General features: G+C 49.2%; 16 protein-coding genes and 2 long non-coding RNA genes across 23 annotated transcripts; 8 read left to right on the top strand and 10 right to left on the bottom strand.

Annotated features, from left to right (window-relative positions):
• Positions 1-17,873: 17,873 nt before the first annotated feature.
• On the top strand, positions 17,874-19,208 carry LOC120951558 (uncharacterized). Its single transcript, XM_040370338.2, has 2 exons — positions 17,874-18,407; positions 18,502-19,208. The coding sequence occupies exons 1-2, from the start codon at positions 18,401-18,403 to the stop codon at positions 19,206-19,208; spliced, it is 714 nt and encodes a 237-aa protein (XP_040226272.2). The 5' UTR covers positions 17,874-18,400.
• Positions 19,209-19,265: 57 nt separating this feature from the next.
• Positions 19,266-20,612, bottom strand: LOC120951559 (probable H/ACA ribonucleoprotein complex subunit 1). Of its 2 annotated transcripts, XM_049605996.1 has the most exons (3): positions 20,439-20,611; positions 19,589-20,121; positions 19,266-19,504 (listed from the first exon to the last, which is right to left on the bottom strand). In XM_049605996.1, exons 2-3 carry the CDS (start codon positions 20,109-20,111, stop codon positions 19,449-19,451), a joined length of 579 nt encoding a protein of 192 aa, XP_049461953.1. In that variant the 5' UTR covers positions 20,112-20,121; positions 20,439-20,611; the 3' UTR covers positions 19,266-19,448. The 2 variants fall into 2 exon arrangements, with proteins under 2 accessions (XP_049461953.1, XP_040226273.2); XM_040370339.2 differs by having other exon boundaries at positions 19,266-20,121; positions 20,439-20,612.
• Positions 20,613-21,448: 836 nt separating this feature from the next.
• Positions 21,449-22,108, top strand: LOC120953631 (U6 snRNA-associated Sm-like protein LSm3). Its single transcript, XM_040373756.2, has 3 exons — positions 21,449-21,609; positions 21,690-21,797; positions 21,866-22,108. The coding sequence occupies exons 1-3, from the start codon at positions 21,592-21,594 to the stop codon at positions 22,043-22,045; spliced, it is 306 nt and encodes a 101-aa protein (XP_040229690.1). The 5' UTR covers positions 21,449-21,591; the 3' UTR covers positions 22,046-22,108.
• Positions 22,109-22,110: 2 nt separating this feature from the next.
• LOC120953628 (glyoxylate reductase/hydroxypyruvate reductase) lies at positions 22,111-24,151 on the bottom strand. 2 transcript variants are annotated; one of them, XM_040373754.2, is made up of 4 exons: positions 24,057-24,151; positions 23,211-23,410; positions 22,974-23,141; positions 22,111-22,886 (listed from the first exon to the last, which is right to left on the bottom strand). In XM_040373754.2, exons 2-4 carry the CDS (start codon positions 23,276-23,278, stop codon positions 22,157-22,159), a joined length of 966 nt encoding a protein of 321 aa, XP_040229688.1. In that variant the 5' UTR covers positions 23,279-23,410; positions 24,057-24,151; the 3' UTR covers positions 22,111-22,156. The 2 variants fall into 2 exon arrangements, with proteins under 2 accessions (XP_040229688.1, XP_040229687.2); XM_040373753.2 differs by lacking the exon at positions 24,057-24,151 and having other exon boundaries at positions 23,211-23,999.
• A 52-nt stretch (positions 24,152-24,203) lies between these two features.
• Positions 24,204-24,909, top strand: LOC120953629 (UPF0235 protein C15orf40 homolog). The gene is made up of 2 exons (XM_040373755.2): positions 24,204-24,583; positions 24,648-24,909. Exons 1-2 carry the CDS (start codon positions 24,292-24,294, stop codon positions 24,848-24,850), a joined length of 495 nt encoding a protein of 164 aa, XP_040229689.2. The 5' UTR covers positions 24,204-24,291; the 3' UTR covers positions 24,851-24,909.
• A 142-nt stretch (positions 24,910-25,051) lies between these two features.
• On the bottom strand, positions 25,052-32,834 carry LOC120953626 (Golgi-specific brefeldin A-resistance guanine nucleotide exchange factor 1). Its single transcript, XM_040373751.2, has 7 exons — positions 32,543-32,834; positions 30,017-32,383; positions 29,730-29,938; positions 27,511-29,662; positions 27,179-27,448; positions 26,992-27,106; positions 25,052-26,917 (listed from the first exon to the last, which is right to left on the bottom strand). Exons 1-7 carry the CDS (start codon positions 32,642-32,644, stop codon positions 25,728-25,730), a joined length of 6,405 nt encoding a protein of 2,134 aa, XP_040229685.2. The 5' UTR covers positions 32,645-32,834; the 3' UTR covers positions 25,052-25,727.
• Positions 32,835-33,116: 282 nt separating this feature from the next.
• On the top strand, positions 33,117-35,103 carry LOC120953627 (uncharacterized). The gene is made up of 3 exons (XM_040373752.2): positions 33,117-33,280; positions 33,360-33,501; positions 33,579-35,103. The coding sequence occupies exons 1-3, from the start codon at positions 33,215-33,217 to the stop codon at positions 35,027-35,029; spliced, it is 1,659 nt and encodes a 552-aa protein (XP_040229686.1). The 5' UTR covers positions 33,117-33,214; the 3' UTR covers positions 35,030-35,103.
• A 332-nt stretch (positions 35,104-35,435) lies between these two features.
• On the top strand, positions 35,436-37,366 carry LOC120951567 (zinc finger protein 184-like). Its single transcript, XM_040370348.2, has 3 exons — positions 35,436-35,669; positions 35,738-35,856; positions 35,915-37,366. Exons 1-3 carry the CDS (start codon positions 35,544-35,546, stop codon positions 37,266-37,268), a joined length of 1,599 nt encoding a protein of 532 aa, XP_040226282.2. The 5' UTR covers positions 35,436-35,543; the 3' UTR covers positions 37,269-37,366.
• Positions 37,367-38,510: 1,144 nt separating this feature from the next.
• On the top strand, positions 38,511-47,802 carry LOC120961040 (phospholipid-transporting ATPase ABCA3). 2 transcript variants are annotated; one of them, XM_040384612.2, is made up of 7 exons: positions 38,511-38,855; positions 42,038-42,158; positions 42,258-44,385; positions 44,465-45,210; positions 45,316-45,648; positions 45,729-47,062; positions 47,131-47,802. In XM_040384612.2, the coding sequence occupies exons 1-7, from the start codon at positions 38,676-38,678 to the stop codon at positions 47,296-47,298; spliced, it is 5,010 nt and encodes a 1,669-aa protein (XP_040240546.2). In that variant the 5' UTR covers positions 38,511-38,675; the 3' UTR covers positions 47,299-47,802. The 2 variants fall into 2 exon arrangements, with proteins under 2 accessions (XP_040240546.2, XP_040240548.2); XM_040384614.2 differs by lacking the exon at positions 38,511-38,855 and having other exon boundaries at positions 42,076-42,191.
• Positions 39,686-42,029, bottom strand: LOC120961043 (uncharacterized). The gene has a single exon (XM_040384617.2). The coding sequence runs from the start codon at positions 40,842-40,844 to the stop codon at positions 40,014-40,016; it is 831 nt and encodes a 276-aa protein (XP_040240551.2). The 5' UTR covers positions 40,845-42,029; the 3' UTR covers positions 39,686-40,013.
• Positions 47,803-48,535: 733 nt separating the features above from the next.
• On the top strand, positions 48,536-50,589 carry LOC120961041 (pachytene checkpoint protein 2 homolog). The gene is made up of 3 exons (XM_040384615.2): positions 48,536-49,047; positions 49,116-49,792; positions 49,881-50,589. The coding sequence occupies exons 1-3, from the start codon at positions 48,995-48,997 to the stop codon at positions 50,486-50,488; spliced, it is 1,338 nt and encodes a 445-aa protein (XP_040240549.2). The 5' UTR covers positions 48,536-48,994; the 3' UTR covers positions 50,489-50,589.
• LOC120961044 (uncharacterized) lies at positions 50,563-51,335 on the bottom strand. Its single transcript, XM_040384618.2, has 3 exons — positions 51,063-51,335; positions 50,860-50,997; positions 50,563-50,787 (listed from the first exon to the last, which is right to left on the bottom strand). Exons 1-3 carry the CDS (start codon positions 51,237-51,239, stop codon positions 50,563-50,565), a joined length of 540 nt encoding a protein of 179 aa, XP_040240552.2. The 5' UTR covers positions 51,240-51,335.
• A 19-nt stretch (positions 51,336-51,354) lies between these two features.
• On the bottom strand, positions 51,355-54,051 carry LOC120961042 (probable nuclear hormone receptor HR38). Its single transcript, XM_040384616.2, has 4 exons — positions 53,651-54,051; positions 53,484-53,570; positions 52,576-53,400; positions 51,355-52,480 (listed from the first exon to the last, which is right to left on the bottom strand). Exons 1-4 carry the CDS (start codon positions 53,679-53,681, stop codon positions 52,170-52,172), a joined length of 1,254 nt encoding a protein of 417 aa, XP_040240550.2. The 5' UTR covers positions 53,682-54,051; the 3' UTR covers positions 51,355-52,169.
• A 3,807-nt stretch (positions 54,052-57,858) lies between these two features.
• LOC125906419 (uncharacterized) lies at positions 57,859-63,029 on the bottom strand. Its single transcript, XR_007451807.1, has 2 exons — positions 62,785-63,029; positions 57,859-60,542 (listed from the first exon to the last, which is right to left on the bottom strand). It is a non-coding gene; the product is annotated as an uncharacterized LOC125906419 (long non-coding RNA).
• LOC125906418 (uncharacterized) lies at positions 60,536-65,379 on the top strand. Its single transcript, XR_007451806.1, has 2 exons — positions 60,536-60,784; positions 63,027-65,379. It is a non-coding gene; the product is annotated as an uncharacterized LOC125906418 (long non-coding RNA).
• A 1,139-nt stretch (positions 65,380-66,518) lies between these two features.
• LOC120947588 (uncharacterized) lies at positions 66,519-87,713 on the bottom strand. Its single transcript, XM_040363043.2, has 5 exons — positions 86,228-87,713; positions 72,561-73,398; positions 72,343-72,480; positions 72,022-72,248; positions 66,519-69,178 (listed from the first exon to the last, which is right to left on the bottom strand). The coding sequence occupies exons 2-5, from the start codon at positions 73,335-73,337 to the stop codon at positions 68,764-68,766; spliced, it is 1,557 nt and encodes a 518-aa protein (XP_040218977.2). The 5' UTR covers positions 73,338-73,398; positions 86,228-87,713; the 3' UTR covers positions 66,519-68,763.
• A 5,190-nt stretch (positions 87,714-92,903) lies between these two features.
• Positions 92,904-100,999, bottom strand: LOC120951485 (putative U5 small nuclear ribonucleoprotein 200 kDa helicase). Its single transcript, XM_040370245.2, has 3 exons — positions 100,749-100,999; positions 94,432-100,668; positions 92,904-93,339 (listed from the first exon to the last, which is right to left on the bottom strand). The coding sequence occupies exons 1-3, from the start codon at positions 100,791-100,793 to the stop codon at positions 93,097-93,099; spliced, it is 6,525 nt and encodes a 2,174-aa protein (XP_040226179.2). The 5' UTR covers positions 100,794-100,999; the 3' UTR covers positions 92,904-93,096.
• Positions 101,000-101,163: 164 nt separating this feature from the next.
• Positions 101,164-108,484, bottom strand: LOC120951486 (zinc finger matrin-type protein CG9776-like). 3 transcript variants are annotated; one of them, XM_049610919.1, is made up of 7 exons: positions 108,087-108,484; positions 107,404-107,973; positions 107,119-107,309; positions 105,410-105,738; positions 104,937-105,333; positions 104,110-104,794; positions 101,164-104,040 (listed from the first exon to the last, which is right to left on the bottom strand). In XM_049610919.1, the coding sequence occupies exons 1-7, from the start codon at positions 108,133-108,135 to the stop codon at positions 101,348-101,350; spliced, it is 4,914 nt and encodes a 1,637-aa protein (XP_049466876.1). In that variant the 5' UTR covers positions 108,136-108,484; the 3' UTR covers positions 101,164-101,347. The 3 variants fall into 3 exon arrangements, with proteins under 3 accessions (XP_049466876.1, XP_040226180.2, XP_040226183.2); XM_040370246.2 differs by having other exon boundaries at positions 104,125-104,794; XM_040370249.2 differs by lacking the exons at positions 107,119-107,309; positions 107,404-107,973; positions 108,087-108,484 and adding an exon at positions 105,854-107,108.
• Between the last annotated feature and the right edge of the window lie 10,853 nt (positions 108,485-119,337).

The following is a 119,337-nucleotide window of genomic DNA, read 5'->3' as shown; positions in this document are numbered from 1 at the left end:
GTTTTATGTAGCGCGCCTCGCACGTACCTACTAACGAGGCGAAAAGTGGCAGACACAATAACCGGTACTTGAAATCACTCAATCGTAGGAATAGCGTCCACCATCCCAACATTTGCCTAATCGATCGGTTCAATAAACAACTCGTAGTTTTTTTCATCCCGCACGGCTACAGCCATATACAGCCATCACGCTGTAGCAAATCCGCCACGCAATCAATAATAGATTTCAATTCCAATCTTCCCTCTCAGTCCGCATTTAAAATTCCGCTGCACTAATTGATGAGACTTGCACAGAAGTGGGAACATTATCGACGAGTGCGAACGTGTGCTAGAATTTGTTATGTTATTGCTATTGCAAAGCTATTCCCGTGGCTGTCGTTAAGCAGCACTGCGCTGGGAACATTCTACGAACGATCACTCACTACAAACTGGCACGATGGACGAGCTTGGAGCCTGAGAAAAGCTATCGAAAAGGACACCAGCAAAGCAAAGAGTTTAAATTAGATTCTACGAGCCCGAAGGCCGACCGTGCTTGCGAATGGAAAATGCAGCGAAACGATTAAAATGGAAAAAACGGACGAAGAACAAACAGTGCAAAGTGAAACAATTCTATCGATAATTAATTTGCTCCGCATAAAGCAATTAAAAGTTTCATTAAAACTTTGATTCGATTACTGCTTATTAACTGTTTGCTAGCGAAGCATATTTCGCCACATTTCTTACTAATTCGTGGTTATAAAATCAGAACCTTGGTGGTAATATTGATACTTATTTCTTGTGAAAAACGCTTCAAACTCAACTACGGAATAGCTTATCTCGTGTTTTGCATTATTGCCGCAGTGCACATTTTCAATTCAAATTTCATGCCGACGGTGATGGGACAAAAACATCACAAAAACACCGCCCATAATTGGTTTCACACAATGCTGAGGGTTTAAAAACAGCACAACTCGTTTCCACCATCACAATGCTTGTACTGATAACACACACACACCAACCAAAACCAACTGTTTTTGCTCCGTGGCAAGCTTTAGCCTCCCACAACCCACAAAACAGAAGGTTGCAGCATCTTGCGAACGAGAAAGTTCATAAATACAGATTCCAGCGCAATTACAGTCATTATGCGGCTAAAAAGTGCTACCATTACAAGCATTTCAACTATCCCCACTCACGCAGCCCAGACGGCAAAGGTGTACACCTTCTGAAAGTGATGCCCGAACGCTCGTACCATTCCCGCTCCCATCGCCTGACGCAAAGCCGTCCCATGACTTGGGTCCAGTGTAAAAACGCTCATCGAACGGTATTGTACCTACCCGGCAATGGACAGATATTATCCTTCCAGCAACTCAGCAACCCAAGCACAAGCGTGCTGTCGTGTGCACCCGAACGCTTGGCGAAAGAAAGGCACAAAGTTCGAAAGATTGAACATACCAACGGGGACTCCGGCTCGCACCGTGTAGTTGAGTAAAGACCCTTGTCATTTGAGAGCAACTTTTTGGTAACGTCATCTGCCCCCCCCCCCCTCCATCTTGCTGCTCAAGGATACCGGCACCTACACGGACATATCTACATTTTCATTAGCAAAAGCGCTCTAAACCCTCGCAGCTACCGGTTACCGTGCGGCTCTAATGGATAATGGGAAATTATGTTCTTCTTTCGATGTTGCTAGCATCAACGCATTGGAACGGTTTCAGGAAGGACTTTCAAACATAGCCATGAAATGGCTTAAAAGTTGGACGCGTCCCGAGCAAGAAGGAACCAAAAAAGTGTCCTGCACTCGAGAGGCAAAGATTCGTACCGACATGTCAAGTACTGCCACCATCACCACCGTATCACCGGACGCCGACTGACTGACTGCCTTATCCCACTAATTAATCTCGTTTTTCGGCTGCCTGCATCTGTAATCTCCCTCCTCGTAGCTGGTGGAGTGGTAAGGGAAAGGCAAGTGAAAAAGCTACGTCCCGCTGTCGTCCTGCAGAAGAGAGGCTTTTTTCCTACAAACTCCACCACGAACGTGTCGAGTACTAGGCGAACAGCCCGCACCGCTGTGCTGTGACCTTCAATCGTAGCACTCCATGACTTCCCGACTACGCTTTGGAAGGCCAAACATTCAAGCTTGTTTTACGCTTGTGATGCCAAGCTGCCAAGGACTTCGCCAAGATGCGCGTGCTCAAGCGTTGAGAGCAAGCACGCAGCAAGATATCATATTTCCGTGGGGCTGGATGAGGCTAGCTTATTTAATTTGTAAAATCAGCCCCATTTGGCACCCCACCGGGCTGCTGAGATTATTGGAGCTCTCGTTTTCTGTTTGCCTGTCTTGCTGTCTTGTTGCTCTTGTACAGGAGGATGGTATAATATGCAAAAGTGCACTTCTCGTTTCAAGCCTGAAGCAAACAAATCCATCTCATTTCCTTGACGATATGGAGGTACGATTTCAAGAATTTCACCCCTGCAGGTATGCAATGTGTATAACATCTTGGTTTATTTATTTAACGCCTACAAGTATGCAATATGTTGACTTTTCTGGTTATGTTTCTGCACAGCACAATCAACAGGAAAGTAATTAAATCAAACATCTGCATCAATACAAACATGCCAGCTAATTATATCAAAATAAAAACATTTTGCATACTTTCAGGCGCTCCAGCGCTTCCTGAACTCGTTTAAACCTTAACGAAGTGTACAAAAACGCCTTTCAACCTCACGAGATCCTTTTGCATTAATCAGCATGTCTGTGTGCGTGCGCTAAACAAGGCAAGCTTTAATTATGTACACCTCTACTTACTGTGGATGCTAACAACACTAATTATTGAGATCCTTTCCCTTTTGCTACTGAACAACAAAATACAGGACAGATTTAATTACGATCTGTCCGTTCTACATGACACTTGCAGCTGCTTACCAGTGCGACGGACAGTAAATTCGGACCCGACCTGTGCCAGCGTTCGCAAGCGGGATTTGGTAATTTACATAGATTGAAACCCAAGGGCTTTTTTACCAACATACCTATGTGACAGTGACTAAAAAAAAAACAAAACAAAATCCCCGTCCACTTTACGGGAAATTAATTTCCCAATCCCAAGGGCTCTGTTTCGGATTCGCTACACAGCCGCCATACTGTCAATTTTTGTATCAGATTTCAAAGTCGAGGGTGTGGAAAATGAGAACTTTGCTCGCTGCAAATCTCTCGATCCTTTCCATTACATTCTGCTTGCGTCCGGTCCCGCTGGTAGTAAAATACACAGCATACCAACAACAAACAAAAAAGCAATCCCAACTGCTAAGTGCTAAAAACTTTCCTTTCTACCGTGTACTTACGGAGACCGGTTTAGTTATTATTCATAAAAGGGGGGGGGGGAGAAGCGATTGATTGCTTAATGCTGTGAAGCGAAGCGTTTGTAGCACGAAGGAAAAGTAACAAAACGGTGTGTCGGCCAGAGCACGTCCCTGGTCGAAAGGATATTGAATTTCTCCGTTCCGACCGTCAACAGTTCCGCGGAATATGGAGCAGCATTTAGTCTTCAAAACATGTTTCGCTAGAAAAACCGGAAACTATATCCCTTTCTCCTCCCGGGCCCACTTTTCGATAGCTCTGACGCATCGTTTAGTTCGTTTCGCTTCTACGAAAAACGAGGCAGTTAATCAACTTTCACGCTAAACATCCGTTGTAACGCGGGCTTAACTCCTTGGCTGGTGCGGCTGGCTGCCCGGGAAGCGTCTCCGAATCCGGGCCGGATGCGTCACGGACGGGTTGAGAGCAGTCATCTCATCTGCTCTATTCCTACTATTGGGAGCATTTCTGTCGAAGTGTGCCAGGCCACTGGCACAAAGTGTTCCGGGAGCTGCCAAACGAACGGGGGCTCATGAATAACCCATCCGGAAGAAAAACCCTAACCATTGGGTTGGGTTTTTCGGTGAAACCTAACCATAATTACGCTGTAATGCTCAAACGTGACAGACCATTGGTATAAATTAATTAGTCTTGGAAGCGTCATCGCCCAGGGTCAGCAGTCTGTATGTCCTTACAGCTTCTTAGCTACGGAAAAATGACTGACAAGCTCGTTGCATCTTTATCTGTGGGGGCAACTGCGTGGGTAGTAGGAACGGCGCAACGCATCTTAAGATTTTGTGTTTAACACGATAAGGGCTATAAAGGGAAGATGCGTATTTGCAGCTGCTGCTTGTTCGACGTTACAGCTAGTTTACATATCCCGCAGGCGGGAGCGAGTTCCCTAGGGAGAAGAAGAATGTTTTGGGTGGAATTTTAAGCTTACCATCTGGAACATCAGCTCGCATCAGCCGGTTCCTAGCACGGGTCGCATCCTTGGAGCATCATTAGAATATGAATCGGTAATTAGTGCAACACAATGAAGGCGAAGGCAGCGAGAAGTTGTTTAAGAAAAGGGGTGGATGCAGTTGAGTTACACTCAAGTTTTTGAGATCAAATTTGCACAACATAACATATCGCTTGACTTGTTTCGCTTTTTCCCCCCAAGAGATTCGATCCTATCTCGCTCCAGTAGCTAAAAGATGCAACTACCAGAACACAGCTATAAAAGCACAAGAAATGCTTAAATGCCCCAAAAGCAAGCTTGTTCTTGCTTCAATTTCTTCATCTCGAAACAACACATTGCACGTGCCAACTAGCGGCACGTGTTTTGCCTGCAACATGGCCTCCCTACGCATTGTGACCTACGCAATGATTCATGATCAAGCGTAATAAGTACATTCCCCCAATACGATTGAAAGTGGACGATGGACGAAAGAGAGATAGAGACACACACACACACGGACATGATAAGATAACACAGAACCGGTATGCCATAAAGCACCACTGCCAGAGCACGTTGCCCGGAAGTTGACCCGTTGTCAAAAATTGAAAATGAAATCGAATCCCACCAACACCACCCATCCACCCATGTACTGACCATTCCATGGGCCGTTTGGGAAAGTGGTGCCAAATAGTGCTTTGTCGTTCGAAGAAACAACACGTAGCGCACAACTCTCAAATACACGATTCGATTGTCATTCCTGCTGGTTGGTGTTGGATTGCAATTTATTTCTTTCATTCGGAAACACGGCTCCCATCGGTCCACCACTTGATTCCCTCGATTCTAGCACTCTACTTGCGCGCGTTTGGCTGAACCACACCACCTTCTCGATCCGGTCAATCGTAGCCCAGCACTGTGTAAAGTATCGTGTTTGCGATCGTTGGAACGTGTGGCCATAAAATGGGACAGACCACCAAGCAGGAACAACCATCTTCTGTCTGTCGGCCTGCTTTAAACGGCAATCATGTACCAAGCACCAGCAAGGACAAGCGATCGGAATGTGGATATCAGTTTTTATTGCGAACCGGTCGAATGTAAGCGAAATAGACGACGATTTTCGGGTGCTAGAAAAGGAACAGGAATTGTTTTGTCTCACTCTGGCGCACCGCACACCGCATGATGATCATTCCCGTAGAGGGTAGAGGAGTGCCGTAAAGTAAATCTCTTGTATTTTATTAAATATTTAGCCCTTGCAGCAGCAGCAGCAGCAGCAGCAGGAGCAGTATCACCACATCGAACGGAGGGCACGTTTGTTTTCACAGTGGCTTGGGGGGCTTGCTTTCTTTTATTTGCTGTGTGTGTGTGCCCTCCCGTCGTTTTGTGTGGCCCGAAACCGAATCGAAAATGTGACCAGAGCCTTCCATCGAGCTGCCTTGGAGTGTTTGTGTTGCATCGTTTATTCGTTGTTTTCGTTCTATCACAATATAACACGACGCGGCGTCGAGTGTTTAGCACGCGATTTTCCCCAAGCTGTTTTCGTTGTTGGTCTATCAAAACCCAGATCCAACCTCATTGTGATGAAAGGAAAACGCGTACTCGCGTTGCTGCCCTGAAATGAAGCGAAAACCCACACGCTCTGTATGCTTTTGCACACGCTCAACGTAATTTCAATTTAAAGTGTGTCCAGGATTTCTTTTTTTTTTTGGAAAGCTTTTCAGTATTCCTATGTTTAAAAATCCAATGAAAGACTCAAACAGCTGTGCCGGCATTCAACAACTTCGAACAACGCTACGCCCCTTGCCTCCCCTCCGTACCTGTAATGTAAATTTCTATTGTACTTCCAATGTACTGCCAATGTATAATTTTCATTCTTTTCCTTCCCCGGTGAATACGGCGCCACGGCACTGATCGGCGTTGTAGCATAAATTTGAATATTTCACCATGCACGCATTTGGGAAATCGCACTCGACTCGACTCGTATTTTCGGCCGGCATAATAACGAGCGAAGTACGTACATCGTGCAGCACTGGAAAGGCAAATAAAAACAGAACAGAAACGGCGAATGAAAGCGGAAAACACGCCGTCAATACAACGTAAACACCGGTGTACTGTACAACGCTCTTTTTCCCCCCGCCTGACAAGCACAATCGACCGAAATTCATACATGTTGCATTATAGGTGGCAAGGGATCTGGGTTTAGAGCGTAAGGATAACGCAGACGAAAGCTCGTTAAGTACGCTTCAGTGTCTAGCGCAGGCAAAGGCCAAAGTACAGTTTGTACCGTTTAGCTGCTTAACATTTTGATCGTTTTTTTAAAGGAATAACTTTTTCATTGGCTGACACAAACATTTTAGAAGGTTTTTTTTACTTATTTATGGATTCTCATCTCCACCAGTAGACCATGGTGGACCATACATTTAATACGTCGCTTCTACCAACACAGCCAGACACTGATAGCTCTCAGGGATCAATGAAACGATCGGGGGAAGATACAAATTCAGTACAAACACGTCCTTCATCCTTCTGCACACATTTACATACAGACTTCTGATCAAAACGGGGACAAAAATGCGATAAAACCCAATCAACAAGTTGAACTTCTACCCATTTTGACAGTTAGCAGCTTGTATCAATCGTATCAGATGGAACGCCGTTATTGAAACAAATCGTCCTTTTGCAAAAAGAGTCTTTTTTCCTCACAGAAACCGTTGAAACCGTTCACCTATCATGAGTTTTTGCTGATTATACAAAAACACACGGGAGACAAATGTGTGTGCGTTTTATTTCCTAGAATATTGCTCCCACGATGAACATCACGCAGTCGGTGTGTGTGCCATACGGTACGGTACGATCCGCTTTGATGCTGCCTGCCGCTACCGATTGAGCATGAATTGTGTGTCTTGCGCTTTTTTTCGAACACCGCAACATTTTAGCCTATGTTGGTGCAACAATAAAAACAAAAAAGCGAAGTCAAAACCTCATCTGGCTCATCTGTTTTTATGACATTCCCCAGAAAACCGCAAACACCACCGCCAATAGTGACATAAATCTTATGCGCCACACGCACTGCAGACTCGGCACACCATCATTCTATGACCATTTCGGTTCGATTCTCTCTTTTTCAATTCCATAAACCACAATTCATGCATGCGCATAAAACCACAAAAAAAAAGCTCCTACTGCTCTATCTGCTTTCGGTTTTTTTGTTCTTTCTTCTTTAAACCGGGCCACTTCCTGTGCCCGCCTTGTGGCACCTAACACGAACGCAAATCGAATCAAACGGCACAAAGCCTGATTGTACGCGGTCTGATGAAGCCGTCGAAATCGTATCGAGCTGTCGCCGACGCCATACGAATGGTTTCCGAGAAAGAACTCCCTGCACGCTTCAAGATATTCAATTTTCACTCTCGTTGTGTGGGTCAAAATTTGAAACATGCGTTGGAAAGGTAAAAGAAATGTGCTAAAAGCTTAGCTAGGGAATGTTCACTCGAGATAAGTTTGGCACTGCATTGCATAACTTTCGGGCGCGCGCGTACATGATGTTTTTGTTAACAAATATTGCATAACTTTAGGCGCTTGCTTCGATTGCAGAACGCAGCACGATCGAAGCAAGTTGAATTTCCAGCACAAAATTAATCTGCCATAGAGTGCGGAGCAATTGCCGTACCTTAAAAAGAACATTATCACAACAGCGCCTCCCATCACGGGTGACATTTGCATACAGATTAACATCCAAGATTCAAAAGCAACGTTATAGCGACAAAAGCACTCCAAATGAGTACCAATGCACAATGGGGATTTATTATTCGGTGCTTCGGCGCTGCCACACATATGAACTTAAATTGCGTCTGTCGGTCGTAGTGTCTCTGGTAGATTCGTCTGTTTGTTGCTATGAAATTGTATCTAGGAAACGCTTGGCCAAATACCTTGTCGATTGTTTTGTCGAACATGATACCGAAAGCCGAACATGAAAAATACGATTCGAAAGCTGCTTTAATCGTCTCCTTGTCGCATTGTGCTGGATTCAACTGCAAGAGCCTCCTCTTTGGCAAACTAAGAGGAGTGGTGAAAACTTTTAATCCGTTCACGTGTACATTTAACGAAGCAGACAAAAGGCAGGAAGAGATCTTGTTTCACGCATTGCAGGAGACGTCGCTCAACATTCGCTTCCTTCCAAACAATTGAATGTGTATGCATTCAGCTGGAATGAAAAGTGGCAAAGCATCTCTCCACCATTGCGTAATTAAATATCATTCGTTCGTGATGAAACTTCACAACCATTTCTATGCTCATACAGTACGGCCACAGTCTGGCGTTGTCTCCGAGTGTACAGCCAGTACCGGTCTGTGTCTGATGAGGTACAACGGTCCTTCCACCTTGCCTTCATGTATTCTCTAAGCGTCTCATAATCGTACCAAACATCAACAAAATAGTGAAACATTCAACATTCCCAAACCGATGGTGGAAGCGTTTTTCCGCCGAGCAACCGAACCTTTTTAACACTCCCCGTTCATTTTCCCCCCAGCGAACCACATTTCGGGTGGCAAAAGGCAAAAGGTAAACAAAACAAACCATTACCCTACCCTATTGAACCCATTGGAAGCATTGGATGTTTCCCATTCTACACCCTTTTCGATCAATCAGTGTCCTTTGATAAAAGTTCGCTCTCGTTCGTCTACGCACTAAACTCCTGCGTAAACACACGCATCAACACTCTGTCCACCGTCGCCCCCAGTCCACTGGAAAGGACGTCGGTGTGTTGTGATTGTCTGTTTCTTTTCCGTCTACTTTCCCACCGTTACCGCTACCTTTTCCCTGTCTGACCTTGGCGGTTAGCTATTATCCTTCCCATTTTGCTCCCATCACCATCACCCACACACACACGCGCATGATCGTCGGCAGATGATCTTTTCCACTTTCCACACTGTCAACCTTAATTATGGTACCTTTAGGGCTCTGCCTCCAGACAGTTGCCTGCGTGCGTGCGTGCGGGCGTGTGTGCTTGTCTATGTCGATAATTAAAGAGCACTCATCCCCCAACCTCACCACCCCCCCCGGCCCTCCCACACGTGATTTTCAATCATTTCTTTTTCTATCTAGCTCGGTCTTTAGCAAACTCAGCCAACCGTGCGCAGAGGGTGTGTCACTCGTCGGCCCCGTTCGACGGGATGAAAATGGCTCTCAACAGATCGTACATAAATTAGTACTTCATCGTCGTCCAATCTTGTTCCAACCTTTTGCTGCAGTGGACTACTGCCCGAGGATGAGGGAGTGTTTCCCGGGAGCATATTGTTATTGTGATGCGTCCTCCCGAAAGCATAAATAGAATGTAAATGAGCTTTCGATGAGTCGCTGGAGCGAATGGAGCGGAAGGAAAAGCTTTCGGATTGCGCTGGTGGTTTTTCATTTTGGTGGGATTTTCCCTGCACGCAACCCATTGCGAAACCATGCAAAGCGTAATCTGATTTACCATTGGCACGAGCACAATCCAAGGGTCAATCGATCGGTGCACTGGCGAAGGTGTTTTGCGGTCGGGCGGGATACATCGAGCGGAATGGATTTAATTTTCCACTTTGTTCGATTTAATGAAAGGAAGTTAAATTTACCTCCAACCTTGACACGACACAAGCGTCCACGGTTTTGGGCTGTTCGACATCCGGTGGTTTTTAAATCCAATTATAACCCTCTATCGACCGGCAACACATTCGACCGGCAGCCGTTCGGGGTAGACCGTGACCCTTTGTGCAGTGTGACCCTTTACTGGAAAGGAATGTCTTGGGAACGATCCTGCTCCATGACATTCAATACAAGAAAGTCTCAATTTATGTCGAGAGCAAACAAGGGAACTAAAATAGACGTTTTAATCGTACTTGTTTTGGCACATTCTACTCAGCAAAAGAAAGCAAAACGTCCTGCCTTCGCAGAGCTATTACCCATTCCATCACCTGTAAGCGGCACACAACAAATTACCATTTTGGCGAATTTGTTCGTTTCTTGTTTAGAACATCAAAACAGACTCGATCCTGTTTTCTATTTCTGAACGTGGGAATAAAGTTTCTAGCTTTGATGGTGATGGTTTTATGCCTTCCACCTTGAGTCGGTCGAGCGAATGGCCGCGGTACGCTCGGAGACTAACAACCGCGTAAGGCTTTTATTGGATTTTCACCGTTCTGTAAATTTCCTCTGCTCTGCTGTGCATCGTTCCCGGAAGAAAATACTTAAAATACCACCAATTCCTTGTTTTCCGCCCGAAAGGATTGCCGACCCAAACCGGGGGGATGTAAAAACGAAACCCACGAAAGTGAGGTTGGCTGGCCCCCGTTCAGAAAAGGTAAAGCGAGCCGGCAAAACAAGCCGGTTAGAGGACTAAGAGGAACCAAAAGTGGAAGAAAGAAACGAGAAAGTTAAAAGTAAAGCAACAATAAGCAAAGGAAAATTCTTATTTCACTCTATATAGGTCGGGGCCCGGCAACCAGAAAAGCGTTTCTAATACAAATTGAGCCACGCGCCGTTATGCATTTCAGGTTCCTGTTTCTGCAACCGAAGGGAAAAACGTTGTACCGTGCCGGTTTCTCGAGTCGGCATTCAAACAATGTGCTGAGAAGGTGAAAGAGTTGCTCGTTGCGCTTCCGGAAAAAAATAGAAAAACTGCTGATTGAGGGCCATGGCATTCAAAAATGATCTAAACAGTGTTTTGCAACAACAAATCCAAGTGAGCTGATGCTTTTAAATGGAATTGAAGCAAAACCATTAGCTTAAGAGCTACAAAAATCCATCCACAAATGCGCATTCAACTTCATCAATGGCGTCGAATGATTTCCTCTAAAAAAAAGGGGCCCCCAAATTAAGCACAGCCCACCGAAATGGCATTTTAACGTTAAAATGCCCCCCCTTCCCAAAGTAAAACTTCGAAGCAGCACCACCGGTAAAGCATCAATCCATTCTTATCGCCTTTCACCGTCCCCTGCCAGCGACAACAGAACGGAAAAGGTCACTTCAGATTTTAGCTACATTTACGACGATTATTAATTTTTATACGCCTTCGCCTTCTTTTATGGTGATCCGGGGAGAATGAAAATGAACGGCAAAAACTGGACTCACCGTGCAGCAAATGACCCATGAAGATGAACCTTCCGGCACATTTCCTTCCGAAAAAGCTGCAAAGACGAAGACGAGATGCCGCGAAGAGAGAGAGAAAGCCAACACCAGCACACACACCTGACGAATGTGAATTAGCATAAAGCTCATTAAATGTAGAATGCACTCGCAAGCAAACATTTCTCACCGGTTTTTGTGTTGGTGAAAAATGTGTTCACGTGCTTAAATGTTCCACCGGTCATGTGTTCGGCCGGTATAGTTAATTGTGTGTGTTTTTTGCTTGTTTTTTTGTGTCCCTCCCCCCGTCTGCTTACTGACACGCGGAATGGTTTCCGGTGGGCAAGGCGTCAGGGAAGGGAAGGAACGTGAGTTATGCTCACATAAAGCATCACACGCGCCAGACGCGGGAAGCATAAAACAAATGAGCAGCCACAGGATGGAGGATGAGTGTTGTGGGTCGCGCAACCTCTAACCAAGACCAACGTTCGCGCAAATGGTAATAGACGTCACCATTTATCACGTGAATGTGGCGGCAGACCAGAATTGAAATGTCATCATAATTCATGCCTATCGGTCAACGTTATGCTGTGTATTAGTGTGTGCGTGTGTGTAACAGTTTCCACCTAAATTACCGATTTTCCAACGGATGAATGCAGGAGAATTAATAAAAAAAAACAATTGATTTTTTCCCGCATTGCTAACTTACCCCAGCGTATTGGGTGAAATCTCTACTAGAAGCCTTTTCTTAAATAAACCAAGTACCTAGAGAGGCCTGACAGGTCTTTCGCGACAAAAAAGACACTCAACCATGAGTGTAATGATGCTTTCATACAATTTCAAATCATTCAAGAAATAACGAGACCGGTGAAACATAAACACACGACGTTCAGTCTAACGAGACCTGTCACCATTAAAATCGCCACGTTGTCCAAAAAACGAAAAACATGAGCAAATTCTCTCTCCTCTCTCTCTCTCTTCCTCTTCTCTCTCTCCCTCTCTTTCTTTCTCTCATCGATATAAAAGTCCAAAGTACAAGCAATGAAAGCCCCATTCAGCCTCCAAATGCCTAACGAGAACAATTTCTTTGCCATTGTCACGCCGGTACACTAATTAATGTACGGCTCGTATTCGCGCAACAAACGTGATAAATTATTCTTTGCAGACACAACGACAACACGTAACGGTAAAGAGCGAACCGGAGGTGGCGGGAGTGTGAGCTGGTTGACACATTCCAAACCCCAAACACACAGACGTAGAGGGAGCGTTCCCTAGATTACGTTGAGGCGCTTGACGTATGCACATACTTTCTAGGAGGGGGGGGGGGGGGAAGGGGTAGGTTGCAATTTTTCATTAGATCCCCGAAAGAAGATCATACGCTTTATTTTGGGATGGATGAACGAACGGGCGGCCGTCACGGCCGGGATGAAGAGAATTTGATGCTCTCGTTGAGGGAAAGCAGTACGCTATCGCCAGACAAACGACGTGAGCTTTGCGTCAAAACAGGTGATCCCACAGTCAGATGGAGGGGGGACAATTTTTCATGGTTTTTCCATCACATGCTACGGTGGCATGGTTGTTTGAACAGTTTCCCCCCTGCTTTTGGCGTACGCAGTACGGCAGCAACAAGCTATGCGTGAAAAGGCAAAAACTAATTTGTTACGCATATTGCATAACTTTTGGCGCTATTCTTCAGCACGCGCGTACGGGTTCGTTTGAACGAATGCGCCCCTACATTATGCAATCCGCGCATCATCTCCGTTCCCGCAGCCAAAGGGAGAAAGGGAAAACTGATTATACTCGCACTCGTTACGGCCCAAATGTATTTGATTACACGCCTAAATCAATTGACATTGTGCTGTGATAAACAAATAAAATTAATCTTATCCGTTGAGGGTGTGTCTGCTGCGCGAGGGCGCACCGCATTGCACTTGGCATTGGGTATGATAAATATTTACACCTTCTTGAGAAAACAATAAACCCTACTTTTGGCTAGATACCTTTTCGGAGCAGCAAAGGATTGAGGTGAAATTCGAACCGTGCGCTGCCTTATTTACCGATCTCCTGCACACCTGTCTGTACTATTGAGACGATGTTTCGGCAATGTTTCGATTCCGAGAAGGCAACTTGTGACCTTCCTTTCGGGCAAGTTCAACGGAAAAAGTTGTGCTGCCTTATCTGCCGCACAGTAACCGGATGCTGCCCAGGTGCGGAGCGATTCACATTCCCTACCCAGCACGCGTGTGTCGGAAGGGGTTCGCAAGCACCATCATCGTTATCATTCGTCTTCTGGCCGAGTTTCGTACAACATTTCCATCGCAGATTGCGATGTCCATTCTGTTGCCAGGACTTTGCTGGTGTTGGGCATCGGTTCGTTCCGTTTTGTACGTTCGCCGAAGCCCTGTCTGGATTTTCCATTATACAGAGCCGTTCATTCGAGAGCCTTTCAATGGCTGCGCGAGTGTATTGAATCGTCAACTTCACGTCACATCGGGCCTGTATGATGGACGGGATCTGATATCCGCCCATCCCTTTTACAGTGGAAGTGCATTGCTCCTGACTTGCTATCTCTTTTACTGCGAAAAATAACACCCAAACCATTATGCCATAAATCGTAGCGATACGTGCCTCGAGCGAGTTCTTCGTCGCTCGCATTTTCAGCAGGTTCAAGGTAACGGACACCCTAACGTACCTAGTGCTGCGATGCTGTATCAATCAATCACAAGCTGACGGGGTACGTGGGCTTTCGCGTGAAACCATATTTACACAATTGCGTGAACCTGACTATTGGCTACAGTTGCCACCGGCAATAGCTTCCCATTTTTGGGCGCTCGAAACAAGAGCCACCGAACCCAACAATCAAGGCCACCGACTAGACGTGTGGGGAGAAGCCTACACTCTCTTTTTCTCTCGCGTCTCTCGCCAGCACGTGACCGTAACTCGTTCCAACAATCCAGCCAAATTCTGCACACTCACTGTGATTACAAATCTCGAATTTCATGGACACGCTGACACCGAACGAGCGAAAACACTTCCCCTGTCCCCTAGGGAGGACACAAATTCGGAAACGATCGACAGCAAATCGGAAGTGAAAAGGCGTTAGCGTAAATAATGCACCGCTTTCGGTTTAAGTTTGCGAGATCTAAACATTTCTATGCCATTTTCACGGCCTCTCTGTGTAGTGGGACTGGAGGAACGTTGCTGGCTACCTGCCAGCAACAATCCGACTCCAAGGACATCTTCCCCCCCGGTGGGGTAGAATCCCAGCCGAGCAACGCAATTCCCGAAAGGAATTCTCAAAGCAAATAGCTCAAAAGAATAGCCAAATAAATAACCAACCAGCTACCAGCCAACGCCGCTTCGCTTGATTGTACGTTATCTTACTCGGCCATCCGAACCTGGGTGGCTGGGTTTTGTTCGCCGTTCGAGCTACCTTTCGACCCGAGCCTACCTCCAAGCGCGCGGCTTACACCCTAAATGGATACATAAAGAATGGCCCCAAGAATGTCCAAAAAGGATCCGGGCACACCATCGCATCATCTCCATTTTCTCCTTCCCGGACGGTCAATGTTTACCGACGACATTTATTCTTTTTTTTGTGTTGGCTTTTCCGCTTTTCCTTGGGCTGTTTGTTGCGTAGTTTGACTTTAACACAAATCATACACGGGATAGATGAGCGAGAAGATGAACGGGGGACGGTTGGCGCCGTGGGGAACGCCTTATTTGTGCCTCCATCATAAGGGACAGGATATGCTCGGCCTGCCAGCCCTGTCGTTGTTCGACGTTTTGACCCTCTTCGGCAACGTTGATAGCCACCATAGCCAACCAGTCTAAACGCAGGCGATCGCCTTTAAGCGTTAGCTCAACACGTACGCATTGATCCGGAAAGTGCGTCCGCCCGGCTTGCCGGTATGCCCCGGAGCGCAAGCGGAAGCTCGTTTAAATATCTCACAGCTGAGTGGATTTGAAGCAAGGGTTGATGTGTCGGAATTGTTTCAACTATTTATTTATCACACTACTGACAGACAGGAAGCGTGACGGGGCGGCTTCAAGGCACTCAATCGTCTGTAGTAGGTTTGGAGATAGCTATGGTCGTCATATAGTCATATGTTCGGTTTTTGATACGGTCGCCATGTAATCTGATGAGCGTACAACGGTACAACTGATCAACGCGTACCATAGCGGTAGGTCAGTGTTTCACTGACAAGTATCGAGGTTGAATAACACTTTGTCCGAAGCGGACTTTTCGACACTTGATCGTCCAGGCGATCATAGAAACCTTTAGGAGGTTTCCCTTACTGGAAACGTTGGAGTTTAGAGGCCTTACCTTGGGTAGGGGGACATAACTAAACTCTTTAAATGAGAAGTCGATAGATGCTGGATGGGCATAGTCCTATCCTGACAGTCCGAACGAATCTGACTTGCCATGGTCGGAATTGGTTTATTTATACTCAATGGGCTTCGTACATTTGGTTTTGGAATGTGTTTTTACAAAGGTTCTGGAAAGTTTCAACTGTTCTAGCCAAGGAACAGGTGCGTTGGTCGATCTTTGCCTACACTGCGCTTTTTAGCAATAAGTTGCTATGCGTTCTCTGTTTGTCCACTTTGCCGCAGTAACGCTTGAATTGCTTATGTTGCGCGTTTCGGTTGTTTTCGATAAATGTGTCTCAATTGTTTTTTCTATGAACGGTATGGTCTGGATGTGTTGCTATGGTGTGGATTGATTTGCTGATGTGTTATAATGAATGTGTTGCAATGGTGTGATTTGGCTTTCCGAAGTGTGTTACAATGTGTCTATAGCTGATAGTGTGTATTATAATAAGTTCTGTATAGCAGATATGCTACACGTCTACTTGTAAGCTCCAAAAAAACATACACAAATCGTAACATGGTCATATTATCTACTCGTAGCAGTGTGCACCATCATGCTTGGGATGTTCTACCCAAACTCGTCTTCCCCACCCAAGCCGTAACAGTTCAATTTTGAACGATTTTTTCCCCCATTTGAACGTCAAAACTTTCATAAGTGGCTCATACAACGGTGGAAGGAAAACGGAAAATCATGCAATGTGAGGCTTCTTTTTGCATTCCGATAGTCACCAGATGCCAGATGCAAAAAGGGGAAAACTATCCTGAAAACCGTTGCCATCTGGAACGGGTTTTGGATGCTTTCCATGCAAGCATTTGGGCTCATCCGTTGCCAAACAACGTTCTCGGATGGCACTGTGGCATTTGACGACAGGAAATGGATTTTATGGTCCTGAGCTAGCGCACCCTTGCCCACGTGCAACCCATCCAAACAACACTAGAGCTACTTTTTTTTATGGACGATAGTGAACGACGATTTAACGTGATGATGGTGAAGATTTTTCTATTTAATTTACTCTCATGCTTTTGTCAAGCAGAACGCAACGTGATAGTAAGGAAGAGATGGAGTGAAAGAAAGAGAGAGAGAAAGAGAGAGATAAAAGGAGGAAAAAGGAGCTTTTTAAACTGTATTTGAAAACCGTTTTCAAGTTTAACAAAGCACTCAATTTTCAAAAAACGATTGTTATCTCGTGCCTATTTCCGTTTTCCCTTATTTTGACCATCCATCAGACTGGGAGCAGGCTCGCCTGTCACTGGCCGTTAAAGGCGCGCTCCTCTTCCATTCACACAAGCACATCAGCTGACAAAAACGGTTCGTACAAAGTCGACTACCATCGTCGACCGAAAAGTTTTAAATTTATTCAACACACTTCCCCGGCCGGTGATCGCTTCAATTCCCAAAACATCGCGACGACGAAGGCAGTTGCTGATGTGCCGTGTCAAATACTCGCAGAAATCGGTGTACACGGTGTACACCGTTCGGTCGGAGAAGAAAACGCAAATAAAAACACCGATTTACATTATCGATCGGGTGGTGGGTGATGTTATCGGTGAAGCATAAATAATTGTTGCGTAGAAGATCAACGCAATAGGGGATAGACCCACGCGGTGTGGGGTGCAATAAACTGAATTCAAATCCCACGTGATTTTAGGAGTGATTTAAAAGTACCATTCGAGGGATGAATTGAATTGCTTTCCCTTGCTTTCCCATTCCCAAAATCACTACTTACAAGGCACACTTGCTTATGTGGCTTTACTTATTGACACTGCAGGCAGTTGCGTTATGGCGCTTCATTCGATTCAATTCAAATGTTCTCGCGTGCTGCGTGGTTGGTGAAATGCAGATGGGAGATGGGAGATGCCTTACAATTTCCCCAGGTGGTGGTGAATTTCTCCTCCACGCTGTAGGGGAAATGTGGTGAATTTGTTTGGTATGAGTTTGCATTCACAGTGCTTCGTTCGTTACAACTAGCGTAAAGTCAATCCATCACTATCGGGAAACTAATCAACTACTTCGGTTGATTCAAAACCAATATTTGCCATTCAACAACAAACCGTCCTCGACGTCCAGCAGTTTGTTTTTAACGGGAAAAATAATGCACACGGTGCGTAGATTAAAATTTAGAAATAATAAATTTGCACGAATATTACACGCTCTTCCCAGCACTTTGAATGCTGGTTTTGTTATGTCTGGCTCGATTGCTTCTTATCAGCGGGTAACCGTTGATGTCTTGTGTGTGGCGAATTGGGATTCTAACAAAACCACATTTAAACTTATTACACGCACATTTTCAGCCGCTTATAATCCGTGACTATTATCATGTTTCTGATTGAATAAAAACACACTCCAAGCGGAAGCGATTTAAAATACGCAACTGCTGTGCCACGCGCGCTCAATGCGTTACACACTGTACGCCGCCTAGCATGCGGATGGTTTTGTTTACGCGCCTTTCGTTCGTTTGTGTACGCGGTGGGCGCATCATCGTCAACCCGTAACCGTAACTGACTATCGTTATCAGCTGTACGGATCAATGCATTGCCCATTGCCGACCGAGCGCGTTCGACAAGCCGTAAGTCTAGCCAGCATCCAACCAGCTAGCCACACACCACACACATCAAGCGTGTGTTTTCTAGCGAAAGGAACGTTCTTTTTTTATTCAATCAACAATGAGTCGTAAGTACCTGTCATGCAGCCATCAGTAACATCTGTACCCCGAAAACACCCACCATTCAACCAGCGTTTCGTGTCCTTCTGGTTTCGGTTCCAGTTTTCCTGAACGGACGCACCTACAGCTGTTTGGTGTGTCCAAAGTCCAGCCCCTCCTGCACGGTGCAGCACCACCCTTTGCAGCGGTTGATCTCGTACGACGAGCTGCTCGCCAAGTATGCCCGCAAGGTGAACAGAGATCAGTACGATCCGATCGGTATCTACACCTGTCCATACTGCGGTCTGGACCGGCTGACCGTGGATGCACTGTACGAGCATTCGCGCGATTCTCATCGTCCGGCGAGGGTCGAGAATCTCCCTGCCGTACACTGTCCCGTTTGTGTGTGCTTTCGGTTGGAAAAGTCGCCCGCCCTGCTGGGACCACCGTACACCACCGGCAGCCTATCGGAGCACATGCTCAGTAGGCATTGCTTTGCCAGCACGCATCAGTATCGGGACGAGCTGAAGCTTCGCAGTGACTTCTGTTGCGACGGGGAGTATGAGCTGATCCGATTTATGGCCACGTTTTTACCGCCCGCCATCATCAGCTCGGACGTTGTAGCGCGATATGGGAACGATGACGATCGTCTCCTCAGCACAGCAAAACAAATGCCGCCGACGGTGCTGTGTCCCATCTGTCTGGAGCATATCGATGCAGCATCGGGCAAAAGCTTAGCGCTGTGTGCACATCAGTTCCACAGCCCGTGTATCGACCGGTGGCTGGAGGAGAAGAAGTGCTGCCCTGTCTGTAGGTGTGATTGTTCTTGATCAGGCGGACGGATAGTCGCCGAAAGGGAGTAAAGATAAGAATCAATACAATCAATCTTGCCGTCGCATCTTTCAGGATACTTCTTCACAATCCGGAAGAAACACATATATTTCCACGGCCTTAAACGTTAAGCACTTATACACAAATTTCTTACGAAGACAGTGGTACCATGCGAGATGATGATACACTTAGGGTTTGGGGGGACTCTATGCAGTAAACAGATGAATCGCTCGTACCGATTACCACCGATTGCCTCCACCTCCACCGCCTCCTCCACGATTGCCACGGAATCCACCTCCACCGCCACGGCCACCGCCGCCGCCGCCGCCTCGGCCACGGAAACCACCACCGCCACCGCCTCTACCACCGAAGCCACCACCGCCACCGCCACGGCCACCACCGAAGCCGCCGCCACCACCTCTACCACCACGGCCTCCGCGACCACCGGGCTTACCGACCCTGCCAGCCGGTCGGCGGGTCTGATTTCCCGGCAGGAAGCGCGCCAGCGGCAGCAGTTTCGCCGAATCGATAAACAGCTTCTGCTTCTGCTGGAATCCGTCCGGCTTCATGTTGTCGTTCAGCTTGATCGACACGTAAAAGTCCTTCAGATTGCCAAAGATTTCGTCCACCTTGCCGATCTGCTTCTCGCCCTCCATGTAGATGGGCGCATTGAAGAAGGGTACATTTTCCACCTCCACCTTGGCGACGAGATCCTCCTGGCAGGGGTAGTCGTAGTACCCGAGGGGAATGATATTCTTCGGACCGTCGTCCCGCTGGCCAAAGCTGCCGCGATTGTTGAACCCGCCACGGCCTCCTCCGCCACCTCCTCGGCCGCCACGACCACCCCAGCTGCCGCCACCGCCTCGTCCACCGCCACCACCACCACGGCCACGGAAGCTCATAGTGAACAAACTGTAACGACGGACAGGTAAACAAGCGAATGAATAAAGTGAGGTTAGGCTCAGTGATGCGATTGCTTCCGAGCTTGTTCTTATACGAAAACTGGCTTCGCTTTGAATGTTGGGATGTGCTATTGCTACCTTCAAGCCAGTGCTACTGAAAATATCCTTAAGCACTTACAATTTGGCCAGAAAGTCAACATATTACGTGTAATCTAAGGACACCCCAAGCGCTGACAACAACATACCAAAGCGTCGATTGAGGCCGGCTTTGGGAAAACTTCCATAATTTCAACGAAACAACGAAGGCTGCCCACATCCGATACTTACCAATTACCAAACACACGATCCTTCTTGAGTCAATTGTTTTCAATTTTGTTGGAAATTCTGCTGCTCTGTAAATTACGATGCACGCACTTTCATGGCACGTTGTCCTTTTCTAAACAACGAACCACATGTTTACATCGACGCCGAATGTCAAACGCACATGTGCCAACTGTCACGATTAGGCCAACACCCCCGTACAACACGGCGAGGGTTTTTGACGTTCGAATATCGCTGCATCGCTCATTTCTTCTTCTTTTTGGCTCTGTTGAAAACGGTGTGGATTTTTTTAGATAACACTTATTGTGCTTTTATTGTGCTGATTTTATTGTGGTGTAATCAAAAAATTAGTCCACTGTTCCTGGTTTCCGTTTCAACTAAAAAGGGCGAGGGCAGGCGCATCCTGCCCTTTTATCGCCAAACTTATCGTTTTCCCTATCTTTCCTCTCGCTCGCTTGACTTCCCTTTCACTCTTTCTTCATCTATCCATTTCTTCTCTCGCGCTGTGACCTGGCAGATTGTTGGGCACTCACGAGTTTCCAACAGGCTCAACAACCGTTGTCGGTCAAAGCCTGCCTGTACCATTTGTGGGCTTGGCTTTCAGTGACTTATTGATTTCCCTCCGTAGCAGGATAGTCAGTCCTACGTATGGCGGCACGGTCCATTCGGGGCTTGAACCCATGACGGGCATGTTCTTAAGATGTATCGACTGTACCACGACACTGGTTCGTATCCAAATGTTGCCAGCGACATTCATAGATCACCTCAGCGATATGTTTTCGAGCAACAATGTTGCGCGCATCAAGATTAGACCGCTGCCTAAATTGTCATCAACACATCGAAAGGCATATAGACAAAGGTGGATAAATTGTTTGAAGGGAAGTGGGAGAACAGGGTACAAAAACTTACTTTGAAACTAGCACTATGGGCAAGTAAAGAAAGGGTAGAGATAATGAGCGAGATGCAGCGATATTCGAACGTCAAAAACCCTCGCCATGTTGTACGGGTGTACGGGGGATTTGTTTACGCTTCAAACTTCAGTGCCAATCGTCGAATCGGCGTCTCAGTCAGAAAAGAAGACAAATTTGCAGAGGCAAATAGCGGCATTTCATTGCATTATCGTACAGTTTTGCTTCTCCAACTCTATTCCTGCAGTAAAATGGCTGAAGAGGAACAGGTTTGAATGAAACACTTTCATTCCTCGACGACTTCAGGTCGTTTAATTTTTGGATTTTCGTTCTCTTCCTCCCTTACTAGATGCCCATCATTCCTGTGAAGGAACCACTGGATCTTATTCGCCTCAGCTTGGATGAGAAAATCTACGTTAAAATGCGCTACGAACGTGAACTGCGGGGTCGACTGCACGTAAGCTACTTACAATCGGTTCGTTTTTAGCAAATCATAAAGTGTTAACCACTCCCTTTCCGGTGCAGGCTTTCGATCAACATCTCAACATGGTGCTGGGTGATGCCGAAGAAACCGTAACCACGGTGGAAATCGACGAGGAAACGTACGAAGAAGTGTACAAAACTACGAAACGCACCATTCCGATGCTGTTTGTGCGCGGCGATGGTGTCATCCTGGTGTCGCCACCGATGCGCGTGGGCAGCTAGACGCTTTGTAACCCCCCTCTCCCTCCCTGTGGCTAAGAACGTAATAACAGACCCGAAACCGAAGCTTGATGAGTTGAAATCGGTATTTTATTTCCCTGCTTCCCTAGCTCCCTAAACTTCCGACAGCATTCGGATGCCCTTCAGTCCGGCCAGTATGTTGCATGCGGTGATGCGCGACATTTCTATGCGTGTCTCGATGTCCGCACTGCCAATGTGGGGCAGCACCACCACGTTCGGTAGCGTGAGCAGCGGGCTGTCGAGCGGAAGCGGCTCCGGTGTGGTCACATCCAACCCGGCGGCCTGTATTTTGCCCGCCCGCAACGCGTGAATCAAATCGTGCTGCTCGACCACTCCGCCCCGGCTGGTGTTGATCAGTATGGCCGACGGTTTCATGCGCGAAAACACGGCATCGTTGAACAGGTTGGCCGTTTCCACGTTGTACGAGCAGGCGATGATGAGGAAGTCGCTCGTTTCGATCAGCTCATCGAACGGAACCTGCGTAACGTTCAGATCCTCGGCCGTGAGAAACTTGTCCGTCCGGCTGGTGAATTGAATGCGCGACGGTTTGAACGGTGCCAGCCGCTTGGCAACCTCCTGGCCGATGCGACCGAACCCGAAGATGCCGACGACGGAGTTTTTCACACTGGTACCGCACATCCACATTGGCGACCAAGACTTCCAGCCACCCGTGTGCACTTGCTTGTTGGCCTCGAACATGCGGCGCGCGGTTGCCAGCAGTAGTGCCACCGTCAGTTCGGCCGTTGCATCCGTCAGCACGTCGGGTGTGTAGCCGACCCGGATGCCGCGCTGCTTGCACTCCTTCACATCGATGTGATCGTACCTATGAATGGAGGAGGGACAATCCAAAAAGCATGCATTGACATTGTCAGTTGGAATCTTACACCAACACAGCACAGCAACCACCTACCCGACAGAGATGGTGGAGATGACTTTGAGATTGGGCCCTGCCTGGTCGAGCAGCTCCTTGTCGATGCGATCATTCAGCGAGCAGTAGATCGCATCCTTGCCCGCAACATTCTTAAGAAATTCGTCCCTCGGCACCGGATAACCTTCATCCCACAGTGAAATATCACATCTGCGGTGAGATTGAAGCTCAGGTAAAGGAAAGGAGCCAACGGAAAGGAAACAATTTCAAGTAACTTACTCTTCCCTTAGCAGGTCCAGCCCAATTCTGGCGTAATCGTTCCGCGTTACGTACACTTTCGGTTTCATCTCAAAGCAGCAGTACCTTCGATGGGGCTCCCAAGTGACTGGTCTAGCGGTGAAGGCGAGCAGCTGTCGTAGATCGTTCGAGCCTAATCTTATCGTACCTCTCAAGCTGCCACTCAAAAGAGCTGCGGAAAGCTGACGAAACACAGGATTCATTTCACGGCACCGTACGTTCAAACAAACTCCCGGGGGAAAGAGCCTAGCTGGCCACACTGGACGGATTGTCTCGATGCGATCGTATCGTGATCGTCAATCGATGTTTGTTTGTCTATATGACTCTCTCTCTCTCTCGCTTCACGCAGTGCCTTATGTAAGGTTTGTGTACACTTGCCCCGCACCACGCTACTGCGCCTACGGTTGCACAACGGCCCTTTCAGGATAAGGGTCGAACCCCGTTGAACAGCTTGCGAAATGACACACGGAAAACAAATCGTCTAGGTAGCTTCTATTAGCTGCATCTCGACTGATAATTGTAGCTACACTTTATCACACAATAGTTCCTAATTCCTAGTCGAGCCCCGTAAAACTCCTGCCACAATTAAATGGAAAAGGCACTTTGAGCGTGTGGTTCTGATGGTCCTCGCTCAAGCTCAATCGATGGTGCGCACTTTCTGTAACTCCTTGATAATGTCTTGAATGACGAATGAGGTCAGCCAGCAACAAAGCAACCCCCCAATCAATGTCATGGTGATGCCAGGCCAACCATTTCCCCCGCCCCGAACATATATGGGCACTTTCACTTTGATAAGGTGTATTTTTGATGTTTTACAAACATACTTACATCGATTTACGCTTTTGAATTCCAAAACTACCCTGCCGTAACTGTCGGCTAGCTTACAAGGCAGAAGAATTTATGGAAATTGATTAAAATATTTAACATCAACAAAACAGTAAAAGTTTCCAACCCCTTTTCACCGGTCCAATCAGAGCCTCTAAGCATCTCTCCACTTCCAAGAAACGTCAAAATCAGCTGTTTGTAAACAAAATACGTGTACGCGTACCATCTGCCAGCGTGAATGCTCCAGTACCAGCGCCTGAAAGCAATCTTCGGTAATCCGTCGAATTACGCACGCCAGTGGACGGAACCAGCGGCCAGTGTTAGCAGTATGTCCAAGAAGCCGGGCAAAGGTGGTGGTACCGGCAAAAATTCAAAAGCAAGTAAAGATGAGGTCAAACCGGCCCCAGCAGCCGGTCCTGTGCTGGTAGACGGAAAGACGGGCAACTTGATCGTTAAGATACTGGCCAAACCGGGCGCCAAGACGAGCGGTATCACGGATGTGAGTGAGGAAGGCATCGGTTGTCAGATAGGTAGGTGTAACGCTTGTTGACCGTGGCCCTCGTTGAAGCACAGTATCCTTTCCACCGTTTTCAGCCGCTCCCCCGATCGATGGTGAAGCAAACACGGAACTGATCAAGTATCTGTCGAAACTGCTCGACCTACGGAAAAGCGATATCAGTCTCGATCGAGGATCCAAATCTCGCCAGAAGACGATAGTGCTCGATAAGGCCGGTTGTCGGCACAGCCCGGAACAGCTGTTGGTGATTTTTCGCAACGAAGCATCCGCCGGTGTGTAACTGCTAAGGTTCAGGGTAGCTTTGGAACGTCAATAAATAAAGAGACACATGCTTTTTTACTATAATAATTGTAATATATTTATTTCTTAAAGTTTGATCTCATTTTGCTATTGAACCATCTTGTTACAAACTGCTTAGGGACGTGTGCACATGCGCGCGTAACCTCGTTAGAAATGGTGGAATAGGTTGTGTAGTTAGGATTAAAAAACATATACCAGAGCTTGGCTAAATAAGGCTCCTGCATTTTACGCACCCTTTGCTCCCCTATTGCGAATAATATGGTGCTTTTCTCCCGGTTCTCCGCTATAACATTACAATAAAAGAAGGAGAATTTGGAACGAACAGTAAAGTAGCAAAACCTAGAACAAACAAACAGTGGAATTAAAATTGAACAACAATCATACAGCTTAGCCTTTACAACACTCCTCCTTCCTTCCCGCTCTAGAATGGGCCGCGCAGGCTGGTTAGCGTTATAAACGATACGACTTTAAATGCTAGTGTTTAACAGACAGAGAACGAGGACCAAGGGGGGGGGGGGGGGGGGTCGAAGTTTCAAAACTACACCGAATAAATACCTTGTGTTGAGACGTAGTGAAGCTTTCTGCTGGAAGGAAGGTGTAGCAAAGCGCTTTCTTAAAACGTTGTGGAAAGCAACCGCTAGCGCTTAGCCTAGTACCGGAGAGCCCGTATGTATGTCTCACTCAATTGCCAGATGCCTTCCAGATAATTAATACAGCTCTCCACGAGTGGAGTAAAAGGTAAATTTTTGCTAAAAGTTGCCACTTGTCGTGCCTAACCGGGCAACCTGGGTCGGGTAGGAATGTTCGATAGAAAGAATAGAACACCGGTACACGGTAGTACAACCCGTCTGGCGTGTTTACGGTTCCCCGAAAAGCATCTCCGAGCCGGGCGGTATGTGGCCACTGGCCGGGAAGCTAAAGTATTGCGCCGACTGAAACACGTTCGCCAGCTGGGCAGACGGCGTCGCTGTCACTGTCGTCGAGCCCGTCAGCATCGGGCCAGCCGTTTTCGCGTCCTCTAGCGTCCTTGACAACGTGTCCGGTTGGGCGGTTGCCGATTGCGGTGGTGCTGGTTCTGGGACAGTAACGCTACTACTCGGGACGCTACCCGGCGCTCCGTTGTCAATTTGCAGTGTCAGATTGTAGGGATCATTAATGTAGTCAGAGTAGATGTCGGACGCTTCCGCTGGAGCCGGGTTCGGTTGTACGAAGATCGGCGCAAAGCTTTGCGCAATCCCGATCGGTACGTGCTGTAGCGAAGGGTACTGCGAACCGGCCAGAAGATGGCTCATCGGAACGTTGCCCGTCTCAACATCGGTGACGAGTGGAGCGCGTTCGCTTCCTGTTTCACTCTGCCCCTGTTCTTCCCGTCGCTCCGTTGGCAACTGTTGCGGTGGTGCTGGTGCTGGTGGACAAGATGTGCCTACGATTCCGGGAAGTTCAATTATGTTCGATGCAGCTGGCGCAACTGATGGAGGCGCGGACACCGCTGGCTGCGGCTGCGTTACAACATCTCGTGCAGGGGACGAAAGGAGTAGATTGGCAGGCTCCACTAGCCCCGTGATCGATGATTCTGCTGCTCCAGTCGGTGATGGTAGCGTTGAGAAACGTGGCAACACCATCGGAAGGGCATTAAAATCACTCGTGGCGGTACTGCTCATTAGCAGATTGTTTGAAGGTGCTGCCCGGTGCACTGGAGTACGATGAACCTCAACTGCCGGTATCGAGTGACTCACAGGAAGGACCGGCATTGGTTGTGGCTGTTGCAGCTGCTGAATATAAGAGTTTGGAGGAGAGGCCGAAAGCACAGACCCCGTCGCTGCGGTCGATACGGGGATCGGATGTAGCACGACGCGCGGGTTAATACTTTCTCCAACGGCGGAGCTGTTGTTTATCTGACCGCCTTCCAGGATGTGCTGCTGCTCTCCTGCAAGTGACGGTGGAGCCGTTGGAGCCGTCGTATGGGAGGATGGTACGGTAGTGCTTGCCGCTCCGGTACCCGCGTTTCCTCCTGTTCCGCCACTAATACTAACCGACGATCGGACGGCTAAACAAACGATGCAGTAGACCAAAATGCAACAGTCAATAAACAAAGCTTCTTGCGAACAAAATGATCATTACCTTCGTGTTTGAACAGCTCATCCTTGAGGTTGGGCAGAAATCCGGATATGCGCTGCCAGGTAACGTCCCACAGCATAGAATGGGTAACACCGTCGGTATTGTGAAACACGCATACCTAAAACGCAACAGTAACAATCAACGTTAAGTTCAAGTAGTCTGGCAGCAAGGCGCGTCAGTCCATGCGTACCGAATGCATAACAAGGAGCATGTTTTTCAGGCTCTCCAGCACTGCCTCGTACAACATATCGGAGCCAGCCGTCATGAACCGCTCGAAATAGTCCAGTATCTCGAGCCACAGTTCCTGGAAGTTAGGCAAAGCGATCAACGGTGTCAAGTGGTGCAGAAACACCTTCGACATGATGGTGGCCGTCCTGATGCGGGATTCTTCGAGCAGCGACACCTCTACCGGACTGGTTGCCTTTTCCTGCAGCAGCTCTTGGAGCAGTGGGAACAGCACCTGAAGCCAGGGAAAGGGGTAACTAAAAGACCAGACAAAGTGGGGCTGCATTTCTATCCTACCTGCTTGAAACATCCGGCCCACTCCAGCCCAGTCAGCGTCTGAAGGTCCTGGACGAGCAGTGCGCGCTGCAGGCACGTGATCGCACTGGTGCGCACCTGGCGCCGCTGGTCGGTGGCGAGTCGTGCGATGCCCTGCAGCAGCGGACACCAGCCCTGCGACCAGAGCGAAGAGCACTGTGGCACGGCACCACCTTCCTCGGCCCACCAGCGGAAAATTTGTGCCGTGCGCGTGTGCAGCGTGTGCATCAGATCGAGCAGCTGAATCGATATCGACTGGTAACGCTCGGGCAGCTCCTCCGACTCACTGTCACTGCTGTCCATGGCCAGCGAGGAGGACGACGAAGAGGACAACCCGGACCCCTGGTGGGAGGCTCCATCCCGCAGCTTCCGCTGACGATCCTTGCCCGATCCGGGCTTCTTTTTGGCTGCCTGATAGTCACGCTGCTGCTGGTGATGATGATGCGTCTGGCCCATCGAAGCCTCGACAAAGGTGCGGATGCAGCGGACACAGCTCTCAAAGTTGTACGGCGTGATGTGCGCTACGTTGCGCACGATGAACGCCAAACTTTCCCAACACTTGACCAGCGCGAACGGCGAGTGCTCGAGCAGCTTGCAGTGGTACTGTATCGAGTGCCGAACGGGCGTTCCCGGCGAGTGCCCCCCGGACCCGCCGGACACTAGATCGATCGCGTCCTTGTTCACCATTATCCACGCATCGCCCGCGGACGGGCTGCTGGGAAGCGGTGCCGGCGGTGGAGTTGGGGCCGCCGTCTTTACCAGCGGCATCGTGGCCGTCGAGCTGAGCTCCGAGTCGGAAATGTAGCCCCGGTCCGGCAGGCCGGAGTCTTCCTCGCTGCTCAACGCACCGTCCGACTTGGCACCGCTCACTGCTGCCACCTGCTCGACCGCGTGGCACTCCGGCGGCACGGCACCGGCCCCGACGCACTCCAGCACCGTGAACACGATCACCCAGTCCGCCTCGGTGTGAATGTTTTGGGCGCTCGTTTTCAGCAGCTCGTACATGCCGATCGAGATCGGTTTCGAGATGGCCAGTATGACGGCCGGACGCAGGGCCAGCAGCATCCGCAAGCTCTGCAGGATGGTGGAGCAGATTTCCTCGTTGCGCATCAGGTAGATGGCCAGCTTGAGCAGTGCCACCGTCGTACGCTGCAGCAGGTAGGTGTACTCGTGCGCCGAGGCGCCCACCAGCAGGGTGTACAGCTTGTCCTGCACCCGGCCCCAAACTGGCAGCAAGCGATCGCGATTCTGTATCAGCACCTTCACCAGCAGCTCGAGCAGAAACACGACCGTACACTCGCCGTACGCCGGGGCGGTCGATTTGTGCGCCTCCGGCGGTACGATCATCGCCAGCAGGCACCCGATCAGCTCTTCGAGCGATTCCAGCTGTAGAAACTTGGACTCGTTCACGATCTGCTCGATCTGGCAGTCGCGGACACACTTGCGCGATAGCTTGATCACCTCCTGCTCCTCGTACGATGGTTGCCGCTGCCCGTCGTTCGCCAGGTACGAGTACAGCGAGCTGAACAGACCCGCCTCCGTCTTCGGCAGTGGGTTGGGCTCGCGCAGCAGCGTCACCTTGCCGCTTGCCTCGCAGAAGTCTTCCGCCTCCATCAGCGCCTTCGGCAGCAGCTTCAGCTTGAACAGCTGCAGCAGCACATCCATCGTGTGCCGCCAGCCCTCGCGCATACAATCGCCATGCTCGTGGATCAGCCCGAACACGGTGCGCATCGCCAGCTGCGCCTTCACGTTCTGGCCGAACATTACGCTCGCCGTAATTTCGTGCGCATCGTTCGGGGGCGGCGTCAGCAGCGTCGTGAACTTGCACAGCGTCAGCACGAGCGCATCGAAATCGCCGTGCAGCTGAAAGTGGGCCGCAATGGCGGCCGACTTCATGAATCCGCCGATCGCTTTCTGGTAGAGCGATGCGTTGTCGAGCGATTTGTCAAACACAAAGCTAAGGGCGGCCAACGTCGAGCCCTGGATGACGCGATACAGCTCGCGATCATGCTGGGGCCCAAACACGTGATGGAAAATGCCGTCCTTCGTGGCACCGCGGCGCAGCAGCACCTTCCACAGATAGTTCTCACGCACCTGGCCCGTCTGTTCCGCGGGCATTACGATTTCTTCGTTTCTGTTTGAAGGAAAAATTCAATCGTTATTGGAGTTCACTGAAGTTCCTTTTAAACCCTCCAAAATACCTTATCGCGTGATAAATTTTTGTTAGCATATCCTGATCAAAGTCCGAGTTGCCGTTCAATCCGCGCAGATTGCGCAGGAAATCCTCCACCGTCATCGGCACGTTCAGCCGCTTCGCATTGTGATTGTGCTGGTCCATGTTGAGCATGATCACTGCGTACGCCAGCCGGAAGGCAGCGTCCGTATTGGCGAACGGTTCGTTGTTGCATTCCTGAAAGACAAAAGCGTACATATAGCATCAAATCCACTGAACCCTTCTTCCTTCCCGCAAACGCCTTCCCCCACTTACATGCCAGTGATCAGCGAAATGTTCCATCACGAGCGATATCAACGGCGCTTCGCCGGGCAGACGGAACGTTTCCAGATACAACCGCAGCGCCTGGTCGATGGTCAGGCCGGCAAAATCGAACGACTTCACGTACACCTCCAGGATGCGGCTTTCCACGTTCTTCTTCTTGCTAATGTACTCGCCAATCATCTTCTTGTCGAGGCCCGAGTTTTCGCGCAGAAACTGTGCCACCTCCTGCGGGTCGAGCACCGGATTCAGCAGCCCGTTCTCCTGCAGAAACTGTATGCCCTTTTCCGGCCGCTGGTTAAACAGATCCGTTCCCTGCGTTAGCAAGCGCTTCTTGCGCTTTATTGCCGCCAGCTCTTCGTGCGTTAGCTTCTGCGACACGGCCTCGGAGAGCGAGGCACCCTCAGCGGCGATGCTGGGATCTTCCCCGCCGGATGCATCCGTACCGATCCCGGCCGCTACCCGGCTAATGCGATCCCTTTGACTAGAGTGTAGAAATTTGCTAATATTCTCCACCAGCACGGCCGGTTCGGTATTGCCGGCTCCTTCTTCTGGGTCGCCTTCCTCCAGCTCGAGCGCTACCTGGCCACCGGCTTCACGGGCGGCTTGTGGCGTGCCGGCGTCCAGCACGATCTTTGCCGTTGCGTAGGAGTTGTTCCGCGAATGGCGCATATACTTCGGCTTCTGGCCGTTCTTCGCCTGCGCGCAGTTGCGCTCGATCGATTCGACGATCGTCAGCAGCGCGTCCATCGACAGTGTGTGGATGCTGTAGATGGCTTGCGTTGCGGAAAGCGTGTTTTTCGACAGCAGCTTCGTCAGGTCCTCGAACAGGTTCGAACAGTACAGGTCGCAGTCGTAGTTGATGTACAGCTCGGCCGCAAAGCCCGGAATGCGCCACAGCTGCAGCAGATTGTCCATCGCCAGTTCGCGCGCCTCGTACAGTATCCGGGGGCTGTCGTTCATGATCATGTCCGCCACGCGGGTGAGGTAGTGCTCGAGCTGGAACTTGAGCTGCGATCGGAGCGACTCGAACAGCAGAAAGGACAGCTGCAACCCGGCCGCAAAGATCGATATACGCTCCGTCGCGAGCAGCGCGAACAGATTGCGGCACAGGTCGTCCTTCACGATCGCGATCAGCGAATCGTACCGACCGATGCTGTCGGCGCCCACCTCGAACGTCACGGTCAGCAGCGTCAGGCCCATGTGGATCATGACGTCACCGTTCTGCTTGTCCATGGGATTGCACAGCGAAATCAGAAACCGAAACAGCTCCCGTATGCAGGGCAATCCGTATGGGAGGTGTGTAACGGTGGCGGCCCCATTCGCCACCTGCGGAACGTCCTCTTCCGCCTGCTGGGACGTGAATCGCACGCCAACGGAGTTCACAAACGAGGGGTCGGTGGCGGTGGTACCCTCCTCTGTGCCCTGCGCTGTAACGGTTTCCAGCTCGGTCTCTGCGTTGGAAATGCCATCTTCCGCCGATGTAACCGACTGCCGTTCGGCCGATTCCGATGGAAGAGGAGCTTTAGGCGTTTGCGATATCGTTCCCTGCAGATCGACGATAACACCCGCTGGTGTGGCCGGTGTAGTGGACAGTGGCATCGGCTTGAGACGGTTCGGTGCCGTCAGCATTACTGGCGTGACCGGTTCCTCTCCCGATCCGGCCACGTTCGTGGGGTCTTCCGTCACGATCTTCGGAACCACCGGAGCAGCCGCGTTCGTGCTCGGCACGGCAGTGGGGGCTGGTTTCTGCTCCTCCTTCATGCTGGTCTTGCTGTATTTTCTTCGCTTGCCCGACTGATCCATCGAGCTGGAGCGCATCTTCAGCGTCTTAAGCGTGTTGTAGCTTCCACCCTCGACGAACTGGGGCAGCCGCATGAACAGCAGCAGCACGATATCTTTTAGCGCATTCTCTGCCGTGCGACGTACCAGCTCGTTGAGGCGCGGCTCAAAGCACAGCCGAAAGCAACTCAGGATGATGTCGCACATGCTTTCGTCCGACAGGGCGCTGCCTTCCGGGCTGAGCACCAGCGTACGGAGCACCTGTATGATCTTCATCAGCACCACCCCGTCGGACGTTTGGTCCGTGCCGACGAACCGTGCGTGCGTCACCGCATCGGCAATGTTTTCCACCGTGGCCGCCAGGGTCGAGTGTGTTGGATCGATCAGCCCGTACGACAGGAACTTGTTCACGGCCGACAGGGCGAGGCTGGTGACGGGGCCGGTCGTTTCCTCCGACCGGATCACGTCCAGAAACGGTGAAAGAAACACGTTCGGTTCCACCAGCCGAAGATCCTCCACCTGCAGCAGCACCTCTTTCAGCTCCTGGAAACTCTTCAACAGCACATCCTTATCGTCGTCCTGCAATGAAACGACGGTCGAAAGGATGTAATTACGGTAAAACAACGCTCCCGTCCGTTCGGGGTCAGCATTCCACTGCGCCACGGGTGCACAGGACCGTTCCAGATGGTGACTGGCAGGAGCCCTCCCCCCCCTTTGCGAGTCTGCCCCTGCGCCTACCTGATACGTGTTGAAGCTCCACCTGGACCCGCGGCGCATTGCCGTCGTCAGGGTGGACATTTCACCCCGCACGACGAATATTCCATTCCCGGGCGGTGACATCTTCCCCTGGATGCCAGCAAGGTGGCCAACGCGAAACGCGAAACAGTTACCAGCGAGCGAAATTTGCTTGGATAGAACGAATCGGTGTCACTTTTTTCTTATTTCCACCATAACTTCCAACTCACAGTAGTGACGTTTACTATTTTTTCTCTCCCGCCTGTTGCCCTCCCATCCGCAACACACCTTTTTCCCTTTCTGTCTTTCTTTTCCACAACAAAGCCCAGCAATGTCACCCGCGACGGCTGGTTGACAAGCCGGCCGCGAATTGTTGAGCAATCATTTATTTCGTCCTATTTTCATGAATCATGGTAATTTCTTTAAAAGTAGTTACGTTCGTTCTTCTACAGCTGGCTCAAGTTAGATCGTGAATGAACAAATAGCAAAGATACATTATTTTCATTTTGATCATGTATATATAAACCTCTGTCAATGAGCCATCTCGTTTGCAACCATCTTGGCCATGTGACACATTCCTTCTGACAGCAAAACGTAAACAGAAACGCAAAGCACGAGGAAGCTGGAAATCTTCCCAAACTGGACGGAATAAATACATAGCGAGACGGAAAAACCATGGGAAAACTCGATGTAACAATACTTCGGTACCTCACCAAGGAGGATTTCCGTATTCTAACAGCGGTAAGTCGTTGATTTTAGTTTGTGTGGGTAAATTGTGTGCCATTTGTTTTTCTCATTACCTCCCGCCATTGCTGCGCAGATTGAGATGGGCATGAAGAACCACGAGCTTGTGCCGGGAGTTTTGGTGGCGGCTATAGCCAGTCTCAAGGCGGGTGGAATCCACAAATTGTTGCGCGAGCTGTGCAAACATAAACTTCTCTCATACGAACGAGGCAAACGATGTAAGTAGTGTGCACTTCCCCTCCGCTCTGTAGCTGGTCTTTGCACGTATCATATCCGTGTTTGCTTACATTTGCAGTTGATGGATACCGGTTGACGAACTTGGGGTACGATTATCTGGCGCTAAAGTCGCTTACATTGCGCGGAGCCATCTCCGGGTTTGGCAATCAGATCGGCGTAGGCAAGGAGTCCAACATCTACACCGTGGTGGACGAGGAGGGCAAGTCACTGTGTCTGAAGCTGCACCGGCTCGGCCGTGTGTGCTTTCGCAATGTGCGTGAAAAGCGCGACTACCACGGCAAGCGACGCACCATGAGCTGGCTGTATCTGTCGCGTATTTCGGCCACTCGCGAGTTTGCCTACATGAAGGCGCTGCACGAGCGTGGCTTTCCCGTACCGGAACCAATCGATTTCAACCGGCACTGCGTCATCATGGAGCTGGTCAACGGATACCCGCTCACGAATGTGTCCGAGGTGGGCAACGTGGAGGCACTGTACGACGATTTGATGAATCTAATCGTGCGGCTGGGCAACTGTGGCGTCATTCACGGCGATTTCAACGAGTTTAACATCATGATAACGGACGACCAGCGCCCTGTGCTGATCGATTTTCCGCAGATGGTTTCGACCTCCCACCTGAACGCCGAGATGTACTTCGACCGGGACGTGCAGGGTGTGCGGGAACTGTTCCGCAAGAAGTTTGGGTACGAAAGTGAGGACTATCCACGGTTCAGCGATCTGGAGCGGGATGACGAGCTCGATCGGGAAGTGCTCTGCTCGGGATACGGGTTCACGCAGGAAATGGAGGAGGATCTTTTCAAGGAGTATCACGAAGGCAACAGGCCAGACAATGCTGATGATGAACAAACAGACACTGAGGACGAAGATACAGACACTGGTAGTACGGTTGCTGAGGTTGAGGCAACAGAACACGAGCAGCCCGCTGTGGATGAGAAAGAGCTCGAAGAGTGTCGCCGCAAGCTGGAGGAAGAGATAAAGCTGTCTGAAGAAAAGCCACAAAAGGACATGAAAAAGAAGGAGCACAATGCAGCCATTCTCAGCTATCTACAGTCGCTGTCAGGGCAGGGTGAACTGGAAATGCCTGATCGCAATGAAGACGGAGAGATCGAGCCGGAAAATCAGTCCATCATCGAGCAGCGCCAGGAAGAGGAGGATTATTTCCCTGCCGAGCCACTGGTGCAGCCGAACGCCGCTGGCCGGGACCATGTAGAATCCGATGATCCGGAGAGCGAGCCGGAAGATGCAACGATCGATACCAACTCGCGCCAGTACCGCATGGCGATGGTGCGCAAATTGCTTGACGATGCGCGCAGTGTCCGCTCGTACTCTACCACAGCCAGTACGATCGCGCCAACGATAATCAGCGAACGGACCAAGGGCGACATTCAGCTGCGCGAAAAGAAGGACATGAAGAAACGGCTCGTACCGAAGGGAGAGGCCAGCGCGGTCCGGCGAATGCGCAAGGATAACAATGCGATCATGAAGGAGTATCGTGGTTGGGAATTTTAGAGTACTAATAGATTGGTCTAATAAAGCATTTGAGTTTCGATGGTTCAAACATATAAATAAATAATCCAGTTATATTTAAAAATCAAACAGTTTGTTTGAAATCCATGGTTTGACACATAGCGGGAAGCCAACAGCAATTGACAGGGACACAGTCTGCTCTCGAGTACCGCGGTTAACGTTCCAAAAACATCAACGTTCCTCAAATATCTCGTTCTAGCGACATCATACATTTCATAAAAGAGTAAATTTGATAAATTTTAGTCGTTTCGGAAAAAAACTTATTCCATGTGATTTCTGCTAAACATATCATTTTTAAACATTTTTTATTGAAATTTGACAGTTCATATCTGTAGAAATTGCTCTGACAGCTGTCAAGCTAAAAAACGCGCGTATGTCGGTATCTGACTGTAAACCAATCAACTCGGAAAGAAGCGCTGTCTGCACAAAGTAAATTTTGCATGCAGCTGTACCGAACGCTTGTGGCGTGCTTTAAGTTTGTGTCGTTTGTTTTACGATGGCGGAAATTTTCCCAACCACTTGCCGGTTTTGTTTGGCGCAGGATCCATCCACGCGATGCTTTTTCGACGCATTCATTTGCAAAGAAGAACGTAACAAAGTGCTAGCTCTGCTAGAAATGGAGGTGCGTCAGAGCTACCCTGTTGTTGAGTAGTGCTGAATGCATAATGCGTATGTAATTTCAATTTGCAGATTCATCCGTCGGATGCGTATACGAATATTTGTGTGGAATGCGAAAACAACATCGCCATCGTCTATAGCATTATTAGTGAAATGCGAAGCAACAACAAGCTTTTCCTTGCCCTTCAATCGTAGGTTGTTTAGCGTGTTAGCCGTAGCATCTTTGTTTTACATCACCTCTCCTTTCAGGCAGCAAAACGAAGCACAATTCCACCAGGATAATGATGCCAAATCGGAAGATGATAACGACGTGCCAGCCGGACCAACTGTACTTGGCCTTTGCATTGAGAAAATCGAATATAGCGACGAAGAATATTTGTACGAAGTGGACGAACAATTGGAAGACGAGGACTCGGTTGCATACGAGCAAAATGATGATAAACAAACTAATTCCGCCGGCGAACCATCGCTCGATTCCAATCAACCTATCAGGGAGCAGCTAGAATTGCCCCATGAAGATGATACCTTATCCTCACGATGTGGCAAGTGCTGGTTGACGCTGTACAGCGCCAACGATTGGAATGGCTCCTTGCTTGGTAACCGTTTTGGATGCTTGTACTGTTCGGAGGTATTCGCGTCGCAGACCGATTTAGAGCAGCATCGGGAAAGCTGTGAAGAGTATCAGTGTGGTGGCTGTAATCAGAGCTTCACCTTTTTGCAACAGCTGCTAAAGCACAAGTCGTGTAAGCGTAGAAAAATGCATCGTTTGCGAAATGTTAAACACTTGTTAAACGCTGACAATCTGCTCGAAGATCAAACAAACCCATTGAGTTGTGCAGTGTGCAACGAGGAATACCCTTACAATGAGGAAGTGCCGGAGGACATCCATGAAACACACCAGGAGATCGACGTAAAGTGGCATCGATGCGATCGGTGCCCCAAACAGTTCTATTCTCTTGCCTCCGCCCGCCATCATCGTGCCTTGCATACACTCCAAAAATTCCCGCGGAAAAATCAAACATCTTTGTCGAAAGAATGCAAAGAAGCGAATCAGACGAAAGGATCGAACGAATGCACCATCTGCCGTACCGAGTTCAAGTACCATCGCGAGTTGCTGCAACATCTAGAAACGGCACACGCGGGCGTTTCCATTGAGCTGTACCAATGCACGCAGTGCGATGGACAGTTTACCTCCCAGGCAAAGCTGGACAAGCACACGCATAACACGCACCGGGCACGAAAGTCCCGGTACTGCTGTTCGTACTGTGGGCGCCGGTTTAACAAACGCATCATGCTGGTGGATCACGAAACCGTTCACCGTGGCCAGACGAAGTACCACTGCGATACGTGCAGGCGGGGCTTCACGTACAAAAGCTCCTACGATCGGCACATGGAGGTGGTGCACAGTGAGGCGAAAAATTTCACGTGCAAATATTGCGCCAAGAGCTTCAAAAGGAAATCGACCTTGATAACGCACGTGCGGCTGCATACCGGCGAGAAACCGTTCGAATGCGCCACCTGTGACTTCCGTTGTAGCGACGCTAGCTCGCTCCGCAAGCACAATATGAAATTCCATTGGGCCAAAAAAGGAGAGAAGCTGTAGGTTTTCGGATATGTACTGGACATACAGCAATTCAAATGATGCATGAAATAATTGTAAAAACCACCTAAAAAAATAAAGCTACCCCTCTTCAAAGTAAACCCTTGGAAGACTTGTGAAAACGCCATCTACATTCGCCCTGCCCGCGTCGCGCTGGCTACATCATAAAAATTTGTAGTTTACGTGAAAGCAACTGTTGCCTATTTTATACGAAACAAAGATTCATGAAAAGCGGCTGTCAAACGGCGGAGCTGGCATTTCCCATTAGGCAGTGCTCTAGCACCGGATGTCCGATACGACAACCAACAAAAACAAACGTATATACAGTGGAGCGCCGTTTATCCGGGTACCTCTTATCCGGCTGTCCGTTAATCCGTGCTGTTAAGAAATGACAGTTCAATACAAAGGTGACATTGCGTTATGAGGAAGAAATTTTAAAAAGCGGTTATCATGGTAAATTTTAAATATTCTCATTGGAAAAACATGAAGTTAATAAAAACTGGGTTGTTTTTATCAAAAAATAAGATAATTTTTCAAACATTAATCAGGAATTGGTGATAAAATATATCATTTGACTCATCATCCGTGTTGTTCGCATATCCGGGCGAGGTCAAGTCCCGAGAATTCCGGATAAACGGCGCTCCACTGTACCTCGTAAAACATGTCCATGGTACATCTTGCATATACAGTCTGTTCCCGAGTTACGTCGACTTATGTCGAATTGTCGACTGCAGTATAAATTGCATTTTTGCTAAAAAAATTAATTCACTTACAAACAAAAAATTTCAGAATATTCTGATATTTCTAATGTATATAATATATATTTCTAATATATAACAATATATAAATGATAAAGTGTATAAAATTACTAAATTGAAAACAAAATTACGAGTAACCAATTGTATTTTGTTTGAAAAACGCGAAATTCGAGTTATGCGGATTCCTCGGGAACGCACAAACCGCATAACTCTGGAACAAACTGTATGCATCTTGCTTTAAAACATGTCAAATACACGTAAATATCATACAAATCATCCAAAGCTCGATCGCCAAAACATCTGGAAGCAACCAGAAGTATGTATTTGCGCATTAAATGAAAATTATGAAGGTTTTATAAACGATTTGTTTGATGCTGGTGTATACTGATAGCTGCTTGAAAATGTAAACAAACAATGCTGGGCGACAGATTGGCAGACGTTGTCGGTTGTCGTATACGACAGATTTTAGAGCACTGCCTTAGCAATATGCTTGTCTTGCATGTTATTCTATCGCTTGGCTATACCGTTCACCTCGCCTTTTTGTTGCGTCAATCAAGAATCTGAAATGTGTTTGCTAACTTTTCTGCGGGTGTGTGGTAATGTGAACTATATTTAAATGTTTACCCATGTGCATCGATAATAAATAGCCACCATGAATCCACTGCTGATGCTGTTCCTTCGCATGGGACTGAAGGAAAAGCGGCGGCACTTGGTACGAAACTGTGTCAATAGTCTTTTGCCAATTTTGTGCACAGTGTTAATCGTAGCTGTACCGACCGGCAAAAGATCCTCCGTTGGAACCAAAAGCTCGGGAAATGACCTTATTCTTCAGGTGAGTCATAAAACAGTTGTTGTGTGTCGTTGCTTAATTCTAGAGTTGTGGCCGCATAAAAACACCACTTAACCAAACATGCTGTTCCGATGCCAACGTTGATGCGAATCGAATATTCAAGCAAAGATGAGGGGATCGATACTGGCCCATGGAAACAAAGCTGATAATGGTGACGATTTGTGCTGAGCTTTGCTTTATATAGAACAACGCCCTGATCACGTTACACTCATCTAATACCGCCGTACTCTGCTCTGGATGGATGGTTCATGTAGGGTGACGCCACTTTCATGAGCTTTGCATTTTGTGAATGAATTAAGCGCAGAATCTAACAACTAACTTCTACCAAATGGGCTCTGTGGAAACACTTTGATGAAAACTGTCCACTCATGCGATTAAAACGCTTTGCAAGCATGACACGTTTTTAACCGGAAATTCCCCACTGTAATCTATTCTAAACGAAACGGAAATGTGCTCATTGAAGTCAATCGAATTATGTATAAAACAAACAAACAACTTCAACGAACGTCCAAGCAAACGCCTCAAGCGCGATCTCAGCTATGAGGGGTCTGATAGAGCCAAATGCTCGTAGAGTTTAGAGCCAATTTGATAAACCAAGCATACAAATGTGTCAATGTTGTATTTTAAGAGAGAAGAGACGCCAGCTGATCAGCAACGTCGCATCACCTGCCGATCGTTACATCGATACAAGCAAAAGGTAGACCCAGTTAACAATCAGAGGAGACAGCGGCAACCCTTAATTTCGAATGTAACCGATTGGAGAGAGCTTTGTTAGAGAAATGGTAAACAAAACACAAATAATTCCGCGTTGCTAGTTTTGTTAATGTAATCTTAAAGTTTATTTGTCAGTTTATTAACACCAAAGCTTAGAGAGAAAGAGTGAGAAAGAGAGAGAGGGAGGGAGGGGTTTATGACGCCATACATGAACGTCTGCTCCACAAACCAATCCACGGTGGCAGGTTCTGGTGTGCAACTCTTGCTGTTCTGGCGAGCAGGGAGTCGGAGCCCACCTCACCAGGATGCCACCAACATCTCGCCCAGCAGCTCGAGGGAAGGGGCTTGGCAAGGGTCTGTCCACCACCACACCAATTGGCTGCGGGGAGAGAGAGGCTACGTTAGAATGGAAGGAGGGGTGGGAAGCTACAGGTTCGGCAACCCAACAACCACGCGGGCCGTGGCCGACTCGCGCACGGTGATCGGTTTCCGCGTATCCTCCCGGTCGTCGGCAGTCGCACATCCGTTGTGGAAGTTGATGCTGGACCGCAGATGCCGTTGGGAGTTGCGCTTGTGCTCGGGCAGCACGGACGTCGACCGCCGGTAACCGCTGGTGGTGGACGAGCAGACCGAGCCCGACCGGTAACTGCTGCGGTCATCAAAATCATCGAGCTCACTGAGCTCCGATACGTCCTGCTTGTCCGCTCGCTCCCAGCCTTCTGTGTGCGTTCGCCGATCTCCGCCGCTACCGTTCACTGCTGACAGCGCGACAGGCGTGCAGTCGTCGTAAAACGCGATATTGGACTGCAAAGTGCTGAGACGCTTGGCCCGAGCCTCCCCGCCCGTCTCCTCCTCTGACTGCTGGCGCAGGAACTGCTCGATCCGGTGACGCTCGTGCGCCCGCGTGCGCTCCAGCTCGGCGAACGAGGATCCAACACCGTCATAGAACTGGATGTTCGATCCGGCGTGCTTCGGATGGCGGTCCCGCTCAATCGGCTCCCCAATTGATTGGCGGTGACGATAGTGGGGTGTGGCGGGCGAGTCGACGGCAGTACTACCGCTACTCGCCGTCGACGACCTTCGGCTCGGTTGATGTGGGCGACCATTGAGTGAGGGGGCCGTGTCTGTGGGTGCTGCCGAATCGGGGGCGTCCTCGTCAGGCCAGTAGAATTGTGTCTTTTGGCGGTCTGGCCGCTCGCCCGCGGCCCGCTTGATCATGCCCTCGGTCAGGCCGGAGAAGAACTTTTGCTGAGCCATGGGTACACACTACGCCACACACAACTGCAGCGACTGAAGTGGGATTGAGGATTTCACCAGCTGGGGGGTATGAGCGCGAAACTACACCGCGGATCGAACCAGTATGGGGGTGGGATCCATGAAAAACGAACGGAACGTGGATGAACTAGTTGGGTTGGCCGTCGACGGCTTGCAGTTTAACTTTCGCAATATTTGAAAGCTGTAACACTCTCTCACACATACACTAAACAATGCACTTCTGCACACGCTTTTTCCTTTGGCACCTTTCTTCTTTCACTGGAAAACCGCGGAACAACTTCTTTTGGCGGGGAGGCGAGCGAGAAGGAGGTGTTACTACAATGTGATCACTGTTCAGCAGCTGAAGCATTGCTGCCGGATTGGTTCGGTCTGGTGCGTTCCACTGTGCGCCCCTGAGTGAGCGATCGTGCATCCCACGCCGAATAGCGAATGTTCGCCCGGGCAAAACGAGCAACAGATGGTGAGCGGATGGGCGGCAGAACGGTCGTGTGGGCGAACATTAGTCAGTTAAGGCTGCCTTCGGATTCGGATAAATAAAAAAAAAACATAAACACCACCTTGTTTGGCCATTTTTTCGAGCAGGTAATCGAATCTAATTCTTGCTCTAGCGGCAAAAATGATCCAGGCTGAAAATCGCAGGCTACTTTTGTTTTCAGCCAACTGTCAAACTCCATATAAAAAAGCTGACTAGAATCGTGAAGGGAGGAGGGGGACATTATTGTAAAACTTGGATACGTTCGCAACACCTTTTCGGCTCTATCAGAGGGCTGAACGAGACCGTTGCCAACGCGCTGGCAGTACCATCTTTTAAAAGTTGTGACTCAAAAAATGAATTCGGATTGCTCTATCTAAGTAGACTCTGTAGCGAGAGGATTCTAACTGTCAGAGAGCTAAGTGTTCGCAGTGTTAGCAAGCGTTTAGGTTGTTCGAATGGAAAAAAAATAAACAAATTCCATTTCAGATTCCCTGCGAGACACTAGAGACAAGAATTCGAATGTCATAAAGCTCACTGGAATCGATTTTGACAGCCGAATTCCAATTCGATTTACCAAATTATTTACCTAACACGCTTCTTTAAATTATTTATTTAGGTTTTTCCATTTAGATGTTAGAGAATCGTCAGATTTGTCAGTTGATTCATTGGCTTAATTTGTTGTGTTTTTCTCATTTGGCAGGATGATTTGGCCGACTACTTTCCCGGTGAGCTGATCAACAAAATCTACTACACCCCGCGAACGGAGCAGACCGAAACTCTCATGGAAGCCGTCCGCCAACGGCTGTTCATTGCGGATGAACGTATGGATCATATATACATGTTTAGAGCTGATTGTAAATGCCCGAACGACGATCATTTATCAGCCCGACCTTATCTGCTTTTCTGTTCTATTATCACAGGAGTTGTGCCTTGCGATAGTGATACCGAGATGGAGTTTACACTGCTCGGCGACCCGTACCTTGGTTTTGGCGTGAGCTTTCAGAACCTTTCCCAGCACGGCGGTGGTCCAATGCAGTACGTCATACGAACGAAAAACAACAACTTTCGCACGCAAATGGTTTACTCGCGAGATGTGCTGTCCGCTTATCAGAAGCGCGATAACGAGTACGTCGAGAGCGGGTTTCTAGCGCTGCAGAATGCGGTCGAACAATCATACGTGGACATGGCGTACCGGCAAAAGCACGCAAGTCAACAAGACGAACACGCGCCACGACTCGCGCTGGCATTCGGGCATGTTCCCGTGGACGATAGCAGAGGGCCACAGGAACCGACCAAGATCTTGGACGCTACCATAGCTATGATGGTGACGATGGTAGCCTCCAGCACGTACATTCTGCTGCTCGTGATCGTTGAAGATCGGGCGAATGGAATGAATGAGTTTTTAAAAATAGCCACCTTACAAAGCTACTGGAAGGAGGTGGCCCTGTTTCTGATCAACTTTGTCCAGCTAAGTGCGGTGCTGTACGTGTGCTACGCCATAGCGTTTGCCCATGGAACGTGGGATGCGAACGCGGCACAGGTGGTCTATCTGTACCTGTTGGGTACGTTTTTTGTGGCTAATTTAGTTACTTTTAACTTCTTTCTTAGCACTACGCTCGAAACATCCGCCATTGCGACGGCCGTGGTACCGGTGGTCGTTTTTGGACCGCTGATACTGGCCCACTTTAGCTCGGGGTTGATGTGGCTGTGCATTATTTTTCCCGCCAACGGGCTGTACTATGGAGGAACGATATTTCACTCGTTCAAATCGTCCGGTCACCTGTTCGGGGCCGGTGATGTAGCAACGACCGACTATCCCGGGGTGCCCCCGGTTAGCCTGTTGTGGGTATACTGCTTTCAGCTGATCGGTACGTTGGTTTGGTCCGTGCTGTGGTATTACGTTTCAAACGTTTTCCCCGGCCGGTACGGTACACCCAAGCCGATGGGGTTCTTCCTGCCGGCACAGTGCGGTTGGTCGCTCAAACTCGGGCACGGGTCTAGCAGTAGAAACCAAATCACAGCGGAAAGTCTGAACAATTCCGCACAAAACTCGAACATTGTCGATTTAGAGCTCGAGGATCAGGGACCGGAGCCGAACAAAGCGCCCGGTGCAGACACGCAGCAGGTCGTGCGCATCGCCAACCTGACCAAAGTGTTTCACAGCCGCAAGAGTGGGGCAAAGGTGGTGGTAAAGAATTTCGGCCTTTCCATCTACTCCAACAGCATCACCGTGCTGCTCGGGCACAATGGGGCGGGCAAGACGACGACGATGAACATTATTACCGGCATGGTACCACGCACGTCCGGCACGATCGTTGTCGACGGTGAGCACGATGCTAACCGGTACCGGCATAAGATTGGCTTTTGTCCCCAGCACGATGTGTTTTTCTCGTACCTAAGTTGTTTGGAGCATTTAGTGTTTTTCGGCTGCTTGAGAGGGCTCGGTAGGGTGGAAGCGGAAAAGGAGGCCAAGCTCGTGCTGGAAAAAGTACATCTGCTTGATAAAAGCGATGCGCTTGTCCACACGCTGTCCGGTGGGATGAAGCGACGGCTTAGCCTAGCGATCGCCCTCGTCGGTGCCACGAAGCTGCTCATCCTGGACGAGCCGACGTCCGGACTGGATCCCGAATCGCGTCGCGACATTTGGGACATTCTGCTGAACCTGCGCCAAAACCATACGGTCCTGCTGACGACCCACTTTATGGAGGAGGCGGACGTGCTGGGCGACTGGGTGGCGATCATGGAGGAGGGCGAACTGGTAGCGTTCGGGTCGCCCCTTTTCCTGAAGCAACAGTATGGCAAAGGCTACACGCTGAAGCTACTAAAGGGCGCGACATTCGACAAGCGGGAAACGTGGCAACGCATACAGCAACTCATACCGAACGCAACCGTGCGCGAAACGGTTCAGGAAATATTTGCTGCCACGCTGCCGTACGATGAGATTCGCAAGTACGCACCGCTGCTAAAGGAGCTGGAGGCGACCCAACAGGAACTTGGCATCGAAACGATCGATATGGCCAACGCAACGTTGGAGGAAGTGTTTCTGAAGTATGTTAAGCGATCGCTGCTTTGAAGCGCCTTTGAATGCTGCAATTACAATTTGTTGCTATATCTACAATTCCTCCAGTTCCAGCAACCGCCGAAAAGAGCTCCAACATCATCCCGAGAGTGTCGACTTTGTGGACAGTCCGACGAGTCCCGCGGCGGAAAATTTAATAGAAATCGAAGTAGCACTCCATCCCTCCAAACTAACGTTCCCGGAGGCAAGGAATACGTTCATGGCAATATGGCGCAAAAAGTGGATCCACATTAAATGCAACACGCACGTGTACGGTTGGCTGGCTGTGCTGCCTCCGCTAGTGACGGTACTTTGCTTCACGCTTACGTCCGGAATTACCGACGCAGCGAAAGCGCTCCCAGCGGTAACGCTAACGGCGGACTCCATCTATCAGGCATTCGGGGTGCTAGTAGTGAACCGCGGTGATCGCGACGACGAGTTCTGGGATCGGGAAGCCATCCAAGCGGACCTCGACCGGCATCTAGTGAATGGCGTACGGATGATGTTGCTGGAAAACTACGCACTGGCAGATGCGCTTCAGGAACTTATCGATAAAGACTACACCACGTATCGCGACCGGCTGGTGGTTGGAATCGAATGTAACGTTACAGCCGACGGTGTCCATGTGGCGGTACTGTACAACAACAATCTCTTACACAGTGCCGGCATTGCCGAAACGGTGACCACGACCGTGCTGCTGCGCTACTACGCAGGCGAAGCAGACGCGACGGTCCACACGCGAAACATTCCTTCGACGCGCAAGCAGCTTATCGACATTAAGACGCCTTACTATTTCACGGAGCTGATCGCGATCGGTAATAATCAAATGCGGGGCCTTCACCATCCCCCCTGAAACGAACCACCGAAACGAACGGGAATATAATTAGCATGTTTTTGTTTAACCTTCACCACTCCCACAGCGTTCTACTTCTACGTGCTGATGTATCTGCAAGTGCCGTTGCAAGAGCATTTGAGCGGCTTCCGGCAGCTGCAAAACATTAACCGATATCTTTACTGGGCCAGCACGTACGCATTCGATCTGACGATACATTTGGCCGAATGTTTGGTAGTGCTCGCGCTGGTACTCCTGTTGGATCGTACCGATGCGTTCACTGAATCGTCCGAGCGAGAGATATTCTGGACGTTGGTGGTGTACGGCGTGATCGCCCTGCCGGTCATCTATATCATCAGCCAGTGTGTGGATAACGCCAACACGGCAATTACAATCATGAGCTATTTAATGATTGTTGGAGGTAAATAAGGATTTTTACAACATTTCGTTGCAATTGCACTATGGTGCCGTTAATCCTCTCTTTCATCGATCTCAAAACAGTTGGAGGAGTCTTCTTGCTTTCTAACGGGTACGATGATATAAAAAATAACAGTGGCTGGATTACGGTGTTGCATGTCGTGCCCGAATTCGGCCTGAAACACTCGCTCCGAGTGGTGTACGAAAATCAAAAATTGATTTTATACGAGCGCCTATCCGCCGAGCAGAACAGGGCCCATTCGGACGGACACGCATTTGCCAACCCGCGCATCCGGCCAACGTTGTTTTACATTATATCACCGGTACTTTTAACGCTACAGATGCTTATCCTGAACCAGGTGGTGGAAAACATTTACACGCGCGAAAAGGTGAAGACGAGTAGCGAAGCCGCGAGCCAAAGTGTGCGCAAAGTGTATCGCCAGGTTAGCAGAACGATGTCGAGAGCGAAAGACCGATCACCCAGCTCGGGAAAGCGCTCGTCCACGGATGGATTTGACCAAACAGACCTCGCGACAGTGAACGCGGACGATGTGACGCAGGAAACGGAGTTGGTCAGGAGCTTGGTGGACGGAGGAGGTTCGGTAACGGACGCCGGTAAGAAGTACGCTATCGTGGTGCAAGAATTGCAGAAAACTTACACCAACCACGAGGCGGTGAAATCGGTCAGCTTTGCCGTGAAGCAGGGCGAGTGCTTCGGACTGCTCGGCATGAATGGGGCCGGCAAGACGACCGTTTTCCAAATGCTGTCGCGCAATCTACCCTTGACGGGTGGGAAAATTTATCTCCAGCAATGCGAAGTGCAGGCCGCGGACGCGCTTCAGTATCGCAGGCAGTACGGCTACTGTCCGCAGTTCGATGTGCTGCTCGATTTTATGACCGTGTACGAGGTGATCGATTACTTTGCACAAATTAAAGGGATAGAGGCACGGGACAAGCATATCATGAGCTGGCTGGTAAAGTTGGACATCGTGGAGTACCGGGATCACGCGTTGCGTGATTGTTCTGGTGGTACGAAACGTAAGGTCAACACGATACTGGCATTGCTCGGGGGCCCGTCGGTGGTGCTGCTGGACGAACCGACCACCGGTGTCGATCCAAAGTCGCGCCGCTTCCTGTGGAAAACAATCAAAACGATACAGCGTAAACATCAAACCATCCTGCTCACCTCGCACAGCATGGACGAATGCGAAGAGCTGTGCAATCGGTTGTCGATCATGGTTGGCGGGCGGCTCCGTTGCGTAGGAACCATACCAGAGCTGAAGAAACGGCATGGGCATGGGTACAATCTGTGGATTAAGCTGAATGTTTCCCTAGCGGACGGTGGCAATAATACCGAGCAGGAGATTCGTCAGACGGTAACAGAGCGCTTCAATGCATCGCTGCAGGAAGTCCATCAGGTAAGAGCCAAGAGCTAAATAAGCCTCGACGAACGATAGCTAACGTCATGTTTTCTCGCTTTTCATAGGGATTGTTGAAATTCATCGTAAGTCGTTCTCTCGCACTATCCGAGCTGTTTGAGCAAGCCTTTGTGCTGAAAGAGGAATTTGGGGATTACATCTTGTACTACTCGATTACTGAAACATCGTTGGAGGACATTTTTCTTAATTTTCGTCCCAAAAGTAGACAAACATAACGATGGTTTTAGTTGGTTCCAATGTGATACGCTTTGGTTAAGGCAGGGCACGTGCCGCGAGGATGATTTGCGCTTAGCAAGCATCGTCGCGGTACGTGCCCTGCCATTTCCGCTTCGAACCAAAGTGTCTGGAGGACCAGGTGGTGATGGTTCTCAGAGTCAAGTTGGCATGGACTTTAATGATGCCCAAATGATACGGTTAAATACGTTTGCAAAAATTCGCATGATCGGTGCACTGTAAATCGTGGACCAGTAATTTTAAGAACCATTCATCCATTTTGTATGGATTCGCTGGATCCTTATACACTCTGGGAAGAACGGAAATCCAAAAGTATTACAAAACCAAAGATCATCAATTTCATCATCCCTTTGCGAGGCATTCCTTCATTGCAGGTTTACGATAAAATGCGAGCAATGGAAAATAAAACGAACATAATTCATTTTCAAATATATGTCTTCAAACACATTCCCTGAAATAGACAATCGTCTGAACTGCTCTGTGAATCTCATTGAGTTAACAGTATTTTTTAATATTTTGCAAGTGTTACATACTGCTTTAGCACCGTTTTTACTGGCAGCAATCGAACAAGACATCCGACACAAACGGACGTATATTTATTTATTTATTTATTCATTCATTATATGATTTATATGGGGAAGCACCGCCAGAAGTCTCGAACAAACAAGAGAAACATCGTCTCGACCCTGTCAAATTCTCCATATCTTTTTCATCTGTTGATGGTGATCATACCAATAGACATCTGTTGTCTTGTTCGCATTCAATGCCGCCGTTCGCCTTGCTTTGTACAAATTGTATAAAAATATAATATCTTTAAAAATATACCATGTAAAACATCCACGTATCCCTGGAGCATTGCTCTAAGCTTATTTTCGAAGTGATGAAATTTACACAATCTTATTTTGTATAATTCTTGAACACTCTCAATAAAATGAATACATTTTGAGCCTTGGAAATGTATCCTTGGTGTAAAATAATGCCTACATAAAGGGTGTCCATTTTGCCCCGTTCGCCACTATACTAACAGCAATTTCGTTAGGCCGCTGCCAGACACACCGAAAAAATGACAACCGAAAAGTAACGCTTGTTATTGTGAGTTGTATTCTTTCAAATGTGATGAAAATTATAGGAAAACTTAAGTTTAATTTGTGTTAAATTGATGTTTTGCAGTACAGAAGCATATTAGCAGCAATTTCGTTAGGATTTCGCTCGCCATTGGGTGGACCGGGAAATCGTTCAACCGAAAAAGGAAGCGTTACAATGCGTTATATTACAGCTTTCCATTTTTTCGTTAAAGTTGTTTTTTCGCTCTGTGGTGTGGCAGCTCGACCTGTAGGAATACCCGGAATACCTCTTCTTTTATTGTAAAAGAGTAAAAATTACGTTTTATAGGTGTTTAAAAATGATTTTTTTCTTTTTTTGTAGTGTTTTCGCCACCCTGTGGCATGAGGGGAAGAATGCGACAATGCATGACATGTGTCACGATATTTCAATATGGCCGTTGTCATGAAACGGCTAAACGGGCAAGCATCGCAGTTGGTTTGTGATCAGGCAGGTACGCTCTGTCTGCAAAGCGGTTCGACTGCATTGGAAATACAGTGCGGTTGTTGATTTGTTAGGCATCAAAAGTGGTTGGTAGTCGCATCAAGACCATTACTATACATAACTCGCGTCAATATGAACGACATATCTGCGCCGACGATCAGGATAGAGGTGGCTTGCACCCGCGGGTAAGTGATGCAAAATCCGCAACCTAATGCAAATGGAAGGTAAAGCTGCTCTTATCACACTGGCTCAGGTTTAACAAGTCGCAGCAAAGCTGTGAAGTGTACCAGCACGTGCACGACATCATAGAGGAGCGGGAAACGATTCGCATGGGCACCACCTTCACCATCCCGGTGCTGTCCGTGTTGCAGGTGGAGGTGTGCACCGACGTCGACCAGTACACGTCGCGATCGGCGCTCCAGTTTAACTTCTACGTGCTGCAGGACCAGGACGGTGTGACGGAAACCATTACCCATTGTGCCGAGGAGATGGAAATATCACACCACATGCTGCTGCCGGCACGCGAACTGCACGGCCTGTGGGAGAGTTTGATCTACGAGGAGGGGATAAAGGACAGCGTGCTGGCGTTTGCCGAAACGTCGATGCTTTTCGCACGCAAGGGCGTGGACAAGAATCTGATCACATGCAACCGGCTGGCACTGTTTCACGGACCACCGGGGACGGGCAAGACGAGCCTGTGCAAAGCCATCGCCCAGAAGCTGTCGATACGGCTGAACGAGCAGTACCGACATGCCCATCTGGTGGAGATCAACAGTCACAGTTTGTTTTCGCGCTGGTTTTCCGAGAGCGGCAAGTTGGTGCAGAAGGTGTTCAGCGAAATCGTTGCCCTGCTGGAGGACGAACGATCCTTGGTTTGCGTGCTGGTGGACGAGATTGAATCGATCGCGTACGCCAGGGATCGGATCTCCTGTAAGTAAGCGACGGTGGAAAGCGGCAGCAATTGACAGGTTGCTATTCCTGTTCCCACTGTACCATTCTGATTTTCCTCACATTTTAGCGAACGAACCGAGCGACAGTATACGGGTGGTGAACGCCGTGCTAACGCAGCTGGATCGGCTACGACGCTTCCCGAACGTCTTTATCCTTGCCACATCCAACCTGACGGACAGCATCGATGCAGCATTCCTGGATCGAGCCGACTTCGTGCAGTACATTGGCCATCCGACGGAGCCGGCTATTTATGACATTTATCGCTCGGCACTGTTCAACCTCCAGTCCATCGGTATTGTGGAGAAGGAAGCGAACACTTCAAATCGGCGACTGTCGCAAACGGCGGCGAACACGACGGATGGTATTCCGAGCTACGAGCAGGCGACCGATCCGGCTAGACCGAGCAGCACCATGCTGGACATTTTGCTGCAGGTCGTGAAGCTGTCGGCAGGACTGAGCGGACGCACGTTGCGCAAAATTCCGTTCCTCGCGCACGCCCTGTACGTGAAGAAGGAAACGGAAAGCGTGCTAAACTTTCTAACCGCTATGCGGCAAGCCATCCGTAAGGTGCGCAACGATAAGCGCTTGCTACTGGCCAAGGATCGTTCCGCCGCCGAAGAGGTTACGGACGTTTCCGAGAAAGAGTCAAACGGATCATGCATGTCCAAGTGGTAAAAAACATACGAATGGAAAGGGCCCTCCATTGCTGTATAATGAAAGCATGTGTTGTTGTTGTAAAGCAGATTTTGTTAGGAAATAAAAATACAATCAGCATACTCCCTGTGGACCGCACACGTTAAGCCGAGCAGCGGCATCAACCATACGGCAGCATGATGAACGACAAACGCTGTCCGGTAAAGGCTGTTGAAAACTGCGCTCAAACCACCATGAAATGCTATCGAATAGCAAGCGTCCAGCGAAAGCAGGGCAAGGCAAAGTGGGATTAGATATACCAGCTCTGCTACATGATGGTACTGCGAAGAAAAAAAAAGAAAAAATATTATTAAAAAAATATTGTTACACAAGATACAGCGGATCTTACTTACCTTCGATATTGCATGCCAAAGGTATAACTGCGCCAGCAGGCAGTGGATCTGCCAAATGATGAGCGTATAGTGCAACCATTGCTGTTCCTGAACGGCTCGTCGTGCCAGCAGACAGACAAACGTAGATATGCTGTTGATCTGTTTAAACAAACAACATTGAAAATGGGGGTTGGAAATGCAACTGCAAGGTGTAGCAAGCTTACCAAAAGCAGTATGCAACAGGAATGTAGACAAATCCTCACATCTGCCGGTTCGGACGGTAACCAGCGCGAACAGAACGCCGACAATCGAGTGCCGGACGACAGTGGGACGAAGTTTAACGGATACGTCCAGTATTCGGCAGGTCGCCTACAAAACCGTGCCTCGAAGCTGAGCTTCATTTTTTCGCAGTAAGTGTGTCTCTCTCACCTGTTTCCACTTTAGAGGTGGCTCACCATTCCAACGGTTACTTTGATTAACGCTGCTGCGAGGCCCGCTCCCGCCAAACATAACAGGGAGGGTGGTGCTTTCTTGCTTTGTTTTATTCGTAAGATTTTGTTTTACAGCGTTTCATATGTCTAAACGTTAAACTTAGTTTGTGTACGTACCGCTCCCTCTCCCGCCCGTTGCATGGCGAGAGAGGGCCGCCGTAGTGCTTTAGTTCTTAGCTCATTCCAAATGTGTATCCCTGTTGTGTGTCCCTTTCCCCGTGTTTTTTGTGTGTTTCTATTACACCTTGTAAATGGAGGGGGTCTATGATGGGGGTCATGAAAAAGGAAAAAAAAACATTCAAACAGTACGTATCTAAAACAAAACAAAACAAATCTATGACTATTGCAGCGCGCCCTGCAGATATTTAATGAAAGGGAAACCGAGTTTCATTTCTTCGATCCGGATGCCATTTCGCGTGGCAACCTTGGTGGCACACTCCTTTTGTCGACACTGATCGCTTCTAAGCTTACTTTGCTTTCCTTTGCCCTTAGATCCGTGATCCACTACATTGCAACTAAATTCATATTCTCTCTTTCTCTCTCGTACACACACACTGGCAGCATCATTTCGTTGCAGATGTGTGCAATAATGAATGTTAGAGAAAATAGAATTAATAATCAACGCTTTGCTATTTGCCGTAGGCTGTCTGATTATAGTTTTGTGAAACACAATCAAACATTATTTAAAAAAAAACACACACACACAGGTGCAGAGTGTCGCAATCACCGCAAGGGGATGGTGGGTAATGAATGGGATAGGGGGATGTGTCCAAACAAATTCTGGTTCCGTTTAAACTCCCTGCCCTGGCATGCTGCACCGTACGCACACGTGGTTCACTACTATTCGAGAGAATCTACCTTGAGAATTAATGCACTATTGTCGCAGCTGATCGAGCTGACGGTACCGGGCGGTGCAGCGCCGACGACGGCAGTCGTGCTGGCACTGTTGCTCGTCCCCAAAGGCGAGTGCAGGATCGGTTGCAGTGACTGTGTCTGCTGCTGTTGCTGCTGCTGCAATGCCTGGTGGCTGCTGTTGGTCTGTTGGTTTCGTTTCGTTTTAACCTTCGCGTGCCGCTTGTGCGACCGTTCGATGGCATCCTTCATCTCGGTCACGTACTCGTCGTACTTCATCTTGTCCTTAAACCAAGCGACTACAAGCGAAGGGAAATGGAAAATAATAATAATAAAACAAATGCCCTGCGCTCGACGCGCAATTTCCTCTCCCGTAATGTAATGTTATGCTCACCGTACAGCGAATCGCTAAACAGCACGACCGAGGAAAGCTTAAACTTTTTGCCGGTGTCCCACGTAACCGCATCCAGCACCTCGTCGCTGACGATCGACGTTAGCGCGTTGATGACGATGTTTTGGTCACAGTCCAGTCTTATTTTGGTGAGATGCTCGAACAGCTTGTTGTACAGCGACTCGTCGCCGCAGATGCTCTTGTTCAGCTCGATCAGCTCTTTGAGCGTACGGATCGGGAACTTGAAGCACGATTCAAGCTCCACACCCTGGGGTACCGTTTGCTGCTGGTGCTGCTGCTGATGGTGCTGCTGCTGCTGTGGCTGTTGTTGCTGATGATGGTGTTGCTGAATTACTTGATTCGCCTCGACCGCCGTCAGCTGTCCACCGGATGCAGTCGTCAGTGTGGCGCCAGTCTCTTGCTTTATCGTCGTCAGACGACTTAGACTCTGTTCGGCAACTACCTTCAGCAGCTCCTCGATGTTGGACAGCTTCCGAAGGATGAGTTTGATGTCCTCCGACTGGCTGCTGCTGCTGCTTTGGCATGCTAGGTTGGCATTGCTGCTGCTGCTGCTACTCGCCACCAGACCGGTGTGCGTCTGGCCTAGCGATATGATGTGTTGCTGGGGCTGCAGCTGCACCGTGTGGTTGCTGGCCACCCCGACCGTTTGTAGCGAGTTGCCGCTGGGGCAGGTTGTACTATTACTATTGCTGTTCGACGCGATGCCGACCAGCGTGGAGGAGGAGGACGGTTCCTGGTGCCGGACGCGTCGCAGCTCCTCCGAGTCCATGCTGTGCTCGTCGTCATAGTCATGGTCACCTGACGTAGCTACAAGGGAAACAAAATAGACAACGGGCCAAATTAGCAAACGTTAGGCCACGCAAACTCGGCCATTGGAAACACACACTCACAAGGCTTCTCATCGTGCTTGTCCTTGTCTCGGAACTTTTTGATTATGATGTGTATATCGTCCGAGATGGGGATTCGTTTCTTTTTCGCTGTGGAGAAGGAAAAAGCGGGGAAACTCGTAAATACAAAACATCACAGCGAAATGCGAAAGCGCAAGAGCACGGCTTACATGTGGTGGCATAGTTGTGGCAATTGTCCATACTTTGTGTTACGCCCAAATGCAGTTGCACCGTGTGGGTTTAGCGAAGTTGCTGTTGCTAGGGTTGTTTTGGTTTCAGTGCGAGACAGAATGCATCCGCCCGCCGCTGCGTCCGTGCCGTGCTGCCGCAGCACCAACCATATAGACTGGGCGCGAAATGGGGCACCCTGCACACTTCCGCTTGCTGTCTGCCCGTGGTCGCACTTTTCGGCTGCTGGGGTTGTGTAGAGAACGTTGTGCAAGCAAAGCGTTTTAGGCGACGGCGCTAGCACATTGGAAAATTTCGGGCTTCTTCACGGCAGCAAAACACGCAGGAATGGGTGTTGCAAATTGATCAACAAACTTCTTCCATTCACCAAATGGCGCTGTCAAAAAGCTGCTTTGGCTGTCAAAAACCACGGGGGTAGGACTGTCACAAATGTAGATCCATTTTCTATTTCCAGCCAATGAGGCGACGCTCTGGCATCAATCGAACAAGATTCATTCAAAAAATTCAGATTTTTTTGTATGGAAAACCCTGCCGACTAAAATGCACAAGTTCAATAGTTGGCAGGGATTCGAAGTTCAACTAGTGAGCTCGGACTATACAAGGGGGTACACTATCAGACACTGTCGAACAAACTAAACAAACATCGTGTTGAAAATGTCACTTTGTTTCTGTCTGTGATGTTCGAAATCCATCTATGCTGTGCATACCTTGACTGTCAAACAGTTTTAATTAACATTTAATCAAATCAAACAATCAATTATACGTAGAATATATAAAATCCCATCTGTATAATATGCCCACCTTGGCAGAGATCGTACCTTTAGTTTAAGTACCGTATTAAAATATTGCCGTCTCGTTCTAACAACCTAGACGTAAAATGTCATATGAACTGTCAAAAAAATAAAATATAGAAAAGCTAATCTACATTGAAGATTCGGATAGAAAACACGTGTTTTAAGATTTATGAAATTTACACATAACATAAAATATAGAGGTTTGAGACGTATAAAAATATTTCCTGCTTACCAACTTGAAAAAAAAAATTGTCAGCTGTCAATTTTATGCGCACGGTTGAGCCGCCCGCCGGTTAATCCGTCCCCGGATAATCGACGTTCTACTTTGGTTTTGCAGGTCTTATTTGTTTGGTGTCCGAGCACCGCCTCATTTTCAAAATAGTTGAAATAAGACAGTGGCCTACCCCTCGACTGGCAGTCGTTGATTGACTGCTGGTTTGACGTCTGGGGAGCGAAAGCGAACCAGCCTCATGTACGATTTCAGATTCCGCCAATAGCATTCTGAAACAACGCGTGTTAACAACGCAGTTGACTTCGCGTCCTTTTAACAAATAATAGTGCCCTCCTGCCGCTCAAAAAATAATGGAAATAAGTTTGTGTACATGTGTGTGTGATGGTGATAATGGTGGCATCTGCTCATAGCATTGTACCTGGTCTGGTAGATGGCTACTGTACCTCCACGATGATGACGGTCACCAATCCGACACCAAACCGCTTATCTTTCCCGAGGCTTGCTCACGGATACACGAAAACGCACACCTTTGCAGTCTAGACGCGATCGGACGCAGCCGGATGGAGTACGTATCGACGGCCACGATGAATTGCCTGCTGCTGGATGACCCGCGAAGCTCGTCATCCGTTGCCTTCCGGCGATGCTGAGGTGAGGTTGGGAGGAAGTCTTCGTCCGGCCCTCGAGTAGCGTCTTTCGCTTCTAAGCCACACGCTATCGTTCGCGCCAACTTGTAAAGGTGAAGTATGAATATCCTGTTTGTGCTGCACGATCATACGATACTTTGATCGCTAGCATTCGTATCCGTGTGGCATAACTAAATGTGCATTTTTTGGTCGCTTCGACGCCGTGTAATCTGCTCAAAACCTTCCTTATAAAGGATCGTAAAACACCCCCTCACCACCTCAGCCATCTTTGACGAGGATAAGGACCGTGTGCGAAAACGACGAAACAGATAGACGTGGGACATGGAAAAAGTAAGGAAGAGGCTTGAAAAAAAAGAGCAAAGGCAGGATGGCATTGGTTGGGATCGGGCATGTTGGGTCAAACTACGAGAGGGATGCTAAAAGTGGAAGAGTATAGGGAAAGGAGGATTTCTGGCACGCAGGTATAAATGAAGAACAAAAAAAAAAGAATAATGAAGCCAAGCCGGTTGCTGCTGCCCAAGGCTAAAGTCATAAACTGCTGATCCACGAGCGAAGAGCAGCACGAAGAAAAAGCAAAAATCAAGAAGGGTACAAAAAAAGAAACAGACAGCGTCTGGATGGTAGCATTTCTCGATGCTATGGATGCTGCAAATGGTCCGCGACCCGTTTGTAACATTCACGACATTGTGCTTTATTAACAAATCTTAAACCTTGTGTTAGAAAGCAACCGATTGCTTATAGGTGAGATAGACGCAAAATGTAGATGTAGATGCAGACGAAAGCTGTAGTAGAAAAGATTATGCGTAGTAGGCCACCGGATAATCAGAAGACGGTTAAAGCGTGCTACCACTGTTTGTCTCGTTCTAGTTCGCCCGTCGATCATTTTGGGGCCGGTAGTTCTAGGTGTGTTGAAATAGTTGGTGTAGTGCGAAAACAGCAATAAGGCGAAAGTTTTAGTTCAGCCGCTGAACCTATCCTCCATCATAATCGCAACACGCCTTCACCGTCTACAACCGGCAATAGATGGTAAATGTGGCTTCGCATATAATACTGTTCTTCTTCCTAGTTTTCCATCGCCATCGTCCATGGCAAGAATGCGAACTTCTTTCGGATAGTTCTCGAGTTGTGTCTGCTTCTACAGAATGTTACCTGCGTACCGGACAATCCAACCAATCGTCCTTTGTAGCCTTTCCAATCGGCAAACACGTTCATACCGGATAGGTAGTAGCCAGATGTTACAGTCTTTCGCGTGAAGATTTACCTGCCGTATCTCTTCTGACGTGTCTCTGCTCTTGTACCGCTGTGATGGCCAATCATCCTACCCATGAGGTAAATACTTTGCCCCTGGAAACCAGATAGCATCAAAATCGAAGTTTGGCCTTCATTTAGGAAATGTAAGTGGCTTCAGTGGCACCTCCTTAGCTTTCCGACCGATGAGTGTACACTAAGGTTCTCCCGCATCGTCGAATATCCTCGAATATAAGACGCATGCATTCGCGTGCCGTCTTGCATCGACATTCGCCAATGCGCAGGTCTTCTATAGCCGAAAGCTGATCAATCTAGCTACGCCAATCTCTCAACTGCGTGTCATTAATCTCCTCATCCGACTGCGTGCCAGTTCGCCATAGATCCTGCCGTGAATCACGAACATCGCGAGCAGCCCAAGAGGATCATAAAGTGCAATACCGCAATACCTCTCTTTTAAACAAACGACTCGTCATAACCAGACTCAGGGTTATCGACTACATACTCCCATTCCCTCTGCGTATTGCCCTCTAATTTGAGCACAATTTACTGTGTGAGCAAAATGCTCCAACCATAAGGCCTTTCATCCAATTGCCCTAGCATTTTCGCATGCGTTTCACCACAATTAATCAATGGGCGAATTCTCACCCAGTTGGGATTTTTCATCTTGGAAAACAAGATAAGCTCGTTCACGTGCTTCTTCTTGATAAGATACTTATCTTTCCACTAATGCCGACCAAGCTTGCACTGTGGTCAACGGTTCACCTGAACACCTTAACGTCAACGGTTAAAAAACTTTTGAGGTAAAAAACCCTTTTCTGTGTTTGACAATGCACTGTTTTTGTGAACCACCCCGGAGTGTGTGCTGTTCGTCTTCTTAAATCTTAAATCTTAGGTTAGGAAGCAAGCGATTGCTTATAATTAATGGGTCAATTACCGACTATCGGTTGCAGACTTAACCTACCTACTCGATAGCATTATGTTCTTCGGAGTAGAGTTGGCATTCTGCCTTAGTAAGCATTTCCATGCGGCACTCACAAGTCCAACTTGACTGTCGTCGACGCACAGCCCGTCTCTATTGACGATCAAAACTATCGTGTCCAGAAGATGTTGAAATTCATCGAAACTCCAGCTTGGAGGCGCATACGCGCACTGCACTGTACTTTCGAAGCTGGTACTTTGAATTAAGCTTTTGGCTAAATCGTGGATAGACCATTTTTTATTTAATTCCCAAGATGTCACTATATACAATTTTTTCGCAGTAAGGAGACCAAACCAAACGTTCTGCGATCGTGAAACCGATCGCGTTTAATTGGCGGCAGATAGAAATCATTTTGTTCGCATACTGTTCAGTGGATCCACAGCTCTCAGAGTCGGTTCTTATTAGCTTATAAAGCAGATCTCGCGCTAAGCCCGTTTCTTCAAACGCTTCTTCCACGCTTCTTGAGCTGCTCGTGTATCCTTTACATGGTAATAATTATGCAGTTCTAACAGTAATATTATTCTACCTCGCGCTTTCTTATCTTTTACGGGGTTCACGGCGTCTACTGTTCCGTCGGCTTTCACAATAGGCTCGACGGCGTCCCTCGAGGCGATTGTGCAGGCCAATTCATGACGTCAATTTTGTGATCAACAAACCATTTTTTAACCGCTTTTGTGGTATGTTTCGGATCATTGTCATGCATGAATTGCCATTTCAGTGGTATCTCCCACTCTGCATGAGGCAGCATGACAGTTTGGATGATGTCTTAGTATCTGTGTTGGTCCATGATATATTTTATCCAAAAGATAGGACCGACACCGTACCAAGAGAAACATCCCAACACCATGATGTTGCCTCCGCCGTGCTTCACGGTTTTTACAGTGTACTGTGGCCGGAAGGCGGTATACAATGGACGACGCACCCAGCGTTTCCCATCCGAACCTAACAAATTCACTTTGGACTCATCCAACCACAGTACATTTCGCCACTTGTTCAGGTTTTCACCTGCCCAGTCGTAGTGCTCTTGAGCAAGCTGCAACCGGGCTTGAACTGTGTTGGATCGGTCAAGTATTTCCGCGGATTTGGAGCGGAGCTTTCTCAACTCTTTAAGAATTGGAGAGGTCCAGTTCCTCCCCTCAAATCCGCCGTTCCTAAAAATATCCCTTACATCAAGCGATATCTGACACGCCGCTTCTTCTTCCGTCTTGAAGCTGTCCAGATAGTCGCCAACGTAAGTGCTTTCGATAATTCCCTCCATTGTATAGGCATTGATGTTTGCGGATCTCTTCGATGAGTTTCGGAGTGTGTGCTCTTCGTCCTTTTAAATCTTAGGTTAGAAAGCAAGCGATTGCTTATAGTTAATGGGTCGAATACCGACTATCGGTATCAGACTTAACCTAGTTACTCGTTATTACTATGCTCTTTTGAGTAGAGTTGGCATTCTACCCTAATAAGTATTTCCATTATGATAAGTCGTGCGGAAATAGCCACCAATGGTGTCAATCTTTGCATCCCCTTCTAAGTCGTCTACCAAATGATCGCGTAGGAATTCCATTTCTTCAATTTGTTCCGTTAGCGGGGTTGTCTCATTGTTCTCCAAATATTGTTTTAACATATCTTTACGTGCTCTAGGTCCTTCTTCTGACATTATGCCACGGTCGGTGAAAGTTGCATCTGTACAGCGACTGTTGCTTGTCCATTTTTCTGCTCTGTAGATACCAGGCAGAATGGAAAAATCGTGGGAATTTAATTCTTCGTCAATTATAAATTATTTATCTTCTTTCACAGATAGTGTGAAAAATTGGAATGTTCGTTCACTGGACGGCTCTGGTTTTTGGTTTCTTACGATCATGAATAAGTTTTCCCCTAGTCCATCTATGTACCGGGTTGTTTATGGAAAATCGTCAGCCACGGCAGCCACCAATGGCAAGCGAAAACCGCGTGAACAAGCCTCTCCTCCACCCTAAAACGGCGACGAGTCGTGCCGTCGATCCTTTATGGCGTTCCGTGGGTGTGAGCAATTTATGTTGGAGGCGCTCTTAAACACTTGCTCTCCTTTCTCGTAGCTAAGCCTGATCGTACCGAACGCTCTCCGAACGTGATGCAGCGGTGGTGTTAGGAAGAATTCTCATCTAGTGCTCGAGTGGAATCTCTTCCTCTTCTAGGCTGCTCGCTATCGTTCGATGTCGTTGCGGTGTCGTTCAGACAAAGTCTTCATCTGGCGGTGAGTTGTGTATTCCTTCTATGGATCGTTCTAAGTTTATAGAACAGCCTCTTTAGCCAACATGGACACTTTGTTCTAACACAAAATAGAGTCAAAGATGCGCATTCCAGCAATCCGACCACGTACAAGAACCGTGCTGTCGATCGTTTGTTGCGAGCTACCTGTATGGAATATACATTAAAACACGAATTAATAATCATCTATAATTATTACACTTATAATGTAATTTTAATTATAATAATACCTCGCGAAAGATATATATTAAAACTAACCTTCACAAAAGGACGCCTCATTTTTTATGACAACACGACAGCTTGACAGCTTGACAGTGGGCCACTAGGCGAGTTTGACAATTTGACGGACCTAAGCGGTATAACAGTTTGCTGACCAATTCGAGCTCCAAGATTCGAAAGTAAAATTAAAAACGAACTTCCGGTTTGATTCAATTAAAAAAATATATTCTAAATCTAAAAACTCTGTGTTAAATTCAGTAAGAATCGTATAAAACAGTTAAATTAATTTTAGAGGCAAACTCTAAAACATTAATGCAAACCTCTGTGCCGATATATTTCAACCCTCGAAGCCGGTAGTGTAAACTATTGTTTTCATAGGAAGCCGCTGTACGTGTGAAACTCGAGATACGCAATTGTGCTCGGTACCGTACTATAATAATCAGATAATTAATGTAATGCTAAACTAACGCGCTAACCGTTAGCCAAAAATCTGGAAGCCACGGCGCCACCAATCGCAACCTAAAAGGGACGAGGACAAGCCTCCCATCTATCCGAACAAAAAGACTTTTCTTTCTTTCTTTTTTTATTTTTATATAAAAAGACTTTGAGGTCTAGCTCATTCGCTTCTTTAACAAGAAGACGAGCCGTGCTGCTAACAACTTTACTTTTATTTATTTTTACAATAAAAAAAAACCGTACTGTCGATTGTTGGTAGCGTTCCGGAGGGATGCGGAAACACAGCCCGTTCCCGCTGCTGAAAGGTTACCAGCTACCAGCAACCTTCCAGCAATCCAGCAAAAAATGGACGCGTAGGAATTCCATTTCTTCAATTTGTTCCGTTAGCGGGGTTGTCTCATTGTTCTCCAAATATTGTTTGCGCATTCCAGCAATCCGACCACGTACAAGAACCGTGCTGTCGATCGTTTGTTGCGAGCTACCTGTATGGAATATACATTAAAACACGAATTAATAATCATCTATAATTATTACACTTATAATGTAATTTTAATTACAATAATACCTCGCGAAAGATATATATTAAAACTAACCTTCACAAAAGGACGCCTCATTTTTTATTACAACACGACAATGGCAAGCGAAAACCGCGTGAACAAGCCTCTCCTCCACCCTAAAACGGCGACGAGTCGTGCCGTCGATCCTTTATGGCGTTCCGTGGGTGTGAGCAATTTATGTTGTTGGAGGCGCTCTTAAACACTTGCTCTCCTATCTCGTAGCTAAGCCTGATCGTACCGAACGCTCTCCAAACGTGATGCAGCGGTGGTGTTAGGAAGAATTCTCATCTAGTGCTCGAGTGGAATCTCTTCCTCTTCTAGGCTGCTCGCTATCGTTCGATGTCGTTGCGGTGTCGTTCAGACAAAGTCTTCATCTGGCGGTGAGTTGTGTATTCCTTCTATGGATCGTTCTAAGTTTATAGAACAGCCTCTTTAGCCAACATGGACACTTTGTTCTAACACAAAATAGAGTCAAAGATGCGCATTCCAGCAATCCGACCACGTACAAGAACCGTGCTGTCGATCGTTTGTTGCGAGCTACCTGTATGGAATATACATTAAAACACGAATTAATAATCATCTATAATTATTACACTTATAATGTAATTTTAATTACAATAATACCTCGCGAAAGATATATATTAAAACTAACCTTCACAAAAGGACGCCTCATTTTTTATTACAACACGACAATGGCAAGCGAAAACCGCGTGAACAAACCTCTCCTCCACCCTAAAACGGCGACGAGTCGTGCCGTCGATCCTTTATGGCGTTCCGTGGGTGTGAGCAATTTATGTTGGAGGCGCTCTTAAACACTTGCTCTCCTATCTCGTAGCTAAGCCTGATCGTACCGAACGCTCTCCGAACGTGATGCAGCGGTGGTGTTAGGAAGAATTCTCATCTAGTGCTCGAGTGGAATCTCTTCCTCTTCTAGGCTGCTCGCTATCGTTCGATGTCGTTGCGGTGTCGTTCAGACAAAGTCTTCATCTGGCGGTGAGTTGTGTATTCCTTCTATGGATCGTTCTAAGTTTATAGAACAGCCTCTTTAGCCAACATGGACACTTTGTTCTAACACAAAATAGAGTCAAAGATGCGCATTCCAGCAATCCGACCACGTACAAGAACCGTGCTGTCGATCGTTTGTTGCGAGCTACCTGTATGGAATATACATTAAAACACGAATTAATAATCATCTATAATTATTACACTTATAATGTAATTTTAATTACAATAATACCTCGCGAAAGATATATATTAAAACTAACCTTCACAAAAGGACGCCTCATTTTTTATTACAACACGACAGCTTGACAGCTTGACAGTGGGCCACGAGGCGAGTTTGACAATTTGACGGACCTAAGCGGTATAACAGTTTGCTGACCAATTCGAGCTCCAAGATTCGAAAGTAAAATTAAAAACGAACTTCCGGTTTGATTCAATTAAAAAAAATATATTCTAAATCTAAAAACTCTGTGTTAAATTCAGTAAGAATCGTATAAAACAGTTAAATTAATTTTAGAGGCAAACTCTAAAACATTAATGCAAACCTCTGTGCCGATATATTTCAACCCTCGAAACCGGTAGTGTAAACTATTGTTTTCATAGGAGTCCGCTGTACGTGTGATACTCGAGATACGCAATTGTGCTCGGTACCGTACTATAATAATCAGATAATTAATGTAATGCTAAACTAACGCGCTAACCGTTAGCCAAAAATCTGGAAGCCACGGCGCGCCACCAATCGCAACCTAAAAGGGGCGAGGACAAGCCTCCCATCTATCCGAACAAAAAGACTTTTCTTTCTTTCTTTTTTTATTTTTATATAAAAAGACTTTGAGGTCTAGCTCATTCGCTTCTTTAACAAGAAGACGAGCCGTGCTGCTAACAACTTTACTTTTATTTATTTTTACAATAAAAAAAAACCGTACTGTCGATTGTTGGTAGCGTTCCGGAGGGATACGGAAACACAGCCCGTTCCCGCTGCTGAAAGGTTACCAGCTACCAGCTACCAGCAACCTTCCAGCAATCCACACGTACACGTACACGAACCGTGCTTTCGATCCTTCGTGGCGTACCGGAACCACTTTAGGGAAATTATACGGTTCCCTAACATTAGCACAGGGGCTTCGGATGAGCTTCAGAAAGGCGTCTTACTCCGTTGAGGTTCAGGATACAAGAGCTAACGAAAATCGAACAACACAATCATGGAATTGATAAACACAATTATGCGCTTTTTTCAAATGTCTTCAGATACCATCAAGAAATCCTACAGACATCCGAAACGCCGTCTCAAAATACACTAGCGTATTTAGCCCACCACGAAAAATAATTTGTGATTTAGAAACTACATTTAGAAGAAGCCTTCAGCTACAAAGTTTCTCTTCCGAATCCAATGTCCAAGTAGAGCAAACGCACAGTACCATTAAAGAACCGATCAATACAAACAAACAAACATTCGGAGATTTTAGTTCACCAGAGTTAGTGAACATAGTAACAGCCTTATACAACGATAACTGCACACTCCGCTATTGGGTTCGCCGCTAACGAAATATTATTCAACTGATTGAATACAACAGAATAAAACCATTTTCACATTTCAACATAAGAGATGAAGAACGCTTACAATAAAGTATCTTAAAAAAAATACAAAACACCCATAGAGACATGTAAAGATACAATGACAATAAGGCAAACCCATCAGAAATAGAGACAGAGAAGGCAGTCTACGTAAAGAAAGGTGTAAAAAAAACATAAGATCCCAGATTCAATGCGAAAACATGTATGAATATCAATAACAATAGGGCAGTACCAATAGACATAACAGTCGAGAACAACAAAAACAAATTTAACGATCAAAATCATCATTTTATTGTCATTACGGAAGTAACCAATAACTAAAGTAATCATAAAAAGAAAGGAAAAAAGCAATTATCGCTAATCCTACCAACATTAGCATTACTTAAAATGAAAAGCTACGGCCAAGAAATAGAAATTACGTATTTAAATAGGCAACCATTATTGTTTTGTCAAAACCAAATCATGTAGAATACATTTCGGAACATGAAAATTATATTAACACACTAATAACCCATCTGTGGATATGCGAAACAACTAACAATTACATTTAATGAACTAAATCGTGTGAAGATTAAACAATTGTACTCGAACTTTATACAAATAGTACCAAAACATTGACTTAGCTGAAGCATCGAACTCATCGGTCAACCGTGGAAGTGGATAACTGGCAGTCCAGGTCGCTGAATATTTGCGTCTGATTAACGCAAGACGAGATAATTAAGAGAAAACATCCGCATTCTACTGACATTGAAGCTATCAAGAGCCCATATTTAACATCAACGGCATGATTCACCTCATAGAATTCATCCAAAACACAGCAGTTTGGGCACTCGAATCTGTTACCAAAAGTAAACTCCTCACAGCACCACACGAGATGAGTTTGATACGTTCCACACTAGCAGAACAAGGCGCCGTGATAGACATTCCCAGTACATCCCAGTTAGAAACAGAACAAGCTTCAGAGCTATAGCTGAACATCTAATATTACTGAACAATGGTAACAACATCAGCTAACGGAGCAAATGCGTTCCTAACAATAGAACAATCCATGGGATCTATTTGATCCATGGGAGTTCTCCAACTGCACAGTTATAATTGGGAGAGATACACCTTCTCATCAAAAACGCCTTCGATTACATCGGAACCATATTGAGTGCCCAAGCAGCAATACCGCCAAATACCAATAACCTTTGGCAACAATGTCATTAATAGGATGATTCTGGAACAACGTTAAGCTTCTGCAATTCAGCAACATCGATTACTGGAAGTGGAGTATACCGAGAGGAACACTGAATCCCATCGTAACAATGCTTACGTTCACATTTTACCTCGTTATTACTGCAGAAGAACAATAGGGACCATCGATAGAGCATTAAACTCTAAGAAAAGGCGAATCGCAAAGCGATACCTTAAACGCGTCTTCACCCGCCGGAGGAGTTACGTGCCCAGCTACTGCCACGTGTGCACGCGCTCCCCAGCAACAGTAACGCAACACTAATGTGCTGCGTATCCGGCAACAGCAACCTGATTGCTAACCTGACGCATAATCGATCGAACCAGCCAACAAGCCAGCCAACCAGCCAGCCAACCAGCCAGCCAACCAGCCAGCCAACCAGCCATCCAACCAGCCATCCAACCAGCCAGCCAACCAGCCAGCCAACCAGCCAGCCAACCAGCCAGCCATCCAGCTAGTCAACCGACCCGTCAGCGAGCCAACAGTTCGTGAAACACTCCATGAGTAAAGAATAAAGTTTTGTTTAAACTAATGTTCTAGCATGTGTCTTTAATTACATTATAATTCGAAAATGTTACATTCTTTCCTCCATGATTCATTTCCTCCATGACCATGATTAAATGGTCTATTTTTATAAAAACAGGAATAGAAGAATTCAGCGTTTCCAGGAAACTGATGTCAACCAGATTTATATGTGTAACCAATTGATAGCATGTCCTTGGAACTGCTGATGATTGACCGCATGTCCTTGGAACAATTTGTTCGAGAAATGTGCCACAGATTCGTCGCATTGCATCCGTTAAATTCAGGAAATATCAACGTTTTGAAGAATCATTCCGTAGTCTTGGCATTATTTAAGAACGATTCGGGAAAGTGTCTCTCCGTCTTGAGATAAAGTGTGTAAAAACCTCCATAGTCAGCGCTTCTCAAGCACTGAAGGTAAGTTAGTAGGTCGTATTAAATGGAACAAGACTGAGAATGTGTACCGATCTGACGAAGGGAGCGATCGCATTAGTCCGTTTACACTACAGCAGGCAGAAGCGAAGGTAAGTGAATTGAATATAAACTATTCCTAACACCATCCCTTATTACTTAGTCGCTAGAATTGGTTAAGCCTAGGTGTGGACCATTAAATCTCCCGATGGACAGGTCTTGAGCATACTCATTGAATTCACCGGAACGATCTATAAGCTCTGCAACGTTTCTGCAAGTTTATCTAGATCATGACATGTGGATTAGCAGTAGGAGCTCAAAATCAAAACTACTACGGAGCCGGTTATGGAACCGATTCCGGAGTCATTTCCGATTTCCAAGCCAATTCCGGAATCAATCCCAGAAAACTTGGGAGCTAGTTGGAATCGATTAGGACCAAAACATCATTTTTCCCATCACTAATTTGGATGATCGAATACAACAGCTTGGGGTACTGCGAGAGGTGCTTATTTGAGGACAGTCAACTAACAGTATGCTCGTCGTGAGTTCAAGCCCAATATGGACCAACACCAATGGGAGGAATGAGTTTTCGCAAATACTTAGCACACACATAGTCGGATAGGATCGGTATAATGGATTCCTAGAAAAGCACCAACAAATACTTACCACTCCAAGTGTCTTTTCTACAATGATCAGGTTCATATTCTCATGTTTCTTTCTATTCCTGGACTCACACACTTTTTCTTAAATTCTTATTCAGTTTATTTGCGATCGAGGTGATCTATTCATATGAAACAGTGGGTTAACGATGTACTCTACTGGCTCTACGCACTACGAAACTAATAATGTACGATCAGATAACACACTACCACTCCCCTTCCCTGGGGGTTTTGGGGAGTGGGTGTGTGTGTGCCTCACAATATGTTTATCTATATACACAAGATCTTCGCGACAGACTAGCTGTGCCGAAGGATACGCGAAGTAACACTTACACTAGCCAAACGCAGAGATACTAACACATGCTCTACCAATCTCATCAATTACGTAGTGTCCCCCTTCGTCCAGGACCACCGATAGGATTCGTTCAAGTTGCGTACAGTTCTAGTAAAGCACGGGTTTACACTCTAAGGTAAAGTAGCAGCATGTGAAATCTTATCCAATTAGTGGGGAGTATACACGTTCTCTAAACATATTCTACGTAGGATCAGCTTTACAAAGTCTAGTATGTTGTTCAAATCGCAGCGCTGGATTGAAATGAGTCGCGGCCTTGCGTCTCGGGTATGGCGATCGTTAGCTTCAACAGCGCTCCCCTCTCCTGCGATCTTTCTTGTCTTTGATCTTTCCATTTTTCTACCTCCATTTCATCCTGCTTAAACGATAAATTGGTTATTCTACAATCACTGTTTGTGCCTTACAAAAACTCTAACAAGCAACGAAAGGCGACGGCACGTCCCCCCTCCACGGTATTACACCGCAAGCCGGTGCAGAAAATGTACACTAACCTACTAACTTACTAACACATAAATCATAAAAATCAACTCCCCCGTCCTTGGTTGTTGTAGAGGAAAGAGTCTAACACTACTGTTTGTATACATAAATTAACGAAGCCACTAAACGAAGCTTTTCACTAGGTCCACTCTGGTGTCTGGCAGCCGAAGTTACGGCCACACACACACACACACACAATCACCGCAATGTTGAAAACTTTTATTAAGTTCTCCGTTCGTTCCGTCTTTTGACACGAGTTTGTTTGTCCGTTCCTACTGCAACGCTACATGGTTGTACAAAAGATGGGGATGATTTGTGCTTCGCATCATACACGTATAATATCGAATCGAATCGTACTAATTTCACTTGCATGCCTTTCTGATCTGTCTCCCGATTTGGGGCGGAACGCTCTACGCGCCTCGAACCCCAGCCCAGCCTCTCCAGCCTTCGCTCCACCGCGCGCTGGTTCGCTTTTGCCATTTTTGTTAAACACTCGTACACATCCTTGTTTTTGTTTGTTCCAGATTTAATTTACTTTGTGGACACGTTCAGTCTTTTAGTTTCCGTATGTAAATATGAACATTAAATTACTAGTATTGTTATCTCGTGTTTTCTTCTTCTTCTTCTTCTTCTTCTTCTTCTTCTTCTGTGCCGTTGCCTGGTTTGTCTCGCCCAAAACCCTTCGTCCCCGATCGATGGTTCTTCGTCTCTCCGTATTCCAGCTATTCGACAAATAGAGGGCCCTACGTATCTGTTCTTCCTTTCCTCTCTTCGGTCTCCTGGCTCTTATCACCCGCTTGCCCGTCTGACAAGCGTATTATCACTCTAGCGTATTTGTCCTCTTCCAAATTCGTTCATCCATGTTGCAGTATCCCTTACTCTCTTTCTCACTCAGCTGCATACTTCTGCCTTCTGTCAAACGCGGATGTCGGAAGCATTGGCTCTATAAACTCTATTGCAATTTTCCCTTGGTGAATCGAAACTGGACAGAAAATTGTAAACCTAAACCTGTTTTTTCCTGGTACGGTTAAAAACGCGCACCCCCTCAGACACACACAGACACGCGCGTGCTCATACATACGGTCAGTATCCAGGTCCCGATTGAAAATGTCAATTTTGTGAGTATTCTTCAGTAAGTGTTTAGGGTGCATTCTCTCGATTCGATCGTAATCGTTTAAGAATAGACGGACGAGAGATAATGTATATATGTACAATATGGAGTTGTTTGTTGTATGGTGGAAGAGGAATGAAGCTAATGCTGCGACATTAAAGTTCACACGATCGTGGACGATCGATCATCCCAATTACCCCAAAACAAAACAAAACAAAAAGGAAAAACGTTGCTGCTTGCTCGCCGCCTGGCCTTACTCACTTCTTCCTAGTGGCCTTAGCAAATGGGTTTGTTGCTCCACACTGAACGGCCACACAAGGACTGTTTTCATCCAACACCACTAGGAACCGAGGACCAGATACCACCTCCTCCTCCTCCTCCTTATCAGTTTAGTCCGGCCTTCTCGTTCCCGCCCGCCATCATCAGCTTGCGCAAGCGGAGCAAATTGGCAAGCAAATCTTCACCCTCGTGCCGTTCGCGTATGTAGAATAGCTTGCCATTGCTGGCGGTGCGTCCCAGCGGCGTGATCGGTTTCGTGCCAGCAGCATGCTGCTGGTGGTGGTAGTGATGGTGGTTGCAGCCCTGCTTCACCGCAAACTCTCCCGTGCTGGCCCGCCGTTCGCCGGCACCGGCCGCCTGCAGATCCAGCGGCCCTTCCGGTGGATACGGGGGCATGTTCAGACTGATCGGCTTCATCTGCGGAAGGGGACCGGTAGTCGTCGTCGTCGGCTCGTCCTGCATCGCCGCCGTGTCACGGTTGTTGGAGCAACGGTTCAGCGAGCAGTCAAACGTACTACTACTACAGAGAGAAGATGCAGAGAGAAGAGAAAAACACAACCAAAAACTCATGAATTTCGCCTCGCTACACACTGGACGGGGGTTGTTGGGGAAGGGGTGTTTTGTTTAGTGGAGCTGTGCATCGCAAGGGAAAGGGAAAAGAAGGGGAAAAGGCACTCAAACACAAACACAAATATGAACAATATTAAACCCGGTATAAAGTGATCATTTTGAATGGGTGTGATCATTCACGGCACAACCCAAATCCACACACGACACACAAACAGCAACATGGGAATTTCAGGTGAAAATGAGAATGCGCAAACTCTATTACACTAGTAGCAACCCAGTGAGGTTTATGCATTGCCGGTCTCCTCCCCCGGGCCGTTTGGGCGATGAGATAATTCGACTGAGAACCCACCAGGGAGCGGTGGAGAGTGGAGGGCACTTAGCGTCACTTACTGCTCGCGACTCTCTACTAGCGTCTACGTGAAGGGTTAGCTTTCGGTTCCTTGACCTTTCCCTGGGTGGGAGGCACCCAGCACTTGAACGCCGACTGCACACTGCTCCAGTAACACCGGAAGCGACTGTGGAAAAAGAGGGAGGGGGGGAAGGGCGGGAGATCAGGAACGGGAGGAAGGAAAGGGAACAAGATGGCAGCTAATCGGCCAAAACACAGGAAAAAAAATGGGACAAAAGGATGGGATATGGGCATTGACTGTTCGAGTGGCGAGTGGTTCCTGCTGGAGAGTGATCACGTGATCATGCTCTGCTGTGTGGAAGCGTCGGCGCAGCGGTGCTGTTAGTCACACGATTACACAAACATTTGGAGTGTGTCTCCTCCTCAAATCCCTCGTTATCGAGTGGTGCTCGCAAACTACAACATCTCTCCATTTCGCTCACTCACTCGACGCTCAAGGTGAGTTGCAGGCGGAAGTGAAGCCGCTTGCTCCAAAACGGAAGTAGTAGTGCAAAAAATGACACGAGATCATTCAACCCTTGCAAGTTGCTATGGAGATCTCGGAGAGCTCTCAATGGCAGGAGCTCGAATGGGCCGCTCGACCGACGCCAAGGACGTTGGAGAACCGGTTTTGAGCTGCTCCGATGCTCACACGACGATCGTACTGAGTGGCGTTGCGTACGAACACGAATACGACCTCTTGACCTAGTGTGTGATCGCGGTTGCGCATGCATATTAGGTAATGTGTAACGTTAGTGAGGGAACCCCCGCTTAGGAAATGTGTCGCCCCTTCCAGACGCTTTAACTGCTACATAACTAACCGTCATTCTATCCATTAGGTCTCGTTAAGCGTTCTTAAGAGTATCTTAAGCTAACAACTGTTACGACATTAAACTACACGCAAAGGATCTTCTACCCCCTACTTCTTCATCTATCCCTTTGAAATGTTTTGTCCCAATACTCAAGCGTGTGTGTGTGTATGTGAGAGTCGGGTTGTATGTGTATTTGGTGAATTGATGGCCACCAAACAAGCAGTGAAACAACGACGTGGAGCGTGGACGAGGAGCGGGGAGCAGGAAGTGTGACTAAGCCTATGTATTATGGCAGGATGGTAGTGGTGGTGGTGGTGGTGGTAATATTATTGGATGTTGAAAAATTACCTTTTTCAAACAGAGCAAAATCACTTTCACTTTCGATTGCGTACGAATGTGTGAGCGTGGTTTGTGTGTAGTATGCGTTAGTCTCCCGCTCCTCGTTCTCTCCACCTTGCTCTCTCTCTCTCTCGCTCTGTTTGAGAATTTGTTTTTTTTTTCGATCCACAATCGCACACACACACACTGATGTTTTTCCTTCTTTTTTGTTGTCCGGTCACACATACACACTCAATTACGATGAAGAATAAACGCTCCAACCAAGTACACACTGAAGCGGTTACTAAGCCGGCACACTATGCTAGGAACCGTTTAAATGTTTTGCTCTCCCTCTCTCCCGTTCTCTGTCTCTCTCTCTCTCTTTCTCGGTCTCACGATGCAGCCTTTTGTATCCTGCGAGTCCTTTCGCGTTGTCCGGTTACACACTATGGGTTTGGTTAGGGGGCAAGTGCACTTGTCACGCAAAACGATACCGTCGATTCCCGCCCGAAGAGGTGAGAGATATGGAGAGTGTGAAGACACTTAGATTTTTGCAACTAGCCTTGCCAATTTCTGCCGCTTAACTTAAGAGACCTTAATGCCCTGTGACTAATACAGGAGGTTTGAATTGTGATTGCGCACTGTTTTGCTATCTTATCTGCCAATTGGATTACTCATACTCGAACCATCCTCCACCCCGCGCTGTTGCTCTGTTTGCCCGTTTTTGGAAGAGAACCATTTGTCCACCTTTTTTTTCAAGAAAGTCACGCGTATCGCTGCCACACCGCTGCCCACAGCTAGCTCTCCTAGTTCGATAATCTCGCTTTTGCAAATGTTTGGAAATTGCCATCGGAATGGCGGAATGTTTCTCTTGCAAAGCAGCAGCAGCAGCAGCAGCAGCAGCAACAGTGGTCTGATCAGTTTGTTGACGATCCTGCTAAAAGGATTACGCGAACGTCGTCGTCTACACACACACACACACAGTCGGTTACGGGCTTTCCTTTATCCGGGTGGGACTTCCGAGGCGGCTGACAACAACACTCTACTGAATGGCGTGCGCATGGCATGGTGTGCAAACCTGTGTTCCCCCTTAGTCCCGCGGCTGAAGACGCAATTGTCCCAGCCGGGATGTGGATGGTACTGGGTGGATGGAGTGGTGGTGGTGGTGAGTGGTGGATGGTTTGTGTGTGCGCGCGCGGAGAGCGGTTTTCTTGCTGTCTATTTTTGCTGTTTGGTGGCCCGAGTTGTGCCCGAGAGTTGGCATTTTGCATTTACCAGTATGGCCCCGATTGCGTTTCCACGCTCATGTCGCTCCAGGTGTCGAGCACCGCGCCAGGGTCGACGTACGGGGAGATGAAGCCGTCCGAAGCCGCCGCCGCCGCCGCCAGCCCGTTGCGCCCGTTCGGGGCGGCACTGTTGAAGGCGCTGGCAGAGGAGGACGATAGGAAGGCGCCCGAGTTTTCCCGGGGCGCGATACGGTTGGTGAGCGAGTAGTTGCGGCCCTGGAAAGGGGAGAAGAGTTTGGTCACGTAATCGATTAGTACGATTGAGTCACTGGGGATAACGGGGGGAATGTCAAGGGCGCACCCCACTTACATCATTGTTGTCCCAGTACTCGACACCGTCGCACTTGTACGCGGCACAAAACTCAATCCGTCTGGACTTAGGTGGAAGAGTTAGCTTGAAGGAGAAGGTATCGAATATCAGATAAGCCGAAGCTGCCCCATTACCAACCTGGAACGAGTATGAGAGAGAGAGAGAGAGTGATCGATTAGTTACGTGTTGGTCGGGATTTTCATTTCCCTCCCACTTACCACACTGTACGTGCAGAAGGTGTCCTCGTGCGTTTTCCAGCTGTCGCAGGACGACCGGATGATGACCTCCTTGTGGTAGGAGAGGTTTTTCACCTTCACCGTACCGACGATCAGCTGCTCCGTCTCCTTGATGATCACGTTCTCGAGCGACACGTTCCGCTCGTCCAGCTTCTGCCGGAAGCGCACGTAATCGCTCGCCGGCTGGACAAAGTCGACGACCCACTGCTCCTGCGGCACCGGGCTGATCATGCCCTGGGTGACGTGGGCCAAAAACTGCAGGCTCCAGATCGGCGGCATGTAGGAGGGTTCGCGCATGACGCGCACCTGCGTCAGCTGGCCGCCATGGTCGTCCGCAAACACGACCTTCTTCTTGTGCCGACCGGTCCCGGGCGCGCAGCCCGTGTCTTCTTCGCCGATCGTGAGCAGCTTCATGGCGGCGTGCGGCGGTTCCGACTCTTCGGGCGTGGTTGCGTCGTCCCCGGGCCGTACCACCAGACAGGAGCGACGGGGTGACGTTGGCAGCTGCTTGCCCGTTGGACTGAGGCAGGGTGGCGTTAGCTGCCGCTGGAAGGGCGGTGGTCCCCCGTTCGTCTGTGTTTGGGTCAGCTGCAGTGACGTGGGTCGGTAGTAGTAGCCACCACCGCCACCGCCGCCGTTGGTGTTACCGTCGGAGCCGGGTGATGAACCACCGCCCCCCGGCTTGTAGTCCGGTGTCTGTAGCGAGTGGTTGTACACCGGCGGGCTTTGCGAGACTAACATTTCGGCAAACGCTGGCATTCAGACGAGCGGGAAAGCGGCCAAGTAACGCTTGCGGAAGGACGGTAACGGGTTTGAAGGTCTGCGAAGTAGAGAGAAGAGAAACGATATGTTATTAGGACGATTTGCCGACAGCTTGTGATGGGAAAACAAAATAGGAGACCTATTTATAGAATCAATTACGATCAGCAATCTATTTATGAGTTTAGGCAGCTTGGATTTAAGGCAGTTGGAGAGAGAGAGAGAGACTATTGACATCCTCAAGGGAGCATTTTGGATAATGGATGTTCAAGGTAAAAAGTATGTAAAACGTCACGCCATTGCCACTTGTGTCACTACAAAGATGCATCCGTTCGGCAGAGTTGATGAGTCACGCAAAAAAAGGACAAAATCTTGGCAAATGCGATCTTTCCAAACAAACAAAAAACACACAAAAGTCAACTAAAGGACGTGCAGTGCGGAGGTGGAGCAAAGATCTATTTTTAAACTGCAACAACCACCACCCACCAACCTCCGTTGAATGGATGCGGCTGAATCGTTCGAGCCGATGGGAGCAAAATGAATTTCAAACGGCGATGGCGATGGAGCAGCGTAAAGTAGGGCACGGTCACAGCGTGGAAGAACTACCCGGGGGTGAGATGATCAAGTACGATTCAAGGTCCGGTACGATTCTCCAAGGTATGGAGGGATGTGCATCGTTTCAACAATATGCGGAGCCTTTGACAGCTTCTTTCCAGAACGATAAGAGCGAAACCAGCCGGCGTAGGGCGTCCCGAATGAATGACATCCATTTCCAATAAGAATCACGCATGCATGCTGCCTCTGCGTACGGCGTCATACGACAACGACAAGTGAATGAAGCATCGCCCCCATTAATTGTCCCTCCGGAAGTGCATCTCCCGACTGGCTCCTTCTCCTCGTCCTACCCAACAAGCTTCAGTGCACAGCACAACAGCTCGGTCTGGGGTAAATTGTTTGGTTAAGATAGGCCCAAGCTGCATGGCCGGATGACGCTTCCAATTCTGGTGATTTATTTGTTTACCCACAGATTGCTGCCCGTAGATCGTGCTGCCCGTACGCACGTCATTGAGCGATCGGGTCTTATGGCGCTCGGAAATCCGCGCTTTCCCGCTAAAAACAATCTGTGTGTGTGATCAGACAAAAAGTGTCCCACGCTTGTCGCCCATTCAATGACCCGGGCAAGAAGAAACATGTGATATAATGTGCAGATGTGTAGATGTATATTTAGAAAATCACACCATTCCTGCAATAATAAACACGCACGATCTGAGGGACGTCCTGCTGCTCCTTCTCCTCCTCCTCTGGTGACCTCTTTTCGTCCTCCCCAATGTGTGCCACGTGCGTGTTGACAAATTCATTAATTAGTACCCGAACCAAATCCCTCCGACTCAGAACTCACTCTCATCAGATCTGTCGAATCTCTGGCGCAAAGTGTTTTGTTTGGTTCGTTGCCGAGCGGAGGAATTTTCCACCCCACAGCAGCAATATTGATTTGAGATGGCGCCAGAGGTGATGGCGCGCCACTGCGCCAACCGTTTGGCAGCCCGCGCGTGTGTATAGTAGAGGGCGTGGGATTATTGCTGCTGCCGTCGATCCTCGCACAAACCCCCGGTTTTGTGATGATACGCTGTCGATCAGTGATTAGATGATTAGTGCACAGCCGGCCACCGTTCGACGACCACAAACCGACGGTGTGATAAGCATATTTGCAAAAGGGTTTGTGGTGGTGGTGGTGATGTGTTGCCTGTCTGTGCCATAAATAGGTTTTCCACCGCTGCGCGTTGATCACGAGGATCATAGCTGGCTCTGGCTATGTGTGTGTGTGAGCGTGTTGGAATTGCTTTTGTTTACTTGCCGAGTACTACTGCTGAGATGCACTTTCGCTGTTTTCTTGTTCGTTTTCTTGCTCCCATCACTCGAGCGCTCCCTCCAAGGCAAGGTTATCGTGCGCACTCGCAAGGACCATGCCACCGTGGGGAATTGACATGTGCATCGAGCCGATCCACACGTGACAGTGCTGGAAGACTAGGTCGGTTGGGTCTTACGTTCAAATTCCCCAAACAAAAAGCAATCTCCCCAGACTTTGGCTTTTCCGTTGGAGATGCTTGCATTTTCCCTTTTTTCGCTGGAATGCGCTGGAAACGGTATGGAAGGGGAGGAGGGGAGGGGCTTGTGTTCACAGTAAGGTGACACCGTTCGGGTTGGTTTCCATTTCGCGGTACGGCGCCGACATCGGATCCGGCATGCTCCTCTCGCCAGCTCTCGCAGTCTCATCGGCGGCGCGACAATCGTGTGGAGTTGCCATGCCAACCTTTCCTCCTTCCCAGCACTGTGCACAGCATTCAGAGACGCACCATTCTGAGCACGCAGAGAGCATGGAAAGGTGCACCCGCAATGCGCCGCGCACGAATGCATCGCAACAATTTATTTCAATATATCGTCGTTTTTAGGACACCGGCCTCCGACACAGAACTAAACGGTTCTTCTGCCCTTTCTCCCTCTGTCTCTCTTTCTCGCCCTCTCTATCTCTTACTACAATCTACTTCACAGTCACAGAAAAGACGGAAGGTCATGCCCCCTTCAAACCATGGACAACTCCAATTGATGGCGATTGAAGTAATGGCCACTCGGGTGGGGAAAGTCACTAAAAGGAGACATCCAAAGTAGGCAGTGCAGTCTTCATGCAGACACACACACACCTTTCACTTTTTTCAATACACCGTTTGGCTGGTCAGTTGGACTGCAAAGCCATCTGATCCTAGTAACCATCGCGCGGATTTGTGTCGAGTGTCGAAGGGTTATTGTGTGCATACTGAGGCGAGAATGCTGGAATTGTTCCTACTGGACTTATCGCATTACGGCAGTCGGGTTTGTCGCATGTCCCTCGGGTCGGTGCGATTGTTCTGCCAAGTGCCGACCAAAGATCTTCCCTTGGCCGAGTGCAGCAGCAGTATTACCGCGGCATCACTGTGTAAGTGCGAAACGAGGTTATCGGTGTGATAGGTGTTTGCTTTTATCGCGCGGCTTAACAACGGGAAAGGTAAACACAGCCACAGGATCAGCGTTCTACGCTTGTTTGTCTCAACGGCAGGAGAGAAAAAACCCCCCCACCACACAACGCGCCAATGCCCGCCCTATTGTTTACACTTTCTCCTATCGCGCCCAGACCGGTAAGTTTTGACAGCGCTACTTTCCTCGCGAACAATGGTAGGCTCCGGGATCTTCGGGCGTCGTGCGCCAGAGACCATTTGAATCATCCGATCCCGGATTGTCGGGGTGTGTGTGATTAATGAGTGTCGTCCCTTCCCCTTCCCCCCGGGAGCTTCAACTGAGCAAGCCCTCGAAAACTGTGCGCCCCAAAACGTACGGTTGCTCGCTAAAAGCGGTGAGCAATTTCCTTATCAAAAGCTCGTTTTCCGACCCACCCGCTCCGCCCTTCATGTTTGTTTGCCCACGGCACCGTACTTCCATCCAGATCGTACCGAGCCGAGGAGCCGAGTTGAGGTCGCGACCTACCGAGTAACGACGGCGGGTCTTATCAACGGTCGGTCGGTTCTGCAACCGGTCTGAAGCAGTGGGGTGGGATGCACCGGGGAACCATCCAACGGGGATGATTTGCTATCGGTGGAGAGCAATTTCAGGTTCAGTTTTGCTTTTTTTACGATCCAGCCGGCTTATATCCACCACCACGGCATAATGTCTAACCGCATCTGACCGAATGCCCGGACGGCACTGTCCACGGTTTGACGTCAAACGCAGCAAAATGCGCGGATTATTGGAGCAATTTTGTTTGGGATAAGCAAAAAACAAATTTGCGAATTTGGTTTGGCGTTTCGATTATTTGTATTCGGCTTCAGGCCGGATGACGTATGATAAATTCAGAATCGTTTGTATGCCCGCACAAGTGGCAGATGCATGGGTTGCTGAGCGACTTATCTTCTTATGCATGGGGGGTTGGAGAGTTTATTCTACCGCGACATGCGATCATCATCTCATCATCGATCTAACTCGATCAGTTGCGCAATGCGCCATATTACTTAACGTGTTACTTCGACTGTATCCTATTGCTGGATCGCCTTCCCGAAGTCATCGGAGCCTGGAGTCTGCCAACGTAATATCTCATGTAACGCAGGTCGGACAACTATCAGGAACAACCAGTCACACACACACATACACACCTGTTACACTTTGATGGTTCCGATCCAATCATCGAGAGGCAAATGACCTGCACCGTCGTCACACTGTTGCCCGGTTTTGGATGGCCCCGTTGTTTACTTGTACCGTCGTGGTAAGAAGAGCGGCCAAGAAAGGCATCTTGGACGACACACCGATGATGATCGGGCACGCTCAACTAGTACCTCCTCCCTACCCCCGTTTTACGATGAGGATCTGGTGGGTGGTAGCAGTGTGTCAATAGTTGCATCCGCCGCTATCACGCGCCTTTCACATGGGCAACTAGGGCAACTGTCGTTGCGTTCGTGTTGGCCACGGTTCATCGTTTCGCTAAAAATATAACCATCGCTTTGCAGACTTTGAGCCGTGTGGTGGCGTCTTCCATTGTGTCGTCTAGATGGGTGATGCGAAAAGGTTCACACCTCATTTGTTGTACATTGAAGGAGCGCAGGCAGTGATCGATTCGGGTTTTCGCACACCATGCCATCAAACGTGCCCAACACTGCTCCTCCTAGCGATCAGAATGTCGGCATGGGCTTCCGTACCTCCGAAATTCCGTGTGTCTGCTGAACTTGTGACGGATGGCTCAGCGCCCTCTGCGGAGTTCCCTGTGCCGCCAATCGTCACTCACCCAACACACCCTGATGTCCCCCAGGCCCTAAACACGCCTCTCAATCTTATCTTAATTAGTTTGTTTTGTTGGTGTGTACTCGCGCTACCCGCGAGTGCGTGTTTTGGCACGCGTCCTACCGTTCGCTTTGCTTCGTGCGAATCTTTCAGCATAGCTACACACACACTCTCTCGCTGTCTCTATCGCACGTCGATTCGAGAGCTATTTTTATGGGCCGTTAGGTAGGAAACATGATCGCGCCCTTGTTTCATCACCGTGTGGAGGTGAGCGTTGTGAAAACGGCATCGAGCAAACCGCAACGATCGACGATAGTGTGCAGCACAGAGCATAACAGAGCCTGGCGCCTTGCGCACACATTCTGGTGCACGAGGCGAAGACTTTGTTGCCATTTCATATTGCAATTGCAAACACTTCCGACATGACGGCCATGATAAGAGCTTCGGAGTTGCAAGTCATACGATCGAGAGCCTATTTCTGCAGAGAAGATCCTTTTTGTCGTGAGTGACTCCAAAGGAAAGAACCAGGATGGGATGTTTGGAACCGCTCAGGATTGTTTTACTTTTGACAGCTGTTGGGAGTTTTCCACGACGTCGTCCCAACACATCTCCATTCGCACAAATACTAACACCTTGACCCACATAGCATTCCCCCTGGAATGGGCTGTCCAACGCCAACGAGTACAATCAGCGCGCTGATACGCAGCGGGGCTTGATGCTGACGCTTATCTCTGACGCTTGGCGCTTATCGTTCGATCCACAACAAACACGTTTTGTTCCGCACTGTTCTACCACGGGTGCACGGGTGTATACCGAAACTTGGGCCTGCTCAAAGAATGGGTCTACGACCCTGCACCTTCGGGTCTGCACTAGACGCCAGACGCTCATACCGGAGAGGAGGTGAAGTTTAATCACAAAACTAACCTTCGAACTAGCCCCAGAGATCTTCCGAAAGTGTGTCAAAGTGTTCCGGTTGACTAGAAGACGCGCCTGAGTACCGGGAAAGACGGAATGACGTCAAAGAGCGAAAAAGGGAAGAAGAATAGCTCGAGAAGCTGTCAGCGAATGGGGCTTCGAATGGTCTATGGCATCCCGCGCATCCCTAAAGCTTGGGCGCCATCCTTCCCTTGTTGAGAAGGATCCTTGTTGCATCAAACAACAGTGCGCGCAGGCAAGACTTCATTGAGCAGAAGATAGTGGCGGCCTACCATCATGACGCGTACACTACTTATCTCTCTGGCCCTCGAGACGCCGGTGCACTTCCTAAGTCAGTCGATGCAGTCCGCGCTACTACTGCGCAGTCGGCAAACTGGCCGATGCTGATGATGGGTGCATGTGTGTGAGTGTGTGTGTGTGGCGGGTGGTGGTAATTATAGATTACGATGTAGAATTTCTTTTTTTAACCCCGTCGCCACTAATCCTGTCCCGATCGGGCCACGGCTTCGGTGGCATCGGGGGCACCACGCTTCCACACACGTGCGATTGCCTCGCGCTTTGCTCGGCGAGTCGCAGTGTCGGGGACGGCGATGATCACGCGCACGGCGCATGGTACGGCGTAGCATCCGTCAATGTAACCGTATGTAAGAAGGTCGCAGGCCGAGGGATGAAGCATCACTTTTGAAGGGGCTCGCGCGCGCAGGTAAAGCGACCGCTTCATCGAAGAATGCATTCTAATGGCGTCCCGTTTTACGATCGTTGAATAGCTTTTCCAGCTTCCCTTTTTGATGCTGTGGGACTGCTGGTTTGTTTAGGCCTGTGATGCTGTGCCGATAGAATTGGACAACCTATTTCTTCGGATTTTTTTTTTTGTGTCCGCTAGACGGAACAACGGTCGGGTGGGAAACCTGTTTCCTTTCGCTTCTGAGCCCGGATCGAGGATCGAAACATTTCAAACCCACGCAATGTGTGCATGCGTGTGTGTGTGTGTGGTTGTCAGGTAGATAGTTTGAAACGGCTGAGAGCTGCATACCGGTGACACCGGTACATACCGGCATGTTGGACGACAAAACCGGTGGGATGCAAGCGGCAAACCCTTAGGGACCCCCGTGGAATTGGAACCTCCGCATGATAGATTGCTCAATACGCGGCAACACCGCAAACGATCACTCCAATTTCCAACAATCGCTTCCTGCACACAGATCGAGAGAAGTCAAGAGACATCTAGTTTCTGGTAGGTCTTGGAAAAATGCCGTCTTACCTGGTAGTTTTCTACATGCATAAATCTACCCCACGTTGGAAGCGTTCTCCTACTTCAAGCTGTTTGATTTAAGCGCTGCTTACACCGTCTCAACGGCTTTGCATATGTGGGGGCCTCAGTTCGGTTGCTGTAACGACTTGAGGGTGATTGTCGGTGGGGTTGAGTTTTCTTTCTTTTCCTTTTAACATTTCACGTAAAAATAGCACCCAAACCAAATGTGCTTCGGAATGTGGCCGAGTGGGTGTGTGCAGAAAACAGATACGGGGGAGAGATATACTTAGCACACACACGGGAAGCGGATTGGGTGTGTTTGCGGGTTGCCATCACACCCGCACATCAACACTGCCGGTTCTATCGCTCTGTGCTATTGGGGTGTAGCGTTTTCTTCGCTTGTCATGCCAGATTTTGATATACATTTCTATATTTGTACATGATTGAATTTTTGCATTTACAGCCCGCTCTGGAAAACAGCACAAGAGCAGCAAAAAGAAGGGAACCGTTTGCCGACGGTAAACAGTGAGATGTGGGTAGTGATGTGCTGTATGGAGAGCACCCACGACTCCGACCCGACTCTCCGACTATTGTTAGTCAGATTCCGATTATGGAAAAATGGAAACCACTAGTTCCGTCCGAAGTCGGAGTCGTCCTCAGTAGTCCGGAGTCGTCTAGAATCATCCGGAGTCATCCGGAGTCATTCGGAGTCATCCGGAGTCGTCTGGAGTTATCCAGAGTTGTCCAGAGTCGCCCGGAGTCGTTCTCCGGCAGACTTCGTATGACTGTGTCAGCTTCCGGATGACTCCGGCTGACTCTAGACGACTCGGAATGCCTTCATATGACTCCGGATGACTCCAGACGACTCTGGATGACTCCGGGCGATTCCGGACGGCTTCAGATGATTTCGAACGACTCGGGATAATGGTGGGCGTACCTTCCGAAGTCGGTTCCGAAATTGTTGGAGTCGGATCGGAGTTGACTCCGGATTTTTTTTTCAACCAAACCCATCACTAGACATGGGACGGCAACGAGAAAGTTAATTGCTTTCGTGGACGTTTTTCATCAATATGCTAATAGCGCAGCATCGCCAATCTAGCCCACCGAAGGGCGTATCTTTTGCCTTTTGCGTGTACTCTGCTCCGCAGCAAAGTCATCGAATAGTAAGATGTCGTAAATCAATCGCTCAGGCATATTGTCAGACGTAAAGTCTGCTGCCGTTCAAGTGGGAAAAAGGCAGACTGGTATGGTGAGAAGCTACGGGGGGGGGATTCAACACAGTCCCCTGGGTGCATTCCACTTCCTACGCACGCAGAACTGGCTTGACACGGGCCCTGGTTGAACTATTTTTCCAGCAAAGCTGTATCAGCAATCTATAACTGAAGAAATAATGTACTTCGGTACTTGTTGTCTGGCTATTGGATCCCCGGAAATAGCCTGAAACGATACAAGCGTGGTTCCTACTGAGATCGGCATCAGGCGATCTTCATTTTGGTGCCATGCTCTGCCACGAGGCGATATAGTTGACACGGCACGGATCAGGTCATTCGCTCGCTGGCGCCATCGTTTATGTAATTCGGACTGTTTTCGCTGCCAACAGTCGCGCTGCTCACCACCACCACCACCAACACTCACCACGATCGAGTAGTAATTGTGATCGTCTCCCTTCCGCCTGCCCACTTTGACCAGTGGACGGTGCTGGTTCCTGCTCCACACGTTCGGCCAGTCGCGTCTCCCGTGGTGGCGGGTTTCGGAGCAAGTTCGGTCGGTCTAATTGGTGAAACGGCCTATGCCGACCGTCCTCTGCTTCCCTCCGCTTGTACGCACTGGGACGATTTTGGTGGAACAATCGTTGGAAATTATGATCCGGCCAGTTTTGGGCCGTTGCCTCGGCTCTCTTTTGGCTGGTGCATGCGGTGATCACGTGAACCGCCGCCGCCGGTCGTCGTTGGCTCGAGCGGGTGTGTGTGTGTGTGTGTGGCTTGAAATCTGAAGCAGACCCATCGATTTCGTTATCGCCCCGGCCAGATCACGAGAGAAGCAGGAACGAGTTTCTCGAGGCGCAGCGAACGACACCGATGCGTTCGAGCATTTATTTCCAGCGCAGCTCTTAATGGTATGGTGTGATACCCGCGCTGCGGCCAGCTTAACGAGGGAAAGCTGTCGACTGCATTCTGGCAGTATTTCGGGTTCAGGTAAAGATCTATAATTATAATAGGCTTTTTATTGTTCAAAACAACTCGCTCATTAATTGTGCCCAAGCGGGAGCGAAATCAATTACTGGTTTGGCATTGCATGACCCGTCGGGGGGGTGTAAATGATACGGCCGTGCATTCGAATGCATCGTGCTCACGGCATGGACACTGGATTCGAGCGCGCCCCGGATTCAATCCATTCGTTCCTCCTTTGCCACTCAGCAATTGAATCGAGTGTCACCGGTACTGCGACCAGCACCAAAGGCAGAGGTCATCGGGAATCGCTGATAAGTGGCGGTGGCGATGGTGGGCGCCCCCGGTTGGTTGGGATGTCCTGCAAAAATGGAACCTCGAGGGGGAGGGAGGAGGGAGCGAATGTAAACTACCAACAAGCACAATAACAACACGCTCATACACACACGCAAACACATTTGTTTTGCCACGGGGGCATTAAAAGATCGCGGAGGCTTGCCTTCGAACCGTCGTTCGAGCTGAGCAAGTCGTTCGAAACCTCTACACGTTACACACACACATCCTTGTACGGTTGATAGTTGATGGCATTCTTGGCGGAAGTTTTGTCACATTCGCAAGGACGTCAGAATTGTCTAGAATAAATGATGGTTATTGTCTTACATAAGAACAGAATTCGTACTTGAACAGCGGCGGGGATGTGTGTCAGTCCTTGAGAAGGCACTACCAACCAGAATAGTTTACATATGGGCCAACTAACGCGCACCACCTTGTCCTTGTGACAGTTATTGGATCACGCAGGAATAGTAGCACGAATTATAAATCTAAACGTTGATACACTTTTAAAGACATTCAAAGAAGCCAGCTCCCTTGGTACATGGTCCCAAATCAGCGTCTAACACGCTCTGTACGCATGGTAAGGTTATCAACACCAACAGGGTGACAGAGGTAACGTGTACACTGGTTCCGTTCCTGTCCAGACGGCTGATAAAGCCGATGAACTGATGACCTGTCCCAGGGGGCGGCGTTTTTTCTCTCGCTCCCCATTAGCCCCAATAACTTGACGCTTGCGAACGCCACCGTGATCGACACTAGGTTACGCGTGCTTGTCGCGTGACGAGGAAGCGTTTTGCGCACACCTTTCGCGCACACGAGCCACCGTTCGATCGTGACAGCGAACGAGCGAGCGAGCGAGCGTGGGGGACAGCACATGGAGCAACAATGGCGGCGGCTTTTGCCGCCTATGAATTATTTATAAAAACGGCTCGTAAGGTGAGGGGCAAACACACCACATTCATAGCACATGGCGGTGAGTGAACAGCTGAGTGGAGGAGGTTTCTTTCGGGACATCTTTTCGCAGATGTACAGTTTTGCGGACGGCGGCGACGCGCGCATCCATTGATGTTTCAAGTTCAGCTCGCAATGTCACTCACAATTTGCAAGGTTTCGGGTTCGGTCATAATGTGCAAACGGTCTAGTGAGCCGTTGCTAGGTGCGCGAAAGACCGCTGTGCGCTGCGGTTGCCTCCCCCAACAAAACCACATCAATTTAGACGTTAATCGTTTGCGTGTCGCCCAACACTACGCCTCCCCCCTTCCCCTTCTCTTTATGCGCGGTGATTAGTCAGCGAGATAAATTGCCCATGACCTGACAACCGATATTTACGTTACCTAAATTTCATGCCACAGAGCCGGTCGGTGACCGGGCAGTAGCGTGGCAGCGACAAAAGCAAAGAAAAAAACAAACTCACCAAAATTACTTTTGCATTACTGCTCTGCCTGCTTCGATTAGATAAGAGGAGCACAAGTATACTGCCCTACACTGAGGTGAAATTTGACATACGGCTAGAATTCGTTAACAAGCTCTGCTTGCACTCCCGGCCACCAGACCACCATCACTCTGCGCCTGCGTCGTGTGATACTAGCAATCGAAAGTGATAAGGTGCGTGTAGGTTTGCGCGATTTCTTTCGGCAATTCGTGGTGTCCGTAGTAAAAGCCGAGTTTGAAGCACACCCAGTTGCCAATCGTGAAACGAGCTGGCGTCTAATCGGAGTTACTACAATTTCCCCGTTTCCAAAAATACGCCAACGACACACGGCACTCACGCTGTGAATCACTCGGCCACTGAATGATACAAGAGTGGCTCCGGTCCGGCCCGGCCCGACCATACCACCCCGGAGGGGAATAGTGTTTGTACCGGTGATGGTGGTGACCTTTCTGCCGCCTGTTTGCTGTTTACTGTTTTCTTAATCTTGTGCTGTCTTCGCCTCTGTGTGTGTCTGTGTGTTTGATAAGTTTTCGTTCGCGTTTGTTTTCTTTTTACGGGTGGGGTGTGTTTGTGCGCGCGCTTGTTTGCGTTTTGTGTTTAACAGTCGAGCATGTACGAGAAGGTGGCGCGCCAGGCCCTTTGGCTGCATCAATGTTGCCCCCACACTACGCCTCCGATGACCTTTCGGGAGCGTTGGTAGACGTGGGCCCCCGCGGGAGGATCGTCTTCAATCGAGAATTCGACAAATCTTCTCACACCTCGTGCCCACCTACAGTAATAAGGCCGTCGTAACACGCCATGTTATCAGGTTCGGGCAGGCAATTAGAATTAACGGTTTTGTGATGAGGCTTTTTATTGATTGTTTACAATTTCCCTGTTCCGTAGCAGAGGAGCCTCATATCACAAGAAAGCGAAGAAGAAGCGAAAACACACACACACAGAGCGATGGTGGGAGGGAAAACAGTGGGAGTATTCCAATAAATAATTGCACAACTGATAAGAGGGGTCAGAATGTGTAAATCATGGTGCCCCGTTGGGCAAAATGGTACGTTTAATGTAATGTTCCTGTGGGAGGCGGATTCGTACCCAGGGACGTTCGTGCGGAGGTTTTAACAAATGTCCGTGAAAATGGTGCCAATTTATCGCCATTCATTTATCTCACCTTCCCCCCCATCCCCATGTCCAAGAGAGGGCAAAATTGCAGATCGTTCCACTTCCCGGCCCAATGTTGTGCCCAGGGATCGAGATCGCGATCGTTTTACTGGGCGGGTGCGGGCGCGATCAATAAATATGCACTGCAGCCTGCAGGTACTAGCGCCCTTCCTCCACCACCATGCCTACTACGCATCGCAACATAATAATCATCCTCCTGAGGCTTTTTTTGCGGCACACATGGCAACGCGTACCGATGCAACATTGTAGCCAGGCGTGTAGACTAGACGCTCACCAAACACACTCGGTTGCCCTTTCTTTCCGCGGCGCATTAAACGCGTACCACCATTCATTCATAATTCAACTGCCCAGCACACATATATTCTGTAAAGCCTGTCCCGAGTGCTCGGTTTTCGGTGTCCCCTTTAATCTTCCGTAGGCGTCTTGGCGAAGCCATGTTTTCTCGCGATGAGCATTGGCGTAGGTGTGCGGTGTGTGTGCGTGGTGAAAGCATAAATTGCATCGACCCGAGGCCCACGACGATGTCATTGACTGGTGCATGCATGGTGGTGTACCCCCGGTGTGGTGGCCCAATTGAAAGGGACGAATTGGATTAGTGTTCGGTCTGGCTTCTCTTTTTGAACAGTGGTGGGGAAAGTGGGCAGCTTAACTGGAACGCCAGCTTGGAGGTTGAACGTGTGTGTTTGTATAGGCAAATCAATGTGTAAAGTGTGTTTGGGTTGTTCTAGAAACCGAGGTTTTGCCTTATGTTAGAATGCGTTTTCTCTTCGGTCATAAATGTATTACTGGTACTTACCGTGGCACAGGTTAACTAGAAGGGCCGGTTTGCTGCTTCCTTGCCTTTTGCGCGTTGAGAAGTCAGCTCACACGGGTAAACTCACTTGGAGTGGGCACTTCTTCACACCAGAAATCGTTCAGCAATGCAGACAGACACTTGCCTAACACAACGCCTAACAATCTAGCAGGCGGCGTGAAACACCCCGAAACTATGCACACACTTTCATACGCAAACAGACACGCACACACGCACAGGCGCGGAAACTTACACTGTCGGGCTCACTTGCTCTTTCGGGCCTTGTCCCGTGGAAGGAACGCGGCTAGCCGGAACGATGGATGCATCGAAACACGCAAGTTAGGAAACCGTTGAACAACAGGCGACGACACACTCGCCCGAAACCGGCACTGAAGCTGCGATCGCACACACGCACTGCTCTGTTGCCAACCAAGTCGATGGCGGGGAAGGGGGGAAAGCACTGGTTTATTTTTAGCTGAAGTTCACCGGCGATGGTCAGTCAGCTGTGTGTCCCGGCTGAGTGATTTTTCGGTGGGAGTAGAAATAACGGAATTTAGGCAAGCCACGTCACACACACAAACACACGGACAACCAGCCGACGTCACGCACTTTAAAGGAGAGCTAGAACGGATCGGTCGGGAACAAGTTGCCGCGATTCACTTTCATTGGTGTGCCGTGATTTGTTTCACCCACTGTTCCTCTGCGTGCTTTCTTTTTCTGTACGAGGAATAAACGGATCCTTGCACAAACACCTTCACCGTTCCTTCTTCCCTTTGCACAGTCAGCTGTTGAGCCCTTCGGAACACACCCTGCGGTGACTTCCGACCTTTTCTTCTTACAATGGACGCGCACTTCTTACACACGCTTTCACCACCATCGTATCATCCCGTTTTTTTTATTTGTGTAAAGGAAGGATGTACGGAGCAGATCCTTCACAGACGGTTTCACAAAACACACTTTAGAAGGAAATGGACGGCACAGATGTAGCTGCTTCAGGACGCCTTCTTAGCGAGCAATTGTGCCACGACACTGTTGCTCATGTTGTTCCGCCGTAACCACGTTGCAGGGATAGAGGCCACAAACTCTAAAGGCTGAGACGACCGGGAGTGTGTAATATAGCAGTAGCAGTAACAGCAGCAGCTCTCCGGGGTTGCTGTTGTGTCGTGTTTGGTGCCGTGTGATGGTTGCGGGAAGAGCGAGCTACGTCCATTTGCTTCGACCGTTTATCGAAGACTCATGCCTCGGTGCGCCGAGCGAAGGAATTAAATGGTACTACCTTCATTCATGGCGCACAAGGCCCGCGGTCGTTGTCGATCGCATACAGCACAGCGTTTCCAACTGAGCGCGATAGGGGTGGCTCTCTCGTTCTCTGCGTCGTTGCCTACTTGTCCGCTCCCGCTAAAGGTGAGCGTCCACGAGAATCAGTGAGTAGAAACGGCCAACAGTCTGACAAACGCGTAGACATTTGTAGGGTTCCGTTTCGTGCGTTTGAATGCTTCTCGATAATCTCTGCAACTGCAGTTGTAGATTCATTCTATAACATTCTTTTTTCCTGCTCTTCTACAACTTCTGGAAATTAATTATTAATTTTGTGTAATAGTTTTTCAAGGTCACCCCTAAAACATGACTTTTTCCATATCTCCTTCACATGAGAGCAACATTTATGTTCTCACCGCGCTCTTCTATACTCTCGGCGAAACTGCAAACAGTGCTGCGGTGCATAGCCGATAGTAAGACAAGGCAACACTCTGTGTGTGCATCGCCCACAATGTCGTCATGATTTATCTTGCGCTTAGATAAGAGAATGCTGCGCCAAGATCCGCACCAACATTGGCGCACGTTTAAGCAGAAGGATTTAGGTTGTAGTTTATATTTAAGGATCAGCAGCAGCCGGCACACTCGTGGCGTGAAAGTGTTGTCCAAACGCAAAAAACCACAACTCGAATGCGATCAACAAAGATCAGAGAGAGAGAGAGAGAGATAGAGAGAGAGAGAGATAGAGAGAGAGAGAGAGATAGAGAGAGAGAGAGAGAGAGAGAGAGAGCGAGAGAAAGCGAAAGAAAGAAAGAGATAGTTAGCGATTGAGAGGAAAAGAGTGATGCTTATCGTGCATCTGGCCAAGTGCGGCCGCTTATCAGTGCCGCTTAAACCGGGCGCGACACTGCATTTTATGCCCTTTTGCCACCGAGCGGTGTAGCGGAGGTGGCGGCGGCGGCGGCGACAGAGGCTGAGGTTTGTGAAAATAACATTGGCCATTATCGGTAGACAACGGTTATTATGACGAAAGAGGGAGTAAAGAGTGCCTGAGCCCTGCCTGTTCATTATCGCGCCCTTTGCCGTCGCCGCGCTCTGCGAACGATCAGGGCCGTCCCTTTTCCCATTACGGGACCACCGTACCGTCCTGATGTAAGCCCACCAGGTCACATCGTGACATCGTCTCAGCTGGTTTTGTTTTTGTTTGATTTTCTCTGGTACTGCTGTTGCTGGCAAAAGGATGCGCGGCAAAGGATGGATGGTAAGACACGCGCGCCAATACCTTGCCAGCGTGTACAGGTGTGCAATAGTGAACTTGGGCGTGTCCTTTAAATAGCCCAAACGTCAAGCTCTGGCAAGGTACACAGCACAGTGTCAACAGCAGTGTGGGCTAAATTTGTGATTTACCTGTGCATCGATCTCGCATAATGGTTGTTTTGAGTCTATTGTTGGAAGCAAACACCCCCCGCCCAACCGAATTTCGTGCCATACCGTCGACGAAGGCGATCGTACGAGAGATGCACACGGGCTGCTTTCGTCCGATCGATCGAGGGGGTGTGTTCCGCGTGCTAATTTAAAGTAACGCACGTGCTCTGTGGGCTTGAGGGATACCCAACACCACGACAGCTTCGTTCGATTTATCTACCATTCGTAGAGGTAGTCATTTCCGGCATTGGGCTAATTAAAACCACTTCAAGCGCGATTTCAAACAACTCACAAACCCATACAAGCAGTATGTGACCCGTGATTCACACACTTATATGTGACACTGTGTTCGCAGCGATGGGCACACTACGTCAGCTGCGTTAGGTTACGTGAGAGCGCTCTGCCCTATTGATAACACATCGAAACACGCATGGCATTACTACACGTTCAAACCTGCGAAGCGACGAGTTGTCTAGAAACAAAATGGTTCATATGCGTGTGTTATCCACGTCCGTTTATTGCGGTGATGACCCCGAACCCGACTCAGGTAAAGTAAATGTACAGTGAAATGGCACTACAAGAGCAGCTTCGTAGATCACCATAGCAAAGATCATTCACGATCATTCACTGTGTTCGATTTGTTGCACCCGAAAACAGATACACGATACACACCTTTATACCATTATCACAATGTGTAGGGATGCATTTGATGCATTGCGGGAGCCCTCGGGCAGAACATATCACATAAAACCCGCGATCACAAAACAGAGAGTTATAGTAAAAAAAAAGAAGACAGTCTAACAAAAAGGATTAAATAACACGTTAAAAGAAACAGAAACACAGCTCAATTTCCTCCCAAAGTGATCGTGCATCGGCAAGAGCCGAACACTGCGGGACACTTTCTTTGCACTAACTGAAGCCCTGTTCCCTTTGGAGCTGCAAGGATCTGTCATCGATCACATCTCTCTCTCTCTCTCTCTCTGTAGTGGTGAAGTTGGCACGCATTTTTGCCCCAAATTTGATTAGTAGTGGTAAGAAGATGCTTTAACAATAGCTTTAGGTGATCGTAAGCCTTTTCACGGTAACTTTGCCCGTATTTCATCGATCGAGAGTTAACTTCCAATGTAGGAATGCCTTGGCTACCCAAATGCCCAACATAATTACATTCCGAGCACGAGAGCTCCAAACCATCGGCTGTGGATGTGTCATTCGGGAAGCATTCATAATTCATAAGTCTTTATTTTTAGCTTCCTTTTTTCGTCTGTGTGCCTTTCCAACCCCGCCCTGTGGAGGGTTGAGAGAGAGAGAGAGATGGAGCAGTGCAGCGGGCGGTGTGTTGGAGATTCCCGGCCGGCCGCGCAGGGTTCGAGCCATCCGAGTTCGTGATAGTGTGCTAGCGATAGAGAAAAAGCCACCACCACCACCAACGTGCGCGAGACTGGCCGGTTGTTCCGAAAATAAACAAATCATGCAGCTAGCGCATGCCACGCCGGGTGGGCAGTACTGGATTGCCTGTCTGTTCGCTGCTGGCTTGACTGGCTGGAGATGTGAGGAGGCGAGGATGGCGGCTGTGGTACTTGCTATGTTTGCTTGCTCGTCATCTCCCCCCAGAGCCCGTACTGCATCGTTTGGTGCCTCTGCTGTCTGTTGGTTAATCAGCGCGCTTAATGGCGACAGATGTCATCCCGTGGCCGCATGCAACGGAGGCTCGATGAACAGGGTTGAGGGTGGTGTTAAAGCGTCGCGAATGCAAATGCATTTTGTAAACACTAAGCGGAAATGTGGAGTCCAAACTTTGTCGTCGACAGGAGAAAGTGACCTGTTAGCTACACCGTATAGCTGGCGAAGGTTTCTCCTTTATTCAAATAGGATCGTTATTTCCTTTCTTCCCAGGGAAGCGATATTAAAAAAAGGTACTCTCGAGATAAAGCACTCAAAAGTGTGGCTGGCGCCTCTAAAAACGCTTTTTAGTTTTTAAGAACACAATAAAGAGAAGTTGTGTTTGCTCAGTTCTATTCCAGAGGAAAGTGCTACAAAGCCCTCGAAACGGCTCCTTGGAAAGCTCTTTTGTTCCCCCCCCCATCAAAAGACACAGCTCTTCAGCTTTACGTTTAGCGGTAAGTATGCCCTTTTCGGGGAGGGGGAAGGCAGATTACCATACCACCATCAATCAAGTGGTGACAACGGTTAAGGGGAACTATTCAAAAGGGCGTTAAGCCGCTTGTAACCCGTTCCAAGATGCACAGCCCGTTCGAAGAGGCGAACAAATGCATACCACCGTCTCTACGGGGGAAAGGGAATAGGGACTATTGAACCGGTTTTTTTGGGACTCATTCACATTCATCGCTAGTGTGTTTGTGTGCTGGGGGAGGGTTGAGGGTTTGATTCAAATAGTTAAGCGTTAGGTTAAGGGCTCTTTCACTTTTCGGTGTCTTCTCTGGGTGTTTTAAAAATATCTGCTGGTCACAAATGAACAATGTTGGGTGTATGAATGATCGATCGATTTGATTTCCCGGCCTTGTTGACTGTAGTAAATTAAACGGTTGTTTTTTTTTTTGTTAGACAATCACTAAGCAATAAACATTCTCTATCGAACAGCTCGATCTTGTTGGAACATCTTGTACCGACATCATCATCGTGGTGTGTCTACACTGCTCGATCGTGTGTTTTCTTTCACTCCAGAAAGGGAAAGATAGATAGAGAGAGAGAGTGAGCGAGTAAGCCTGGCTGCACGCGCATCCTTTGATCCGTAACATGGCAGCAATTAGCAAACGATTGCGGTTCGATCTCGGCGCCCGCATGTGCCTGGCGAGCTGTCAAACAAGGATTTCACGGAAAGTTTCACCCACTCGATCGCAAACAGGGCGATTCTGAAGCGCCTCGGCACTCCCCCCTATTTACGTGTTATCAATCTATTCTACCTTGAGAGATGATGGCGCCGTCTAGAGTCTAGAGGTAAAGATGAGCACGTTCAGCATGTCAGTACATTGAAAGAAACACTTGTTACCTTCAATCTAATATACCATGCAGCAGATGCACAATTGCCCACGTTTACCAGTGCACCCTTTCCACCTACGTTCCCTCTCACTGCTCATTGAAAGGCGTGATATGCAACACGATGCTCGTGGCCACAGCACGAGTCGGAGAAGAGTTCGGTTTACATTCGGTGTTTGCAAAACATTGAATTTTATCCGCAAGCGTGCGGAAACAAAAGATCACACACATGCACACGCGCGTGCACACACACGTGACACCATTCCGGGCCGGAACTGTAAGCGGATGAGGAAGCAGCACAGCACGAACACACCCCCAACACGCGTGGGGTGTGTCGGAGAAGACGATCACACACTTGGTATCCTCCCTTACCCGATCCGATCGACACACACAAACATCTGAAAAGCCAAAAATTACAACACCTCTAGTACCACTAGTGGACGGGCACACGGTGCATCGTTCCGAAATCGATACTGAACCTCCCCGCCGCCCTCCAACCTCCCACGCTGGGCGCGCTTTTCGAACGCGCAACGGCCGCGAGCGGTTCGTATTTCGGCACTAATTTTCAAAAGGACGGCCTTTTGGTCCATTGTTCTTCACTTGTAATTCGATCGATTAGTTGGTATTCTGCGCCTCTATCTCTACCCATCGGTGGGAGGGAGGCGTCTACCAAGTTGGGGTAATGTACATGTACACTGTACACGACTTTTTGCGCTTTTTCGTGGAATCGCACGCACACGCGCAGACCGTAAAGAAATATTAGACACGTTTTGGGATAAGGTTTCGCGCTGCAGGAGAATTGATGCCTTGAAATTTGAGTCGGAAGCGGAACAGGTAAAGAAAAACCGGAAGGACCGACACGACCAGTGTCCATGGGATGGGATGGAAGGAGGGGAAAGGGCAAACTGAAGAAGATGGACAATGTGTGTATTCATTTGGGCACGAAGGATTTTGGGGACATTTGGTTCGGAGTCGAAAGATTTACCGTTTTTGTTTTAAATCTACGGATAGTTTAGATGTTCTATTTATGGATGCTGTCTTGTAAGAAATACATAGCTTTTTCAGTGGTTTAAGGTAAAGTGAAACACACACACGCACTTTTGTTTTAAAACTATACGACCATTCAAATGTATGCACCGATAATACAAACCCCGAAACGGTTGTGCACTGCTCCCCCTGCACAGCACAACATAACGCCCTTAGTCCGATTCGCTTTCGCTCTCCGACTGGAAATCGCCTACGTTGATGGAAAATTTGTACTCCTGATCGCAGCCCAGATACGAATCGCTCATGTAGTAGAGCGTGTACTCGTGGTGGCCCGGACTCGGCGCGACAAAGTTCAGCTTCACCTTTGCCTTCTGCTGCAGCGTGAGCCGTTTGATGGACAGGAGCGAGTTCGTTTTTGGATCACCGATAACGACCCACCAGCCTTCCTCGCGTTTCTAATGAGAGGAGAGAGAGAGAGAAAGAGAAAGGTGTAAACAAAATATGTAACATAATACCCCATTCTGAGGTTGAAGTAATTAAGAAGAAAGCTGTCATAGATTAAAGGATTGGCAAAACGGTCCCAAATACAGAGAGAAGAGCAATGAGCAGCAAAGTGTTGTTGTTTTGTTTTTGCTTCATTCATCATGTTCACATTAACAGCATAAAAGGTCAAGATCTGAGGCTAACTACTTCTTCCAAGTCCATTCATGATGAGAACTTGGTTGGTGGAGGGTTCGGATCGGTTTGGTTTGTGGTTTCTTGTGTGATCTGTGTGGTCAAGGAACGAACCGTCAACCGAAACCAAAAGCAATACGCCCTCTCCCATAGTCCCTCGGTAAGGTAATCAGATCAGAGCTGGGCGCGCGCGCATAGGGGCGATTAATAATGATCGATTATTGGATGCCGCCAGCAGAGTGCTATTTAATCTTCGGGCTGATTTATTGGGCGCCTCTGCTCTGCTCGTTCGCATTGCTTCTATACACACACTATACTATTCGAGTTTTGTTTTCGATCCTATTACAGCTCCGATTACTGCAACTACGAAGCGCAGGACGTAGGAAGTGGGATCAGTTTTCATGAGTGCACCACTAAACCTACAAACCTACGTGTGTGTCAAGTGGCTGAAATGCAAATTTTGATCTTTACGCAGAAGTCTCCATTCAATCTCTAAGCTATGCATCAAAGGTTATACAGTTCAAACATTTCATGAAGTTCATGAGGCATTACCGAAACCTTGGACATCGTGCCATAGTTCCAGTTCCAATCTTTACAATCTATTGCACTCTTATCATCAACAATCGAATTGTCGATCTATCAATACACTTCTCGCACAAACTACACAATTCCCAGGAACATCCTGTTTAAAGATCAAGCAGTACAGATTACCCCATTTGATCGATTGGCTGCTCATTCCTGCAGCTTGATTTTGCCATTAAACGCTCACTGAGCCATTGCAACAAAACAAGCAGCAAGCGTTCTTATCGCTTGAAAAACATATTCGATCGATTTACAACCTCTACGATCGTTATAAATAGCTCAGCGCTTACCTGGGGGAAGAACGGAGCAATCACAGGACCCGTCACGTCATCCTCGCGCTCCAATGCCACCTCCACATCGACGGACGATCCAGAATGAATGCGATCCTTGTCTAGCACCGAGAAGGTGAGCTCAATGTTCGGATAGCGGTTGCAGAACCGTGCCACGTCCGACATCTGCTGATCGGTCATCTGGAGCAACCGGGTCCGATCGTCATCGTCCAGCTCCATGATGTCGAACACCGTCTCGATGCCCTTCTCCTGGCAGCGCTTGATGATTTCCGTGGTGAAGTGGGGCAGCTGCTTCAGGTACGAATCTTTGCTCCACATTGCCTGCGTTACCATCTGGGCCAGTTCCATCGCAGCGACGGCGGGCGACAGCCACCCGTTGGACGACAGTACGTCGACGCACGCCTGCACCAGGCGGATGGCTTTGCCGAGGATTTGCTCCGTGTCGCCCTGCAGCTCGGCACCGAGCTGCAGACGGGAGAGGTGGGCCTGCAGCAGCAAGTTCGTCTTGATGTGTGGATCATTGTACTTGGGGGCGGTTCCGTTCGGGCCGGTCAGCTTGTTCGGCAACCGTCCCGCCAGGCTGCGCAGTATGTTATCCTCGTGATGGCGCACGATCAGATCCTCGTACTCGGCGGCGGAGGAAATGATTTCAAGCAAACCTCGGATCTTGGTCTTGCTGTTCAGCGACAGACTGAACAGCTCAATCGTCGTGTAGTTGATGTAGTAGTACGCCGCAATCATGCCCAGATTGAGCGGAAGGGCGTCCATCTCATCCTCCACCCCGATACACTTCGATTGCTCCAGATCGGAGAGTGTCGATTCGACCAGCTCCGACAGGTGATCGGAGAGGTGCCGGTGGGTAACGCCCTGCAGGTTGTAGTAGTTGGGATTCTGTGTCAAGCGCCGGTACAGGAACGTCCACGTGAGGTAGTCGACGGCGTCCTGCTTGTTTTCGATCGTCTTCGTCACGATCTCCGCATTGAAGTGATCGTGCAGCCGGTGATCGAGATGGCTCTCCACCGGCAGCGGTTCGTTGAGGAACTTCTTGTAGAAATCCTTCTTCGAGCTTTGACACATCAGCACTGCCTTCGCGTCGTCATCTTCCAGCGGTCGATTGGCACGACCGATCATTTGCAGCACATCGGTAATCGGGTAGTCATCGTACGTATGGTTCCGGCCGTTGTAGAACTGCGTGTCCATAATTATCACCAGATGGGCGCTAATGTTCAGCGCCCAGCAGAGATCGCGCGTGCAGATGGCGATCTGTACCGCGCCCGAGTCGAACAGCTGCTCCACTATGCGCTGGTCGGCCGCCGTCAGCCCCTCGTGCATGTACGCCACACCTTGCGAGAGCGTTTCCTTCAGCGTTTTGTCCGTCATGCGGTCCAGGAATGGTTTGATGTCTTCCTCCTCGGCGTGGAAGAATCGATTGGGCTGCAGCTCTGCCGCACAGTACGTCAGCACATCGATCGCCGTTAGCCGGGCCAGCTTGCGCGACGTCACGAACACGATCACGGGCTTGTGCGGGCTGAACTTGGTGATCGCATTGTACACCGGCTTCGACATGGCGGCAACACGCGACGCATTGTGCGTTATGTTCAGCCCTTGCACGTGCAGCTCCAGCGGAATGGGACGAACGGAGGGATGGAAGTTAAAGGTGGCGTTCGTACCACAGCCCAACCATTGTGCGATATCGCGCGCATCGGCCAGCGAGGCAGACAGTGCGATTATACGTATCGGTTGTTCGGTTTGCGATGAAATGTAGCGCATACGCGAGCAAGCGACTTCGAGTACCGGGCCGTCCTCACCACCGATCAGCTGCAGCTCGTCCACGATGAACAGCTGCACGTTCTGGACGTTCTTGCGCTGCTTCCAGCGGCGCGAAAGCACGTCCCACTTGTCGGCGGTCGTTACGATGATTTGTCCCTTAGCGATGAGCTTCAGATCGGTTCCGGTCTCGCCGGTCAGCTTCACCACCTTGCAGCCGAGCGAGGACTGGCTGAACCGTTGATGCCACTCGTGAAACACAAGATCGGCCAGCGGATCGCGCGCCACCAGATACACCACGCGGCCGGCCGGATTCTGCGAGAGAAGCCGAAGCACGGCAAACTCCGCGATGGTCGTTTTGCCCGACCCGGTCGGGGCCCCAACGAACACGTTATCTTCGCTGTTGTAAACCGCGTTAAACACTTGCGTCTGAATTGGGTTAAACTGAGGGAACCGGTCGGCGTACAGTGCCTCGAACGAGGGATCACGCAGCGCGGTGATCGGCAGCGGCTGCAGATCGAGCAGCTCCGTCGGGGGAAGGTTTTTCTCCGGCAGAATCAAATGCCGGAACGAGACGGGTAGCTGCGTTTCGGCACCGATCCAGCGATCGGACACGATGCGCAGGAAGTACTGCGGCGGCAAGGGTTCGAACACCGGCACGAAGAACTTCACCAGATGATCATCGGTGCAGTATTTTGCCTTCAGCAGGAAGTACTCATGGTGCAGGATCACCTCCGAGTCGACATCCTCCACCAGAATCCAGAACGCTTCCGACTGGCCGTGCACCTTTTCGTCCCACTGGAAGTCGGGCGTGATGGTCAGCTCGACCCGCAGCGTTGACCGCGTGATCGGCTGGATGTGGGTCGAGAGTTCCAGCTTGGGAAACTGGTGAATGTAGCGGTAGATCGTTTTGCCCAGCTTGGGCACGCGGATCAGCTCGCCGATTTCGTTCGCCTCCAGATCGTACAGCCGCTCCCAGGGGAAGTTTTTCTTCTCGATCTTCTTCACAATCTCCTCGGGCATTTTGCGGAACTGTCGCAGCGGCGACATGCTTTGCCACATGCGCCGGTCAATCATCTTGCAGAGCGTCAGACACTTGTCGGCCAGCTGGGCCCAGCCGCGGTGCAGCACGATTTCGAAGATGGCGCGCAAAAGCCGCGACGCCGACTGCGTAACGTACACCATGTCGGCCATCAGGGCGAATCCTTCCAGCTTCAGCTGCGAGATGTACGCTTGCAGCAGCACGTTCACCTTGGCGCTCGGCTCTTCCATGCTTTCCTTGATCGGGATCGGCACGCGCTCCATCAGCTTCTGCAGCTCGAGCTTTTCCTCCTCGCGCACGGTAATGTTGCGGAACTCTCCGGACAGGGAGAACACGCGGAACAGCTCGATCTCACTGAGCGTGGGCTTCAGCAGCTGGTGGTACGTGAGCATCGTATCGTGCGTGCAGTAGTAGTGCGACGCAATGCGACCGACTTCCGTCACCTGCAGGTGGCCGCTCTTGCGATCGTACTTGATCAGACCGCTGCGCTCCAGATGCAGTGCTGCCGTGTGGATGAGATCCGCGCGGAACTGCTCGAGCAGCGGATCCTCCTTCACCGCATCGATCGACACGCCGTACAGGGTCGGTTGGCGCAGCATCCGGATGTAGAGATACGTGTAGCCGAGCCAAGTGACGGCATCCTTGACGTTCTGCACCGTACCGAGCACAATCTCGGCGTTCAGCATGTCCGGCAGCTTGGAGATGAGCTGCGATTCGATCGGCAGCTGCTGGTTCAGCAGCGAGAGGTAGTACTGCAGCTCGCTGTGGTTGGTGATGAGAATACCTTCACCCTTCGTGTCGTACTGGGGCCGACCGGCACGACCCAGCATCTGCAGCACGTCCAGTGCGCCCAGCTCGACCCAGCGGCCCTTCTCCGGATTGTACACCTGGGTGCCCTTGATGATGACGGTGTGGGCCGGCAGATTCACACCCCACGCAAGGGTCGCAGTCGACACCAGCACCTGGATGTGTCGATCGGCAAACAGATCCTCCACCAGCGTACGGTCAACGCGCGTCATGCCGGCGTGATGGATCGCAAATCCGTACGGCAGCAGATCCTTCAGCTCCTGGTTTTTCACCTGCTCCGCCTCGGACCGTAACACCTCCATGCTGGCCGACCCGTCGCGCAGAAACGTCCCGAGCGTGTCCTTCTCGAGGCACATGTCGCGGATGGCGCGTGCCGTCTTGCCCGTCTCTTTGCGCGAATGCACAAACACCAGCACCTGGTTGCGGCCCGCATGCTCCATCACCTTCTCGTACACGATGTCGTTCATCACCTGGAACCGCTTCAGTGCCTTCTTCTCCGTCACACCGATGTACTGCTGCTCGAGGGCGACCGGTCGGTAGCTGTTGTCAAAGTAGAACAATCCCGTTTCCGGGCGAACGCGCAAGAACGTCGACACATCCTGGTAGTTGGGCAGTGTGGCCGAAAGACCGACAAGGCGCACATCTTCCTGCGTCGTTTCGATGTTCCGGATCGTGCGGGCGACGAGCGCCTCCAGCACGGGACCACGCTCATCGTGCAGCAGATGGATTTCATCAATAATCACCAACCGCACAAACTGCGTGTACGTCTTCTCGCCTCCTTTGCGCGTGATAATGTCCCACTTTTCCGGCGTGCACACGATGACCTGTGTCGCCGCAATCTGCTCCCGGCTCAGCTGATGGTCGCCCGTCAACTCCGCCACCGTGAGATTGTACGTCGCCAGCCGCCGGCCAAAGTTGCCCACCATTTCCTGTACCAGCGATCGCATCGGCGCAATGTAGATGATCTTAAACTCGTCCACATTGATCGTACCGTCGTCGTTGATGTGCTTGCCGATCTCGCGCATCATCGTGAGCAGGGCCACGTTCGTCTTACCAGCGCCGGTGGGTGCGCAGAGCAGCAGATTTTCGTCGCTCTCCAGTGCGCTCTTGTACAGCCGGCTCTGTATGCGGTTCAGCGTCTTGAACCCGCTAAACACTGGCTGCACATACTTCGGCAGCTTCTCGATGGCGATCAGCTCCTCATCTTCGTCGAACGGGCGCGGTTTAAGGGCGGGCACGTGCACCTCTTCGTAGCCCTTGCGTTGCTTGCGGAACGATCCGTCCGGCAGCTGGCAGCGTTTGTTGGCCATCAGATGCGAGCCTTGGGTGAATGCTAGCTCGTCCAGCTCCAGCACGGTTCGGTTGCCCAAAATGGTCCCCCCTACCGGGGCAGTCCGTTCGGCAGCACCGCCCACGTGTACGTCCATGTCGTCCATGGCGCCTTCGTCCATGGCCCGCTCGCGACGCGATCGAAGCGAAGTTTTTGTATCCGATCCATCCGCTCCACCACCGTTGGCATAGTCGCGCGCTTCTTGCGCTTCCTGCTTGCCTGTATCGAGCTGACGCAAGATCTTCGCCAGTGCCGCATCCGACTTCATACGATCGCGCAGCTTCGCCCGATCACTCTCGCTCTGCGACTGCGCCAGCATCGTACAGTACAAGATCATTTGTCGGTTCTTCTTCAACTGTTTGATAAAATCGAAACAATCGTAGCCCAGCAGCAGCACCAGCTGGTTCTCACACTCCCGATCGTCGCCCGACTCCTTCAGCACGCTCAACACCTCGAGCGCTTTTGCCTGGGACATCATTGAATCGTTGTAGTACTTGCGCAAGCAACGCTGCAGCCAGTGCGCATCGATGTCGCGCGGATCAAGCGCTTTCTCCTTCTTGTTCATATCCTCTCCGCCGCCCAGGTTTTCCGCATGCAGAATACCATCGTCCCGGGCCTCCTCGCCCTCGTCCTGCCCATCGTCTTCGCGCACCTCTCCATACTTATCCTCGTCCGACTCTTCCTCCGACTCTTCAAACCGCACGTTAATGCCGTACGTTTCATCGATCGGTTCGTCCCCTCCCGGGCCGGCCTGTCCCGCACCACCGATGGCGGTGGCCGCATCCGACCCAAAGTCCGTAATCTTCTTGCCCAGATTCACCAGCAGCGCGAACCGCTCATCCGCCACACTGCCCAGCAAACCGTCGATTTCGCGCTTCTTTTCACGCTCCTTCATACGATCGTTCTTCAGCACGGCCAAAATTTCATCCGCCGCACCGCGCAAAATGTCGCGCGGCTGGTCGCCGATCGCTTCCTGGATGAAGCTGAGCAGCACCTCGTACGTTTGGCGCGTTTCCTGCGTCTTTGGCCGATACACGATGCCGACCATCTCGTCGATACCTTCGGAAAGCAGCGTTGCGCCTTTCATGCTGTTAAAGTCGTACTGGGCCTCGTCGCGCTTCTGCCGCTTCGCTTTACGCTCTTCCGTTTTCTCCGGCTTGCTGCGCTGCGCCCGGTCTCCCATCCGGGTACCGTCGAGCTTGCCAACGAGCGAAATTACCTCGCCCGTTGCCTCATCACGCCGAGGACGCTCGATGAGGCGCACATCCGCTTGAAGCACAAGGTTTGAGTTCTGCGGACGATGGAGAATCCAGATGTTGTAGGCATTTTGGGACGAAGCATCCAAATAACACGACCCATTTCACAACTTACCGCCTTGTACTCGTACTGTAGCTGTCGTGCTGCTGCGTCAGCCATGCTGCTGTTGTTGTGATACTGCTAAACTTAATTCCTTACAAACTCCGGTCTTAAACGACTCTAAAACGAATGAACACTAGTCCTATGCGCTGAGTGATTGGTTTACTATTAGTAATTACGCACAATTTCACTAAATTCTTCACAATTTCTTTCATACGAAACAAGCGCTTTCGGCTTGTGGATTGTTTTGACGTTTAATGGAGAATGCAGTGGTATTGGTGAAAGCAAGTGTCGAGTCAAGGTACTAACAGAAAAGGGTGCTTCATGCATGTATATACCTTGGTTAATATTCAACCATTCCGTTGCGGGAAACAAACATTTCGTAAACTAGAATTAAATTCACAACAAAAATCACAAAAACTCATGCGCATTTGGTAAGCAGTACTTTTATTAAATTTACCATTTGTCCCATGTACACCGTATGCAGCTGCATGTGCAAAATCAAAGTTTAAAATTGACTGAAAAGGTGTATAAACAATTCAAGTTGATGCTGTTCAACATTTGCTTTCCTATTGTGTGTGTGTGTGTGAATGCTATCATAACATGCGCTACTACTAATCTTGCGACTGGTCTTCGGTCACCTCCTCTTCTATGTAGTCGCCCATGGCAGCGGCCATCATACTGTCCAGCAAGGATTGGGTCGACTGCATCGGCCCACCTTGTTCGTACTGTTGCTCCTGCGCTACACCATTCTCGTCGGATCCCATTTGATCGAAGTTTTCATTCGAATACACCACCTCCTCCACCTCCTCCGCCTCCTCTTCCTCTGCATCACACGGTTCCTCCGAAGCGGGTTGCTCGTAGTTGTCGTTCGATTGCATCGATTCTTCAACGTATTCTTCTTCTCCTTCCGGCATAACTACACATGCTTCGCCATCATTGTCGGAAACCGGGGCCTCCTCTACCACGTGCTGCACGTGTTCCGAGTACGTGTACTCTTCATCTACTGCTTCCTGTTCGTGCTCGGGATAGGAGTAACCTTCTTCTACCTCTTGCTGCTCATGCTCCAGGTAAGCATAGCCTTCTTCTACTGGTTCCTGTTCTACTTGCTCGGCCTCAACTGACTCTTCATTGGCGCTGCTAGGCATATCCGTTTCCTCAACAATATTGTCCTGTGGGGTATCGCTGTCCTCCAATTGTTGTGTCGATTCTGATTCGAAATTTTCAACAGGACGATCTTGCTCCTGGTTATACTCCTGTTCCAGTTTATCTTCCTGTACCTCTTCTCTTTCTGGCTCATGTTCATGCTCTGGAGAAAGTTCTTTTTCTTGTTCAGATGACTGTTCTTGTTCCTTTTCTTGTTCTTGTATTGCTCCCTGTTCATGTTCTTCTTTTTGTTCCTGTTGCTGTGCATGCTCTTGTCCAGTAGTTTCTTGTGTGGTGGTTTCAACGGTACCCGACTCCTGTGCCGCCGAACCATCAGTAGCATACAACGCTGCTGAAACGGACGGGTCCATCATTGGCTGACCCTCCGTAACACCACCCGCTGCTTGATGATGCATGGCCATCATCTCCGGCGTATAACCACCACCGGCTGCCATTGCCATGGCGTAAGCGGCCGCGTTGGGATCCAGTGCACCGGCGGCCACCATTTGCTGATGATGGTGCATCATTGCGGCCGCATTCGAGGCAGCATGCATTGCACCGTACATCATATTGTCCAGCGGCTGGTTCTGCGACTCGTCCTCCACGTAATGCATCTCGGTAGGTACGACACCGTGCCCCATTGTCATCATGCCATGAACGGCTGCCGCCCCTGCCGCTGCCATGTACTCGGCCGGATGCATACCATACTGTAGTGCGTACTGCTGGTTGTACATGTCGATCGCTTCCGGCACGATCATGTGGGGCTGATCGTGGTCCATCATCATTACCATTCCCGGTACCATTGCACCCGGTTGCTCGTGCGGATCCGGCACCATCTCTGGCGGCTTGGCTGCCGCTGCCGCAGCTGCTGCCGCCGCCGCTGCCTCCTTGGCAATCACATCCGCACGCTTCGGCTTGTCGCCACCATCGTAAATGATGTCGAGCGCTTCTTGGAAATCTTTCGGCAGCGGCACTTGCCCATCGGCCGAAACGTACGCATCCGGGTCCTCCTGCAGGGCGCTGTCGGTGGCAAGCGTCGTGCTGTCTTCGGCATTACTCTCCCCCTGGTCCACCACCATCTCCGCCTCACCCATTTGCTCCTCCGCACTGACCAAGTCCATGTCTTGCGGTGTGACCGTTTCGTCCATTTCGAGATTCGCATACTGGTACGCGTCGGTTCCTGCGGTTTGTGCGATTTGCTGCGGATCATACACGCCCTCCTGGCCCTGCATCATGGCTAACGTTGCCGCCGCCGCTTCGGTGGCATTATCCGAAGCAAAGCCACCGACCATTGACTCGTGGAGCTGCGCGGAAACCATTTCGGTTTGCTGCTCAAGCACAGCTCCAGCCTCATTGCTTTCCTCGGCCGTTGGAACTGTCGCCACAGCTGCAGCTGCTGCCGCTTCTTCCTTCTTCGCGTTGTCTGCCTGCTGCTTTTTAAACACAGGCATGCGGCCAATAAAGGGAAGCTTCTTGGGCGCGCTACCCTTCTCGGTAGAGCTTCCTTTGCTGCCTGCACTGCTCGATGAGGCTTTGCTCTTTTTACTCGTGGAACTTCCACCGTCCGAGCGGCTAAACGGCTTCGGTGCCTTCTTCTCCGCTTTGGTCGGTTTCGGCTCGGGCGGGAAGTTAGGAACCGCTTTTTCGATTTGTCGATGACGGCTGCCACCACGGCTGGTACGGGACCGGCTGCGGGATCGTGAACGCGGTGTGCGCGACCGCGAATACGACCTACGGCGGAACCTTCGGCCGCCGCTTCCACTGCGGCTACGGCGTCCCCTCGAACGACTGCGACGTCTATCGCGCCGATCACGATAGTCGCGGTAATCGGTTCTTCTGCCCCGGTCACGGTCACGGTCACGTCCGCCGTACCGATCCGGGCTATCCCGTCGACCCCATCGGTCGCGCCGATCGACACTACGTCTACTGTCTCGGTCGCGGTCACGGTCACGATCACGATCCTTTTCACGGTCTCGGTCCCGTTCCTCCTCACGCACATTGCGCTTCCTGTCGTCCACACTCTGGCTGGAGGCGTTCGAAGGAGCGAGGTTTGAAGCAGTGCCCGCTGACGATGCCGACGGTGCTGCCGGTATCGATGCTGCTGCTCCAAGCGATGCACCCATTTTTCTTTCCTGCGCTGGATGCACCACCGTCCATTTGCCTGCAATCATAGCAAAGTAAACGTTAACAGTTGCTTCTTCCGTGCCAATTGATAGACAAAAGCACCTACCTAAACTTGGCTCACCTTTCGTTGCTCCGACAGCACCTGCTGCCGCCGCTCCCGGTTCGTTCGGCGCGCTGGATTTACCGGCGGCAGCAGCAACAGCCGCGGCCGCAGCCATTACCTCTCGCGCATTCACCTCCTTCGCGTTCAAAATGTTACGCATGGCCGCGTGTATAGGGTTTTCATTCTTATCGCTTGCCTTGCTTTCCCGATCGGACCCAGAATCGGACTCGGAATCGGAAGAGTCGGAGCTGCTGCTGGACGACGACGAGCTGGACGAGGCGGCCGCTCGCTTCCGCTTCTTCGTTCGCTTCTTCTTTTTCTTTTCCTTCCGTTCTTCCTTGCGCGATTTCTTCTTTTTCGACTTTTTCGACGCGCTCGATGGTTGCGGTTCGTCCTTTGCCGTGAGCGCCGGCGACGATACCTCGAACGGTGCTCCGCCCTTGTGCTCCTGAAGCGAGTTCTTTGGTAGAATCTGGAAAGCGGAGGATGCACCGACGAACGCATCGTTCGACTGGGGAGCGCCCGAGGCTGCCAATCGAAGCTCTTCCGCGGTCGGTGGCGGTGGTGGCGCCGGAATGTCGCCGTCCGCTAGTGCGTCCTTGCCAGCAGAAGCTCCGTACTTTTCGAACGCAGTTTGCCGCTCTGCCTTCCAGTCAGTTTCGTAGTTTTTATGGCCATCGATGTATTTCTAGCAAACAGAGAGAGAGAGAGAGAGAGAGAGAGAGAGAGAGAGAGAGAGAGAGAGAGAGAGAGAGAGAGAGAGAGAGAGAGAGAATGTTAATCATTTAGCAATGATTAGCCTATTGTGGGTGAAATTCTAATCGACTTACTCCGTAAGCATCGGCATGGGTTTGCGATTTTAAGTGCCAGGACGCGCAATGCAGATCCCCCATCCAGTAGTTGCACAGCTTGCAGTACCAGGCCGTTGCTGGAACGAAAAATTGTAAACCCCGTATCGGTGCCCTTTTGGACGGTGCGTCCGGGTTAACCATCGTATCGTCGGTGTCGAGCTGCGCACGCCATGGTGCTGCTTTCTTCTTGTGATCCTCGCTCGAACCCTCGTCGACGGTCGTCCTGCTTCGGTGCTGCTCCGAGTGCAGATGGGCCAGGTACTCTCTGGCCGTTTTCGGGAACACGTTACACGTGCCACACCAGTGCACCTCCGGATCGTAGTGAACGTAGTTGTAGGGGGACTTTTTCTTTTTACCCTCGGAATGGTCGGATTGTCTGATGGGGAAGAAGAAGCGATGTGGAAGGCGTTAACAACGCATCGTTTTATGCGGCCACTAGCAACATCTCTTACTTTTTGTCCGTCGGTTTGCGTTTTCCACGAGCATGCATACTCTCCAAGACTTCATTCTTCAGCCGCTCGGGTGAAGGTGAGTCCGTTCGGTCACGATCCGCGCCACCGTCGGGACGGGGAGAGCGTGATGGGTTGCGATGTGCACGTCCGCCATCGTTTCCGGGGCTGGGTGGCGATGGTGGAGCCGGTGGGTCCGGAATGGTGGCGAGCGGTGGCATTGTCGTTCCAGGCAACATCGGCGGCGGCGACGGTGTCCTGTCCTTCGCTATGATACCATCCAGCATGTCGATTACGTTTTCGATCGTTTTGATCTTGTCCTGTATTTGAGACTGCACAGCGTGTACGACGGCGCGCGATGAAGGCAAAATAGAAGAGAGAAAGGAAAACACGATCCAGATTAATACGGAACGGGGCCCCACGTGGCTAGCAGTTGGCGAAGTTTACAGTTGCGTTTGAAACCTTGCTTTAATCCGACTCTTAACGCAAAGCGGAACACCATGGGACACACACACGGGTAACGTCGGTTTGTGACCAAACACTGACCGCTTAGCTGACCAGGGCGGGATGTTGGTGTTGGAGAGAGGCGAACACACGCATGGGGAAATCGTAAACTGCGGACGACTGCGGACATCCGTTAAGAAAAGAAGTGTGTTGCTACTGATGAAAGGGAATGAACCGAGTGTGTGCGTGTGTGCGCTGTTAAAACTAGTCACCCAAAAGATGGCATACAAACGGTACCAGGTAGCGGCAGGCCGTAGCTTTTAGCCTCCTCGCCGTGATGGCAGCGCGTTGCAAAGGATGATAATGATGGATGATAACCCGTTCAATGGTCCATTAAAGGTCCTCTCAGACTCTCCGATGTCGCCCGCAGCGCCGATCCAGCCGCTCCAGAAGCGCCACGTCTCCAAAGGCTTACAGGCTAGTTTTACAACCGTGTCGACCCGATGCAATCGGGCCGAAGGAGCAAGCGTATTCTGAAGCATAAAGACAGTGGGCACCATTGGGTAACGCTTGCCAACATCTCGCCGTTTCCGCTTGTTTTGCTGCCAAATTGCTAGCCACACATCGCTTTACCGCTTCAAAATACATCCCGCTCTTACAGAGACTATCGTTACAGAGAGTGGTACATAGTTTAACAATCTTGTTATTCTACATTCGCATCGGGCCGTTCGTTTGCGAAGATGCCCCCAGGATCGCCCCCAGGCTCGTCTCGGCCTTTCGCTGTCCGCAGCATAACAAGGGATCCGCAATGCGGAGGGCTCGTCCCACTCCGTTCGCGTGTGTGAATCGTCCCCTGTGTGTCTGTGCAGAATGTTCGTTCCTGTTGCAACTTGTGCAATCACATTCATCTCTCACAATCATCAATTAAAGGCTGTGGGAAAAGTGGAGAAATAGAGAAAACTATCGTCCGAAGGTGCGTGGCCGCAATGGGCGGAAAATGGAAATCTATGGTTTCGACCGGAAGATAAGGATTATGTGTGTGTATTGGTACGGAAGGGGGGGAGAAGGTAATGGATATTTTTCAAGTGAACTTCTTGGAACTCGTGTCATGTCGCTTATCTTTAAGGGGAGGCGAGTTATCTTTTTTCGCAACATTGCTTACATTAGTTTTACAGCGGTCGCCAAGCGAAGCTTCTGAACGACCGCCGTGTCTGCCGCTGTGCTCGCATAGATCGTAATCGTATTCGGTCAGCATTGGGAAAACCTACCTGCAGTTTGTCATTTTCTTTGATAAAAACGTTCGACGTTGGTGAGGGCGGTTCGCGTCCGGAGCAAAGGTCGGATCGCTGCTCTTTCAGCGTTTTCAGTTCACGCTTCAGCGCCTTCGCACGCTGCTTATAATCGTCGCGCTGTTTTTTCAGTGCTGCCCGCTGATTCAGCAGCTCGAACGTAATGGCCGCTGCAATCAAACGAAATGGAAAACAGGAACGGTGCGGTTGTTGGTAACGATGCTCGATAGAAAGTCAACAGCGGTATGCCAAACACACGCTCACCTTCGCGCTTGCGTTTTTCCTCCTCCGTTTCCTGGACAACCGGCTGGACGGGTGCGGGATGGTCCCACTCGGTTGCTACGCCGCCCATCATCATCGCCTGGGACGGGTCCATCATTGTCGCGGTACCGTACCCGCCCTGCACCATGCCATAATCATACCCTCCGTATCCGCCCATATAGGCACCATTGTTAGCGTAGGCTCCGTAGCAGGAAGGGTCATACATCGTGCCCTGCATCATGTATGCACCGCTCGGGTCACCGACCATCATGCCCATTTGCATTCCTCCACCACCGACACCGCCGCCGCCACCGCCGCCAACACCACCACCGCCTCGTCCACCCATGCCGGGCGAGCGACTACGCCGACCTCGTCGACCGTGTCGGCGCATGGGTGGACCACGGTCGGGCGAGCGACGTCGCGGCCGGTACATTGGCGGGCTGCGGGACCGCTGCCTGCCATGTCTCCGACGATAGTTTGGGCTACGCGAATGGCTGCGTCGCTTGTCCGCGCGGCTGGCGCTACGGCTTCGGCTCCGGGAGCGTGATTTGCGGTCACTTTTCTTCTTCGAACCTGCCGGGAACATCAGAACGAGGAAAAGGGGAATGGGAGGTGAAGATGAGCAACACTCTCTGGTGGCGAAGCAGATGCGAGTACGTAAACAAGCACCCGACGGCAACATTTACCTTTTTCCGCCGGCGATTTGCGGCTTTTGTCGTCGTCCTGTTTTTCCATGGCTACGAACGAAGACTAACATAGAAGAGATACACTTTGTACGCCTAAAATGTGTTATTTTCCACACGACTTGGTCACAAATTGTACGCACCGCACCGTTCTTTCTCTTCTTCGCGTGCTATTTGGCGGAGCGATCAAGGTGCATAGATACACACGGTGTGGCGACGGTTTTGACAGTTCCCGGCGACATCCGTTGGGGGTTGTTGTTGGTGTCGATTGGCGGTGGGAATTTTCGGTGCTTTTCTTTCGATAAACAAGTAGTAAATGTGATCAAATGCTGCAATTTAGCTGCATTTCCGCAGTGTTTATGTGTTTTCGTTGAAGCAGCGGTGAAATTACGTGCAAAATAATCAACACTGTGGTGAGAAGGTAGGAAATATCCAAGGGCGTCCTCGGTACTGTTTTTAATGCTAAAATGTTCATTATTTTTGTATGCTCTTGTAATAAATGTCATTTATCGCTTGATTTGTTGCAGCAAGAGGTAAATTACACGATGCAAAGCACCTTTTTGCAAAGTGTGATATTGTCGATATTGCCAAATCGGTCAGGGAACATCAACCCTCAACCGACTGTGAACGTACTCTCCCACAGGGTGCCTCAAAAGCAATTACCCAATTGTGCAGGCACGAAGTGTGTTCGTTGAATCTTCCAAAATGATCGTGGCAGGATTTTGCTTTCATTCACAGGAAAACGATCGATTCATTCCATACCCATATAAGGAGCGATCATTCGTTTTTGCACAGAAAATCAAAACAAACCCACAATATCTCTACGATGACGCTATGTCGAGAAACTCCCTTGTAAACAAGTTGCCAAACTGACCAAAAATACGATCGATGATTAATTCTACGCGCGCGCCACTTGTGGAAAGCGAAATTGTTTACCAGCTTTATTGGGCCGTTTTTTTTTGGAACGCCCATCATTTTGAGGAATTACATCAAAACTACGACGTCATACGTGTTCGTTCGCGAGATATGGTGAACATATTTCACTCCGAACATCGGTCGGGTTCATTCAAAAATAAATCGTACCAACGCCGGGGCACACCTTCCTGCCCGATTGTGTTGGGGGAGATTTTTTGTACTGTAAATATTTACTTGCCACTGGTTTAATCCAGTTCGTGTGAAGAGCAGCTCTTTTTTTATTCGATACAACACCAAATTCTTTGCATTTCTGAATTCCACTGAGTATTAGTCACAGCGGGTCCTATCTTTCTTCAGATTTCCCTAGGCCACAGTTATAAAATGATATACGGGGAGGGGGGGGGAGGGGGCACACCATCTCGATTGTTCTTCAACTGCATCCAATTCGCCAACTTGGGTGCGGAAAAGTAAAATCAATTTCGTAACACACCCTCGCGCAGAAAATATTTGTTTTCGGAGGCGATTTTATGGCCAGCCTTCCCTTCGCTCTCTGTGTCTCTCCTTCAAGGCAGGCAGAGGACATAAAAAGTATCGCCATCAAAGATGAACTATTTTGAGACATTATTGCCATACGGATTCTGCAAGCGCAACTGCATGTCGCTAGAACGTGGCAGCGGCGACTGTGCCGGGGTTCATGGTTTTGCTTTGGAGAGAAGGTCGTGAAGTAGAGCATCGGATGGAACACGTTCGCAAAAATCGCTTGCTTCCAACTACAAATGGAGCACAATTTTAGGGGAACGATTCAAAATAATTGCACCAGAGGATGAAACGCAAAAACAGTGCACATTTCATAACACGCAATGAGTGAAACGGATAAAAATAACGCCACTCGCCGGAATTTGACCCCAAGGCATGGTTTTGGGCAAACCCAAAAAAAGAAAGAAGAAGAACACATTCGATGGAAAAGAAGTTTAACAAGCCAAATGGATTTCTTCCATTAACCAGCAGCACCTGTTACGCCATCCCCAAATCGCCCGGGATACAACCATTGTCCACTGGCCCGCAGCTTACATGCTGTCATTTTTATCCGCCGAAAGTTATCTGCCACGGGCCGCAACGGCTCGGAGTACACGCAGAAACATCGGGAATGCAACACGCCCCGGCACATGCACGAACAAAAACGCAGAAAGCAACTTTTTCGCGTGCGCAAATGAAAAAAAGAAAGATAGCCAATTAATCAACAAAAAGTGGGCACGGGAATGCAATTTACAGGAACCGGCGACAAACAAAAAAGCAGAACGAAGCATGTTAAAAGAAGAGCTGATGTGTCTGCGTGCGACTCTATGACTACGTGGTCGCCGTGACGAAGTCGAGCAACTGTTTCCGGCGGACGGCCAAATTAATTTAACCTCCCGTTTGGAGGTGTGCCGGCATTGCAGGATATTAACCCGGCAGTGGTTGGGGCTCGTTTGTGCAGGTCTAGATCATGTCCTACCTTAGTTCTTAGAAATCTCCCAGCTAACGAGGAAATTAGTAACGGATCAAGTAGTTGTCAGGGGAAATAGAATGAGCGGCAAGAGATACGCATCATTAATGCGTCACTCTCTTTGTATTGCTAGTAGAAGCGAAAGACAAGTACGCAATCGTTCACGATCTCTCGAGCGTGAGGATCGTTTAAGTTAATGATTCTGCTGCGCCAACGACTCGACGCTCATGTGTGCCGCATGTTATATTTGAAAGCCGATGAAGGATGGTTCTTTGGACGCTATTTGCTTATGGGCGCCAATGTAGGGAGTTTTTGCCAATCGTTGACCCACTTTCCAAACTCTTTCGCGTTCAATAAATCACCCAGACCCCTCCAAGAAAGCAACCAGAAGGGTTCGGATGTGAAAGCGGCAGCGAAAAGCGATGCGTCCATTCGATAATGGATGGGCTGAAAACGAAATTTTTAAGTTGTTTCGATCATACCCGAACGATCCGGCACCGTTCTCCGAGTCTCTGGCTGCTCTGATCTGTCGTTCACCGTGCTGCCATCTAGTGTACGGTCTTTGAACTGCAAGAATTTCGATTGGCGCCATTTCGGTGATAATGTTGTTTTCTGTTTCCCCAAAACCAAAGACGCCCACCACACCACCTCCTGCGTCGGTGACATCGCCGGAAGTGGTTAATTATGGACCACGGTGAGTCGGCAGTTGACAAATCTGTGCAACACAGCTCATGGACACGCAAACAAATTTAGCGTTTTTTTGTTTGAACCGCTCCCCGCCTACTCCGCAGTACCATCTGCCGCCAGGTGTTTTACGGGGCTGGGAGAGACTCTCGCCGCGGAGGAGCGGAGTGAACGATGGAAAAGGTTTGGTTGGGAAAAGTAAACAAACAACCCCGTACATGATCCACTCGAACCGAGCCGTGCCGGGCCGCCGTGGGGCCACTTGAGATGGATCCATCGCACGATCATCGCGCGATCGTGTCAATGGTAGAATTTCCCGCTTAACGCCAGCCAGGCCAGCCCAAACACCACCGGTTACAGTCAATCATCCGCGTGCGCCCAAGCGGTGGCCACATAATCATCATACGCTAAAATCTTTAAATGCCGCTCGTCGGATCGCGGATCGCGACTGGCGCCAGCTGAAGTGGCCATGGTACATTAATGGCAACGTAGAAAACGTCGAGGAAAATGATCTACCTCCTCCTGGCTGGTTCTGATCGAGTGGCGACGGCGTGGTGAGGTCTCTCTTCCCGCCGTTCTCCCCAAAAACGTCACTGGAAATGGTGTGCGCAGCATTCCAAGGGTTGAAGAGAACAGGGGGATTAAAATGTCCACATGGCCTCAATAGTGGAAAAATGTACACTTTGTTCGCTCCAACTGGCCGTGGCTGGATTTTTCCGCGGGATGTTGATTGGGTTTTATTTTTATTCGCATTTTGTTTTCTTCTCGGACGGTTTGCTTGCCAGACATCGCTTGCTGGTGATGGTCGGAATCGGCTCAAAAGCATTCGTGTTTTTTTTTATGATATACTGAAGAAAGGCAAGACCTGTTGCTGTTCTGTGGTGGACTAAGGCCATTTGATGTATACATATTTTTAACTACCAGACGCTGCTCTTTTATGCTAACTCAATTTTCTTTTAATATTTTTGAACAGATAAGACAAATAGTGTTCCACAAAATCATCTGTTTAAGGAATTCTACCGCACAACTCAGATTGCTTTAAAAATACCCCAACACACCAACCAACCCGGTAAGGTGTTGTGCCACCAGGCCAAAAAATGGCAATAAAACAACAAACGATCTTCCCAGTGACACGTTGTCAATCAAGCCGGGTGAGAATAGCAGCGCAACTGTTTGGCGTTGGAATTTGTCTCGATTTTTCTGCCACGACATGTCGACGCCACCACAGCGGACAACATGTCCAAGCGAGGCTTATTTTTGGGGTGCAACTGTGCTGTGATGAGTGGTACAAACATGTTTGAGTGTACAAGCTCTTTTTTTATTCTGCATACTCGGTTTAGGAAGCGCGGTGAGTCGTTAATTAAAAGCCAAACAAACTAATCGTGCAAATTTTCCATCCCACCACACACACTCCACACTTGCAACAACCAGCATCAGATCGCGTGCCCTTTTAAGGTCAAGTGAATCAAACCAACGCCCTCCACTCCCTCCTTCACCATTCGTGTCTGTTTGGAGAGCGCAAATAGCGGAAACGGATAGACGAATGACGCGAATTGTGCCGCCAATTGGGAAAATAAATCCCGATTCCGTTGTCCAACCACACACATACATACGCACGCAGCGCAGAGGCTGGCTGTCGTTGAAAGATGAACTGTTTTTCCGGCACCGAAAATACGTCTGGTTTGCTGCCCGCACGACGCAGCCCGCACTACCGGCGATCATCATCATCAACAACAACCGGCCCACCAGTGAAAAAGGGCCGCAGCTGATTGACGCAAGATGACGCAAAACAACTCTCGGATCGGTTGTGTGTGTGTGTGTCCTCGGTGGCGGTGAAAATTGCAGCCAAACCGTCGCGGCAAACGACGTGGAAAAGTAATTACCTTACAATAATAAACAGTCACCCAGCCTCCGGCAGCACACCTACAGACGGGGACGGTTCTTCGCATTCCGCATCGATTGCGTATCGACAGGCCCGAAATAGACGGCTTTCGTTGACACGGGATGGCACCAAAGGCATGGTAATGGATTGCCCGTTTTTCTTTGCCAGACGTCAGCGAATTCGCACAAAGGAAACGGAAACGGCTTCGCTTTTCGCAGCACTGGAAGCTATTAACACAAGAAATAGCGCAATAGCACACATCAAAGTGATCCTCACCCGATGTGCTGTGGCGCTCTTTGTTGTGGCTGCAAAGCATCATCTCCCTCCCCACACTCCTGGTTGACCTTCGCCGATGGCCCCACTTAACGGATCGGTTAAAAAATGACGCATAGCATTAAGTCACTCGCGGACGGACGGTCGAAAGATCTACCTTTCTACCCATTTCTCGATCCTCGAGCTTGTTTCGAGGTTATGTAAAGTAAACAGCAGCAGCAGCAGCAGCAGCAGTAGTGCTGAGTCGCCGGAGTGTGAGTCATTCAAAGCATTCCGCCGGCACTAGGGATTGTTGCTTATTTCCCTTCCGAAACCCAAATCCTTCTGACCTGACACAATAATAAATCGCCTATCGGGCCCCCACGTGTGTACTTTCGCTTCCCGGTTTGCAAATGCGGTTTCACATCCGGCTCGGGCAGTTCTGTGCCAGAGACAAGTGCCGGTTGATGGTGATGGTCGGGCAGAAGCCGAGGGTTTTTAAAGTAAAATCCGCTTTCCGGCGGGTTGGCGCAACCTTGGCTTGGCTGATGATGATGATGATGAACCGGACTTGTCGCGTTCTTAGTTGATCGTTTTGGCAGCATCGCTTGGCTGCTGCTGCTGCTGCTGCGAGGGTGAATAACAACATTGTAATTATCATCTGCGGCGTGAGTAACAATTTATGATTTTAAAGCGCTGTATTAGCGGGAAAATGCGGGAATGATCAAGGACACTCCGTCTTGTCACACCCCACGCATGTCCACACACGGTTAACGTTTCGGTATTTTAAATTTACTGCGCGGTGCAGTTTTGACACGGAACGTCTCCATTCCGTTTTTAAAACAGACGACATTGTTCCCAATTAGCAACGGAAAGAAGGTGGCGGCGGATTCGCGGAAGCAACGCAACTCACTTGCAGCTAAAATCAAACCGTCGCTAATAGCAAACGACATTTCTGGCTCGATCTGCTGCTGCTGCTGCTGCTGTAAATTCAACATTTCAGCAGTCTAAACATCGAGCTGCTTGCAATTTTCACCCAAACTCATCAGCGTGTGTACACTTCAGCGCACGTACGATCATCCCGTCTTGCGGCTGTATACACATCATCCCAACCCGCGGGGACCGTTTCAGGCGACGTGATCGTGATGATTGTGGTGTGGATTGTGAATCAAAAGAGCACAGAGGGAGGGGGGGGGGGGAAGGAAACGCTTCCTCCTCTAACCCGTTTTGGGGGAGGACCACTCGGTCAGTTCGATGCCAAAATCCGGTGCCAATGCGATGCGAACCCTGAATGGCATCGGCAACAGACAGGGGCATCTTTACCCTACAGAAACCATTACACGTGTGAGGAGACGGGGGACTATAGATTCATTCATGATCTTTTGCTGTGGAATGCGAATTGAACAGTTTGTAGAATGTGATGCTGCAGCAGCCGGTACCAGTTTCCATGATGATTTTGGATATAAAAAGTCAATAAAATGCTTGCAAATTTTGCTTATTTGACCTAACAGAATGTGAGAAAAGAAGGGAATTTCTTGTAAAAAGCGACATGATTGAAACATTTCATTCAACCAGCCCGCTTCCCCACAAACACTCTTCTGCGCGGGAAATGTATATCTCATCGCAATTCAAGCAAAGAGAGCGAACGAGCGAACGAACGAGCTGATGATGTTGTTTACGTTTGCGATGCACGAAAAATCACGAGCCGAGTTCATGGTTAATGCTGCCTGATGGCACGTACTAGCCTGTGTGTGGTAGTGTAGCGGAACCAACAGAAAGAAGAAGAAAAAAACCCCATTCTCGTCCACGGCTCACAGTGAAGCACACTCACCCGAAGCGCTTTCGAGAGGGACAGAGCATCCGGGTTCGCTGCTGCTGCTGCTGCTGCTGCTGGCGGGTGATGGTAAACATTCCTTCACTACCGGAGTCTCTTTCGGTTGCACTGATAGCTGCCAACACAGCAGCGCTTACCTTGCCCAGCGCGCGATCGTGACCGTGGTTGAGCTCTGGATGATTTATTTAACCTCAGCCATTAAAATTGGAACTTTTACTGCGTTGTTGGGCGGGTGTTTGGCCGGCATTTCGATCGAAGGATGTACTGTGTGTGTATGCTGCCCATGTTCATATCCGGCATCGGGAAATGCTAGCTGTAAGTGAGACAATAGTCGACAGGCGCACTCGCTCGCTCTCTTCTGCACACAGAATGAACGTAAATAATGTTCAACCTCTGTCCGCCACAGTGTGGCGTAAGATTGACATGAAGATGCTGCATATACAAACACACTCACAGACACAGAGCCGGAAAAGTCAAAACCTTGGCAATGAATTCAAACCGTAATGAAATGGCCATCCCCCAATTCCTCGTCCGAACCCGGGTGGATTGGTTGGGGGAATTTTTACAACCGTTAACCGTTCGGTTTCGGTGGTTTTCTAATTTTTTGCCTCACTTGTCATAGCGGCTGCACCACAACACGACGATCGTGCGACGATGGTGATGGGGCTGCCAAAGGGGAGGATCGTGCATTTTCCGTCTCGCACACACCACAAACAGTGCAGACAAAACCCAAGAACAGATGTTAGATGTTGCTCATCCGCTGACGGATGACGAGGATGTGGATGATGATGATGATGAAGATGATGATGGGGTTTGGGGGCTATCCTCCGTTTGCGAAAAACTTATTCGCAACCAGTCCTAGAACAGGGCGGACATTCAGCGAACGTTTCCAAGGACACACTGTACTACTGCGGCGGCACATGCGGGGATGGAAACGCATGCGAGAGTTTTCGGGAGGACGGGGGCCGGATGAATTGGTGACCATTATCGTGCGGTGTTTGATTTATTTACACGATTTTTAATGAGCACCGCCTTTGGTCACGGTCAACATCCGGGAGTGAGGTTTTTTGTTTTGGAAAATGGACAAAACACAAAGACAGCACCAACATGGGGTTTTTGCGTGTGCTGCGTAATTAAAATTGTTTGCGCACTGGCCGGTTTGTTGCGAGCATGTATACATATATTCTCATGTTTATGATGAGTTTTGTTATTTAAATAAAAAACAAAGCATCCCGCATCCTCCTTTTGGCATTATCGGCGCCACGTGGTTTTACCAAATACCAGGCGTCTCCATGCAGTTTTGAAACTCTGACTAGAAATCGCAAACAAAATGAGATACGAGCTAACATCTGTGACCTTTTTTTTCTTTCTCTTCTTGTCTTCTTTTCCTCTTCTTTCGCTGTAAAACATCTTCGGTCAACGAACGGAACGCAACAAATATGTTAATCGCTTTCGTTCCATTCCGCGAGCGTGATCGCATTCCAGCTCGGCCGCATGGTTTTTCGGCACAATTTACTATGGGCAGAAACCCATGATATGGTGAAATATGGACTCTCCCCGAAGGTAAGGGCCGGGTAGGAACACGCGTGGAAAGATATTTTTAAATTCCAATTCATTGAAACACGTTGATAAAGCTACCTCTCGCGTGGTGTGTCGAATGGGCAAAAAACGTATCGTTCATAATGCACGTTAAGTTACATTAGGTTGCATACAAGCTCGACATCAAAAGCAGTCTACCGCGGTCGCGTCCCATTTAATATGATTACAAAATGTTACATCCCGACCAGACAGGCGGCAAACTAAACGAACCGTTTCGATACTTTGTGCTTTGACCGACGCTATTATTAACCAAAGAGATCGCTTGAAGAACCTTAGACAACGGTTTTCGCAACTGTAACGGAGATTCACAGGTGCATTTGCTTACTGCGGAGCGATCACTTTACCGAAAAAGGACGCCCTGGGCTAAATTGAGCTAATCACCAAGCACGATGAGCGCAAGATCGTTTTGACGAGCCAGAAGATCGTGTATGATCGAAAGTGTCATTGGCATTTTATGTAATTCTAAAATCACTGCCCCCTTCGGAAACTATTGTAAGCAACTGGCAACAAACAGGCGGAAAAGGGTATGGTAACCTCATAAAAATAACAACTAAAGCTCTAAACCCATCATAACAGCGACAACACCGTACAGTGTGTTTGTGTCCATTTCCAACACAGCTTACAGCTTTCAAATTTGACTTATTGTCCATTAAAGACACTTTTTATTCATTCACCTCTCGCTTCGTAAAGGCGATAAAGAAAGAAACAAGGAACAAGGCGAAAGGAACCCACACCAAGTGGCAGGAACATTGAGCAATAAAATGATGAAACTCAAAATGAAGCAAAATAATCGTAAAACAGATTTATGAGAGTAGAGAGTTGTCCCCTAGCCCCCCCCCCCCCCCCCCTGGCACATAGCATTCCTACTATTTCTAACCATTTACTCGCCGATACAAGGAGCAAGGAAACTGGCGGAAAAATGTGACCTTCCTTTGCCAATCTCGCGCTAATGGGCATCATCATCCTATCCCAACGCGCTCGGTTCAACGTTCAATGTCACCACCAATCAACCATCCTTGGGGTTTTGGGGTAGGGTAGGGAAGTGTTGAAGTGTCCCGAGGAAGGAAACTATTCTACCACTAGGCGGTGTTTCTGTCCTATCGTCTCCTCCCTCCCCCCCTCCCCTAACTGACTCGTGTGGATGTAGTCACCGATGTGCCTCTGTTTCACATTCCTCATCGGCTCATCGATCGTGGTCCGTGGCGACGTTCTCGCTGCCGCACCCGTTCGCGATGGCAGTCGTTCAGCTTTATGTAATCCGTCGACATTCCACGCCACGAGAACGGTACCTCTCGCATTCTCTCTCTTGCCTTCTCTCTCTCCCTAGTGTGTGTATTCTTGTACAGTAGAAGAAGGTAGTAACACCACAGACAACAACGTACAGCGATCGCCGAAATGCCCGCAAAGTTCCTTTCCTACTACGGCAAAGTGTGATCTACACTTACATCAATTTATCCAAAGAAAATTCAACCATTGAAGGGGAGGGGGGATGCACCTTTTTCCCGTTTGACGCCATTCGCGGCGTTTGCGGCTTTTGTATGTTGTTTCAAGCTTTGCTTTGGTTGGGCTTCTTTCCTGTTTCTTCTGCCTTTTGCTTTTGATCCATTCAATCAACATTCATGTTCCCCGATGTGCGTGAAATGCCATACCGTAATAGATTGCGCGCACAAACGTTTGCGCACTGTTTGCGCAGTTCTCGCCAGCAGCCGGACGCCACCGGCAGCAGCGCCCGGTACGCACGCGAAATTGTTTACAAACGATCCGTGCGCGCGCTCGCGCGTTTAATAGGGTGGAGGATGAAGAGGAGGAGGAGGAGGGAAGGGTGGCAAAAATGTAACCGAAAAAGATGGAAGTTTTAAATACTTCATGTGACACACTGACGGAGGGAAACATCTCGGCTAATCAGCCGAAAAGGCCGAGAAGCGGCGGAAGTGTTGGGTTGGGAAGAAACATTAATTGCATAATAAAAGCATATCAAATATAGAACACGGTTTCGCAGCGACATAGTGATAATATTTTTAGCGCAGAAAGTGTAACATTACCAGCGACCATAAATTTAACCATTAATTGTGCATAAATGTCGCGAACGGTGGCACATTTTGCACATAACCGATCGTACGGCGTGTGTGAAGCAGATGAAACGGTCATTGAAATTGCGATAAATATGTTGTTTATTTTAAATTATTTTAATTCGATAAATTACTAACAAATAAATATGTTGCATGAAAGCATAGCTTTGTGCATGGCTGACCATCACAATGCGGGGAGTGCCATTTTGCGCCAGTCAACAGTCAAGAATGGCTCAATCGCAGCAAGTTGAAAATCACGCGCCCAAACAACGCGCTCAACCAACGCAACCCAACATGGGCAGCGTTTGGCGTTCGGCGGTTGCGGCTGATGAGTAAATCGAGTATGCCGCTGCCGTGGCTACAGATATGCCCCGAGGGGTGTGTGTGGCGGTGCAGTGTTGAAAAAGAGGAATAAAAACAGAAAAGCAAATCTTGAGCAAGAAGCATTTCAACAGGCCGGTGGTGTGGGAAATGGCGTGCGAGAGTGTGGAACGTACAAAAAACAAATGCCTCTTGAGGTGAATGAAAACATG

Source organism: Anopheles coluzzii, chromosome 2, assembly GCF_943734685.1.
Source record: "Anopheles coluzzii chromosome 2, AcolN3, whole genome shotgun sequence".
NCBI classification, from domain to species: Eukaryota; Metazoa; Arthropoda; class Insecta; order Diptera; family Culicidae; genus Anopheles; species Anopheles coluzzii.
This window is presented reverse-complemented; position numbering and strand designations above follow the sequence as displayed.

Excerpts from the sequence above, each read along its gene's own strand:
- LOC120953629 (XM_040373755.2), top strand. The coding sequence starts at position 24,292 with ATGCTCCAGTACCAGCGCCTGAAAGCAATCTTCGGTAATCCGTCGAAT. Across the intron at positions 24,584-24,647 it reads AGGCATCGGTTGTCAGATAG|CCGCTCCCCCGATCGATGGT; the intron begins GTAGGTGTAACG and ends CACCGTTTTCAG.
- LOC120961040 (XM_040384612.2), top strand. The coding sequence starts at position 38,676 with ATGAATCCACTGCTGATGCTGTTCCTTCGCATGGGACTGAAGGAAAAG. Across the intron at positions 42,159-42,257 it reads GCTGTTCATTGCGGATGAAC|GAGTTGTGCCTTGCGATAGT; the intron begins GTATGGATCATA and ends CTATTATCACAG. Across the intron at positions 45,211-45,315 it reads CACGGAGCTGATCGCGATCG|CGTTCTACTTCTACGTGCTG; the intron begins GTAATAATCAAA and ends CCACTCCCACAG.
- LOC120953631 (XM_040373756.2), top strand. Across the intron at positions 21,798-21,865 it reads AACTGCGGGGTCGACTGCAC|GCTTTCGATCAACATCTCAA; the intron begins GTAAGCTACTTA and ends TTTCCGGTGCAG.
- LOC120953628 (XM_040373753.2), bottom strand. The coding sequence starts at position 23,431 with ATGAATCCTGTGTTTCGTCAGCTTTCCGCAGCTCTTTTGAGTGGCAGC. Across the intron at positions 23,142-23,210 it reads CTGGACCTGCTAAGGGAAGA|ATGTGATATTTCACTGTGGG; the intron begins GTAAGTTACTTG and ends ATCTCACCGCAG. Across the intron at positions 22,887-22,973 it reads ATCTCCACCATCTCTGTCGG|GTACGATCACATCGATGTGA; the intron begins GTAGGTGGTTGC and ends CTCCATTCATAG.
- LOC120947588 (XM_040363043.2), bottom strand. The coding sequence starts at position 73,337 with ATGCCAGCGTTTGCCGAAATGTTAGTCTCGCAAAGCCCGCCGGTGTAC. Across the intron at positions 72,481-72,560 it reads CCTTCTGCACGTACAGTGTG|GTTGGTAATGGGGCAGCTTC; the intron begins GTAAGTGGGAGG and ends TACTCGTTCCAG. Across the intron at positions 69,179-72,021 it reads ACGCAATCGGGGCCATACTG|TAGTAGTACGTTTGACTGCT; the intron begins GTAAATGCAAAA and ends TTCTCTCTGTAG.
- LOC120951485 (XM_040370245.2), bottom strand. The coding sequence starts at position 100,793 with ATGGCTGACGCAGCAGCACGACAGCTACAGTACGAGTACAAGGCG. Across the intron at positions 100,669-100,748 it reads TACAGTACGAGTACAAGGCG|AACTCAAACCTTGTGCTTCA; the intron begins GTAAGTTGTGAA and ends CATCGTCCGCAG. Across the intron at positions 93,340-94,431 it reads TTGCTCCGTTCTTCCCCCAG|AAACGCGAGGAAGGCTGGTG; the intron begins GTAAGCGCTGAG and ends TCCTCTCATTAG.
- LOC120961041 (XM_040384615.2), top strand. The coding sequence starts at position 48,995 with ATGAACGACATATCTGCGCCGACGATCAGGATAGAGGTGGCTTGCACC. Across the intron at positions 49,048-49,115 it reads GAGGTGGCTTGCACCCGCGG|GTTTAACAAGTCGCAGCAAA; the intron begins GTAAGTGATGCA and ends ACACTGGCTCAG. Across the intron at positions 49,793-49,880 it reads CGCCAGGGATCGGATCTCCT|CGAACGAACCGAGCGACAGT; the intron begins GTAAGTAAGCGA and ends CTCACATTTTAG.
- LOC120961044 (XM_040384618.2), bottom strand. The coding sequence starts at position 51,239 with ATGAAGCTCAGCTTCGAGGCACGGTTTTGTAGGCGACCTGCCGAATAC. Across the intron at positions 50,998-51,062 it reads CCTGTTGCATACTGCTTTTG|ATCAACAGCATATCTACGTT; the intron begins GTAAGCTTGCTA and ends TTGTTTAAACAG. Across the intron at positions 50,788-50,859 it reads TTTGGCATGCAATATCGAAG|TACCATCATGTAGCAGAGCT; the intron begins GTAAGTAAGATC and ends TTTTCTTCGCAG.
- LOC120951567 (XM_040370348.2), top strand. The coding sequence starts at position 35,544 with ATGGCGGAAATTTTCCCAACCACTTGCCGGTTTTGTTTGGCGCAGGAT. Across the intron at positions 35,670-35,737 it reads TAGCTCTGCTAGAAATGGAG|ATTCATCCGTCGGATGCGTA; the intron begins GTGCGTCAGAGC and ends TTCAATTTGCAG. Across the intron at positions 35,857-35,914 it reads CTTTTCCTTGCCCTTCAATC|GCAGCAAAACGAAGCACAAT; the intron begins GTAGGTTGTTTA and ends CTCTCCTTTCAG.
- LOC120951559 (XM_040370339.2), bottom strand. The coding sequence starts at position 20,111 with ATGAGCTTCCGTGGCCGTGGTGGTGGTGGCGGTGGACGAGGCGGTGGC.
- LOC120961042 (XM_040384616.2), bottom strand. The coding sequence starts at position 53,681 with ATGGACAATTGCCACAACTATGCCACCACAT. Across the intron at positions 53,571-53,650 it reads CCACAACTATGCCACCACAT|CGAAAAAGAAACGAATCCCC; the intron begins GTAAGCCGTGCT and ends CCTTCTCCACAG. Across the intron at positions 52,481-52,575 it reads GTTTAGCGATTCGCTGTACG|TCGCTTGGTTTAAGGACAAG; the intron begins GTGAGCATAACA and ends CTTCGCTTGTAG.
- LOC120951486 (XM_049610919.1), bottom strand. The coding sequence starts at position 108,135 with ATGGAAAAACAGGACGACGACAAAAGCCGCAAATCGCCGGCGGAAAAA. Across the intron at positions 107,310-107,403 it reads GGAAAAACGCAAGCGCGAAG|CGGCCATTACGTTCGAGCTG; the intron begins GTGAGCGTGTGT and ends GTTTGATTGCAG. Across the intron at positions 105,739-107,118 it reads AAGAAAATGACAAACTGCAG|TCTCAAATACAGGACAAGAT; the intron begins GTAGGTTTTCCC and ends CACGCTGTGCAG.
- LOC120961043 (XM_040384617.2), bottom strand. The coding sequence starts at position 40,844 with ATGGCTCAGCAAAAGTTCTTCTCCGGCCTGACCGAGGGCATGATCAAG.
- LOC120953627 (XM_040373752.2), top strand. The coding sequence starts at position 33,215 with ATGGGAAAACTCGATGTAACAATACTTCGGTACCTCACCAAGGAGGAT. Across the intron at positions 33,281-33,359 it reads ATTTCCGTATTCTAACAGCG|ATTGAGATGGGCATGAAGAA; the intron begins GTAAGTCGTTGA and ends ATTGCTGCGCAG. Across the intron at positions 33,502-33,578 it reads ATACGAACGAGGCAAACGAT|TTGATGGATACCGGTTGACG; the intron begins GTAAGTAGTGTG and ends TTACATTTGCAG.
- LOC120953626 (XM_040373751.2), bottom strand. The coding sequence starts at position 32,644 with ATGTCACCGCCCGGGAATGGAATATTCGTCGTGCGGGGTGAAATGTCC. Across the intron at positions 27,449-27,510 it reads GGGCCGGATGTTTCAAGCAG|GTGCTGTTCCCACTGCTCCA; the intron begins GTAGGATAGAAA and ends CCCTGGCTTCAG. Across the intron at positions 27,107-27,178 it reads TGCTCCTTGTTATGCATTCG|GTATGCGTGTTTCACAATAC; the intron begins GTACGCATGGAC and ends GTTGCGTTTTAG.